Source organism: Daphnia carinata, chromosome 1 (assembly GCF_022539665.2).
Source record: "Daphnia carinata strain CSIRO-1 chromosome 1, CSIRO_AGI_Dcar_HiC_V3, whole genome shotgun sequence".
In the NCBI taxonomy this organism is placed as follows: domain Eukaryota; kingdom Metazoa; phylum Arthropoda; class Branchiopoda; order Diplostraca; family Daphniidae; genus Daphnia; species Daphnia carinata.
In genome coordinates, this window is record NC_081331.1 from 7,019,051 (window position 1) to 7,137,496 (window position 118,446).

At 40.6% G+C, this 118,446-nt stretch overlaps 19 protein-coding genes and 1 long non-coding RNA gene across 28 annotated transcripts; 10 read left to right on the plus strand and 10 right to left on the minus strand.

The window, feature by feature from the left end:
* Positions 1-1,268: 1,268 nt before the first annotated feature.
* Positions 1,269-26,324, plus strand: LOC130691352 (uncharacterized). 3 transcript variants are annotated; one of them, XM_059494896.1, is made up of 9 exons: positions 1,269-1,569; positions 9,214-11,305; positions 22,201-23,230; positions 23,514-23,753; positions 24,233-24,362; positions 24,456-24,626; positions 24,695-25,249; positions 25,317-25,429; positions 25,502-26,324. In XM_059494896.1, the coding sequence occupies exons 1-9, from the start codon at positions 1,294-1,296 to the stop codon at positions 25,764-25,766; spliced, it is 4,872 nt and encodes a 1,623-aa protein (XP_059350879.1). In that variant the 5' UTR covers positions 1,269-1,293; the 3' UTR covers positions 25,767-26,324. The 3 variants fall into 3 exon arrangements, with proteins under 3 accessions (XP_059350879.1, XP_057370274.1, XP_057370275.1); XM_057514291.2 differs by lacking the exon at positions 1,269-1,569 and adding an exon at positions 3,233-3,271 and having other exon boundaries at positions 25,502-26,323; XM_057514292.2 differs by lacking the exon at positions 1,269-1,569 and adding an exon at positions 6,746-7,384 and having other exon boundaries at positions 25,502-26,323.
* A 504-nt stretch (positions 26,325-26,828) lies between these two features.
* Positions 26,829-29,800, minus strand: LOC130691369 (kinesin-like protein KIF27). Its single transcript, XM_057514311.2, has 11 exons — positions 29,525-29,800; positions 29,254-29,451; positions 28,985-29,180; positions 28,747-28,918; positions 28,578-28,690; positions 28,368-28,463; positions 27,731-28,288; positions 27,561-27,665; positions 27,321-27,477; positions 27,069-27,252; positions 26,829-27,000 (listed from the first exon to the last, which is right to left on the minus strand). The coding sequence occupies exons 1-11, from the start codon at positions 29,654-29,656 to the stop codon at positions 26,983-26,985; spliced, it is 1,929 nt and encodes a 642-aa protein (XP_057370294.1). The 5' UTR covers positions 29,657-29,800; the 3' UTR covers positions 26,829-26,982.
* Positions 29,801-30,867: 1,067 nt separating this feature from the next.
* LOC130691375 (coatomer subunit delta-like) lies at positions 30,868-34,105 on the plus strand. The gene is made up of 11 exons (XM_057514317.2): positions 30,868-30,988; positions 31,455-31,494; positions 31,560-31,795; positions 31,851-32,030; positions 32,097-32,281; positions 32,352-32,534; positions 32,598-32,727; positions 32,786-32,969; positions 33,037-33,148; positions 33,218-33,422; positions 33,497-34,105. The coding sequence occupies exons 1-11, from the start codon at positions 30,986-30,988 to the stop codon at positions 33,584-33,586; spliced, it is 1,548 nt and encodes a 515-aa protein (XP_057370300.1). The 5' UTR covers positions 30,868-30,985; the 3' UTR covers positions 33,587-34,105.
* A 91-nt stretch (positions 34,106-34,196) lies between these two features.
* LOC130691387 (porphobilinogen deaminase-like) lies at positions 34,197-35,948 on the minus strand. The gene is made up of 8 exons (XM_057514335.2): positions 35,793-35,948; positions 35,642-35,714; positions 35,353-35,536; positions 35,204-35,289; positions 35,055-35,142; positions 34,779-34,997; positions 34,546-34,708; positions 34,197-34,487 (listed from the first exon to the last, which is right to left on the minus strand). Exons 1-8 carry the CDS (start codon positions 35,841-35,843, stop codon positions 34,281-34,283), a joined length of 1,071 nt encoding a protein of 356 aa, XP_057370318.1. The 5' UTR covers positions 35,844-35,948; the 3' UTR covers positions 34,197-34,280.
* A 232-nt stretch (positions 35,949-36,180) lies between these two features.
* Positions 36,181-42,810, plus strand: LOC130691357 (vam6/Vps39-like protein). Its single transcript, XM_059497581.1, has 19 exons — positions 36,181-36,337; positions 36,475-36,639; positions 36,706-36,806; positions 36,883-37,086; positions 37,154-37,331; positions 37,407-37,654; positions 37,736-37,865; positions 37,950-38,092; positions 38,153-38,519; positions 38,576-38,974; positions 39,030-39,178; positions 39,246-39,404; positions 39,468-39,602; positions 39,673-39,767; positions 41,528-41,886; positions 41,942-42,108; positions 42,182-42,310; positions 42,365-42,481; positions 42,538-42,810. The coding sequence occupies exons 1-19, from the start codon at positions 36,265-36,267 to the stop codon at positions 42,700-42,702; spliced, it is 3,483 nt and encodes a 1,160-aa protein (XP_059353564.1). The 5' UTR covers positions 36,181-36,264; the 3' UTR covers positions 42,703-42,810.
* On the minus strand, positions 40,060-40,849 carry LOC132088573 (phosphatidylinositol N-acetylglucosaminyltransferase subunit H-like). Its single transcript, XM_059497571.1, has 3 exons — positions 40,499-40,849; positions 40,285-40,412; positions 40,060-40,183 (listed from the first exon to the last, which is right to left on the minus strand). The coding sequence occupies exons 1-3, from the start codon at positions 40,755-40,757 to the stop codon at positions 40,079-40,081; spliced, it is 492 nt and encodes a 163-aa protein (XP_059353554.1). The 5' UTR covers positions 40,758-40,849; the 3' UTR covers positions 40,060-40,078.
* A 708-nt stretch (positions 42,811-43,518) lies between the features above and the next one.
* Positions 43,519-44,708, plus strand: LOC130691397 (lactoylglutathione lyase-like). Its single transcript, XM_057514346.2, has 6 exons — positions 43,519-43,672; positions 43,731-43,804; positions 43,875-44,098; positions 44,179-44,246; positions 44,313-44,402; positions 44,472-44,708. The coding sequence occupies exons 2-6, from the start codon at positions 43,733-43,735 to the stop codon at positions 44,549-44,551; spliced, it is 534 nt and encodes a 177-aa protein (XP_057370329.1). The 5' UTR covers positions 43,519-43,672; positions 43,731-43,732; the 3' UTR covers positions 44,552-44,708.
* A 543-nt stretch (positions 44,709-45,251) lies between these two features.
* On the plus strand, positions 45,252-49,593 carry LOC130691355 (zinc finger FYVE domain-containing protein 9-like). The gene is made up of 8 exons (XM_057514295.2): positions 45,252-45,604; positions 45,676-47,348; positions 47,404-48,004; positions 48,116-48,372; positions 48,444-48,699; positions 48,783-49,029; positions 49,089-49,380; positions 49,441-49,593. The coding sequence occupies exons 1-8, from the start codon at positions 45,547-45,549 to the stop codon at positions 49,591-49,593; spliced, it is 3,537 nt and encodes a 1,178-aa protein (XP_057370278.1). The 5' UTR covers positions 45,252-45,546.
* A 2,645-nt stretch (positions 49,594-52,238) lies between these two features.
* Positions 52,239-57,638, plus strand: LOC130691359 (myb-related protein A-like). Its single transcript, XM_059497210.1, has 13 exons — positions 52,239-52,469; positions 52,565-52,714; positions 53,515-53,747; positions 53,903-54,065; positions 54,144-54,445; positions 54,530-54,732; positions 55,302-55,443; positions 55,509-55,665; positions 55,747-55,983; positions 56,049-56,138; positions 56,203-56,469; positions 56,529-56,690; positions 56,755-57,638. Exons 1-13 carry the CDS (start codon positions 52,239-52,241, stop codon positions 56,887-56,889), a joined length of 2,472 nt encoding a protein of 823 aa, XP_059353193.1. The 3' UTR covers positions 56,890-57,638.
* Positions 57,639-60,128: 2,490 nt separating this feature from the next.
* Positions 60,129-63,068, minus strand: LOC130691385 (innexin inx1-like). The gene is made up of 8 exons (XM_057514332.2): positions 62,882-63,068; positions 62,336-62,499; positions 62,118-62,256; positions 61,663-61,791; positions 61,330-61,563; positions 61,031-61,259; positions 60,893-60,965; positions 60,129-60,820 (listed from the first exon to the last, which is right to left on the minus strand). Exons 2-8 carry the CDS (start codon positions 62,471-62,473, stop codon positions 60,674-60,676), a joined length of 1,089 nt encoding a protein of 362 aa, XP_057370315.1. The 5' UTR covers positions 62,474-62,499; positions 62,882-63,068; the 3' UTR covers positions 60,129-60,673.
* A 5,153-nt stretch (positions 63,069-68,221) lies between these two features.
* LOC130691405 (innexin inx2-like) lies at positions 68,222-71,496 on the minus strand. 4 transcript variants are annotated; one of them, XM_057514353.2, is made up of 5 exons: positions 71,344-71,496; positions 69,529-69,869; positions 69,226-69,463; positions 68,943-69,117; positions 68,222-68,828 (listed from the first exon to the last, which is right to left on the minus strand). In XM_057514353.2, exons 2-5 carry the CDS (start codon positions 69,864-69,866, stop codon positions 68,434-68,436), a joined length of 1,146 nt encoding a protein of 381 aa, XP_057370336.1. In that variant the 5' UTR covers positions 69,867-69,869; positions 71,344-71,496; the 3' UTR covers positions 68,222-68,433. The 4 variants fall into 4 exon arrangements, with proteins under 4 accessions (XP_057370336.1, XP_059353240.1, XP_059353105.1 ...); XM_059497257.1 differs by having other exon boundaries at positions 69,529-69,872; positions 71,344-71,438; XM_059497122.1 differs by lacking the exon at positions 71,344-71,496 and adding an exon at positions 70,014-70,172.
* On the plus strand, positions 70,627-71,254 carry LOC132088583 (uncharacterized). Its single transcript, XR_009422067.1, has 2 exons — positions 70,627-70,779; positions 70,874-71,254. It is a non-coding gene; the product is annotated as an uncharacterized LOC132088583 (long non-coding RNA).
* An 884-nt stretch (positions 71,497-72,380) lies between the features above and the next one.
* LOC130691386 (innexin inx2-like) lies at positions 72,381-74,577 on the minus strand. The gene is made up of 2 exons (XM_057514333.2): positions 73,646-74,577; positions 72,381-73,578 (listed from the first exon to the last, which is right to left on the minus strand). Exons 1-2 carry the CDS (start codon positions 74,333-74,335, stop codon positions 73,189-73,191), a joined length of 1,080 nt encoding a protein of 359 aa, XP_057370316.1. The 5' UTR covers positions 74,336-74,577; the 3' UTR covers positions 72,381-73,188.
* Positions 74,578-77,319: 2,742 nt separating this feature from the next.
* Positions 77,320-80,874, minus strand: LOC130691361 (nuclear cap-binding protein subunit 1-like). 2 transcript variants are annotated; one of them, XM_057514300.2, is made up of 14 exons: positions 80,744-80,874; positions 80,401-80,678; positions 80,141-80,334; positions 79,832-80,003; positions 79,547-79,768; positions 79,366-79,466; positions 79,135-79,306; positions 78,904-79,071; positions 78,581-78,833; positions 78,388-78,521; positions 77,991-78,315; positions 77,782-77,933; positions 77,611-77,724; positions 77,320-77,534 (listed from the first exon to the last, which is right to left on the minus strand). In XM_057514300.2, exons 1-14 carry the CDS (start codon positions 80,772-80,774, stop codon positions 77,421-77,423), a joined length of 2,430 nt encoding a protein of 809 aa, XP_057370283.1. In that variant the 5' UTR covers positions 80,775-80,874; the 3' UTR covers positions 77,320-77,420. The 2 variants fall into 2 exon arrangements, with proteins under 2 accessions (XP_057370283.1, XP_059351974.1); XM_059495991.1 differs by having other exon boundaries at positions 77,782-77,930; positions 80,744-80,835.
* A 52-nt stretch (positions 80,875-80,926) lies between these two features.
* LOC130691360 (DNA helicase MCM9-like) lies at positions 80,927-84,466 on the plus strand. The gene is made up of 13 exons (XM_057514299.2): positions 80,927-80,964; positions 81,041-81,108; positions 81,190-81,286; positions 81,349-81,942; positions 82,038-82,257; positions 82,319-82,349; positions 82,480-82,572; positions 82,638-82,747; positions 82,815-82,961; positions 83,024-83,427; positions 83,505-83,525; positions 83,586-83,737; positions 83,791-84,466. Exons 1-13 carry the CDS (start codon positions 80,927-80,929, stop codon positions 84,399-84,401), a joined length of 2,586 nt encoding a protein of 861 aa, XP_057370282.2. The 3' UTR covers positions 84,402-84,466.
* Positions 84,467-85,181: 715 nt separating this feature from the next.
* LOC130691384 (BUB3-interacting and GLEBS motif-containing protein ZNF207-like) lies at positions 85,182-87,101 on the plus strand. The gene is made up of 6 exons (XM_057514330.2): positions 85,182-85,476; positions 85,541-85,667; positions 85,735-86,086; positions 86,173-86,294; positions 86,350-86,604; positions 86,711-87,101. Exons 1-6 carry the CDS (start codon positions 85,309-85,311, stop codon positions 86,779-86,781), a joined length of 1,095 nt encoding a protein of 364 aa, XP_057370313.1. The 5' UTR covers positions 85,182-85,308; the 3' UTR covers positions 86,782-87,101.
* Positions 87,102-89,613: 2,512 nt separating this feature from the next.
* Positions 89,614-93,469, plus strand: LOC130691377 (18S rRNA aminocarboxypropyltransferase-like). 3 transcript variants are annotated; one of them, XM_057514322.2, is made up of 8 exons: positions 89,614-89,881; positions 89,945-90,018; positions 90,084-90,194; positions 90,248-90,461; positions 90,527-90,665; positions 92,630-92,878; positions 92,974-93,149; positions 93,204-93,469. In XM_057514322.2, exons 1-8 carry the CDS (start codon positions 89,704-89,706, stop codon positions 93,467-93,469), a joined length of 1,407 nt encoding a protein of 468 aa, XP_057370305.1. In that variant the 5' UTR covers positions 89,614-89,703. The 3 variants fall into 3 exon arrangements, with proteins under 3 accessions (XP_057370305.1, XP_057370303.1, XP_057370302.1); XM_057514320.2 differs by lacking the exons at positions 92,630-92,878; positions 92,974-93,149; positions 93,204-93,469 and adding an exon at positions 90,764-90,897 and having other exon boundaries at positions 89,618-89,881; positions 90,527-90,700; XM_057514319.2 differs by lacking the exons at positions 89,614-89,881; positions 89,945-90,018; positions 90,084-90,194; positions 90,248-90,461; positions 90,527-90,665 and adding an exon at positions 91,721-92,562 and having other exon boundaries at positions 92,631-92,878.
* Positions 93,470-93,482: 13 nt separating this feature from the next.
* Positions 93,483-97,067, minus strand: LOC130691363 (probable aconitate hydratase, mitochondrial). The gene is made up of 12 exons (XM_057514303.2): positions 96,991-97,067; positions 96,300-96,578; positions 96,086-96,235; positions 95,781-96,017; positions 95,624-95,714; positions 95,318-95,562; positions 95,140-95,256; positions 94,900-95,067; positions 94,591-94,834; positions 94,186-94,529; positions 93,694-94,121; positions 93,483-93,632 (listed from the first exon to the last, which is right to left on the minus strand). Exons 1-12 carry the CDS (start codon positions 97,021-97,023, stop codon positions 93,605-93,607), a joined length of 2,364 nt encoding a protein of 787 aa, XP_057370286.1. The 5' UTR covers positions 97,024-97,067; the 3' UTR covers positions 93,483-93,604.
* Positions 97,068-98,151: 1,084 nt separating this feature from the next.
* On the minus strand, positions 98,152-105,751 carry LOC130691366 (photoreceptor-specific nuclear receptor-like). The gene is made up of 8 exons (XM_057514306.2): positions 105,515-105,751; positions 100,668-101,331; positions 100,472-100,575; positions 100,240-100,354; positions 99,885-100,090; positions 99,252-99,727; positions 98,788-99,096; positions 98,152-98,719 (listed from the first exon to the last, which is right to left on the minus strand). Exons 1-8 carry the CDS (start codon positions 105,531-105,533, stop codon positions 98,498-98,500), a joined length of 2,115 nt encoding a protein of 704 aa, XP_057370289.1. The 5' UTR covers positions 105,534-105,751; the 3' UTR covers positions 98,152-98,497.
* Positions 105,752-108,956: 3,205 nt separating this feature from the next.
* On the minus strand, positions 108,957-116,098 carry LOC130691351 (spatacsin-like). The gene is given in 11 exon segments (XM_057514289.2): positions 108,957-109,408; positions 109,469-109,626; positions 109,689-110,403; positions 110,469-113,805; positions 113,874-114,135; positions 114,207-114,352; positions 114,441-114,708; positions 114,711-115,324; positions 115,380-115,587; positions 115,654-115,801; positions 115,871-116,098. Coding segments are annotated over 11 exon segments (6,384 nt in total). The 5' UTR covers positions 116,032-116,098; the 3' UTR covers positions 108,957-109,041.
* Between the last annotated feature and the right edge of the window lie 2,348 nt (positions 116,099-118,446).

Consider the following 118,446-nt stretch of genomic DNA (forward strand, 5'->3'; position numbering starts at 1 on the left):
CATTGCGATCACCAGGTGACTAATTTGACACCTAGAAATTTCAATGGTTTCTAGCAATTCGTCTACGTTGCGGGCAATACCAGGAAACTTCTCAAAGCCGTTAGAGAATTTCGGACAATCACTCGGATTTTTTTTCTCTCCGCTCCAGTCACTGCGAAATGGCTGAGTGGATGCGTTCCATTTGATTTGAAGAAAAGAGAAAAAATCTTGACCAAAATTGTTTATAATAGGAAAAATACCGTTTTCTGCATAGAACGGGCTCGTGGTAGGATGGGAGTCGATGACTTCGACCTACTTGACTGGTCAATATTTTTTGTTGCAAGTCGATTGAACCCCGGCGAGAACCCGATAAAATATCTGTCGATGCCTAAATCCTAACGGAAGAGCTTTTCATTATCTTTCGTTTCACAGCTGTAAAATTCAATGACGAGGGCGAGCACAAGGGAAATACTTGATTTAACTTCCGTGAATTGTCAGCTCGAGCGCATCGTTACGGAGCTGCAGTTGCGGACTGATGATTGGCGTTCGGACGCGCTCTCGTTCACTCATCGGCATATAGCCATACACATTCGACAAAGTATAAAGCGCGCTCAAAGATGACGTTTAAACTGCCGCTTCAACTATGTCAAATCGTTTATTGGTTTGTCTTTTTCCAGAGCTCTGCAATAGCTCTAGATTACTATGTGTGTTAAGGCGATTAGTGCTGTTTCAGCACGTCAAAGAACATGGGGTGTTTTCAAGCATTTACTTACATGAAATTATCGATTCAACTAATCGAGTGCAAATAATAAATAGGTAATGAGACCGTTTATTTAGTGCCTCTGCAATTGAATCGGTGCTGAGCTTGCTGTAGAGCTATGAACAGATGATCGAGGTCAATCACGATTCGAAGCGCTATAGGATTCGATGATACAACGATTATTTCTCTTCGGGGTGATCTCCTTTTGTATTCGTCCACCCAACGGGAGTCGATTAACGGTTTACTTACGTTCTTTTAAAGGGTTTCTTCGGCGAAGACATTCCTTCGATTCCTCTATAAAATGCTTATGGAAAGGCGATCAAAACCGTCAGTCAAATTCAAGTAACAGTCGAGGGAAATCCACCGTCTCCGTCGTTTGCGTTTAACACTTCCACTGTGATTGGCGATTTATTGAAACAGTGGGCATTTCTAGTTCATCACTCTTTATCATTTGTTCCTTGTGCGATATGGAGCAATCCTTGCTCGAGCTGTACAGCCTAGACCTGGAAGTTCATGAAGTGCCGGACAGTGAGAAGCACTACGATGTGTGGCCTATGGAGACGGACGAGTATGTCGAATGGCTCCTCAGTTTTCAAAGTTTGTTAGACTCACTTCAACGGGAAAGCGTAGACACGATCGAACAAGAACTAGAAATCTTTGTGCTACCACTTCAGAATAGCGAGGACAACTTTGCATCTTTGACAGCGATCGAATCGAATGAAAGTTACCATCACTGGCTTTCTTCTTTGGACAATAACTCTGAGCTCGACCAACAGGTGGCCGATGGCGCATCGCTATTGTACGAATTCTTTGCAGCGGGAAATGCGGCGGTAAGATTTAAACCGATTCCCCGATTCTCAATTCATTGTAACCTGCATTTTTTATCTAAAGCATCGTGTAAAACCTTGAGATTTTTAATTGAGAAGTAAGACCAAAATCGCAATCAACGTAGATTGTGCCAGCTTTTGAAGCTTCGTTTTTAACATTTAACTAGAGACATTGGCTATCTTGTTTACTAGGGCATTAATCCTGTATAAAAGATACGATTTCAAGAAATATTCTGAGTAGCCAATGTTGTTCAAATTTTGATACCTTCGCCTACTCTAATTCCACTTGGCAATGTATGCCAAAGATCATTACGACGAATGTAATGCCACTGGGTTTATTTTTATCGAGTTCGTTTCGCTTGCAAGTTCCAATGATTTGGAAATGCGTTTTTGTGTCAATAGTCAAAGCAATAAAATTTTTTTCGCAGTGTTCAATGTTTGCGTAGAGCGAGAAGGGAAAAAAATCGTTTTGATTGTTTAGTACATCGGTGGGAAAGGTTCCGTGTAGAAAGCTAGCGAATGATGGTGTTACGGAGTCAGGTAAAGGCGCAATTTTTTAAAAGATGTCTCATGTTTCTAGCGTGTAACAATCTAGCCCGATTCCGCAACACCTGAGGGGGTAGAAACAAAAGAAAAAGAGGGGCGATGAATCCTGCCGTCTGTGTTTTCCTCACCCGATTTCTCCCGTCTTGCACCGTCGTCAAGGGTCAAACCGCACATCAGGCACTTTAGATGCAAAGGGGATGTGTATACACGTTTCTTGCTTCCCGTCTGCCGGTTGAGACTGTCGATTTTCTTGTTCCTGCAACACTTCCCGCGCCCTCAATGGCATTTCCAACAAGACACACGAGATGTAAATTACGTCATTTCGCGGTCCGTAGCTGCCTCGACATTTTTTTTAAACAATGACAGAGCGGGTAGCATTGCTGTGATGACTGTTGGAGCCATTACTCGAGACCTCCTTTGGGCGACATGTTTCTCTTAATTTTGGGCCTGAAAAATAGCCGGTAGGCTTATGATTTCTTTACATAAAATCTCAAGATAAAAACAGGCAGAAGTTATTCATTTTAAAAAATTCCTCTGCGATATTATTTTGTAGCACCGTAGTAAATGGTTGACACCATGTCCATTTTGTATAGGAACGTTAATATTTTTTTTTCTGTGTCAGATAACGAAAGTAAATATTTCGACTGCTTCGTTGGTATTTTGAAACTGGCATTGTATGCATTACGCGTTCCAATGTTCATGATATTTCGTCGTGTGACGTGAGTGATAATCGTTAGAAAGCGAGACAATTTCGTTGGCCGTCCTTGATTGATAAGGCGATTCACGTATCTCTCCTATAGAGTCCACAACAACAACAACAAAAAAATAAAGGCCGTTTGATGACGACAGATTAATGGAAACATGTTCAACAATGGAGGCCCCCTTGTTCTCGTTGAGCATTCGCTAGTCGAATTTCGACGCTGCGTATAGTTCATTGAAATATTTCTGCAGCGCCTTTCTCTTGGCTCGATTTATGCGTCCTGACTTTTACGACCTGCAGCTGCGATGCGGACAGGTTGGGCACGCACACGGCTCATTCCTTCCTAATACTGCCCGCCGGGATGTGGAAAGAGAAGACAGTTTGATTGCATTTTCACCTCCTTTCTCTCTCATTTCTCTTTCCCTGCAGCACACCATGCTTCGCTACTCTAATCAGCTGGTAAACGTCTCTTCCCCCCGCATCTTCTCTCTGTCTTTTGTCTATTTAACTGACCCTGCATCTTTTGTATTTTAGCTCTAATGCTTTTCCCAGACATCAGCCTGGTTCTGTGGGACTTGAATGACTTGGCAGACGTTGTTCCAATGATTGGTTTTCATGCGAATCGTGTTATGTAGATGCTACCGCGAATGAGACCAGTTTTTTTTTTTTTGTTTTAAATAGCCACCGAATGCCAGTAGAATTTTTTTAAAAAAAAGATTGTCCGCTAAACCAGCAGGGAGGGGGGTCTATTTTCTTTGGCCATCTGTTGCGACCTTCTTGGCTGGGTTCCTCTTGTTGTTTTTCCACATTTTTAAAGCGTTAGATGAAGTAGTATAATGGCTGAAAAGAAACAGTGCACCTCAAAACGCAGCGAGAGCCGATACCGCACAACGGCAGCCGATGAGAATCAGGTGAACCAGCAAGACTTTGAATCTATTCTGACCGTAACATGCGACTAAGGAAATAGGCACTATAACGACGACACACAAAAACGTAGAAACAAACGCTACAACGACTTAAACGCAACAAGTTCTACTTGCTGGAGGTATTTAGAAAAAAAAAAAAATTTTGTCCAGCAGGTGACGTGCTGTGCGAACGCGCGCGCGCGCGCGGATTGCGGTTACATGTGACGTCCAGCAAAAATGCTTTGCTGTTTCCTTATTTCAAATTCTGTGTTATCCTTTTTCTTTTTGAATGAAAACCAAGTATTTTTTTTTTTTTCCCTCCTTTTTTTTCGGCTTTTTTTTTTGTTGTGCGTATTTCTTTAAGTAGCGCACGCCAGATGGACCGTGAACACCCATTGAGTTGACGGTTAATTAGGAACGAGCTGAAAAGTTTTTTTTTTTACATTTGCATTTGATGTCAATATTTGCGGGCTATAAAGTGGGAAAACCAAGCAGATTGTGCGATAGAGAGGAGGGATCAAAATGCTGTTCTCATGGAAAGGACTCGCTTGTTTACCTTCTGTCATTTTTTATCGAAAACTCTCGTCCACAGCGGGAAGTAACATTCAATATTGTCGAAAGGAAGTCGGTTAATCGGAACGGACTCGTAACGGGGAAAAGACTTTGAAATGGACGTAAAAATTCTCATACGTAACATCCCCAAGTTGAATCTGGTGAGCCCATCGAGACGATCAGTGATGCGAATAGACATACATTGTTTTTCGTTTTTGCACTATCACTAATGGAAAGCAAAGGGAAAGTTGTCTGAACAAGACCTAATGGCTGCATTTTCTATAAAGACTGTAAGTTATCCATCAGATCCAATCGGCTTCGCGGATGATTGAAACTACAGAGTACATGAAAGGCGGTGCCATCTTATTGATCATGTGTGTAGAGAAAGTCTGATCAATTTTCACGGAGGACGGTAGAAAAAAATATGATCTCGATTCGTGATGCGTTTAATGTTGATGCGTTTTCTTTTATCGTTACCTCGAGGACAACATCTTTTTTTTTTAAACCAAAGAACTTTGACGAAATGAGACTGTGAGAACTTTAGTAACTGATGGTTCCGACAAGTTGTCTCCTACCACATGGATGATCGGACACCAAACTACATGGGCCGTCATTGTCCTTTGAATAAATTGAAAAAAAAAAGAGGAAAAAGAAAGGCAAGAATGCTTTTAGTCTACAATTCTGCGTGTGCAGATGCTGCGCTAACGGTGGTTGGAAGTAATCAACAAAGCAATCGAAGCCATTTTTCACGGACGCCTAACCCACTTTCCTCTTTTATTCCAAATGATTTTCTCACGGAACGGCCACATCGGCTCGCTGCACTGCTTTTGTTTACAACCAACTATATACGATTGTGCTCCTTCTTTTGAATCTAAATCAGCAATTGCCAAATTTGCCTATTCTACTACGGACTTTCTTTCGTTTTCTATGCCGCTCGTCGATTATTTTATTTTATTTTTTTATGGAGATCGTATCCTCACGCCGATCGGAATTCTCCTATCCAAATAGAAAAGTTGCAACGTAGAGCGAAGAATCGTTGTCGTTACGCCGCGCCTTTCAAAATACCGATGAACGTTGAAATCACTAAAACATGATCGCTCTCTATTGATGTTTCTTTGAGTTTCATTGGCCACCTGAGGTCATTACTGTGCTACAAAACGCGGTCCACGTGCCCGTTTGAAAAAGAAAAAGAAACCCTGCCCAACAAAAAGGCACTTTAAAATGTTTATGATGAACATTTCGCGTCTCTTTTCCGGTTTTTGTTTATTTAATTGCGCGTGTGTCGTATGAGGATGCAACCACGCAGGAAGGAAAAGAGTGGCATCTCCATTCTTTTTTGACAACAAGTTTTCCCTAACTGTCGTCACAAAACAATGGATTTTTCTTTTCGAAGCGTGTGAAACGGGTGCGTATAGTCGCTCCATTTTTCCGCTATACTAATTTTTTGTTCCTTCTGCCATTTTTTTTTTGTGTATTATTTTGAAACAAAGTGGTCGAGATTAATTACCGTAACGAACGGCATAATTTTTTTGTGTTTATTATCTGACTGATGAGAAGCACGATGACCCGTCTTCAATAAAATAATGATTATACTGGTTTATTCCAATTGACGAGAAAGCCAGCCGTAAGGTGAACGGGACGAAATGCCTTTCTCTCTTCCTTCCTGACTCGCCCCAAAGGCTATGTACAACATGTCAGACGGATGGGTCTGTCTGAACGCGCACCGTAATCGCCGAGACTAGGGTAAATACCAATCTCTCGCAATAAGCACATGCAACGCGCTTCGACGGTGGTATGGTGGCGTTTAAACTTCCGAGGAGAAAGTGCATCGCCCCGGAGGAGATCGCTGCGAAGCGACGTGAACGAAGCCTCTCTCACAAGTTGAGCGTAAACGAAGAGAAAGTTCTGCCAAAGATATGATGGAAACAGCTGGAACAGTCAGCCCCATAACTGAGATTTATTTTTCGTTTTATTTTCTTTTCTTCCCGCTCTGCTCGTTCGCTGGCTTTTTGCGATCGACACATTTTTATAGGCGGCCGCTTACAACCACACTGCGCCCATTCTTTTCTCTTGTATGCCTGATGATTGTTGCGTATTCACCAGTGGCTGTGTCGTTACACAGTGCCTTTCACTCGGATATACAGCCGTTTCTTTGAAGGAACTAGAGCTACTGGGCCGCACATTGACGGCAAACAACAAGTGCAGAATTATTAGGGAAGAGACTCGGTAGTGGTGCTCATTCGAAATTGAACGACCTACTTTTTTCTCTTTTGATTGGGAACTCCCGGCTGCTCCCGCCTTTTTTTTTTCTCCCTTTCTGGATGTGCATACTACTATGCACATAAAACTTCTCTAGGCCCCGCCTGCCCACTCTTTCCTACGCATAAGAATGTTTGTTCCAAAGGGGTTAAGTGGAGCTTGCCATCGGTCGGTTGTTCCAGTCACTACGGCGACGTAGAGTAGAGAAAGGCATCAGTTGTAGCGCGTCGTTCGTTCATTTCACCTGTGCATTTCCACTGTGCGCGTTTCATGCGTGTCCCGTACCGTCTCTTTTGTTAGTCTCGTTGGGCGCATATTGTTTTCTTTCTCTTTTATTTCTTTTCTTTTGGAGAGAGAACTCTTTTATTGCCTACTTGTCTTACTTGATTACCGCACGCGTATTGACGGGTGAGTCGATTCACACGGCCGGCATAGAAGAAACAAGATGGGCCAGGTTGGTTGTTTGTCCGCTGTGCCGTTACCATCGCAGCCCACTATCGTAGGCTCGCACTCCATTTGAAGCCGGTGCTCTGTTGAGCGAGTCGACGACCAACGATCCAACGGGATAGTCATCTTCGTTTTCATTCTCTTTGTAGTGTGTTATGTGTCCAGTTATATCATGACATTGCGCCTAGAAAAAGTGTTTGGTTCAATATCGATCAGCCGATCAGTTTCGTGGATTTAGTTTTTGTTTTTTTCACGACAACCAACTTTGCTTCTCGTTGTTAACAACTTGACAATATTTACAAAAGATAATACGATTGACATCATGTCGACAAAGTCCGGCTTAAAGAAAACGTTCTCGTGGCGTTTTGGCCCGTCCAAATTTAGCCGGAAGAGCAAACCGCATTCAGAGGTATGAATTGTATTGACTTTCTATATTACTGCTGTATATCTGTGGGCGACCTGGTGATCTTTGGCATCCAATTTGTTGATACTAAAAAAGACTGGCGTTGCCTCGTTCGCTAAAGTTTTTGGCTTTTTCGAATCTTTGGGAACCGGTATTTCCCACAGCACCGACACTTTAGTCATATTTAATAGTGTGTTACCTATTTTTTCCATCGCCAAAAAATGTTGGCGTTGTTTTACGAAGAACGGGAGAGAAATTGAACTATATACTGTATGTATTTTTTTCTGTGGCCCTAAAAGGAAAACCATGGCAATAGAGTAGTCTCTCTTTTTTCTTTTTTTTTTAATCCTCTTCGGTTCCTACTTCTTTCGTGTCTTGCTGGCTTTGCTCGTGGCAATCATGCCGTGAAGTCATCGCATCTGTTCTCCAACTTTTGAATTAATTGTTCTGAATTATGTAGTCAAACTTTCTTGTGTCGAGAAGAATCATTTGCCATTCAATTTGACGACATCTATGTCAATTTGTTGTGTAAGCATGTGACAAAGCGACAGTTGCACTCCGCTGCGTTTACGTACCGGTTTTTTCTCAATATTTATTTGGTCCATTTTTGACCGAGAATCGTGGTCATGTTTGACGTTCAGCCAGGCCATCCATCATTCATCTCGCGTTAGGGAGGAAGAAAGCCGCGCGGATTTTGTAACGTGTCATGTTTGCATGACACTCTTACGTTTCTAACTAGAAACTTAACAATAAGCCAGTAATTGACATGCATTTCGCGCTTGCATCCAGCCTGGTGTAAAAAGAGGTAGAACCGTGTACTGACGCGAAAAGGAGGCCATGACGCGGTGTAACTCACTCACCGTCTCTGGTGGTTACGATGGGTATGGTTGTTTTCTAAGTATTTTTTTTGGAAAGCCCTTTCGACTGGCAAATTATATGATATAATATGATGCTGTAACCATTTCTTGCATCTGCCTTGTTTTTACTGTTTATTTATTTATTTTTGATATGCTTCAGATGCGCAAAACGTCCATTCTGGTTTAGCGATCCGGTCAGGTGGTTTGAGAGCTAAGGAATCGTAAATGTGAAATTGCGTCAGCAATGATATCGTGGAAATGGTGCAATCCGTCCGTTGAAGACTTGATTTATGTTAGTTGTGACGGGTTGTGACAAGCCGACCCCATTAAGATCAACAGAAGCTGATTTCTTTCGTCTCTTTTTCAATATTCTATTTGGCATTGATTTCTTCTTGTTAGGCTGGTAGTTTTCTTTTTCCTCGTCCCGTTTCGCGTGCGCTGGTTTTATTTCGCGAGAAAAAAAAATCAGTTTTTCTTGCCTTAAATCATCACGACAAGTTTCTTCTTTTTTATGTGCTCATTTTCAGGGCTATTTTTTTGTTAGTCGAGTTGATTGCAAAATTTTGCATCGTTTATTCCGTCCTTTATTATTATGACAATGATAGGTATCCATTACTGATATCACTGGCGGCACAGTTTTCTAAATGAATTAACTATCATTATTAATAATTATTACGCTGTATCTATTTAGCCATATAACAAAACACGCCACCATTCCCAATTCGGCTAAAACCAGTTTCTCTCGTTTATTAAGGAAAACAAGCTTATCACTGTCATATCCCCATTACTCGTCTTTGAGTCGAATCCGTGATTCTCTCTCAGTTTAATCTGGTTGGAAGATAAATTTGTTCAGTCGGTCAAGAGACGTCGTTCGGTTCAGTTGCTCTATTAAATGTGCTCACAAATCACAGTTTCTCATAAAACAATATCTTTTCTATTGGCCGCCACTTCAATTCGTCAATCTTTTGAACTTTACAGGCAGAGGTTGAAGAACCCGAGAGTCGAAGGCACGCTAACGCCTTTGCGTTTCACGGCCAGCTCCAGCAATCGGGTCTCAGTTTAGACGTTGAAAGAGACTCTAACGGCGAGAGCAACAACAGTGGGCCCAACAGCTCTGTCGGCTTCATTTCGGACATCTTGGACGGTGTGGTCTTCGCGCCGGTTGGTTCGTCTGAACTACCGCGCCCATCACCCGACACTCGATCGCGATCGACTTTGTCTTCATTCCGCCCTACACCGGAATCTGAAGAGCAGCCCAATCACCCAGTAACAACACCAGCGCCGGCAATAAGCAGTGGCAACCAGTTAGAGCCGATCAAATTGATCCGAGCCAAGTCGCCGCCATTAACGGATCTCGAAACGCTATTTCAGCGCGAGTTAGCGGCCAAGATCAAGAAGCGCTGTCAAGACACCCAGCAGCGCCAGCTAGAGAAATCTCTGATTTCTCCCGTTAGCGCGCCGACAGTTGTACGGTCGCAATCGTCCGCCTTGCCGCCCATTCCGAAAATCATCGAAGACCCAGTGCATTCAGTCGTGGCCGATGTAGTTGTGTCCGAATTTGAAAACCCGCTCTACCAGACGTTAGACGAGTGTTATTCCGGATCACCTACATTACTTCCACCTCCTCCCCCGCCTCCACCACTTCCTCCGGCGTTGCAATCTGATAACGACGAAGAGGCCACCTATGCTGTTATAGAAGAGCGCAACGCGTCTCATTATCAGGCAGTAATCCCTGCGACTTCAGCCAGCTGTAACGAGGAAGATCATAGGGTCTACGCCCAGGTCAATCATAGCGACGAAGAAGAGCGAGTCTACGCTCAAGTGGCCGACGGCCTGGTAGAAGAGAAGCTCTACGACACGGTGCAGCAATCGGAAGAGACCGGTGTTGATCCCAACGCCATCTACGAGAATTTGGAAGAACTGCAAGAACGCGAACAGACTTACGCCAATATCTGTTCGCCTTCGGACTGTACCCCACTATCGCATCCGGCCAACGTGCTAACCGCATTAATGTTGGACGTCGAAGCCACTTCCGCTGTTACCCCGGCGTCGTCGATCAGCCGTTCAAGCGACGACAGCCGCAGCTCGGGCAATTCATCGGGCAGTCCGCAACAATCGGCTTCGTCGCCCGAACAGCTTTCGCCCACCGATTCGTTGGCCAACGGAAGCATCGGATCCGCCCGCAATATCGGCAGCCCAGATTCGGGCGTCTTTGGACTCCTCCAACCTGCCCATTTTTCATCCGACTTGTCGCCTCCTACCGACGCGCTGAACAACAACGTGAAGACGGAACTGAAATCCGGCGGTCAACAAGATTTTTTGGATCAAACTTTGAAACAGTTCGAGAGACTGGAACAGCTGAGTTCCGGAATTTTTGAGAGCTCGCTAAAACAGTCCGATAAGATGGAAGATGACTTGCAGCCTAATGGAATGGAAGAGAAAGTTGGTGCGCCCGAGCAGACGACCCAACCTGTTTTGCTTCCTGTCGTGATGGCCGAAGATAAGATCTTGCCCGTTTCAGAGATACCCATCGAGACACTTTTGGATCTGGTCGGATCTGTTGAGCCATCTGAAGCTAAACGACCTGAATCTGAATCTGAATCGGACGAAGAACATGTCGTTCGTCCGCCGCAAATGCCGCTGTCACCGCCCCCTGGCGAACCGTTCCGCACTTACGATCCGGCTAATGAGGATGGTCTTTTCCAGGCCTCACTGGTCAGCGTTAATTCGCAAGCGTCATCTTCAATGAAAGAAAGTGACGTCAGCGACATGGAAAGTTTTTCAAAGGAGACCATTCGATCTCCCGAACCAAAAGCCAATTTGGGAGCGCAGATCGTTGAGGACGAGATGAAAAGGATGCAGGAGCGAGACCGACTTCGCAACGAGAAACTCGGGTTGGACAATGTTGGCCAGTCATTTGATAGACTCAGCTCGAACCGCTACAACGTCATTGATGAAATGACACCCAAGACCACTAAACGCAAAAACTGGCTTTCGCCCGCAACCGTGAATGCCACTTCTTCTGACCAGTTGGAGCCTTCGCCGCTAGATGGCAACCGGCGCCTATCTTGTAAGTTCTCAAAACCCACTCATTCATTCTGTTGTTATATTCTTTTAACGATGATTTATTCGATTACGCATAAATCATAACGGGAAGCTTCACACTTGTCTCACCTTCTGGGAAACATGCGTAACAATACCAGGGGATACAAAAAAAAAATCTATGGAACCAGTTTTCAATAGCTCGATTAAGAGACTATCAATCCTGTTTTTCGAAATTCTCTTGTGTAACGTCAAGTCGATTAGATGACACAACATGCTCGAGCTAGATTTTTCTCCAATTGAGTAGAAAAATATTTTTAAGATGAATTTAGACACCGCCAGTGCTAGTGTTTATAGCCCCTTAATGGTCCAGTTTGACGGAAATCTGCTAACGCCTTGACACATCGCTAAGAATGCCCGAGCCGATAGGGAGGAAAAAACATACGTCTTGCCTCGTCATTTCTAATTTCGACATTCGTAGGAGGCCGGTGACCTGATCGTGATATCTACAACACGCTTATCATATGCCGGTTGGAATGTAGAACACTAGGTTTTACTCTTGTTTATTCACCTTAGAGGCGAAGATAAAAAGACAAGAGAACGAATGATAGAATAGAAAAAAAAAAACTCCTAAAAGCCCTGATCCCGCTAAGCCCGTAAGCTGTTGACGTCGTACGAGGCCAAATGGAAATTCCTTTCGGGAATGATAAAGGCGTGCGGGTTACAGGGCCTAGTTAAAACAGCTATGGCGGTACGCTGCAACAAATTTGGTTATCACTGTCAACAATCTCATAACAATTTTCACCCCCTTCTAATCTCTCTTTCCCTCTCTCTAAAAAAAACTTTCCCCAACTTTTTTTTAATGTTTCGTGAGTACAGGGTAATGCTTTTCTCTTGACTTCCAAAGGTAATTCACTAGTTTCTCTCAAATGTGACGATGTTTTCATTTCCTTTTGACAAACGGGACCATGGCTGAGTGCGCACCTAGTGACCTGGATGCGTTTTGGCTTGTCTTTGTTTCAAGCAATGCCTTAGGATTCATTGAAAAATAATGCGAAAATTTTTGTAAATTGACCCTCGTTGTTCACAGAGATTATTGAAGTCATGTTAAACAAAAACTTTTTGGGGTCGTTTGAATCAGGACAGGGAAAATTATGTGTTGTTTTTTTTTTTTAGGGGAGGGAGGGGGTATGTTTTGCTGTTGCCCTTGTTAATGTACCGAAGCTCGAAGTTGCCAAGACTGGCATTGGCGATTGTAGGTCGTGAGGTCTCTTTGCATACGACTCGACGACCTTTCGTGAGTTGTGTGCCCACGTTCGTCCTCCTTCCCTTTCTCGAATTTTACCAGCCGACGGAAACTATCGCATGTAACCTCGCTGGCTTTATTTTTGTTTGCTTGCTAACGGTGAGCGCAATTTTGTACAGCCGCCTCGCTCTGTCGTTTAAAAAGTTGAATGACCGCCCATTTTTTTGAGGGACAATGAAATCCTCCAAAGATGCTGCGTCCGTGTGTGTTAATGGCAATAGCCTTTTCTCGTGGACTTTGATAGCCGAACGGCGCCATGCACTCGTATATTCCTGCATGGCAAATAGGAGAACTTGTCTATAGTAAAAACAAAAAATTGGTATGACGTTTTGCATTTTTCAAGTCCCTTGTTTTTATGTTGCACATGGCCCTCCCGTATAAATCAAATCAATTTAATGTAAACACCGTTAAATCAATGTCCACTAAGGATGTTTTGATCCTGCTGGGATTTTTTTTCAGGATAATCAAAAGGTCGTAAAAAAAACAGAGGCTTGAGAACTTACAGGAAAGCCGGTTGGATAGCGTACAACATTAATTATACGTACGTTGTTTGTTTTTGTTTCTCATAAACTGGCATTCAATGGCCATCCGTAACTATCCCTGAGTCAAACGAATCACGAGACAGCAGGTACCTTTTTTTTTCTGAACATGTGATAGTATCGCCTTGGGGGCAATATACTCTTAAATCGTTCATCCGTGCATCTGAAAATGCGTTTTGCCATCTTCAGTGGTACTGTTCTGCCTTCTTTTTCTATACATTTTTTTTTTTCCCCTCTTTTGATCCTTGTCGTGTTTACTTTGCCCACCCGCTACTAACTGCTGGCCGTCCACATATTTTAACCACCCAACCATCTACCGATCACCGCCTCTAGCGCGCAGCCGATGCCTTTGGACGCTCCGCTCCAGCAACGACGACGTGCATTGATCACGCTGAGTTGCGTCGTCTAAAGAGAAAAAAAAAGGCGCGTCGTCAAGAGTTAAGGAGCGGGCATGCTGGTGTGTATCTTGTTACAGGAGTGTGTATGCGTGCGTGTGTGTGTGTGTGTGTGTGTCGGCTAAGAGGTCTTTTAAAGCGCGGCCGGGAGAGTCGACCGCAAGTAAGGCTGTAAGAAAGAGGCAGAGCGAAACAGTTGAGCTGGAATCGTTCATCGAGGCGGACGTATACTGTCATCTTTCACGTGCAAGTGCCCCGATAACAGTTGATAATTGGAAGCGTCGTACGTATACAGAACACTATTATTCGTTTTTCACCGCGCATTTGTGCAACCGACATCCGCATTTCATCAATCGATTGGAGGTGGAAACGCGTGCGGTTTTTGAGCGGCACTTCCAATGACGTCTACGACGGCCGTCGTTTCGGCATCTTCTTGCTGCGACGTCTACCTATCCAATAGAGACAAGCTGTTCAACGGTTTGGCACGCATCCCTAAAGCCGCTAGCACCAGCTGCCTCTTCTACGATGGCTCTAGTAAGTCTTTTGTTGGCTTGCTTGTATCAGTTTCATCTTTGCGGAGCAAACAAGTCCACAGATAATCATAAGCAAACAAGCGAAGAGATAAACACCGCTAATTTTGGTTGTTCTTCGCAGCGGGCAGACAGACAAAAGCCTGTCATGACAAGGGGGGATAGCGCGTTTCTCGTCTGTTGAATAATCAACTATGGCATCGCAAATAAGACGGATGGACAACAACAACATCAACCAAAAATGCGCCCTTCTTTCTTTTCTTTTTTTTCCTCCTCTTCTGATTCAGGCTGCGGGCAGAGGTCCCCGACAGCAAAAGGGTTGGAACCGCTATGTTTTGAAGTTAATGTTTCAACTCCCCATCCGGCTTTCTCGTCTCCATACCTGAATTGTTGATCGTGCGCGAATCAGTATTCTCTTTGGAGCTTTTGGCATCAAATGTCCCGGTGACGTCTTCTCTCCTTTCAAGGCATTCCTGACTCACCGTCGTCCCTCGTTTTTTGTCCTCTGCGAAATCATTTTTAAATCTCTTGAAACCGTCTGGCTCGTCCTTGAAAATCTCACGAAAAGTGTGCGTTAACAATAGCACAGAATAAAGAAAAAAATCAGGGTTGGGGATCAGAAGAAAAAGAATTTCGGACAGTGTCTATTCGAACGTGACGCGTTGCCCATGAAGTTCGATCATGCGTGCATCCACTTGTATTTTTTTTTTCTAACGGTACACGATAGGGCGAAGAAGTTCAGCCGATGAATGACAGCTCGAAGCGTGCAGCCTTTAGCCGATAGCTACTTGAAATTAAATATTTCTTACCTTTCCGGCGAAACGATTAGATTGAAATTGTCGAGAAAATTGAACGCGTTACTTATATAATTTTTTTCTTTATTATTATTAGTTTTTTTTTTAAGCATCATTAATGTTTTTGAGACCCTGGTCGCGGGAAAATGCGAATGAAGCCATAAACAGCGGACAAATCTGACACACTCGGCTAAAGTCGAAGTCCTTCAGTTAAGAGCATCCGGCCCGTTGCGGACTGTTTGCTCGCCAGTCAGGGATTTTGAGGCGAAGCGAAACCCGTTAAATGTTGATGTCGGCCGTATTGAAGAGCGCGACGCGACATGCAACAAATAGCAAACCACGTGTCATTTCCCAATTTAGCCTACAGCTGAGAATGAAGAACAAAACAAAAACTACACGTCAGTTTTGTACCGTTACGTGTCGATGATTGCATTCTATTCCAAAGAGATCCCCCCTCAACTCCGCAGGCGACTAGTTAAAAGAAATATGAACTATACTTTATACGACGAGAGAACTTTTTATTTAGGTGAAAATAATGTGTCGAAACGGATGAACGTTAATAACCCTGTGTCAGGGAGGGACGGCACTCATTTGGCATGGCTATTATTTACTTGTTTTTATTTATTTTTTTGTGCGCAAAACTTTTCGTGTTTGAAACCTTTTAAGGTGCATAACTAACAATCCACTAAGTTGTGTGCTAACTAATGTCATTCGAAGAATACCGTACTATTTCGGGTTGACCCTTGAATTTTCTTTTCGGTTACAACCAAAATGCTGAGCCAATAATCAAAATGTGGACGTGGTTAAAGTCACGACGCTTATCGGGACTTTTTTTTTTTGCCGACACCGATCGACTTGTCGTGCGGTTGAGGGGGTTCGCGTGGCTCATCGACTATCAGCCATTTCGACCGCACCAAATAAAGGCAAATTTATTTTCCATCGTAACGTGCGTTGTCAATTTTTCTTAGTGTCGAATTGAGAACACGCATTCGCAACGTAGCTGGAATAAAAAAATATATATATTTTTGACAAGAACAAAAATAGAAAAGAGTTAGAAACTAGGGAATAGGTGCGGTTCATTTCCCTTTTTGAACTGACTTCCATTCACGAAAGAAAAAACAAAACAAATTCGTGCGATATGTAGGCCGCCCGTTATGCAAACTGTATCATTATGTGAAATAAAAGAACCGAATTTTATTCGCGACCCCCAACAATATCCTAATTCCAGAGCATTATTCATGCGGTGATGAGATCGATGAACGCTATAAAAAATATATAAAAAATGGATGTACATTTTTTGTTGTTGTTTGATAACGATAATTTTTGAGAGAAAAAAAATGATGGCATTTCGAGGCGAAACGTACAAATTTTCGCTGCGCTTAACCTTTGCCTATAATCATATGCGAAAATGTAAAACTGAAGAAAAGAATGGATGGTTTACTTGCCGTTACAAGTCTCGCCACATAGACACACACACACACATAAACAATCACACAGAGACCGCCTCCTTCCTTCCATATCGACATTGTCGGAATTCATCAAAGTAGAGAAGGCCGACCCGGGTGACCCGCCATTTCCCATGCTATTAAAAGAAAAATAGATAGGGAAAAAATCAAGCCCGCAAGGAGGTTTTCGGCACATCAAACCATTTGACGTCGTTTTCCAGTGATTCTCATTCTCCTATCACGCTGAATCGTTTTTCTTTTTCTTTTTTTTTTTTATCACGTATTTTGATGTTGCCAGCCGCAATCATTCGATTTTCTCCCCGGCTTGTGAAGAACATGATGACGATGATGTACATGATGTGGGATCGAATAGCTTCTTTTGTTCTCCGTTTCTAATCTCCGCTACGGTCGTAAAAGAAAAGGAGGAAAGAAACAAATTCCATATTCTGTTATTTCATTTCCATGGTGTTGCCCACACGTAACAATTCGTGTATATCGAGTCACATTGGCTAGCCCGTAGAAAAAGGAAAACGAGTGGTCAGACAAAAAAAAAAAAAAAAAATTTATTTCAAATCTCTTTATCTACCAAAACGGGTGCTCAGCAAGAATAATAAAATTTAAATGGCCTCGAGTCATTTCGTATACTCGCTAATACCGCTCCATTGACGCATAGAAATCCGTTTGATAAAGGAGGAATTGAATCAATGCAGTGATATATAGACGCAATCATTCAGACATTTTTATTCAACTTCTAAAGGGGAAAAAACGTCATTGTAATTCTGTAGCTGGTCCGCTAGGATGTTCAACAACCTTGACTTCGTCCGCAACATCTTTTCAAGGCAATTGCCGTATGGCTATTTTATTTTAGTCTTTTTTTTTTCTTTAATTCATTTCGAGGTCGTCGAATATATGCACGCACGACAATCTAGTACATTGTACGTCTTTGATATCAGTTCAACCATAAATTTTCAAACGTTTCGCTTCTAGTACATGAATTGCTACGATAACTGGAGGCGTTGCTCCGTGCGTTTTGTTTCGTTGATTTATCCTTAACTCCCGGAGCTCCTGGCTCTGTTCTTTTTTTTTTCTTTTTAATCATCTTTTTTGAAATTTTTCATCCTCTCCCTTCTCCGCCTTTCCTTTCATCTGATGTCTTGAGTGAAGATGAAGAGGGGTATGGCGAGAGATCATCGGACTTTATTCTATGCATACTTATATATATATGCACGCGTGCTGTATATATATATATATTTTCCTTGTCTTTTGTGTTTGTGTAAATCACGGACGGCATATCCAAGTTGTTGTTTTTGTTCACCTTGTGCCCCCCTTTTATTTTTTTGCTTTTCTTTTGTTTCGATTAAATTTTTTTTATTTTCCTTTCTTTACCGGGTTGCGACGTCGTTGAACGACGACAACTGGAACGATCCAGCGTCAAGGGCTTGCGTGTTTAGTCCTCTGGGGCGCCATGAACACCCATGAGCGTACGGTGTGAAAAAAAAAATCGAGGGCCGAGGTGGACGACCGACCGAAAAGAGTTTTTAAAAAATGCAGAAGCAAATAGCAAAGAAATAGAAGCTCTTGGCGCTACCTTGCGTTTATCGATGTGTGTGTGTGTGTACGCTAGTAAAGGACGTTTGCGGCGGGGGTTGATGATGATGATGATGTGGAACCCTGGAAACGAGCTTTTTTTGCCCAACGCAAAACCCGGATTCGATTCGTTTTTTTCCTACACACGATGCTCAATTAAATCAGCAGGAGGAAAAACACAGGGAAAAAAAAATGACACGAAGTGATAATTCAAACGACCCGACCAATGCAGTAGAAGGAGGCGAAAATCAGATCACGTTCTCTGTCGTTCGGGTTAACAGTTTAGACAATGAAATACGAAAAAGAACAATGAATAAAAATAAATATTTTTTCCTTGCTAGTGAAACGGAATGAAGAAAATAAAAATGCGTTGCTCCGACTGCAGTCAGTGCTGCGAGCGTTGACGGAGAGTGTAGGCTCTCCATAGGATTATAGACTACGTTGCATTGCTCTAAGCTCAAGTCTTGGTGCTTAGTTCTCCTTCTTTTCTTCCTCCCCTCATTCGTTTCGAACTCCCCCCCCCGCCTTTCGCCCTCCTCCTCCTCCTCCTCCTCCTCTCTCGCTTCTTTTATGTGTACACCTGGCGGGACTTTCAGGTGAGCAGGCTCAGTAACGAAACTCCGGTCGTGCTGGACGGTCTTGTTTACTATTCCATTCCATTTCGTTTCGTATTTTTTTTGTTTTACGTATAACATTTGCATACATTTTTTCTTCGCTTTGTTATTGACGTTATTCAACAGTGAGTCACTTTTCTTGTGCCACAGCGATTGAACAACTTTACCGCGAAAAGGATCTTTTTTTTTTCCTTTGTCCGTTCAATCAAAAAATTTTTGATTGTTCGTCGAGAGTTCTTCTCACCGGGATTCTCACACGCTGTTCCAGGTGCATATATTCTCTTTTCACGTTTCCGAAATGCTCGTCACGGGCTCCGGAAGTTGTTCGGGAGGTACAAGGCTTTTTGTTTGTTTTATTTTTATTGCAAATGATTAGTTTTTCTTGTCTTGTTATTTCGAGACTTTCTTTTCGTGAAAGGTGTGGCGTGTTTTGTTTCTTTTTTTTTTTTTTTTTTTCTATGTTTTTGTGTTCGTTTATTTCACTGTGTTAGCCCGTGTGTGTCTGTAGATGTGGGCTAGGTTCAAGACAAAGATCTGTCAGTTGTTCTGACCTTCCCGTTTGCTATTTTTGCCTAATTATCTCTTTGACTAAAGAAAACGAAACAAAATGCACTAAAAATCTTTGGAAGAAGGCAGATGATAACTAGCGAAACATAGTCGGAGGAGCTGAAAAGGTTCTTGGCTTGTGGCCTTTTACGGCATGCTTTAGGAACGGCCGATGTCGATGTACGAAAGGGGTGATGTTGCGTGTTGTTGTGTTTAGTCTGTGGGTGTGTGTGTGTGTTACCATGTCGGCGTGTCCCGGCATCACGAAGCAGATGGTTGCGCCCTACTCTTTATCGACGTAAAAGGGAAAACGGCGATGACTTTGAGTACATTCGTCTCCTGTGTTGACCCGCTCTCATCATGTCGCACTCGAATACCAGACCCGCGCGCTAAAACTTGTTTGTTTTCTTTGGTTTCTCTTTTTGAAATTGGTCCACATCCTTGTCAAAACTAGGCAATCCTCAATCTACCAGTTTACCCACGACCTGAAAACGATGGAGATTCACTCCATTTGCGCTAACCTTTTCCAGTTTCGTTTTCGGGATTTCGCCCTTCTCCCATTGAGGTTAAACATAAGAGATAATGCGGATTTCCTTAGTCTAATTCCAAAGAGGTCGCATGTGCCATTTTTTTTTATTTGTCGCCCCTTTTTCGCTACCAGGGATTTGGTGTCTGTCGGTCAAAGGAAACAATTTCCGCTTGTCTCCTGCTTGACGATGAATCGTCCTCACCCCCACACCCCTCTGTTAAATAAGTTAAAATAATCGTTCCTCCATCTCCCCCTGAAAAATAAAATAATACGCCCTATGCTCATCCGCACTTGAACTAGGGTCCTCCCCCCCACTTTCTGGTATCCGTTAGTTCCCTTACCACATGTGTTACCTTCTGTAACAAACAACAAAAAAAAACAAGAGCAACTGCTAGAGACATGGGCTAACATGGGACAAACCAGGTGTTGCTCTCCCCCCCGACTTCACAGAAACCGTCTGGTTCCGGTCCACAAAGCGAAATAAATAACGACAATTTTTTTTTTTGAAGCTGGAACAATCAGCCCACCTGTTTATTGTAACCCTCTATTTATTTGGGGGGTGGGGGGAGAAGGGGAAAACGCGTGCTACCCTTTCAGGTGTTTCATCTGTCGATCCAGTTTCTCAATGACCCGTGGGCCACATTTGAAGGTTGCCGTCTGTTTCTTTATCGCGCCCTTGATTCTCCTGTCAGGCCCAGTGCTTTTCCTTGTCCATAACGCCATTCACGAAAGATTTCGATTTCGTGTTTTTTTTAGGGGGGTTTCATTTCCCTTTTTTTTCTCCCTCCCTATTTCCGGTCCTTCGCCTTGGCGTCATACGTTTCCGCAGCCGAGAGAACAAAGGCAGATCGCCCTTGTAAGCCGTTTGTGACATCTGCTACTGTCTTTAGACGAATCTGTTTCCCAGCAGATAGTGTACTATGTTTGTTGTACCTTTTTCTTTCTTGACTGGAAACACTTAAGTTGATTGTAGACCACTGAAATTTTATATTTGATGGCGTCAGGAAAGACTAAAATGACGGCAGGGGGTTCTAGTTCTACAATATTTCTTTCGACTTCCCACCGCTCTCGTTTGGCGATCTGCTTGATCAGTCAAGCTCGAACGATCACTGGCTTTTTTTTATGTTTTTTTTTCTTGGATTGGCCACATACCACACAATGACGATGACACCAGAACCCCCCAATGATGTTTCATCGCCTTACCTTTTGTTTCTAGTCTTTCGTTTTCAACAGCCGCCGTTTCGCTCTGCTGTAACGAAAATCCTCGATGACCGTGTTCTCCGGAATTTGAAATCGGTTTAAAATGAAAATCATGTTCAAACCAAACATTGCGTTTGATTTGTTCGACTTTCTTTCCGCTTTCGCTGTAATAGCAGTGTTTTGACGTCGGTTTCAAACTTTTTTGAATTCTAGTTTTCCGCTCTAAATGAATCGCGCCCTTTTGTTTAACAGGACATTGTAAAAGAAAGGGAGCTACATTATAAAAAAAAAAGAGATTGAGAAAGACGAAGAATTTGAACTGATATGATTGTCGTTATACAATTTAAAAAAAAGAGGAGGGACTGGGGAAAAAAAAAACAAGGACGGCCTCGCGTAGTTTCCGGGGAAACTATTTGAACCTCCTGTTTGGCGGATGCGTACTCAGGGAACGTTTGAAAATTTCCTTCCTTCTAGCCGCTCATTAAACACGGCCGTTCCCTTATTGTTCCCCTTTTTCTTTCTCAAGAAAACGAAGAACAGCGGCCTTCATTGCGTTTGGTTTGCAAAAGTATGTCAGTTCGTGCACCTATTTTGAGTGATTTCGCCACGAAAAATAAAATTATGGAAATGAATACGTACTGAAGACGTCAAAAGGAAAATAGAAAACGGTCGGAGCCACCTTATTTCCGCTTTAGTTTTCAAAAATCAGTTCACGCCGAGTCGCGTCACCGATCATTACGAGCGATCCGCTCTATTTTTATTGAACGTTACCCTTTTTTTTTTTGCGGTTCGCCGTACTGCATTGCCCAGCATTGGAAACCACGCATTTGTCTAAAAAAAAAAATTAATAAAAACTCATTACACTCCCGATCAATCTTTGCCCTTCATAAATATTACCGGTTATATGCTACGATTATTTCCTGATGTACCGGTAGACCATCTGTTTTCGGCTTCTGTTTGGCTTCGTCCAGCAAAAAAGGGAAAACGGTTTCGGTCGGGCTGTTTTGTTTCTTTTCCGTTCACGATGACTTACCTGCAGACATGCACGCTATGAAAATAGGGTTTGTCTGAAAAAGAAAGACAACTGTCTTTATGAATTAATTCGTATCATGCCCTTGGAATTCGAATCTCCAGTTTTCCGCCCTGAAGGTTCGATTCAACTCGAAGAAGAAACGACAAGCCACCAAGCGATCAAAGACTCTAGTTGGTATTTTCGTATTCATTCCCTCCTCATGTCTCCCCTCCGTTTCTTCCTGCATTCTTACAGTTGGCCGAGTCATGACGGGTAACAAAAGACGGTGCAGGAAAAGGAAAAAAAAAATGCCGATAAAAGTCTTAGAAAGATATCAGATAGCATATACCGATAGCTGGAACATTCTTACTCTTACGGCAATCTTTGAATTCTAATACTAAACGTTTTTTGCTTGAATAATTGCAGGCGGCGTCAATAGCGAGTCGATTCTGGTCAAGAAGGAGGAGACGAAAGCCTTTTGGGAAGGCAAGATGCAATCCGAATTGGAGGAACCTATTCCGCTGACACGCAACAACCGGATCAAAACGGAATCGCAACCGCTTCAGCGTCAACAGTCCACTCTGTCGCCTCCGCCCGGATTCGACAATGATTTGCTCGACAACGAACAGGACGAAGCGGCCGAACAAGAGGAAGAACCTATTCTAAGCAACATGGAATTCACGGACGTGGCTTCCATCACATTCAAAGGCGACGATTCCGCCGTGGATATCAAACCATTCGTCGTTTTTGGCAGTTTCGAAGACGGTGGCTCTATTGATGACGTCGATGCCACCGCACCCACCAGCACTGCCATCGCTCCGGCGCCTCTTTCGGTCGCTGTCCCCAATGAACCTAAATCTCAAACAAGTCACGACATACGGCCAAAATCGTTGTACTTCGAACCGGAGCGTGACTCATCCAGCAGCGACGATGAACTGGAAACGGAGGTCAGTGCAGCATCGTTTTCGGTCAACAAAGGCGTTCATTCCATCAGTCCGCATTCGAATCCAACCGAAACGCTGATTGAGCGGGAAATACGGCTTCAGCGCGAACGCGAAGAGGCCGTGCTTCTCGAACGTCAGAAGGCTCTGCAAATGTTGGAAGCGACGCGCAAACAAGCGAAACTGCCCGAAGCGGCGCCGCGGAAGCCTCACATGGCCGAATCCAATAAGAGGGAAGGGCACAAAGTAAGCCAGCCTGGTGAATTTGTCAAAAAGGCGGAGTCGAAGAAAGCCATGGAAGTGTTGGTATCGCCGACGGAGATCCGCATCTCGGAGGAGATTCGCGAATTGAAGCGACGCGAAGAGGAGCTGCGCCAATTGAGGGAGTCGAACGTTCGCAATGTGCAGAACGGCTGCGAGGATCCGTCATCGTTCACCACCAATGGCGTTACTGACGACGAAGGACTTTATTCGGATGCCGAGCGTGATGTCAGCAGCAGCGAAGCTAACAGCAGGTTTGTGTCGCGAAATGTTTTGTTTTGTTTTTTTCGCCAGGGGGACGTGACACCCCAATATTTAGCCAAGCGTTGGGTGTTGTTGCCCTACTTGCAGAATTTCGACTGGGTTTCAAAACTGGAATCTATAATCGTCAATGAAAGATTTTCAAGCGAATTTCATGCACCAATTCCCATTTCGTTTGGATAGTAAATTCTGTTATTTGTTCTTTACTCCGTTTATAGTTAATTCGTTTGATTTTATATGGTTCTGTTCTCTAATTTCGTCTTGCTTTAAATGCAGTCGAGTCGAAAGTCCAGAAGCCGGCCTGATTCCTAGCGAGTATTCGAAATTTCCTCACCAGAGGACACAGTCGATGGATTCGATGAGTTCCGGCCACAGTTCGGGCGATCACGTCTTGACCCACACGCCTAATCCGGGCAGCAACACGGAAATAATGAAGCGGGGTGGTCGTTCCGGCAAGCCAATCGTCATGCCACTAGACGATCTGTCGGATGAGGATGAAACCCCAGCTTATCTAAGGTATGCTTCTATTCCAAGGTACAAAACGTCTATGACTGAATGGAAAATTCCGTGAAATTACGTGGAAATCATTTAAATCTATATACTTGGCCAACATTCCATCAAGATTTTGTTTCACTTTTGGCACGGTAACGTGCGGTTTTAATCAAATTATTATTCTGTGGCTGTGAACCAATGTCCTTGCTCTTTTAGTCATCCATTTCTTTCCAGTTTTTGCACGAGACAAATTTAGACATTAAAAAAACAGTTAGAGTTTGAATAATTGAATAATTTGACTCGCTACCGAATGGCACTAGGTCAACCTTTGATGAGTCAGTAAGCCATTCAAATGCTATCGACTTTTTCCAGCGCTTCGACGATTCATCGGCTGACTAAAGTGGTTCGGAAAATCAATTCTTGCGTGTTTTTTTTTTTATTTTGTTGGGATTTGTTGCAATCATACAAATGAATGAACTCACCTTTAAAAAAAAACTATTTAGCAGGTCTAAAGAGACACCCATTGAACGCGAAATTCGTTTGGGTCGTGAGCGTGAGGAAGCCTTGCGCAGAGAAAAAGGTCTTCAACCCGGAGGGATGACGGTGTCTGTAACTAAACAGAATGAGAAAGAGGTCAGTGAATTTTGCCAAATTATTTTTTTTCCTTTAAATCCTTAGTTAATATTTTTTTTGAATGGCATCATTTAACTCTTCTTCCATTAACAGAATCGCCAGGCACAGAGGTTCGCCAATTCGAGCAGCGACAAACGGGATGTCCAGCATCGTTACGCATCGTCCGTCATTCAGCGCGAAATGGACGAGATTGTCGAAAGGGAAAACGAGCTTGTCCGCGATGGAAAAATTCAAACTACGTCACTCGAGCGAGCTGGCTCCAAGGTTCGGATAGCTTTAGAATAGTTTGTACCCCTGTCGCAAATCTATAAATCTAAGGACTCGCTTTGCAGGCTTCCAGCTTGGCTGATTACTCTAGAAAAAAGACTGCCATTGGACCAGCTAAGTCCGTGTCATCCATTCAGTCCCCTACCACGGTGGAACTCGCTCTGCAGCGCTCAGAGTCAGTTGTCGAGGATCGAGAATCGCCATCCGAACCGCAGCATGTCAAGAAAATGCCGCAGATGAAAGTGACGTATGGCAACCGCGGCTACGGCAACGCAAACCTATCGAGCGCGACCGCCAATGGCGGCCAGCCTGCCGCCGCGACGGCGACATGGCGCAATTTCAGCAATCCCCAAGGTGGCCAGCGCGGCCTGATGGAGAAATTTCTCCTATCACGCGGACGCTTGAACGGCCCAGCTACTTTCAACGCACCTACACCTTCGGCACCCACGGCGCTTTCTTCCTCATCACCGTTAACACATCACAGCGTCGTCACCCCAGGATCATCGGCCGGTGATCCTGTTGGCGTGATCAACCAGAGCAATAAAATGACATCGGCTCCTGCCCGTTACGTTGTGCCCGCAGTTAAACCTGTAGAATCGCAAATAGCACGAAGAGACGAGGTGAATTGTGCTTTATTCAAAGACATTTTTTGATGAGCACTCGCAAGATAATTATGTTTGAATACAGGAGGATAAACAAGTCCGCGAGAAAGTTGTGCCTCCTCGCCGCCATTACGCCACTACCGAGGAGAAAATTCAGCAAGAATTTCGCGAAATGCAGAAAAGAGAAGAAGAGCTCAAGTAAGAAAACTTTTATTATAGACGAGCAGTTATCGGTTTGACTAACGATTTTTTGGGGTTTGCATCGCGTAGATTGAATCGAAGCAAATTTTTTGCCAAATCGCAACCCAATTTACTTGACATTGACGATCCAGTTGTGAACGAACCAGAACAGCGCCTGGAGGGACAGCTGCGAAGTGCCCACTCCATTTCTGACCTGCTCGCAGATGAGACACAATCAGTGGAAATGAGAGAGGAATTGCCTCTGAAGTCATCTTCCTCAACAGTCAAAGGAGCTCGCCGTAAAAGTGCATTGATTGCCCAGTGGGAAAATAGAATTCACCAACAAGACTTTTGAAAGATTTGGGGGATGATCTTTGTTTTGAAATTAATGAAACAGCTTCCATAATATATGCAACACGCTTCTTCATCCGCAGCCGGAATAACGGACAATTCCAAAAACAGTAATATACCCCTTAAGTTACCCGCATTTTCTCGCCTCTCTTGGAATTCGGTTGTCTGTCGAGATGCTTTCTCCCTTCTTTTCAACACATTCCCCCCCCCCCCCCCCCCCCCCGATTGCTATGAATTTATTCATGGCCTTAGCACTGTTTGCGCAGTGAAACTTTCCCGTCAAGTGCCCTTATGTTGCTTATGAATTTATTTTTGTTTTTTAAATATCTTTTTTTCTATCTTTTTGTTCCTTTGTTATATCGTCATCACCTAGTTTACTTGAAAAGAAAGTTTAAATAATCAGCGATTCTGTGTGCCAGGCTTATAGACTGAAATTAGTTAATCAATCGCGTTAATATCGTGTGAAGAATTACAAAATAGATTTTTTTTCGAACTGGCTTCGATGTATAGCCCGTAAACGGAGCAGCGCGGTGATTCATGAAATTAATACATGGTTTATCTTGGAAAGAGCACAGCTTTCGTTTTTTTTATTCAGCAGCTTTCTCTTACTCATTTATGAGAACAATAGTGGCTGCTCTCAGATACACAGATATCGTGACAATAAGCAAGTTCCTGCCACGAAAGCTTTTCGTGATGATTTTTTTGTTTCAGCGTGACGCCATCCATATGGCGAAAATCAATTTTTTTTTCGATTCGCAACCTATGATTTCCCCGAGAACAAAAAGAAGTTTATAATTGTTTCAGCGGTGAAGGGTTGGAAAACTTGCGTTTTATTTGGCAGACAAATAAAAAGTTTTCTTTTATCACAAGCTCGCCCTTCATACTGCTTAGAAAGTTCATCGTTGCCTGCAACAAGCATTTCATCTAAAATAAGCATGAACTTTCTGTGCTACCCATACTAAAGAATTATCTTTCCAAATCAAAAGCATACTTGTTTCTAGTAGCTCCAAATGATTCCTCTACTTTAGTCTCATTTGGCTCCTACATTACGCGTTTAATCGATGTGTTCTGGGTTCAAAAGTTTATTTTTAAAACCAAATTATAATAAACGAACAAACAAAAAAAAATCAACGTTTTTAACCGTATTGCTGCGTTGGATGCGTTAGAAGAAACATAAAACCGGAATACTTGGCAAAAGGAAAACAAGGAATTTTCCGAGATCAATCCAAGAAGTTTACCTGCAAAAAACATTGACGTTAAGCAAACATTAAAAGACCCTGAAAGGGGTTCACGATTTTCTTATTACCTTTAGGAATTTTTCATGAAAATTCTTTCTTAAGCCCGGAACTAGTTTGAGCGTATCGAGATCGTTAAACAACCCATTAAGATTTCGATAAGTAATAATGCAGTGTCCCGCTTTCGGGCCGATGGATGGCAATTTCTGCATCTGGGATTGTGATGCTCTATTCAAATAGTCTAGCATGTCTTTCCTTTAAGTTCAGAAAGCGTCTTTAATAACATGCGCTTTCGAATTGGCAGTTAGAAGCGAATACATTACTTATATTTAGCGATGTTCTGTTCTGATTTTCCTTCAGGAATTGGCAGTGGCAAGACGGATGCGCGTTTCACAGTTTTTCTGGTACTGGATCGTCGAGGTGTCGGAACCACCAATTTCGAATCATTTGCATTCATGGTAACGTTGGACAATGTCTGTCCTAGATGCGTGAAAGCAAAAGAAAACATAACCGCATTAAAGAAAAATGTTCAGGTAAAATCTATTTTTCTTGCTAAGCAATACTTTTCTCGGCCAAACGTGTACTACGGCGGCGTCCATCATTTATCTGAGAAATGCTATCCGTCAACTCAGAAGTCAAATTCAGCGCATCTGGAACGGTGCCAGAAGCTAATAAATGAAAATATAGTGAGTTAAGATAAATAATCAAATCACTGATACGAACATAGGCATACATGTTATTTGGTATGAGGTGCTCCTGACGTTCTCTTCTAGTAGACTCTGGAAACTCAAATGTTGAGAACAGTTAGCCAGCAGAGAATGTGCTAGTTTGTCTTTGAATCCTTCTAGGAAAGTGTCCACTCTTTCCATCACGGCCATTTGGATACGATTCTCGATATCCTCCGAATCAGACAATTTAGATAAACTTCTCTTAAAGGATCCCGACACAAAAACTGATTCATCAAGATTTGAACACTTTTCGGACATTGCTAATTGTTCTGGAACAGCGAATGATGATCCACCAGGCGTCACTATTCTGTTTCGTTCAATTGGTGCAAAAGGTGTCCTCCACGGAGTACTCCTTGGAGTTTTGAAACGAATTCTGCTCGGTGTTTTTAACTGAACTTGAGCCAACGCCGGTTTCAACGGTGTTTTGAACGATGATTGAACTTTTGTCTTAATTGCTCTGGCTTTAGCCGCAAACTGCAAAGCGGCAGATGTCGTCGTGATACTCTGAACATCTGCCTTTACACAGCAAATAAGGACAGTCAAGCTGTTACCTGAAAGCGAATCTATTGGTTTTACAAAATAGAAAACAACTTTAAGAAAAACAGCAACAGCGTAAAATATTAATACAAAGAATTAAATTACCTTTCAGGGCACGAGTTAGTGCAGATTCACGGTGTGGAATATGCGAGACATTTTTGCTATTCAAAGCGTTAATCACTTTTCCTAAAGCCAACAAACCTACGAAAAATTAGATTTCACAAAATTATAAATTAAATCGTTTAGAGAATTGATATCCGTAAATAGGAATAACAAAACAACTTTAACCTTAAAAACAAATGAACCTTGGGATACCTTTGTTAATGAAAATTCCTTCATTTTTTGTCTCTCCCGTTGTTCCATCTTTAGCCACGGCCTCAGAACCCGCAAGATCAACGATTTTGAAAACTGCATGTCGATTTTCACCACTATGAAAACAAAACAATCAGAATTACGCGATTCTAAAACAAGCTGCCAATAATACTTTCTCTGAATCTCCAATTTTAGGCTAATTATGGCATGGGATCGGCTTGACGAATCATTTGACTTCGTTTTTTTAACTTGTCGCCTTAAATTCGCTTTCTGTATGAGGTGCAATGCTTTTTCTTGGTTATGAACTTCGACGTCAGTAATGTTTTCCATAATAACATTTTCGACTGTAACAAAGAACGTTAGCAGATAACCTTATACATTGTACCTAAGTGAAACTTAAAAAGTACTACCTTTGTCATTTTTTATTTCAATTTTAGACACTACGGGAGAAAGCAAATCAAAAATTTCTTCTTTGTATATTTCCAAAAATGATATTTGAACTTTGGAAATCTGGTACTGTTCTTCAGTACTATCAGTCTTAATGGAGAAGATCCATGAAATGATTTGACCCAACAGACCAGCCTCATCATGGTTAAAGCTTGCATCCTATGTATGAGATTAAAAAGATGCTGAATTTGGTAGCTTATGGCTAAGACTTTTCATTTAATAAAATTTATACCCCCGCATTGAAGTTTGCAGTTCCTAGTGTATAGCTTTTGCCTGCGCCTGTAGGTCCATAAGCCATTACAGTTACATTGAAGCCTAAAACCAGTTGCTTTAAAAGAGGTAGAGTGCTCTTTTCAAATACTTCTTTTTGACTACAGTTGATATCATAAACATGATCAAAATGGAATTCTTTTTCTTTATTAAATTCAACCTAGAAATTTGTGTAACATATTTGTGAACAAACAAAAACAAAATGATTCATAAAAAATTATATTATTCTATACCTTTGTAGAAGATAACTTCACAAGGATAAAATCCTCGTCATTTAAAACGTCGCCATTTGAACATTGAGGTAAATTATTCCATTTGGTTGATGCTGGTTTTATACGAACTTGAACTTTCACAGGAGCATCCATTTGTGACTTCTCAATTCTACAATAACACTAAACAGAGCGTCTTCAACCTAGAAAGCAATACTTGGGCTAGCAGTAACCATTTTTAGCAATGTAAACAAAAAAACTTGGAAGAAAAATCTATGAAGTGCGTCAATTTTCAAATATATACACTTTTGAAGTGTTGGTCAGACGGTTGATAATAATCGATTTAAGTCGATATACAAACAAGCCATTGGACAAAACAATAATCGATGCAATATACAGCTCAAATTAGCTTTCTTTTATCTTGAATTTCTTCTGATTTTCTCTTTTATACTACGCAAGGAAAAAGTTCCAATAAATTTTATTATCATTGGTATTAGTGTGGTACAATTGTTTCTCTTATTGTCTCTATTTTAGCCATGCAGCCAATAGAATTTACATGGTTTTAGACACTATAAGAATTTACCCAAATGGTTTACATGATTGTTTGCTTATATTTTTGAAAACCATGCACAATGCTTTAAAAAGCTCTTCTGGTATTTGTAAGCTACATCGGTCAGGATATAATTAGTTCAAACAAATTGAAATGCAACAACTGAAAACATTAAATACAGTTTGATTTGGATCTTTCTAACTTGTAACACTACCGAAAAATTCATTCCTAGGGAGACGTTTGTGGATATTATCCGCAGTTAATTCACTCTTAGGTACGATTGTACAGAAAAGTGGTTCGCGTGCTATCATTATTTTCATCAAACATTTGGAGTTTTTGTTCATCGCTTTAAGTGCACGCTTTCGTTATTCCAAGTTTGCCTGTGTTTGACAATGGCGCCTGGGCAAATAGAAGTAGAGTAAATACGCGCGGTTTCCGCACAATAACAAAGCCCAAAATTGGGAATGGCAGTGCGCAGGATTAACCTAGAACATCATGTAGCGGAAGAAGCCACGCAAGAAAATTCGCTCTAATCGGAGATTGTCCGTAAGAAACACACGAAACTGAAAAACGTGAAAAAAGCGAAGCTATGAGCTTTTCTCTACGTTACAAATGAGGTACGCAATGGAAACTAAAATTTAGTAAAAACATGTCAAATGACTTCAGAATAGCAAATCTTGTTCTATGGGGAAATTGATTGTACTGTACCTTTATACTGTATAAAGACCAATTCATTCAGTGTTTTCGTAAAATGTGCCCTAGCTTAAAAACCACGCAAAAACTGGCAACGTTGCCCCTTGCTCATTGGAAACACAGGTTGGTGGACCGATCCACGTCATCTTCGCCGTCACTTCTTAGGGTCTCGAATCCTCCCACAAAAGTTGTGTTAAAAGGTGTCCGATAAAGTCTTTTTGGAGCCTTTAACCTTCGCAATTATGGTATTGTTAACTAAACTACGTGTTTCTTACCAGTACGGTAGTGTTTACCATAGCGTCTTTGATGTAGTCTTGGGGGTTGGATAGCCGGCCCATTTGACATTTGGGTTACGTTCGTCTACGTGTATATTATATTATGATCCAAACATGTGTATAAATCATAGTTGTCAATTTCAGCTGAAAGTTAGATGTTTTGGGGTTTTGACATGGTTTTAAAATGTGTTTGAGAAAGTTCTGATATGGCATATAAGATTTAAAAAAATAGGAATTAGCTTGCGAAAATATCTGGTTTCTTGGTATAGTAGTGTAATACTTTTTTTCAATTACACATGGTACTGCAGCTGGCTAGTGGTTGCATTGTTTGTAAGAACCATGCTGTCATCATACCATTTCAATAATAATGTTGCCAAAAGAAATTACTGTGTCCTTTTTATATGATTTTGAAGTAATTTTTCTTACTTATTTTCAGGTTCTCATTGCAGCTGCCGTTTGCACCAAGGGTGGAAAAGGTACTACTCTTAACAACCATGTAAAAATAAAAAATGTACATCTGTGCTTATGATTTTGTTGGCAGCCTTGGTGTCAAGACAGTTTGTAGAGATGACAAAATCCCGAATAGAAGGACTCTTAGCAGCATTTCCAAAGCTCATGTCTTCAGGAAAAGCTGCTCAACAACAACACACTTTTGTTGAGACAGAATCTGTACGCTATGTATATCAGCCTTTGGACAAAGTTTACGTACTACTCATCACGACGAGGGCTTCAAACATTCTGGAGGATTTAGAGACTTTACGTCTCTTTGCTCGTGTGGTACAAAACTTATAGGTTATTCAGTTTCCGTAAGTTAATATTTGTTCCCCCCTAGGTTCCTGAATATTGCCGCACTTTCGAGGAGTCCGAAATCCGGGAAAATGCCTTCAACTTGATATTTGCCTTTGACGAAATCGTTGCTCTTGGCTATCGCGAAAACGTTAATTTGGCTCAAATCCGTACCTTCGTCGAAATGGATTCACACGAAGAGAAGGTTTATCAGGCCGTTCGACAGGTGCGGGATATTCTCGTCTAAATTACAAAAACATGCATAAACTTATTCGAAATTTTTTCGACACAGACGCAAGAACGAGATGCAAAAATGAAAATGCGAGAAAAAGCCAAAGAATTGCAGAGGCAGCGAGTTGAATCTAGCAAAAGAGGAATCAAGTCTCCCATGTCATCTTCGGGAGGCTACGGTCCATCACCGGTGGCTGCTTCAATTCCTTCCGAGCCCTCTAAGCCAACTTATCAGCCTGCTATTGTGTAATTTGAATTCTTACTAATTTACTCATTAATCTGTTAAAACAGCCATATTTTTTTTTTTTTTTTTTAGAAAACCAAATGGTCCGAGCAAAGCCCTTAAGCTTGGTGGCCGTCTAAAGGATGCCGAAATATTTGTGGACCAGTTAAAATCAGAGGGCGAGAATGTAAACTCATTCCAAACGCCCTCTTCCGTCGTCCAAGGCGGTTCAGTAAGCTCCAGCAAACTTCCACCATCAACTATCGCCACTGAACCGTACGTACCGACCTGTTCAGTAGCACCAAAAATTTAATAACCGACTTCCTTTCTCGTCTTTAGGGTTCAGCTCCGAATAGAAGAAAAACTTAGCCTTAGCTGTGGCCGTGATGGTGGGCTACACAACATGGAAATTCATGGGTTATTGACTTTATTTATAACTGATGACGCTTACGGTCGAGTTCGCGTTCAGGTAATTTGTATACCGCGTGGTTCGTCTTTTTCAATAGGCTGATCCTGACTTTTGATAGGTTGACAACCGAGATAACCGTGGGATTCAGATTCAAACCCATCCCAACGTAGATAAGGAACTATTTCGCACTAAGCAACACATTGCATTAAAGAATGCCACAAAGCCGTTTCCATTGAATACGGATGTTGGCGTCCTTAAATGGCGTTTTCAAACGCAGGATGAAAATATGATTCCATTAACCAGTAAGGAATTGCGTTCTTTGGAGATTCACGGAGAAAACATTTACACAGCTTTAAACAATTTTAATAGTTAACTGCTGGCCCGCCGAAAACGGCCGTGGTGGCTGTGACGTCAATATCGAATTTGAACTGCAAGATGATCGCTTGGAACTAAACGACGTTGTTATTGTCATTCCATTGCCGTAAGGTTTGATTTACTTTCCAACTCATGTTGTTGACCTGTGATATGTTAAATTGAATTAATTTTGCAGTCATGGTTGCGGAGCGCCAAATGTTTCCGAGTGTGAGGGCGAGTATCAGTACGAAGCACGGAAGAATCAATTGACGTGGCAACTTCCTGTTGTTGATTCGTCTAATAAGAGTGGAGCCATGGAATTTTCATGTCAAGGACATGCAAATGATTTTTTCCCGATCAATGTCAGCTTTTATTCTAAACGCTCCTATGCTGAAATATCGGTGAGCTTACTACAATTAACTACTTTCGTGCTTTCCATTTTGATTAAGACGTCCGATTGCAATGGTCATTATAGGTTAATGATGTCGTTCTAGTAGATGACGGCACATCAGTGAAGTACGCGGCCGATTCCAACTTTTTTACGGAGAAGTACGAGATCCTCTGAAGAAGATATTGCTTCGGAATTGTGTGGAAGTGGCAAAGCGTTCGTGATTTTGCCAGTTACCCCTCCCCCTCTCGTTAGCGTCAACACAAACAAACTGGTGAAATCCTTAACTTTCAATCGGGGTAATGAGAAAGAGAAAGATTTTTGGTTGCCATCTGTGGTTTGTATTAAAAGCCGGCGTGCAGATCGTTTTTGCCGTCTTTGAATCGATTAATTTCCTCAAATTCCCTTTTTCTTCACCTATCTTTCATAAAAAAAAGCAATTTAAAGCGCTGAAATTTGTTAAGCCGCCCAGTAAATATGATCTATTGAAATCATTTTTTTACGTGCATATATCTTTGAATCAGCCGCGGCACTCATGGTCGAGCGTGTTTCTTTTCCCTATCCTTTCATCTCTTTTTCTCCGTTTGTTTATGTTTTCGATCTGGTAAGAGCTCAGATAGCTCTTATCTGGTGTTGTCGTTGAACAGTGTACACTGCTGGGGTGCATGGCATACAGTATATCAAATTACGATTGAATGATTTCAACATCTTCTTGACTCCTGGTATTTTGTTATCATTCTAGTTTTCCCTTTGGTATAAACATGAAAAGTAAAATTTTACCAGAAAAGAAAAATTCTGTATTACAAGGCTCACCCATAATTTTACTCATTATAACTACGTAACTTTGACTAAGGATAAGAAAACTCTGTATCTATTTAGACGGGCGCACGTTAGCAGCAACCAAATTGCGCTGCTCCGTTTCCTTTTTGGCTTCATCAAGGATAATTCCTCCCCCTAATGCCACAATTTTACCGGCCAATGAGACACCCAACCATTCAGCTAGGGCCAACCTGGAATTGCTGAGGTGAGAACTTACAACAGCAGTATAGGATTGAGCTGGCGGAACATCGTCAATATCCTACATATCAACAAAAATAACACCGTATTCAGAATAAATGCCTTTACATCAAACTTACAGTAAGTTTAACATCCAAAGACTGGGTGATGCTTCGTTTTCCGTCCAAGCTCCACACACCACCTTTTAGGTAGAGAACATCGTCCAAGAATCGAGATTCCACCGCAACTGGCGCTGAACAGCCCCCCTCAAGCGTTCTAAGAAAAGCGCGTTCTGCGACACAACTATAAGAGCATTTAATTCATCGTTATTATATAACTGTTTTCTGCTTTGTATGTGCACTTCTGAATATACCATAGTAGCGTTTCAGCATGGCTGAATGGTGCTAAAAGTTGTCGAGTTGCCATATCGTCTTGGCGACATTCAATTCCAAGTGCGCCTTGGCCGATGGCATACATACTTACGTCTGTGTTGAGGTATTCAGAGATCCGTGATTCCCAGTTCATCCGCTTCACTCCAGCAGTCGCTAATATAAGAGCCGCATATGTTCCCTCTTCATCGAGTTTGCGTAACCTGTAAAACAAATTTGCCTGATTTACGAAGAGATTCTTCGTCTCCTGCTATATTTACCGAGTATTTAAATTGCCTCTTATGCCTTGAATTACAAGATGGGGGAAATGGCGTTTTAATTGTGCTGCCCGGCGTAATGAACTTGTTCCTAAGACAATATTACTTTTTATAACGATATATTTGAAATTACATGTTATTTGCGAGCTTACCTACGACGCTACCAGTTGGTAACGTTGCTAACGTACATTCAAAAAACTTAGGAGACATGATGACCGCGTCTCTAGGATCTTCTCGCCTAAAAACGTTACGATCATATCATAAGGCTTTTCAGGATTTCTCAATGTTTCGAAAATCTTACTCTAAAATGGCACCGATCACCATCCCTAGGGGAAGCGATGTTGGCATGTCTTTAAGCGAATGCACCACTAAATCCACTTTATTATGTTCGAGGGCTACCTCCAATTCACGAGTGAACAAACTCTTTTCTCCAATTTGCGACAAAGCTCTGTCAAGAACTTCGTCCCCAATGGTCGTCATCGTTTCTGTTGTCGATTAAAATTCCCATTGAATTATTAAATTGATTTACTGTCCCGATGGCGCGGGAAAACTCGGTAAGAGTAATAAGTTAGAGCATAGAACATAATTACCCAGATGAAAGTTTTTGTCCTCATAGCGCTGCGTGAGAAGCTCGAGCACATGTTTGCTTTGAATAAGTGCAAGCTAAAATAAATATTTAAATTTCACATCTTTCAATTCGTAAATTTAAGACCTATTTTGCGGTCGCGAAGAGAACCTAACCTGGCTTTTACGCGAACCAACTCGAATTGTAGGCTTTGTGATTTCCGACATCTTCTTCTTATGAGAACGCTTCTTTCTTGGAAAGAGAGTTAAGACTAGCAGATCTGATTAGAAGTTTGATTATGAATACATGATACGCTTCTTTAGATGACCGAGCAGAGATGGGCCGGCGTTGCATGAACGGAAATATCATGAAGTATTAAATTAAGCCTTATGAATGATAATAATAACAAATTTTTAACTTAGCAGACGCAAAATAAAGTTTTTTATAATAATAAAAAAATTTAAACAACCATTTAAGCAAATATCAAAACCTGGTCAAAACCAACCAAAGAACCAAATGTTCGTTCTAAACTGCAGACGAAAATATCGTTTGTTGTCTGCTAGGAAAAACAATCTTCCTCCCACCCTACGTTATCGTCACTGATATGTCAAATTAAATCAGGAAAAAAATAAATAGTGACCTAAAAAAATGTATGACGCCTATGAGGCGTTACCAATTCTGGAAAAATTACCTTTACAAATAGAATCCATAGCTGCTTATGGTAATGTTACTTGATCAGAACTTCCTAAAATTTTTCTTCTATTGCAATTGGCAGCTATTGAGGCACTAAATACAGTTTCTCTTCCTTGTTTGTTTCACCTTGATTTCACGTTATAATTTACAAAAAATTTTTCATAGATGAGCATCTGCTAGTAGGGACCCATCAGGGGCACTTGTTGATGTACAGTGTTCTGCAAGGGGCAAGCAACGTCCATTTGCTGAGATCCAACAAATATTTTGCAAAGAAACCAATACAGCAATTAGCTGTTGTTCCAGAACACCAAATCCTGATTAGTCTCTCTGGTAACATAAATTTCTCCATTACTGGTTGTAGGAAGTCATCAATTAACTACCTTACTTCCTCTAAAGATTACCTTGTGACTGTTCATGATTTGACAGTCTTTAATTTTCCAGTCATAACATCACTCACAAAATCTAAGGGAGCTACCTATTTCACTCTTGATGTCAAAGTAAGCCATGAGTATCTACTAATATGCATGAAGTATGATGAAAGTAACAAAGTATTTTTTTTTTCCTTTTTTTCAGAGACAAACTTCTTTGACTGGAGAAATAGCAGTGGCTGTAAGGCTATGTGTTGTTGTAAAAAAGAAGCTTCAACTTTTTTATTGGAAAAATCGGGAGTTCCGTGAATTAGGGCCTGATCTTGCTGTTCCTGATATTCCCCGTACGATTGGATGGTGTCGAGAAACTCTTTGCTTAGGTTTCAAGGGAGAGTACTGCCTACTCAAGGTGGGAATGGAATTCGTAAATAATTGATACAACATTGAGTTACAATATGTTTATTTGTTGCGTATAGCTGGAAGGAGAGCAGAGAGATTTGTTTCCTACCGGAAAACAATCGGAACCTTTGGTTTGCGCCTTGCAAGGGGACAAATTTGCTTTAGGACGAGATGAACAAACTATAATGATCGACATCGATGGTAATCCGTGTACAAAATATACGCTGACGTGGTCAGAGAGACCGCATCTACTAGGTAACGCGATTTTTGCTCTGGTCCTTTAGTATTTAAAACAGAAAATATATTAAATCTTTTATCATTTTTTTAAAGTCGAGGATTCCCCATACATCCTTGGTGTTTTAACTTCCTGCATTGAGATACGGGCAACAGAACCTCGGCTACTTGTCCAGCGATTGGAATTGCCAAGAGCTAGATTTATGACACCAGTGATATCGAGCAATGGGCAGATATATGTTGCTTCTCCTTCTCACGTTTGGTGCCTACATTTGGTACCTGTGCATTTACAGTTACCTCGCTTGCTGGAAGACAAACATTTTCAGCTAGCCATTCAACTTGCGGTCCGTTGAAAACAAACTAGATATTCAATTCATAACTTCAGAGCGTATTGCCTTATACACGATTTTCCTGTGAACATTCAGAACTTATCCAGCGAACCAGAAGACATTCGCACGCAACAAGTTCAGCACATTCAGTCGTTATTCGCTTTCAATTTGTTCCAGAAACATCATTTTGACGAATCGTTGCAGCTATTTTTCAAACTTGCTACTGGTAAGTAAAAGACAGGAAGTCTCAATCAAATGCACCCTATCTTACAACTATATCTTTATAAAAACAAAAATGGCTATATTGCAGATCCCTCTTATGTTATTGGACTCTTTCCTGATTTGTTACCAGTAGAATTCAGGAAGAAAGTGGAATATCCAGAAGCAGTACCCATTTTGCAAGGTAGAGATCTTGATCTCGCTGTGTTGGCCTTGATAAAATATCTCACCGAGGTAATTAACATTTGATTATGTTTGTAGCTTGCAAAGAACTAATATTGTATCTACCTTTAGGTTCGAAATGACCTTATGAGTCAGAATGTTAAAACAAACACCAACATAATGGATGTTGGTTCCAGCTTAAAATTGAGACGCCAATTGTTGGAAATCGTCGATACTACATTGTTAAAGTGCTACCTTTTGACCAATGACGCTCTGGTAGCTTCTCTGTTAAGATTACGGGATAACCACTGCCATTTAGCAGAGAGTGAGAGGGCTTTGAAAAGGCATCACAAACATGCCGAGCTAATTATCCTATATCAGACTCGTGGCCTGCATCGGAAAGCGCTTGAATTGTTGAAAAAACACGCAAATAGTTCTGAAGAAATCGGATCTCCCCTCGCTCACCATGACCGTACGGTCCAATACCTCCAGCATCTAGGTATTTCATATTTTCTTTTTCTAGAGCAAATTTCTAATGAAAATAAAATTTTTTAGGCTCGGAACAAGTAGACCTAATTTTTGACTTCGCCTCATGGGTTATACAATCGCACCCAGACGACGGTCTAAAAATTTTTATTGAAGATTTGCCTGAGGTTGAAGAGCTTCCACGTGCCAAAGTCTACGATTTTCTGTATAAAAATCACCGTCTTCTAGCCTTACCCTACCTTGAACACGTTGTTTACGAATGGCAAGATTCGAACGCTCTCTTCCATAACGCCTTAGCCGTCCTCTACAAGGATAAAATCCTCCGATTAGGGAAGCAGTTATTAGAAGACAACAGTGATCCAACACTTCGAAGTGAACACCAAGATACCAAAGCAAAGTTACGATCATTTCTTGAAATTTCACGGCATTGCTCACCCGAAGCTATTTTAGTCCAATTCCCTTATGACTGTAAGCACATATTTCTATTGTTTTGTTTCGTTTGTTTTATTTTGTTATTTTATAGGTTTATTCGAGGAGAGAGCTATACTGTTGGGCAAAGTTGGTCGACATGAACAAGCATTATCAATCTATACGAACATCCTCAATGATTTACCTGCAGCCGTAGACTATTGTAATGTCTGCTACCGGTCTGAATCTTCATCAAATAAAGAGGTGCCATCGTTAAAAAAAAAAAAAACTTTTTTTTTATGTAACGTAGAATTATATGTATCGGGTTTAGGTCTATTTTTATTTGCTAAAGCTGCTACTTCGACCTAATGATGCTGTAAAAATTCCCGGCCTAGCATATCCTAATGAGGAACCGCAGCAGCGGCAACCTGATGTCGAAAGAGCTTTGGAAACTTTAGACCGGTATCCTTCCCGTATAGATCCAATCAAGGTAATGAATTATTTGTTACATACCTAGCTTATTTCTGAATTGATTGATTGTCTCCTTGAACAGACGTTGCAGATCTTACCAGCAAATATACCGCTACTGAAACTGAAACGCTTTCTTCAGAGAAGTTTAGAATCTTTTGCATCCCAACGTCGAGAGCTACAGCTCTTGCGTGGTCTGCTTTATGCAGAACACCTTCAAGTACTTCCTATCGATATTAAATGAATATCAGTCTTGCTGTTCTTGACACTGTGTTTCCTTCCATCTTTAGGTTCATGAACAACGAATCGAGTACCAAAACCAGAAAGTCGTGATAACGGAGTCGAACATTTGCCACGTGTGTAAAAAGCGCTTTGGAAATCAGAGGTGAAATATGCTTTTTTTTCAATTTTGTTTTCAAATAACGTAATGTAATTTTTTTTTTTTTGCAGCGCTTTTGTTCGGTGTTCTAGTGGAGAAATTGTCCACTTTTCATGTCAAGAAAAACTCATTTAATCATAATTTTAAAATTTATTTTGGCACAATATTTTTGCGCTTTGCATAGTTACAATACATCTTGTTGCACTTTGTACTTGTTTAAAATTTGGTGAATGCTTCTATAAATTTTTTTCAGGCAGTCCAGTCTAGGAAGTGTATGCTAATTTGGTGATACAAAACTCCATATAGTTTATATAATTTCATAACAAATAAGAAATCCTTACTTGGAATATGGGAAGAACTTCTGTTTTTTCACATCCTTGTCCATACTTAAGTAAAATTGCTAAATAAAACAAGACCTGGTGCTGCAATAACAGTAGGAATTAGTACAGCAAGCACCCTATTGTTTTTTCTTGTCTGTTTTTTTAATCTTCTGATTTACACAAAAAAAAAAGTTGTTTCATACCATTGTTATTGCTTCATTAATAACAACCCCTTGGATTCTTTCCCATGCAATAAATTTAGCAGATTTTCTTCCTGAGGCAAATATTGTAGTAATCTGCAAACCAACTGCTTTCATGATGAGTAAAGACTCTAAAAAAAACAAAAAAAAACAAGTTTAATAAATTGAAAACATTTTATTTTGTACAGAGGTCACGAGTTCAGTTTGCTGCAAGTACCTTTTTTCACTTTTGTGTGCAGTTTAATCAAGGCAAAAATAGCCAGTATAAAGCAAAGAATTGACAAGACGTGTGTATGATGATGGTGTAGACCAAGATGCAGAAATATAGCTGTAAAACAAACAGTACAAGATAGCCATCTCTCAAAATGAAATGGTTGGCTATCAATCACATATTCTTCAAAAATCGTTCCACTGTTATACTGAACTTTTAGCTGGCTTCCATAAATGTTCAAATATCTTGCATTATCGTCAATCATTTGAAAAACTGATCATTTGAAAAAATGCACACATAACAACTTTGTAGACCATTCACCTCGTCTTTTTCATTTGTATTGCAAGCATAGATAAAGTCGTCTTTATCTATTGCAAGTCTGTAAGGAGTTAAAACGTTGCAACTTTCTCAAATAAAATTTAACTAATTATTTTCAGTCAAAAATATCATAAAATGAATTAAATTGAAAGCTACATTTGTACTGTAGTAAATAAGAACTTATTTTTCTAAATTATTTTATTAACCTGCAACATTGAAAATTTGCTGCTATGCAACTATGCAAGAGTGTGCTTTTTAGCCTGCACCTTCAAGACAGACATAGAAACTAGAGGCTTACGCGACAATTTGTCGCGCTATCGACTGCCAGTGGAAGCATTTAGACTGAACCACGTGGAGAGTGCGCAAAGCATTCTAAATTTTTGGCAATCGAATTATTTTTGAAAACTATTTTAAATTATGGGTTTTCCAGGTATGTTTTTCTTGTTCTGTAATCCTTAAGGAATGCTGATTTTATTTTTCAATTTTGTCTACCAAAGCCAATTTTTTTTTACCTTAAAGCTACGTCAATTTTTGGACCATGCTTGTTCTGAAAAGTGGTTTATATATTCCTTGGCCATGTCGGTTCCTCTACATGTTGCCCTAGCCTATTTAAGATTTCAGATTCCGCTAGGCACACTAATGCCTTCCTTTCAATCAAAGCTTGAATTGTCAAACATAATATCTTTTTTTTTTTAATTTTTCTCCAACAGCATTTAGCCCACGAGGAGGTGGTGGCAGCAGAGGTGCTGGAGGAAGAGGTGGTTCAAGAGGAGGATTTGGTGGAGATCGAGGGGGTGGCAGAGGCCGTGGAGGATTTGGGGACCGTGGAGGCTTTGGTGGTCGTGGAAGAGGAGGTGGAGGTGGCAGAGGCCGTGGAGGATTTGGTGACCGTGGTGGCCGTGGAAGAGGAGGTGGTGGTAGAGGTGGCATGGGTGGTGGCAAGAAAGTATTTGTTGAGCCCCATCGTCATCCTGGAGTGTTTATTGCCAGAGGAAAGGAAGATGCTCTAGTCACCAAAAATATGGCTATTGGTGATTCAGTTTATGGAGAAAAAAGAATAGCAGTGGAGGAAGAAGGTAGTAATAAATTTTTTTCCATGTGATGTGAGTTCTACATTTTTTGTTATTTTAGGAGTTGAGAAGATTGAGTACCGTGTCTGGAATCCTTTCCGTTCAAAGTTGGCTGCTGCCATCCTTGGTGGTGTTGACCAAATCCACATGCCACCTGGAAGTAAAGTCTTGTATTTGGGTGCTGCCTCTGGAACAACCGTATCTCATGTATCTGATGTTGTAGGACCGGTAAAAGCTTTACCAGTCTTTAGCTAATGCGTGAAATGGAGGTACTAAAGGTTTTTTGTTGTTGTTGCTGCAGGAAGGACTTGTTTATGCTGTTGAGTTTTCTCACCGTTCCGGTCGCGATTTGATCAATGTTGCCAAGAAGCGCACCAACATTATTCCAATTATTGAAGATGCTCGTCACCCTCATAAATACCGAATGCTGGTAAATCGGCATTTTCTTACTTCATACTAAACACTAAAAGGTTGATTTGGTTAGATCGGAATGGTAGACACCATTTTCGCTGATGTCGCTCAGCCTGATCAAGCGCGTATTGTGGCCCTTAATGCCCAATATTTCCTCAAAAACGGTGGTCACTTCGTCATTTCTATAAAGGTATAGTTTATTAGTTAAATTTTTCACTAAAGAAATAACCACAACATCTTATATAGGCTAACTGTATCGATTCAACTGCCGCGCCTGAGGCAGTTTTTGCTGGCGAAGTCAAAAAGATGCAAGCTGAGAAGATGAAACCTATTGAACAGTTGACCCTTGAGCCGTATGAGCGTGATCATGCGGTGGTTGTTGGTGTATACAGACCGCCAACAAAGAAATGAATTCGTTTACACAGTAAATTTGACAGAAAAGAATGACTGCAATCTTATGTTTGCATTTTACTGTGAGCGCCATCCGCAATGAATACAGTTGGAACCGTTTTACTTCTACCAACAATTCTTTGAAAACGTAATGCAGAAGTCTCAAACAAAAAATACAAATAATTACGTTAAAATGCGTTCGTTTGTAAAATCTCTTCTATCGTACACTTTAGATTAGCACACAGTTACAATACATCTGCGTTGTGGCTAAGAAAAATCAATGTAAGTGGTGACAGTTCTGCTGAAGAGTTAAGAGTCAATTTCACTGGAAGGTCACCCCAGTCCCTTTTTTTATGTGTTGCAATTCAAGCTGCATCTTTAAAAACTGCAACAGAACTTCTGCGATTCCTGATAAGTCATCCAATCCGGTAAATAATTAATCAGAATTTTCCAATAGGGGTGGGTTGGGGGGTAGATTTTACACTGATACAGTCGTCTAGCATGCCGTTAAAAATTCGCTGTCCATCGTTTGTCGCCCCTTCACGGTGAAAGTTCTGTGTAGAAATTTGCCATCTATGCAGGTGTTGAAAATAAGCAAAATCTTTATTCTGTACCACTCCTTTTGCTCTCGTTGGATTAAGTAAGTCGGAATAAAAATTGTTTGCAAATTCTAGTTTTTGAGAGCAGCCCGGAAGAGTTTCGAATCGATAACACGCTAGCGATTCAATAGTTATTTGAATAATCATTTTGGCAACGCCAACGCAAGGTCAGATCAACATTCAGGATTGACCAGACCATATAGGCCTATCTGTGTTGTGATACCTGATAAGTTCATCAATCTTATTTATTTATCTATTTACTGCTGCGTGAAACAGGCAAACAGCAGTTGTGTTAATATTTTTATGTAATTTGAAAAACTTGATTTTGTCGAAGTAGAGTTTAGTTCTTTCTTCCCTCAACAAAACGGAGTAAACCTACTGTCACTGGAAAAGTAATAGATTAATCGTTGATATTGTCGAGTGTAATAACTAATAAGAAGTTTTTTAAAGGAATGGCGGAATGTAAACCTCTGAGTCCTGAGGAAGTAAGTGCAGCTTGTGCACAGGCTTCACCTGAGACCAAAGTAAAAACAAAACAAAAAAATTAACATTTACATTAGGTTAAATACATCAACTGTCTGACACATTTTTCAGGACTTTCTCTTTCAACAAACAATGTATCGAATTAAGGATCCAAAAGCCAGCCTAGATTTTTATACCAGAGTACTGGGCATGTGCTTACTGAAGCAATTTAACTTTGATGAAATGAAATTCTCATTGTTCTTTATGGGATATGAAAACCCAAATGATATACCTGGTGATGAGAAAGATAGAGCTAGGTGGGCTTTATCTAGAAAAGCAACTTTAGAGCTGACACAGTAAGTTTATTTGATAAGTAATGTTATTTCACATGTTAACGTAAAACTGAATCTAAAGCTGTTTCTTAAATTTGTTTCAGTAATTGGGGAACTGAATCTGATCCAGAATTCAAGTATCATAATGGAAATTCTGAACCTAAGGGATTTGGTATTATAGATAAATAAAATTATGTAGTTTGAAAAATGGATATACAAATGTTATGTTCTGGTAAAGGCCATATTGGAATAATGGTACCAGATGTTGATGCTGCATGTGAAAGATTTGCAAATCTTGGGGTACAATTTGTCAAAAAACCAAACGATGGTAATTTTCTGCAATTTACAGTGCATAGTACTTAATTTTTTAATAATAATTTTTTTATGCTGTGTGTAGGTAAAATGAAGGGCATTGCTTTCATCAAGGATCCTGATGGCTATTGGATCGAGATATTTAATAATAACCTTGACATCTGAATAACTCAGCGCTTGAAGCTGTGGAAACAGTCAAATATATATCATGGTTGGTTATTGTGTGATAATCAAATATAAAAAATATTGAAATGAACAGCGTGTGATTGAGTTCTTTTTCATAAATGTCTAAATAAAACTATATAATTGGTGGAAAATAGAATAGAGAGGGATTGCCAAGTACATATTTATTAGAACATGGCATAAACTCTCAGTGTTATACAACAAAAAAATACATTTATTGCCCCTTAGCTTAAAACTGGAAGCCTATATGCTGGCCCCAACAGCCTGTCTTCTAGGTTTATTATGGACACAGGAGTTGCCTGAGTGTATGTGAGTGCTGGTTACCCATAAATAACAAAGTCTTCTCTTTACAAAGCATGAAAGTACCATTGAATATTGCAACGTTACTTGAAATTCTCATCGTAGCTGACAAATAAAATGTATTCTATCCACCACACTAGTAACGATTATCCGATTGCATGCTTAAATGCTCCACATTTCCTACACCTTATTTTTCAAATCCTTTGTTTTTGCCTAAAATTCCAGATATAGTTAGATAGTCAAGTTGTCTACTATGTAAAGTAAAATGCTAGGCGACGCTGAGACGCAATGCTGAATTTCCGATTGTATTTATTCTGCAACTTTTTGAATTTTGTCCACAACAAAAGTTACCGTTTCGTTCACTAGCTTCCGCCGATTTATTGTTGTCATCACACATTCCAATTCCCGCAGTTTACCACCGTTGTTAACCATTCCTCTGGGCCGAAAACACCGCACCAATATAGTACGTGACACAAGCTATAATATGAGAGCGCCTGTTTAACACTACCGTCGGATTACGACAGGGAATCGTCCGATCGGGCATCCTTAATTAAATCATGTGCTAGTTATACCGAGAAATGACGTCTACCAATTGAAAATTTTAGTGAAACTTTGGGGAGTTTTTTAAGCTTTCTTGTGGAACGTAGGCTACGTCGTCAACACCCACTTTTTTAAACATGGAAAAATTTGCTGTGGATTTGGACAAGGTCTTAGATGACTTTGAGTTACAAGAGGGTAAAAATGTTTATTATAGTGTCTCTTTAACTTAATCTAAAGGAATGTTGTTCTTCTCTTTATTATTCTAGACCAGGCAGAGCAGTTTGTTAAGAATGGTGAAAAACTTGATTGCTTGGAAACTGAGGAATCTCGGGAAAATTTTCCTGAATTATTAGATTTTATAACAGAACCACTTGCTGATTCTGCCAGTCATCAAAAGGAACTTTCCCAGTTCTCAAACCTTGTGGGCTGTGAAGACATTGAATCCAAATCTCCATCAACAGATGCCCCAGAATCAAAACAGACTGAGACATCTGACTGCCTAATAAAAAATGAGCTCCTGGACTTAAAGTCTAGTGTGGATGAAACTACTAATGAACATTCCAATCTGAATGAGCTACTTCTCGACCTAAGTGAAGCCTTGGGCAGTGCTCTTGTCACAGAACAATCTGTTAATTTGGAAATTGAAAGTTCTACTTTGCTGGATCAGTCATTCACTGAGGATGTAGTAACTCAGCCATTGTTATCTGACATTATACAAAATGGAGCCTTCAATCCTTCTCATCCAGATACTTTAACAGATGATGAACTTGAAAGTTATCTGGCTGAATTGGAAAAGGAAGAAGAAGGAGAAACATCAGAGCCCACACTTGCGGGAAAAATAGGTAGTGAAGAAGAAAATAATCATATACCAAATTGTTCACCGGTAATACTTGAAACTGACAAAGAGATTAAATGTTCCATTATTGGTGATGTAAATGAAAAAACACTTCTAGTCCTACCTTTGGCTGAAGAAGAGGAAAGTGTACCACTATCTGACAGTGAAGTAACATCAACAGAGGAATCAAACGGCTCCTCGTTTAGTGATTCAGATTCTTCAGACGCGCATCCTAATCTACATGAAGATTCATTCAGCACTGAGGAAGAAATGCCTCAGTTGATAGATGATCCTTGTCTATTAAACACAGAAAATGTCAGTGAAACTGTGCCGTCCCAGATTACGGTGGATCAAATAGTCGATGGCTGTGAATCGAATCCTTCTCACATGCCTGAGGACAACCTTGCTAACTCATCGTCTTGTGAAGTGACTGAACCAGTAGATGGGGTAGTTGTGGAAGATATACCTGCGCCGTCGTTAAATGTTAATGCAGAGAATAACGTGACGTCTGTGATGTCAGATTTCTCACATGATGACAATGCACCTTTAGAGCCTTACAGCAGCCTAACTGAAGATGAACGCCTACTTGGAGTACTAAAGCCTGTTTGGATTCCCGATGAAGAAGCTCCTCAATGCATGAATTGCAGTCAACGATTTACAGTTATTAGGCGACGACACCATTGCCGTGCATGCGGTAGAGTTCTCTGCAGTAACTGCTGCTCGTCACGTGCTCGTCTTGAATACATGGAAAGCAAAGAAACACGGGTGTGTTTACCATGCCTTCAAGTCCTAAGGAAAGTTGAAGCATATAAAAAGTGGGGCAGTTTAGCTGAGGGCCAAGCTTCAACTAACACAGTGGATAGTGGGAGTCAAAGTAGTGTTGACTCCACACCAACCTCTAGTCCCTCTCCACATCTTCCTAATCCAGTCGTCAGAGTCAATGTTAACAATCCCTCCGAATACTGTTCTACTGTACCACCTGCTCTCCAAGTAGCTGCGGCTGCTGCACTTCCGACCCCAACTGTGATGGTTCCAGTCCCAGTTGGAGTCTTGAAGAAAGAAGGAACACCATCACATCCGCGAACGAAGAGCGAACCTAAGCAGGTTAGTAATCTTATTTAATATTAAAATAAGTTTTATTCTACCATTGGTTTCTCAGGTAATTTTTAGTGATGGAATTCGGCCTGGAGGCGACTTGGCTGAATTGGACGCATGGCGTGCACCAGTAGCTGATTCCCAGTCTGGCATTCATCGGTCGGTGTCGCGGCGTGTCCAAAAAAAAGCATCTATTACCACAGCAACGCCAGAAAACAGTGCTCCTCAAGAAATTAAAAACCAGCATATGATAAAGCTCGTCCCCTCTCTACCTCCAATCGTTAACGGACCGGACTCAATCGAGCAATTACAATGTGCGTTAGCCGATCCTATCGCTCCTTCAGTGGTATTTGCAATGCAGTCTAGTCAGTCTGGAGTTGATCGACATTTACTATTGGTACGAGTAAAACTACTCCAACTTGATTGCTGTGTTCGGAGGAAATGCTGGTCATTTGCTACATGTGGAATGCGCTGGGTTGCTCAAGACGAAATAGTAATTCTATTAGAACAGCAATCCGACACTTCGACTGAAAATAGCGTGGTGGATGAATTATTGCCTCCTGAAGATATATTTTACCACCTCCTTTCAATTTACGAAGAGGCTATGAACAAACACCACGTTATCATCAACCTAGGTCATACAGTCACTCCTGGAACATTTTTAGGTACAAAAAAAATTATTAAATTTTTTTTTTTGTTTATTTTTATTCATTTATTCATTTACTTATTGTTTCATACGTTCAATAAACAAAACTTTGATTGTATAATTTTATTAGGTTCAACCGAACATGGTGGCTTCTTGTTCTTCCGTACAACTTTTCAATGTGTACAGCAATTATCCTTGCCACCTCCTCCTTATCTGGTTGGGGTGCTACTACAACGATGGGAGATACCTTGGGCTAAAGTGTTTCCACTTCGCCTACTGTTGCGGTTGGGAGCAGAATTTCGCTACTATCCTTGCCCACTATTTAGTGTCCGCAAGCGCAAGTCGGTTTTTGGAGAAGTCGGGCACACCATCGTCAACCTTTTGGCTGTAAGAAACATCCGCATCGACGTGTTGGCAAATAATAATAATCTTAAATCATTGATATCTCCGCATTTCAGGACATGCGGAATTTTAGCTACAGTTTACCGGCAGTCGCAGGGCTTGTTGTACACATGGAAGAAAAAGAAACTAACATTCTACTGCCCAAATCGCGTTATCAGCAAGTTTGCAAAGCATTGGCCCAATCGAATGATCACGTCATTTCACTTGCGGCTTCGTTTAGTCCACAAGCGGATGCCCACCTGGTCTGTCTTCAGTTGGATGACGGATCTTACCAGACTCAAGCTATTAACATACATACACGGCCACGAAAAGGTATTAGCTCTGCTACTCTGCCATTTAAATAGGCTTTATCATTTACCTTTTTTTTTTTTTCGTTTTTTTTTTTTCTTTCGAAGTTACTGGTGCAAGCTTCTTAGTGCTTAACGGCGCTTTGAAAAGCTCTAGTGGCCTTAGTGGTCGTTCCTCAATTGTTGAAGATGGAGTGATGGTGCAGCTCCTTCCCGACATGCTCAGTAATCTGAAGCAGGCACTTATTCGAATGGAAAATTACACCATTCAGTGTGGGAAAATAATTAACGAACAGCCGGAGGAAACGGTTACTCTTAAATGGGTGGACACAGAACCGTCTCCTGTCAATACAGGGTAAATAATGGACGCAGAATGTTAGGGAATATTACCTATTTACAATCTATTTGGCACAGAGTTCAGTCACCAATCGATGGTCGAAGCTTTACCGGGATATCGTCGATCCGTGTCATGCAGCCACGGGATTTTAAAGGCGAAGGGCAGAGACTATTGCGTTGGACGGAACTGTTCATTATTAAAATTGAGGACAGTGCACACTCATCTTCGAGCAGAATAGAAGATAACGGAGACATCACACGTTTTGCTGAAACTGTCGCTAAGGGGGCGTCTATGGCTCTGGCTGCGAAGCTCGCCAGCCTAGACCCTCATACTTTAATTGGGCTACGTGTTTCACTGGATGGAGATTCGGTATAATTTCAAATTCAATAAACATTTCTTTAATCTATAAATATTTTCTGCGTTGTCTAGGTTGAGTATCAAACTGGAGCTGGTCAAGCTCCTCTTCCTAATACGTGTGTCGAGGAGTTGGATTCGTCTCTAATCCCTATATTACATCGAGAATCTTCAGGTCAAAGTGTTCCGTGTATAATGGAACTTTGGTTTCAAATCGTTCATCCGTAAATGCAAGATTGCTAATTGACGAGAACGACACTAACTGAAATGTGATTGGCTTTGTAATATTTGTATAACAATCATGTAGTGGTTCTCCTTTCTGCTACTATCCGAAAATTTTTGTTACGCTGTTGTTATCACCAAGGTTCTATATACTGGTTGCCATTCCCCTTTTCCTTATCTTTTGAGAGAAAACAATTTCCCTCGTCTAAATACCAATAAACTACGTTAGTCATCTTATCTTTGCATCTATAGCAAACTCGGTGTATTCTACTTCATATTATTGACCCTTGCAGGTTATACATCACGATTCGAATCCGTTTTAGCATACAATCGTGGTTTCATGGAAGTCACAATAAAAAACTCGACTGCGTATCACAATTATTATTATTATTTTCTTTACTTGCTCTAGTTTTAAACTCAGGATTGCATTATGACTTGAATTTGCGTATTATTTTATACATTTCCAAAAATTGCCAATGTAGTGGGAGACATCGTAATTCCTAATCACTCCATGCCATCTATGGTCAGACTTGTGCATTTGATTCCACATGAGCCAATCACAAAGCGCAGTTGCACAGCCAATGGAAAGCCTTCTTTCACCGAAGGCTTGGGCGCCATTTTTTTTTAAATAAGGGGAAGGGAACTGACAACAGCTTCCCGCCTCGTGCTGCTAGAGCAGACCACTGTGGCGCTCCCAATAGACTGTTCATGGTCGCCATTCCTTAGCCGTGCTTCTTGCGTTGTGTTCGCTTTCTGAAAACAGTGCTGTATTATTGAAGATACAGTTGTGCCCTACGCTTTCTCTGGATTTAATAGCAGTTTTTCACCATGGTGAGATAAAATATCATCCGTCGAATTTGACCTTGTCGACAGCAATTCAATTTATAGGTAAGTCGTGAAGTCTGTTTGCTATCTTTTTTTTCCCTCCACAAGTGGTAGTAGACAATTATAGCAACAAAGCAAACTTTTCGAGTCGTCTGTCTAGGACCTGTAGTTTTTTTTTCTTTGCCGTTGTTCCCTTGACGAAAGGCATTTACAGAGAAATCTTTGAAACACAAAATAAAAAGGAAATTAGAAAAAAAAAAAAAAATAAGTCAGATCTGTTGTCAACTTTTGGCGAATCCCCTAGCTCCAGAGGTACGTCCCTTTTGAATGTCTGAATTCCCAAATGGAGACACAAGGTTTAGACTCTTGTCTACCTCTCTAAACAATGAGTTTTACCTCCATCAATCCAAACCGAAAGAAGTGTCTGGATTCCATTGTTTAGTCTTTCGGAGCAGCGAGAAAAACCCTGATAGAGTATTCTGTGGTTTGAAGTCAAAGATAAGGAAAATGCCGCTTTTTACTGCAAAATGGTGTCATTTATCTCGAAATCTTTTCGCTTAAATTCCAAGACTTCTCTCTATTTCGATTGCCTCGTTGTCCGTGGACAAAATTAAGTCAAGCCACTTCCTCTATTACTCTGCAGTTAGTAAACAACTAGCAAGTTATGGTTTCGGCATAAAACTTCGCTTTTTGTAATGGCGGAAATGGAAAGCAGGCGGCTGTACGTATTTGCTCAAGGCGTCAAAGGTTAGTCGTCATTGTTCAGTGTCATCTGGCACGGGCCGTACTTAAACTTCAAAAGCACATCTATCGCTTGGATCTTAATTGGTGAATCGGTTCATTTCTGTGCTGACCACCTGCCTTCTAATTGTGTTAGACCTGGTCTCCCCTCACCATGGGCTGGTTCCACCAAGGGGAAGAGTGACAGCAGCTGCTTAATGGCCAAACAGAGACACACCCGTATTGTCTTTACGGGAAAGTACGAGTGCTGAGCAAGTTGGGGCAACCATCGACAAGTCTGAAATTCAAGTAAGGTTTGAAGTTTGCTGTGGTATATCAGGAAAAGTGGTCAACAGAACAGAGCAAGCGTCGCCGGCTCTTTTTTTTTTTTTTTTTTTTTTTTCAAGTAGAGGACGTCGAGATGGCCCAAAAATGGAAGTTGCTCTCTTGTGTCGGAACACAAGGGGTTTGCAGCATCGAAGGGGGGAAATGTTTGAATCGTGAGGGGAGAGGGGGCTAAATTCAGAAGGGGGCAGCTGTAGCAGATGTTCAATGCCGGCGTGCGTACGGCGTCGTAGTAGTAGACTTCCTCTCTTTCTTTCACTCATGGACGATTATGAAAGACCTTGTGCCTGTCCCACGGTTATCGATCCGGTCCCCTTCAGTTCTCTTTCTCTCGGGAGATTCTTCAAAGTTCCAGACCGCGCCACCCACCGTAGAAAAATATTCCTTTATCATGGAAAGAAATGCGAGAACGAATAAGAGAGAGATGGAGGGTGAATTTGGAGACGGAAGAAAAAATTCAAAGACTTGGTATTGGAGCCAGTCCTATTTTTTTTTTTTTTTTTTTTTTTTTTGTATTCGTCTTTAGTGTGACGGAGCTTGATGTATTCTGGGTCATGCCCCTTGATAATCTCTCATGTAAGCTTCGTGCCATACACAAGCGTGAACTTTCCCCTCTTGCGCTTTCTATCCATTCATATTCCAGAAACTCTACCATAGAGAATCCGAATGGTGGAACAGGAGCTATCGTTGACGCATACCTGTATCTTAAGACGTGTCATAATAGTCGTAAAATGGTGTGATTCCGATAGGTCTTGACAAGAATGAACGACTTTGGTATGGACGCCGACAGCAACAGTTGGGGCTCGGATTATGGTGAGGACTACGGATCGGATTTTTCCGATGGCGAATACCAGCCGAACAGCGCCGCTGCCTCCAGCAGCGCACAACAGCATCACCAAGCCGGCTCGGCAGCCTCCCGGGTTGCCTCCAAGACCAAAGGCGGTGCCCAAGCTCGAAAAATGGTGAACCGCGGGAGGTGGACCAAGGACGAGGTTGGCTTGTCTCCCCCGCCCACTACCTACCCTTTCAACCCGCAAATTCACATTCTTCAAGCTTCTTAATGATTTTATATTTTGCTCTTTCTTAGGATGAAAAACTCAAAGGAGTAGTGGAACGCACGGGTGAAGTTTGGGAAAATGTCGCGTCCTTCTTTGAGGATAGATCGGACGTCCAATGCCAACACCGATGGACAAAGGTTGTCAATCCCCAGCTGGTTAAGGGTCCTTGGACCAAGGAGGTAACAAAAGCTACTTGTTGTCGCTTTATTTCACTTTGTAATTTCTTCTAGCATCTCATGCATGATTCAAAGACTTTATTTCCGGTTCATCTGTGTCACATTTCCTGTCGACGATTACATGACCATTGCGAAGAATAGTGGTCCTATCGTAGATCGTACGGTTAGATAATTATCACAAATGTTTTAGTTGTTCGTAGAAAAGAAACGATGTCAACACAAAGAAACGCAAAGAAATGGAGTGGGGGAAAGTACAAAAAGGAGGGAACTCAGCATGCAGAGAATGCCGGATGCCAGAGGGGGTAGAACAGGAGGGTTTTGAAGAGGGAGAAAAGTGTTCTTCAACAGGAAACCAAATTTCTATAGAAGTTGAAACAGCGGGGGAATTGTCCAAAACAGAAGATGAAAAGAGCCGCAAGGGTTTAGGCGGCTGGATGGAATGAAGAAACCCGTGAAATTATAGTCTAAAGTAACCTGAACTTTCTCCTTTCTTTCAAATCTATAATGGTCGGATCTGCTGTTGTTTCAAAACGAAAATACCCTAAAATATCTGTTTAAAAGGAAAAGAAGAACAAGAAAAAAATACTAAGTACGAACTATTCTATCGCATTCACACTTCACTCAATAGGACTTCTTTGGCTTTAAAAGTTATACATAGACCGACTGAGGTATATCTCTGTGTTTATTTCATTTTCTTCGTTTTTTTTCTCTAATCCAAAAAAGTGGGAGGCCGTTTGGACGTCTGAAAATTCCTTTTTATTTTCTACTAAATCATTAATCTCGTGATGTTTTTTTTGTCATAGGAGGACGACTTGGTTGTCCAACTGGTGCATCGGTACGGTCCCAAGAAGTGGACCCAGATTGCAAAGCATTTGAACGGACGAATCGGCAAACAATGTCGAGAGCGATGGCACAACCATCTCGATCCCAACATCAACAAGTCACCCTGGACAGAAGAAGAAGATCGGCTTTTGGCTCAAGCACACGAACAGTACGGGAATCAATGGGCCAAAATCGCCAAACTTCTACCTGGAAGGTATTGTGTTGAAAAAAAAAGCTTTTCAGGTTTACGGCAAACCAATCATCCGTCACTTGGGGTGTGACAGCAACTTTGACACTTTTTTCTGTGATCCTCTTTGACGTACCCATACACCCGTTAGCTTTTGTTTGAATTCTTTATCCTTCTTTCAGAACGGACAACGCCATCAAGAATCATTGGAACTCTGCCATGAAGAAACGGTATGAAACAGACGGATCAAGCATTATCGACACTGGGAAACGGCGTGGCCGGAAGAGAGTTCGCCCTCCCGTTGATGACCACCCACAGCATCCTCACCCTCTCGCTTCAACTCCGGTAAGAATTCCCTAATAGATTAAAAAGAGAACTTTAACTCAGTTATCCGTTTTTTCTACTCACTGCCAATTTGAACAGTCGTGCTCTGCCGATTATGGGTTAGAGCATCCATCACCCATGTTTGAGCATCAGTTGATGTCGTCGAGACCGTGCAGTCAAAACAGTCGGATGTCGGTGGAGTTAGTGCCGAACAACTTTGAGCCATCACCGGCATATAGAACCCAACAGCATTCACACATGGGCATGCAACAGGCTAAACAAAACTGTCCTGATGTCTTCAATGGAGGGAGCTTATCCATGGGTGGCAGTGTTGGTAGCCAGTCAAGAGCCCCTTCTGCTTCATCGCCCGAAGACTTTGCAGATATCTTTTCTCCTCTCAAGTATGTTGACAGCAGTTGCTTTCATCGCGTCATGGAGAAGAATTGGGATTGACGTTTTGGTTTCTTTGGATTTCTTTTCAATAGATACGTCAACATGGACGAGATGAGTAACCCAGAGAGTTTGAGCCCGAATCGACTGAACCAAGCTTTGATCAGTGAAACGTTGTCCGAGTTTCCACATTTTGAATTTGGTTCTACTAATATGCCAGACCAGCCTGCTGTGGGCCACATAACCGATTCTAACGATCCGAATGAGATGATGTCTATCTATGATACAAACAAACCAGGTATTGTTAACCCGGCAATTCGAAAAAAAAATTCAGCGAGTTGGATAATATTCAGGAATTCCATTGTAACAACGAACTTTTTCAAAGAATCTGTCATCATCCTTAGTCATGAAACCATTTTCTTTTGGGATCAGTGAATCGTGGAGTAACTTTAATTATAGGTTAGATCAATCGAACTTCAAAACAAAAGGGAGGGATAGTGACATGCTTTGGTTTAGCTATGCGGCAAAGAGGAGCATTTCTCTGCCTCTGTTTGTTCATAAGATAGTTGTTGCCTTTCTGCAATTTCCTAAATGCGATGCACATTTGTAGTTAAATCTTAATGTGCAGGCATATCTCGTAACGCGCAGGCATTGGTGCGCATTACCTATCTGTGGAGCATTTTGAAATGTAGCCGGAAAATTCCCTCCAATCTTTCCTACGAATATGTCTGAAAGGCAGGCTTTGTAATCCGATGCTTTGCAAAAACAGTTTATTAAATACGTATTAATGAGTTAGATTTAAAAACATTATTGGAAAGGTTCTGCGTAGCTTAAATATATTCTAATTTCTGCTTTGAATCAATCAAGGAAATGCTTCAAAGAATAGTAAAAACGGTTCTTCAGACAACAACACGTCAACGATCAGCATAAAACAGGGCACTCCACCCATACTAAGACGTGGAAGCCGTCGAAGAACACGAGCCGATTCCAGTGGATACGACGGAACTTCGTAAATTCGTTTTTGTTGCCAACTTCTTTCATTTCATTGTGTGGAATAAGTTGTGCTTTTTATAGTGATCACATGGGGACTTCTAATGAAGAAGCCGTTCCCTCCGATCTGGATCTGCGTTCAGAATGCGCAAGCCTAAGCAAGCCGTTCCAGGAAATGCATTTTACTCCACGAAAGAATGCCCACACCCCGATGAAAACGCTACCATTTAGCCCTTCCCAGGTAATTCTGTTTTCCATAGTGTTGCAATCTAGGAAAATTTTACTCAAAAAAAAATTATTTTTTTCTTTTTATTGTACCTAGTTTCTGAGTAATTCGATGTTAGCGCATACGGAAGCTATCATGTCGACACCAGTTTGCCCCTCTGCTCCCAAACCGTCTGCACTTTTGACTCCAGTGACACGCGGGGGATGCGTTGCAGATTATGTTGCATTACGAACTCCTTCGCGTAGAAATCAAGAACTCATCACTCGTACTCCAACTCCTTTTAAAGATGCTTTGGCAGAAATGGAGAAAAAGGGTGGACCTATAAAATATACCGTGAGTTATCCATAGAATTGTTTCCTAAGCATTTGATTTTTACACGTGTTCCTTGTGTTTTCCAGTTGCACACACCTACCCGGTTTGATGATTTGAACGACATTATCGGCAAGGATGCTGACCCATCCGATTCAACTCTTCATACGCCCGTCCAGGTTTTTCAAAAATTCTCCTTTTGTTTATTTCATTGTCACTAACGGTCCTCATGTTCCATTATAGAACTTACATCAAGATAGTGGCTATATGACAGATAAGAGACAAAAAACAAATGTCGACAGCTCTGCCCCCAGTATTTCTTCCTCCTCAACTACGGATAAAGAGAATATTCCGGGAACGAGAACCGCTGCCCCAGCCACAAATGGTTTAGTACCGAAATCCCCAAGCCGTAGAGCTCGCAAAGCCCTGCATGCCACATGGAGCACGCCTGGAAATATCCAAGTACCTGGTATTGGTTGCGACTCCATGAGTTTCTTACCCGAAACACCTGTAAGTCGTTACAAATTGATCGTTCTAGTACATGCATAATTACTTGTCATTATGTACAGAGTAAATCGTTGATCGGAGATTCGTCGGTCTTGTTTTCTCCTCCGTCCATAATACGAGAGACGCTTCCAGAAACTCAAGACGGTGACGATGCATTTGGACACCCACCACATCGTCCCAACAGCAGCATCGAAAGCACTGGTTCTCGGAGTCCGTCAGACAAGGTTTGTCTTGTGTACTAAAACTGAGATAGCGAAACACAGCAATTTATGTTCTTCTATATTGCAGGTGGACGTGAGATGGGAAATGGTTGCGTGCGGACGTACGAGAGATCAAGTCGAATTGACGGAACGAGCCCGCTCCTATTTAGTGATGGATCGGCGCGGAGGGCAACTTGCATGCAAAAAGAAATGCACCTTTTAACTAAATGTCCCACTAGATGGCTAGTAGTTGACACAGTTTTTTTTTAGCATTTAAAATGGGATTTTTGGAAATTTAACCTTTTCATCGATGTGCATGAAATTTCACTGTATTAATTAGCGAACACAGCTTATTCCAATTGGGGAAGTTTAGGGTAATGTCTCGTGTAAATTTCCCTGCGAATGATGGAGCATAATCCGTTGAACGCAAAACCATTACTCAGCAACAAAAATGACGGCGATCAATTTCGAACATGACTTGAAACGTGACCTGTGCCGTTAACTGCGGCATTGTTTCTTTTTAACCCCTGGTATAGATTACTGCTGCGAACAAAATAAGTGGATGAATTTTCTCTTCTTTTACTTGGTACCTTTCGCTAATAAGCTTTAAGAACATGTAATAGCTCCCTGGAATTTCCATGTTTCGTTTATTTTTTGGCTAAAATTTTTTCCCTCCTGGTATTATTATTTTTACAGTGAACGTCAGATATTAATCGATATATACCAATGCTTGATTCCGTAGCTTAAATAACTATAATCACAAAATTTTCACAGGAAAACAAATCGGCTCTGGTGGAAGAAAAACAAAAATTTGTGTAACTGAAATGAAATGTGTCGTATTTATCGTTTATTTTTACAATGTTTCCTGTGTAATTTGCTCATTGTCACGACATTTACTCGCAAAATTGATTTTTTCTGTCAGTAAAATTCCATGGAAAATCCACAAAAAAAAAATACATTATATTAAAACCATCTGATAAGAGAAAAGGTTTTGCATATTAATTAGATACAGATAAAAAGTCCACAGTCCAGTCATTCTGCCCTAATAATTTTTTCCTTTTGTCTAAATTTTAAATTCAATTTAAAGTACATGCTTTCGATTCAGAATTGTATGAAAATCATTGAAATCAAGTTTATTTTCCATTATTTTTACAGTTTTTGAACTAAACGTAAACAAACAATTTTAATGTTAATTTTATAACGGCTGTTTTAACGAGAAAACCAAAAACTTAATCGAAATCAGCATTCAATTTTGATTATGCCGTATGATTTATCATCGAATTCCAAGAGATTTCGTTTTTGGCCGATTTTGGTAAAAGTGGAAAGGCTATAGCCTTCTCACTTTTTCATTTTTGGCCAAATTTCAAATTTGGCTTAAAATACATTATTTTGATTCAGAATTGAATGCTTATCACGAGAATCAAGTTTATTTTTCAACAGGTCTTATAGTTTTAAAATTATACGTCAAAAACGACAAGTCGGGCTTATTTTGTCGGTCGGGCTTAAAATTTATACCTGCAAAAATTGACATTCATTGGAATTGGTTGAATATCACAGAATATACTCAAACTTGAATACTGAATCCGGGAAAATTGTCCAATTTTTCATTAAGTCAACCGTTTTTGTAATACACCGAATATTTGTACTGGAAAAAACTAGCGCGCCAGTAAGCGACACCGCTAGCGCGATGTAGCACAAATTTTCGTTATATTCCAAAAACGGTTGGTTTAAGAAGAAAACCAATAACTGAATCGAAATCGGCGTTCAATTTGGATTATGCCTTGTGATTTTCTTCTAATTCCAAGAGATATCGTTTTTGGCCGATTTTGATAAAAGTGGGAAGGCTATAGCCTTCTCACTTTTTCATTTTTGGCCATATTTCAAATTTGGCTTAAAATACATTATTTCGATTCAGAATTGAATGCTTGTCACGGAGATCAAGTTTATTTTTCAATAGGGCTTATAGTTTTAAAATTATACGTCAAAAACACAAGTCGGGCTTATTTTGTCGGTCGGGCAAATTTTGACGATAAGGATTCTGTCTAGATGAGTTGGTATAGACAGCACCGACCTCCTATCTTACAAAGTTTTCCTCAATAGATGGCGTTAGCTATAATAGAGATTCGACAAAGGTTTGAGGGGTGACAGTAGCGTTAAATAAATTAAAGAGAAATCTAATAACTTAATCGAAATCAACGTTCAATTCTGATTATGCCGCGTAATTATTGTCAAATTCCAAGAGATTTCGTTTTTGCCGCTTTTAACAGAAGTTGGGAGGCTATACCCTTCCGATTTTTTTTGCTAAATTTTAAATTTTACTTAAAATAAATGATTTCGATTGAGAATTGATTGACAATCATGGAAATAAATTTTTATTTTTCGATTGGCGTTATAGTTTTTAAATTAAATGTAAAAAAACCTAATATAACATTGAGGAACGAAAAGTACTTTGTTTATTTTGTTTTAAAAACGGCTGGTTTAACGAGGAAACCAACAGTTTCATCGAAGTCAGTGTTCACTATAACAGTGTGTACTTTTTTTATCCAAGGCTATCGGGAACTTCGCGAACACAGTGAGCCTATGGGTAGAAGATCGAACCGCGAGCGCGAATGTCATCCTTTCCAAAACAGATCCGCCATCTAGTAGTAAACTCGAACCAGTTTCTTTCTTTTTATCTAAATAAAATCCCTCTCGGGAAATTCGAATAATTATTGACTGAGACGAACCAATTTCATAGCTTTCGGTGAAATTAATTCTCCTGTTTTCCATGTATTTTTGGCATTACAAAACCCACAAGAATTGAGTTTGCAGTTTTCTCTGCGAAATCTCATTTACATTGATAATAACAGTGCAACTACTATTATCTGCTGTGCGTAATGTTTGATACTTTTTCGGGGAGCTCGTTTCCACCATGCAAGTTGAGGAACAGCTTTCCAAAGTAACCTTGGTGGTTTTTCGTTAAGCATTACTCGAGAGCTCTAAAGAATGGATTTTTATATTGCTATGAACGTCTACACGATACACTTCATGTTATCCTCATTATAGATTCCTCTGGGCAATTCGTTTCCTGTAATAGTTGTTCGATAGGATTCTAATTATAGGTTGATCCCTCCCTGTTGCATAGCTGAAGTCAAAATACAGAAAGAAGCGAAATGACACCTTTTATAAGATAACAATACTTTATATAACTCTACCATCTGCACTCTTATCGCTGGTTGCAGACTCAGCCTTCAAATTCCGAATGTCACCTTGGTCCTTATTCAACTTGAAAAAACAAGAAAACCTTGGATTTACAGTAGGTATTCTTTCGATTGTTTGTTTTTCATTGTTATCAAGTTACTTAATTTGGTCTGGTGAGAACTAATTGTCTTGTGTAAGAAACTTCCATGCCAAATCCAGAGAAACGGTTCGGCTTGAACAAACGATTTCCGTCATGGTTCAAATGTCTTGGCAACTTGATCATTAGGAAAAGAAGCCGATTTATTGCATCCTCTTGTAAAAAAATCTGAACGCAGGACACATCCGCCCACCGATAATTGCAATAAACGCATCGACGATATAAAGAACTAATCCCAAAGATTCAGTCAACGATGATTCGAAAAAGGAAAATGGTTGAAAAAAAAGACAGAAAGTTCACACAAAAAAAAACTAAAAACGAGAAGTTGAATGCAGCTTATAAAAATATCGTCAATTGGAAGAATTCAACTCAAATTGAACGCTATGTGCACTTATGGCGCAATGCAGTTCTGGAAGAAAAATAGATCTGGTCACATTCCGATTGTTTCCGAACCTGATAAAAATTTGAATGGGACATTCTCTACATGGATCATTATTATTTTTATAAGCCCCTTCATAGGTATGATATGAAATAGAATTTGAATGTTCAGTGTTAGGCGGCGTCCGAGGCCCGACTAAACCAAGGTATCTTCAGAAGCCTCTGCCACGGCGGCTCGCAGATCTTCATAAGGCCCTGTATTGGTGGAAGTGGTTGAGTCGGGGCGTGCTAGTCACGCGTTGTTACTTTCATTTGTCTCGACCTTCTTGGACAATTCTGAGACTACTTCTCGATACACTAAGGGTTCTAGATTGCGTCCCAGCATGTAGAGGATCCACCAGTCACCGACCTCCAATTTGCTTGTGATTCCATCAATAACCTGAATATTTGTAATATAAATTACAGCATTAGTTATGGTGCCTACATGTTACAAAGTTCAAAATTTATAAACCTCAGACGGAACAAAGCGATTGCGGGCGTGGAGAATCAATGGCCTAACACGAGGAACTGCTAACAAGATGGCTCTAAAATTAGCGGATAAATGGTAACCAAATGAACATACCACAATTCAAACAATAATTAGATGTACCTGTAGACGACCAGCAATGAGAGGAGAGTTGCCATAATGATGAACCAAAACCACAAAAAGATGTACGTTTTTTCGTTGATAATGTTTTGGGATAGAACGCACATAGAGTCATGTCGGCTAATGGTACCGGACGAACCGAATTTATGGAACGTGCACTTGGTAACCCGTGGGAAGACATAAACCATAGGGTCAAAACGGTCTTCTTGATCAGCATTGGCGAATGATAGAACTACAGGGAATTAACATTGAAAGTTATTTTCACTTTGAATAAGCGTTTGTGGCTAATTGTGATTACTAACCTTTAAGACCGTACGAAAAGAATTCGCCACCAGTAAAGCGATTCATCAGATAAAGTTGACCGATGACATTTACAAGACAGAGTACTTCACAAAACCAGTAGCGAATAGCGTACATGTTGTGTTGCTTGAAGTGAAGCAAAAGATAGTCGATCAAAATTCTTTTCTTGACCGTGCGCTCTTCAACCGTCTTCAAGCCAGAGTTCAAGCCCAGGACAATGGTTTGCATCAAACCACCTAACAAGAGAAATATTATCAGTTTAAATGAAACCTCATCTATTATGATTTTAAAATATATGTGTATGTTATTGAAATTGTTGAAATAGTATATCCTACCTTCCCAAGCACTCCAGAGCCATCTAGGGACGTAGCACAAAATGGCCTGGAAAAACAGAATGAAGCAAACCCATTGGTAGTAGGCGTAGTGTTTCTGATCTTTGCTGTCGTGCAGTCCAGCACCGAGACCTATGACGTAAACAGAACCACAAGTCTATAAACCAAATATTTTTCATTTCTCACACGGTCATCTGTTTTAATCAATTTATTTATTTTAAAAATTAGCTAGTTAACTTTGAAAAAATACAAAAATCCTATGTCCTACTATAACTATTTTACATATAGTTGAAGCTTGTACTAGTTTTGGTTCAGATTAAATACTCCCCCTTCCCAAATTTAACTTATTTTTGCTAAATAAGCGTCGAGGCATCCAGTTACAAACTGTTATTTCTTGTCTATGAAAACACTGCACTATGCTTAAAAAATTGGCTCTAGTTTGCGATTTATTTTTTTACCTGGGTGAGGAACTTCACTTCCGACCGACCTCATAAATGAAGACGGAATGGTAAAAGTAGTAGAGATCCAGCAGTATGTATTGATAACATGGATAGGAATATCATTATCGTTGATGCATTGAATCGGGTTGCCTACGTACTGCAAATCAATTCAAACGTTACAGACATGTTTCAGTTAAAATGCATTCTGGGCAATCGTGTTAAGCAAAGGTGTGTACCTGGGTGGCCGTCACAAGCAATGAAAAGGCAATCAACAAGACGGTGGTGAAAATATAATGGAGTCGAAAGACCACGTTATCCGTCACAATCTCCTGTCGCCGGAAATATTCCTTCAATCCCGCTAATATGTTATACATGGCGGAGTCGGAAAGTTATCGACGATCTGCTAACAATAATGAAAAAAATTTGAATGCACAAGCCATACATACGATTTACGCTGTATATGGTAGAAGCAACTGAAACTAGTTCTGTGATTACAGCTAATGAATTGCAATAAATTAGAATAAGAGAATTGTTGTTGAAAGAAACGAGTTTAACCAACTTGAGCCAATAGCTCGAATCCATAAATTATATGTAAAAAGAAACACGGTGTTATGTTAAACATCGCCGTCCTGTTCTGTGCATAGGGCTTATTTTTTGCGAGTTTCGAGTTACCTCTAAGGAAAACAAACGAAAAAGCAACAGGAAGTTCCCGACAATAGACCACTAACCCCACCTGTGACGCAGATAAAAGATGCTCATGGCAGAAGGGTACAAATATTTACCGTGCGTCGATATCACCAATGGAAAAAAAACGGCAGCAGGAAGCAGCTAGGCCTAATCTGATACGAAGCTGGTGAATCCTTCCTTGAGTAATTGTGGAACTGCGACAGCCGACGGGAATGTATCACAAAAGAATGTGATACCAGTACGTTACGCAGAGCTACGGCGAGCAAGCCGGACTTTGGCTGACTGAGCCGCCACCGACTAGCGACGGCTTCACGTTCCACAAAACCAAGGACTGTTGATGAGCGCCACTTGCGGTATGCACATCAACTACGTCATACAGAAGGAGAAATTGAGCCTTCAATGGAGGCAAGAAAAATTCTTTTTTAAATAGCGCTAGCTGAATATTTTAATTTTTTTCGAATTTATTCATTGAGCCAGGTTCCCTTATTGGGAGAAGTGAACTAAATGATCATTTTAATAGATGTTGACATCGGCAAGAATGGCTCAGGTATTCAATGAATATTGTTTGATAAACCCGCAAAATCAGTTCCCTATGAGTTGTGGCAAATAAATACAAAACTTTTGGGCTTCGATTTGGCAGAGTGCTTTCCAAATACTGGTAGAAATTCTGAGAAGATTGATAAATTTAGAGAAAAAGGGAGGATAAAGAAGAAAAATCGTCATCCACCCTCTTTGGCGTACGTGGCGGAACGTGCTGTGCCCTCCAGGAAAAACAACCATTTCCTTTTATTTCCCTAACACTAGATAAAATCATTTACATTTTTCGAAAAGCTTTCTAATTTTTTTCCAACCCTTTTATTACATACGAAGTGGTAAACTGAAACGAAGTAAAATATAAAAAAAAAGACGGTGTCACTGACGCAATTCGTTCATGTGTTAAAAATTCATCTTAAATTAATTTATTATATGCTATATCATACTGTGAAAAGAAAACACGTTACTAACAGAAATTCTTCTTGAGGCCTTGGTATATGCAACAATTTAAGGGCCGAGTCAAAATTCTTGGAACTATTGAAAGAAGATGCGTGGACTTGAAGAAAGATATCGTCGGCTGTTCTATGCCCTTAGGGGAAAAGCTTCTTGTCTGTGTACACTCCACTACAGGTCGATGGCCTCCTTTTTCTTTCTTCCCTCCTCCAGAGACATCCTCTTTTTCATATCTAGTCAGCCTCTTCTTGAGTATTTGTCTTCTTTCGTTACATAGATCCCACCGCTAGTTGGCACTAGCTTCCAAGTCACTGTCCCAGACAGTCTTCTAGCCTCCGACTGGGGTAGAAAAGTGTTCCGTGGCCAAACAAAATGAAAGCTGAGGGGAGGTAAAGTTGAAAGTCACCTTGGTCTGGTGGTAAGCCAGCCAACACAACACAAAGATAAAGACGAAATTCCAATATCCCTGGGCTTTTGTTTGCTCGCGTCCCGTACTTACTAGCAACGACGAGAACTAACCAAGCCATGTAACGGGATATGACTTCAAGTTATTAATAAGGAAAACTTACTATATACACGTTGGGCGATTCGTACTCAACGGAATGAGAACGAGAGGTTTTAATAAACGAATTACAATGTTACATGAAACGCGTTGTGTAAACCGTTAACACCGTTTTCCAATTCAACGTGCTGTACGCGACTCAAACAGCAATGCTTGAATCAAATTAAAATTTCTAGGCACGATGAAAACATCATGCTCGTTTATTTATTCAACAGCTCTTAAAATTCATAGTCAGGCACCATCTCTCCCTGCGGAATCCTTTGTTTGTCGGTTGCGTGAGAAAAATGGGGAATCACTGAAACCCAGCTAAAATGCAGACCAAATTGTTGCAAAAAATGGTGACACTGTTCTTTGTTTCACGTCATAAGTATTTCATAACCGTTTCGGAATAATATCCTCGTTCGGTATCCAACTGCCTGTAATGTATCCATGCTTGCTAAATAGCTGCAAATTAGTGAGTCACTACCTGTGCTATGTTGACTGTGCAATTAGAATCACGTGGCATTTAATACGAGACGTGATAACTCCGAAAGTTCCCCTTTCTGTTTCAAGAATTGCAGACCCAACTAATGAAATAAAGATCAAGTGACGTTTTTATGGGCTTAAGAGAGTAACAGCGTTAATATTTCAATTAATAACGAATATCAAACGCCCCTACCGAAGACACTGTGCTACGCACAAATGGTAAACCGAAACACATCCAGTTTTACTCCAACAAAATGAAACAGCAATGCAGTCTTCGCGTTATGTAAAATGTTATTGTTACTAGATTTGATTTTACCACGTTTTGTCCTTCCCGAAATTCATTAGTTGCCAAAAATACTTTCCATTTGTAGTTGCCCCAAAACTTTTAAACAAATACCAGGAGGGAAATGTGAGCATTTCCAATGTTAATTGGATTTCCTTTTATTACTAATTCCCACGGCTTATTCAGGGAACGAATTTTACCTTGACACGATTCCAACTCCATCTGAAAACTAAGACTTAACGTAAAGTAATGAAAGAAAACTGAAAAGACACAAGTTTTAAGGGAAGCACAAAGAAGTGGCTTTCGATATGTTCTACATAATTTCTCGGCCGGTCAGAAAACAAAACTTTGATCCATCGTCAATCCAACGGAAAATGAATAAAGAAAACTCATGGAAATTGAATATAACGGTAAACGGGACGATGAATTTTGTATGTAGGTGCTACGTACAGAATAATTATTTATCATGGAGAATTAGCAATCCTGTCCAATCGGTTGAAAAGTCAAAACAAGTTGTCTGCTTCGAAATGCATTGTTCGGAAAATCACATAGCTGAAATCCGATTGGAGAAAAAAAGAAAGGTTTTAGACATACTCATTAAATTGCAATCACGATTTTCATGAGAAGAAGTAATGAAACGAAACTTTCAGACGATCTTCTACAATTTCCTTTCTCTCGTACCATCGTTATCGGCTTTCACATCAATGAGTTTTCTAATAATCGAACACATAAAATTGACAACTGTGTAGAACGTTAAAACTCACCAAGTTGTACTGCAGTAGAAATTCGATTACGCTTTATCCCAAAGTTTTAACATTTTAATAAGGTAAAACTGAAATTTTTCTGTCGCTCACCCATCACAAAGGAACGTTCAACCTTTTCGTGATACAAGCATTTTATTTTTTCATCGTTTCAGCATTATGTATTGGAAAAGTTAAGACTGACTATAGCCTTCAGACCCACGTGCTGTATTCAATGTTGTACCTTTTAAACTTGGACGCTTTCTCTTGTATGTAGTTCACGACTTCACGCTGCATGCCTTCTTTTTGTTTCGGTGAAACGGGTTCGGCAACAAACGCACCTTTTGGGCGAGAATTGTGCAGAGTCACCTATGTGAATAGACCGTCTACAAAAAACGAACGCCCAAGGGTCAAAGAAAAGAGAGGCTTATGCAACCTAGGGTTCATTAAACTAGGTTTTAGTTACCTGCCAGCTAAGTCTATTGCCAGGCGGGTTCGATCTTATCATTCGTTGAAATTATTTGACGAATGCTTTTAATGACTGGTATTCTATTCAAAATAGAGAAATCTGTTCCACTGTAACTGACAACCAACTAGTCTACCGTAATTACTCGCGAAATGGAGAAACGATAATAAGTAATTGATTATGGTTTCAATTGCAGCGTCGAAAACGCTTGTAGAAACAACAAATGTGGAAATTTCTAAACAAGGCACCCGTAAGATAATCGTATCCGTAAGATAATGAAACTGCTAGCCACTAGTAGGTTCGTTTTTACTACTATAGATAAATTTAAAGATATGGTGCGAGCACGACACGTTCGCCATTTGATTCTAAATCATAAAATCGAAATTTGCATCCGTTTTCAAGCCATTTAGTTTTTATTTGTTTGGTAATTAAAACATTTGAATTTCACCACCAATAGGTTTCTATTTAAAGAATTAACTCTTAATCAAGGGAAATGAATTGAATTATTTAATAAAGCGATTTTTATTGCGCAACCGGACGTTCTGTTCGTGCAAAAATTTGACAATGCGCTCTTGTCATTTAGCTGAATTCCCTCATGAAAGTTCCATCCTGTCTGGCTTAGCTATTAAAGGAGAAGCAAGGGCCTCAATAAGTTATACCGTTAGACTGTAAATAGCTTTGTGAGTACTGAATACGTGTGTGCGCATTGGAACGGTTGGTATCAATTTATTTTATCGGCAAGTCGGTCAGGTCGGCGGGACCAAGAAAACGAAACTGTAATACAGTATGATGGATCGATTTAAAAAGAAACTAAACGCCGTTTCCTTTGAAGCCAATCAACCAGTTTTACCCAAAAAATCGTCGTGAACTAAAAACCAGTTACAAATAGGTGTGGTCATTGTGGCTCGGTAAAAAAATATTGGGGTTAAAATAAAGCCCTTGATAACGAATTCTACCCATGTAACTATCTGTCCCCTGAGCTAAAAAGGAGAATGTTTATCACAACTATCGTTTGAATAACGAGTTTTCTGTTTGAAAATTTCAGTTCGAGATGCATAATTATCGTAAAATAGCATGAAAGCAGTGGCGTCGTTGCATATCTTTAAAACTAAAAATATAACAATTATTCAAAAAAAGAAAACGCATAAGGCTAACGAATTTAAGTTTCATGAACATTAGTTTGCGGAGGAGGCATTAGGCTAAATGGGGATGCATCTGTCAACTGTAAGACCGGAATGCGGATAAAGTATTCTTTCAACGAACCGTACGCAGATGGGCTTTTCACGCAATGATAGGTACCTCTAAAAGTAGCTCAAATTGTCGTTCCCCAGTTGTACACGTGCGTGCTGTTGCCCTCTTCATTACATTTATGGAGAGGCACAGTATTTCGGAGAGACGTGACGTCGTTTACTTCCGCCAACCTTTTGTTGGAAATACTCTGCACTGACGTCATGTTTAAAACTCATGCCTGGAATTCGTTTGCATATGGGCTGAAAAACGTTTGCTTTCAGACAAATATCCGTCCTTGTTTTTCCGTTTCCAAAGGCCTTTTTTTTGTGAAAAATGTTTGATATTCAGTCACAATTTTTCCTTGTTAAAACTGAATTGGACTTTTCCTCTTTAACCGGCTCCAAACCATTGTCAATCAAAGTGACGGATGTTGGCACTTGAAACGCTTCTCAAGAGGACCATTTTTTCCGCGTCATCGATATGCAGAACTAATCTTAACTTAGGAGGTCATCCAAACTTGTGTACCTCTCTCATTACGGTCACGAGCCAAACCCAGAAGACATAAAAAACGATTTGCTTTTTTACTAAAATTGTTTATTGTGTATAAGAAAAATAAAAATTAAAAAACGCGTTACCACACACATAGTTGACCAGGGTTGGTCTTTGCAAGAGAATAAGAAAAATGTCGCACAAAATAAGTCCATGTGAATTGGTATTGTTCATTCAGTATTGTACGCAGTGACTTGAATTCGTTCGTTGACTAAACCACTCAAGTCTCAAAGACTGGAAAATGTTTTTATTTTAAAATGAAAACTATGAGCTCTAATACGAGAGACCATGATGAAAGAGCTCACGGTACCCAAAAAATCTTGATTAGAAAAAGAAATCGGTGGAATAAAAAAAATATATGTGATTTAAAAATTTTTTGAATCAGCCCTCATCATTGGAGTGGATTCGCTTATATGCCCGGGATGTCCTCTGCCGTATTCGAGTGCTTTGGCCAATTTACCGACAACGTTAGAGAAAACCATCGTGTCCATGTTCTTTGACAAGAAATCGACGAGGAGCCAATCACCGATGGAGCAGCGTTGTGTTATGACGTCAGCATCGTCCTTCTGAGGCGCTGAAAGGCGGCTCCGCAAAAGAAACATTCTCACGGGCGGCATCATGACGATAATAACTCGAACAAGGAAATCGATGCCGGTGATGATGGCCAATATAATGAACCAAAACCAGAGGAAAGTATAGATTTTTTCATTTATAATATTCAAGGCCAATATGCAAAGGGCGTCGTGTCTCTGAATTGTACCTGCGTTGCAGAACGTGATTATCATATATGATGACTCGACCGGAAGTATATGCAACATTGACGCAATACATACGATAGGTAAATTCAAGATTGGTGGTAACAATTATTTCTTACCGGAAGATCCGAATTTGTGAAAGACGCATTTCGTGAGCCGGGGAAACACGCGAGCCATGGGGTCAATACGGGTTTCCGGATCTTGGTCCAAAAATTGCACCACTTCGATGCCATAACGCATAAATTCGCCACCAAGAAAGCGGTTGGTCAGAAAGATTTGACCAATGACGTTTATCTGAATAGATTATCCATATCTCTTAGCGCTATGTTTCGTCAAGGTAGTTATCTTATTATGGCCATGCATAAACTCGTCGGATTGCGAACTGACAAAAACAATTCTTACCAAATTCAAAAGTTCGCATGAAAAATAGCGAATGGCCCATCCGTTGTGTTCGTGAAGATTGCTGACAATGTATCCGGTCAATATTTCTTCTTTTTCGTCTCGGACTTCGGCTTTCTCCTTGATAGTGAAGATGTGCATGCCCTGAATTATGCTACGAACTTTGGAACCTTCCCACATCTTCCAGAGATAGTAGGGCGTGTAGAACATCAGTGCTTGGCCGAACAGGACAAACGGTACCCTACAGTTTCACGAAATCATTGACGTAGTTACCACAGAAAAATACATAATAGAAACCAGACTTACCATTGATAATATGCGTGATACGTGACATCGTCTTCTTCAGTGTAAGGACCCAATCCAAAAAGACTAATTTCTCCTTTTGCTATTGGCGTTGTACGAGGAATGGAGAACGTAGAAGATATAAAGCAATAATTGTTGAGGATTTTAATGGGCACAGCTACTGCATCTTGTATGCATTGAATGTGCTCGCCGATATATTGTCGCGACGTGACCAATATTGAGCAAGTCAGCAAGATGAGGAACGTTAGTCGATAATGCAATGCGAAGACTGGCGAGGTGATTTTGACCGACGTCGTCTTCAGCTTGACGGCAGCCTTCAATTTGGAAAACGTCCCCAACATTTCCTGCTTTGTTGAACAACAATATAGTCACTGTAAATCAAATAACTATTCTAAACGAGCAAACGTGCAGAATTTTTCTAGCAATAGGCAACAAAATTCACACTGCAGACGACATCCGTTGTCACAACGTCGGAAATAATGAATCACCTTTTCCTAGGTGGCGTAAGTACAGAAGGTAATCGTCGAGATCAGAAAACCGAGAAAATGTACTCGGAAGCGTGGAGAAAACACTGGAGTGTACAAAGTAGAGCCAACACTTTGACTGTTGGGTGCTGCAGCCACGCCATGTTCGACTGGGTGATGAATGCCCTTCTTTTCTTTCCACCCCCATCTGGTTCTCCCATAACGTCCATCGTCCACAAACATTTTAATTTGTCCTTGCCGATATTAAAGGAATTAAGCAATTATTTCGCTATCCCACAAAATGAGCTTTAATCTATGCTTGTTGATTTATAGTACTCATTTCTCTGTTGCGTCATCAGATCTTAATTTTCTCCGATCTCAAATGAATTTCCTAACTGAGTCAAATAGTAGCTGGTTGCGATCCTCTTTCAGTAGCTACCATGTCTTTGTTGGATTTTCCTATACACTTAAAGCGATGGGAAATGCGTTGCCGGGAACTGCCAGACCCGGGCCTTCAAATCACCCCCTCGGTTAGTCTCCTCCCCCTCCCTTTCTCTCTCTCTTTCTCTGTTTCTCCATTCCATGCGTCTCATCTTTCCTCTCTTTTCCCCTCGTTCGCGTTTTTCCTAACATTTGGTCAATCTTACCCAGACAGACATTCTCCATTTTCTCTGTTTCGAATGCTTTTAATTTTAATACGCAGTTTCAACCGTTACAACGTGTTCGACACCCGACATTTTTTTTTTGTTGAATTTGAGGCCTGGAAGGTGTCACAGTAATAAACATATTCGTGACAGGCAAGTTGGACATTCTCGAGTTTAACTGTTATATGGCTTTGAACAAGTTATTAAGATATAAAGATATATATTTTTTTAATTTCCCAGCCAAAGTCTAAAAATCAAAAGTTGAAGAATTTCCAGGATGTTTTTCATTGACTAAATGAAACATTTTAAGGATAACCTCCTTTAATCGACCTCATCAACTGCCCGGACGTTGCCTAGTAAAAAACGAACGTTGGACTGCATCACCCCATGGTATTACGTACACATAAAAAACTTCTCAAGGTTCGCATATTGGAAATTCGATTCGTCGAAACCAAAAACTTTAATTTTCCGGCTGTTGCTCAATGATAAGAATGTTCTTCAGTTCGAGGAACACTCTTGGCCGAGATGACTACATAATTACCCGCAAGTTATGTACACATATTTTTTTTTTCGTATTTAGAAAGCATCGGGGTCGTCACCCAATACACACTGATCGATCCATCAAGGTGTAGTCGAGCTCTTTTTTGAAAAATTTAAGACAGAGAAATGACTCGGTAGAATAGAGTGAAAGTTTCTTATTTTTTTTTTACCTTAAGGTGGTAAGTGTTTGCCGACGGGAAAAAGAAAATAAGATTCCAACTTGAAAATACGTTTCTTTGACTGTGCCCAGACTTTAGACGACTGGAATCACTTTAGATATGTAAAATGATGGGCGTAGTTTTTATTTTTTGCCCCAGAGAAGTGTTATCTTATCTTCTTTTTCTGTTCGTGTCTTAAATATATATCTTCCAGTTTCTTATGTTTCTCTGCCAATCAGCGTAGCGTTTACCTCCCCCCCACATGGAAATGGAGGTTATCCGAGAACGGACAGAATGGAGGGGAAAACATTTGAAAAATACATCTGTATTTTACCCCTCAAGGGTGTCATTCACCCTCCCAGCTGTTTCGGCAAAATACGTTCTGAAAAAAAAAATGAGGGGAGATGGGTGTCTACGTGCTTAAGTAGGGGGTTGAAAACAAGGTCACGGCCTTGTCCGGCTAGCAACTGCATCCTCCCTCAATGTAAAAATCACAAAGGAAATGCAGTTTAACATCCACTTGGACCAATTGTTTCTGCTGCCGAGGTCATTTAGCCACGACTGTTTGTTTTTACGTTTGGTCAAGATACTATACTACTTACACAGCATTTATTTTTTTAGCAATGCCTCGTGGTCCAATCGGGACTTATCAGGTGTTTCTTAATTACAATGATCTCTTGAGCTACACCTCTGTTCTTATCCGTTTCCTATGACGTACAGCTTGTTATAACGAACCTTTAAAAATTGTACCGTTGCGACACTCATGTTGATATGCCACGTAAAATGTCTAACCGTAAATCAACAATGGAAATCTTTAAATATGTTTTATCTCTCGTCGTTTTATGTTTGTAGTCTAACTGAAACCCAGAGTTGGAAACGTGTTACAATACAAATTCACTGTATTTTGCCGCCCACGTTCATCGAATCGAGACACGCAATTTTTGTATAAAAAATAATCAAAGGAAAGAGAACACACACACCAGAAAAAAAGAGTCTTAAAAAATCACACGCAGAGAAGAATTTCTTCTCCGTGAATAAAAAAAAAACAATCGTGTAAACAAAATATGCATTTCCGATTCTGGAGCTTCATGGAAAGTTTTTTTTGACAAGCTTGCAGAGAAGTAGAGAATAATCAAACAGAAACGGATCAAACAAAAGGAGAAAATAAACTGTCACCCTAAAAAAATGTGGTGGAAAGAATATTGCCAAGAAAATTAGAAGGTGATAGAAAAAAACGTATGCAAATCTAGACTTGGAAATCCGGAAGAAATGGAAAAAGAAGACTATTTCGGGGACTACACACCTGTGAGATGAAACTCATACACTACCAAAAAAATCCTAATCAACTCATATGGAGAATAGCAAAAAAAAATTTTTTTTTTCAAGAAAAACCGTCGGTGTACTTTTTCAGTCCCTGCTTAAAGTATATTCGTCAACAAACAAATCATTCCCCACGAAAAAAAAAAGAAATATCTACTGAAAGGCATATAAGTAGAATACCAGAACGCGCAAATACATGTACGAGGGGAGAACGGTGAGCCCCGCCCGATATCAATTGCAAAATGGTGTTATTAATTACCGGCATGGAAGACTGATTGATTTCATTGGTCCCAAAACTTGTATCCTCAGTTTGGTCTTTATTCTATCTTGAGCGTTCTCTAGATGGGTGTTTTTTTTGTTTTTGTTAGATGAGTGGGCGAAAATGTAGGGGAAAAAAATCTAATCAAATTTGCTGGGAAAAAGAGATGAGGGGGGGAATAAAAAAAAAGATCGCTAGATAACATTGGCTGCAGACAACTCTTGTGAGTTGTGATCAAGCTGAAAGGAGTCCCACCAATGGCGTCTTGAATATGCTGGTTAGACTGGTTCCTTGCCTTCGAATCGGCGGGCCAGATCGCAGATGAGTTCTTTGTAGACAAGAGGGTCAATGTTCTTGCCGAGGAGAAGGAGAACAAACCAGTCGCCGATCTGGCATTTGCGGGCGACCAATTCGACTTCGCTGCGCGGTGCCAATCGGGCTTGGGCTCTCAACAGGTACATCCGTGCTTGGGAGCCCAAGACGACGGCCAAGCGGTACAGTAGCGCCAAACCGGTCACCACCGCCAACAAGATGAACCAGAACCAGAGGAACACGTAAATTTTCTCGTTGACGATGTTCAGGGGGAGAACGCACAGGCCGTCGATACGCGTCGTCGTACCGGAGGGACCGAATTTGTGGAACGTGCATTTAGTTACTTTAGGGAACACCTAAACAATAAAAAAATGATTTAAATATAAGCACAAAAGATTACACTTAAATCTCTTTTTTTTTTACTTTGGCCATGGGGTCAATACGATCTTCTGGTTCCATTTCGGTCATGCTGATAACATCTCGACCGTAGGTGGTGAACTCTCCGCCAAGGAAGAAATCGACGAAATAAATCTGACCGATGACGTTGATAAAGTTGAGCACCTCGCAGATAAAGAATCGGATAGCGTAGAAATTGTGATTGTGCAAGTTGGTAGCAAAGTAGTCGACCAAAAGCTTCTTGCGTTCGTTTTTCGTGTCTTCGGCGATGATTGGGCAGTTGAGGTCGAGCACGAGCATCTTCATCTTACCGGCCTCCCAAGTCTTCCACAGGTAGCGGGGAATGTAGAAGAGAAGGGCCTGGAAGAAGAGAACGAAGCAGACCCACTGGTAGTATTTGTGGTATCGGATGGTGTCGCCGTCTTCCTGTGGACGAACTCCAGGATGTGGAACATGTTTTCCAACAACTTCGGAGGCCATCCGATTGGGAATCGTGAATGTAGAATGGATCCAGCAGTACGTGTCCATAACATTGCCCGGCACGCCTTCAACGATGCAGTCAATGGGGTCGCCAATATACTGGCGCGATGTCACCACCAGTGAGAAGGCAATCAACACAATAACCGTCGCTTTGTAGTGAAGACGGAAAATGTTGTTGTCGATGTTAACAGAATCGAGCTTCAGCAAGCCCTTCACCGATCCGAAGACGTCAAACATTTTCGACGACTTGGTGGTGTCTTTGTTTCAAAAAAAAAAAATGTAACTATGCCTTTACAATCGGAAAACAAAAGGTGGCGGAATGAGGTTTTCACGCCACAGCAATTCACTCGTACGCGTCCACCGCAGATGAAGACGCGCCCAGAATTTCACTCGATTTAAACGACGTGTCTGATGGACGACGAGCAACGTACACGCGAACCGACACTGCCTACAGCTCAGCTCAGTCTGACAACGATGGCACAGTAAAGCGATTATTCGCCGGTAGAGGCGCTTTTTACCCTGAGGTTGTCTGCAGGGAGACACGGAAATAAAGTCTCGCCACGGGTAGAATGAAAAGTCACGTGATCTTGAATTTTACGTACCAAGTCCTATCCCCCTCCTCTGGGACAGATGGCGTCTGTGCAACCACCTATTCTGTGGGACTTTCCGAACGAAGCGTCAGATCATGGGTTTTCTTTTTCCATCTGGATTGACGCAAGACTGTGGCAACCGTAACCTATGCAAATGAAGAAACGACAGAAATAGGGACGAACCCAAAACATACCTGTTGTTTTTATTTATTTATGTTGGTTTCTAGACGGTATTACCCTATTTGGAAGGCTCGTATCAAAAGATGGTTCAAACCCTTGAAAAACGAGAAACCGCCATCTTGGCTCTCATTCTGTTTCCTTTTTTTATTTTCATTATCGTTCTCCATCGAACGTGACGAAACCTATAAGATTCCCACGTTTTCTATTCTTTGAAGGCTCACGCGGTTGAAATTGTTGGAAACATAAGTACGGTCTTGAGTCGTTAATATAGGTATTCTTTTTAGACGAAGCCACCACTCAGCGCAAACAAAGAAGAATATTTCGAATTGCCAGTCTTCGTCTTTCACCCCAATAGTTCTTACGAAACTTACAATAACTAATTTTGAAACCATAAAAGGAGATTGTCGTAGAACAAGGCCAACCTCAACCACGTCAGTGTAATACAACATTTCGTGGTTGATTCACCGTCATTGGGTTTCCTGCGATGGCAAAATAATAAATAAATCCCTCGAATGCAATCCTTATTAAGTGTGACGGGAACTGATCTTGGCTTTGACTACTTTTTTTTTTATACTGATAAACTGTAACTTAATCCGAATTTCCCTAAAAGTAAAAAAATAAATCTCGAATGGCGCCAACGTACAGACATGGAAAGCTGAAACACCGTGCAAGAAAAACCTGTCGCAAGAAAACGAGTTTTTTTCCAGTTGATTGTTAACGTTGCGGGCGAGTCCACAGGCAGGGCCGGGCTTTTCCCGCTAGTATAATGTTTTAAATACTCCAATGGCCTCGGGGTTGTTAAACAGCAAGAAGCTGGTGAATTCCTCCAGACACCTGCCGACCATTGACTCTGCAATGTTTGAATGTGAAGTAAATCATGGCATAAATGCAACCGTGGGTACATGGTGGCTTGTGTTGCACGTTGCATCACTGTTAAACTAGGACAGAGATCCAAAGTGAAAGAAACCAACCGAGGGATGAAAGAGGGAAAAAAAGGTGCAACGGTCACACAATCCTATGGCATACGTACATAGCCTGAGGCTTTTAGTCTCAGCCCCTCGAATTCTCCCCTCGAGGCCGCCCTCGTAAACAAATGGGAAGCAGACGCGCATTCCCTAGCATCTGCTGTAAAGTTGGTCACACCATAGAATATTTAGAAGTATAAAACGATGAGGTTGTCGTGGCGTTTAAAGCCATCTTCTTCTCTAGCTTTTTCTACAGGTGAGATCATGATTATATCAAGGTTATTCGTTTCGTTCCGTGGAAAATGGTCGACCCCCCTGGTATACGTTAGAAACCCAGCCCATGCTCAGTCTAGTAGATGATGATAGTTCAGCAAAGAAGAATTCTCCACTGACAGGACTCATCTATCAAACGTAAAAAAACAAAAAGCAAGGCAGAGAATGTTAATTTCCTTTTAAAGCTTGACTCGCGAGGGAAGGAAACTTGGTTTTTTGAGGTCTGTTGGTACAAAACCTGGGTGTGACAGGGCTTTAGCTTAGCCCCCCATCTCTATGCGCTCATTCGCCTATTTTTGTTTTTTGTCTGTAGTTGAGAAAATGCAGATTTCTGTATTATTCTTTTTCGGTAATGCTGCTCAAAAGCAGAAAAGGCGATTGAATCCCTTTTTTGCTGTTGAAAAAAAAAACGGCTTTAGAAAAAAACTGTCGATTCACCATGACCCCTTTGTGAAAGTGGATTCCAAATCGAACTTGTCGTAATAAGGACTTTTTAAATTTATTTAAGCGTTAGAGCTTTTGTACGATGTCAAAGGAGCTTTTTAAATATCAAAGAACAAAAGAATTAAAAAGAATATGCATGCCTAAACGCCATCTAGGTACAAATTTATGCACTTTCAACACTGAAATCCAAGATAAGTAACAGCAATCACAAGGACCTGAGAAAGAAAATCTTCGCAAGGCGAAATTTTGAATTCAATTTAATAAATCGGGAAAAAAAGCAAGCTGTCGGCATAAAATTCATAAAATACTATCATGATTCGCTTTGATTTGTATGTCGTGGGAGCGTTTCGACTTCGTGACCAAGCTGAATTCGTGCTTGCCAAGTGATAGACAAATAATATCACGACTTTTCTCAACCCCTTGTATTAGGGCAAGAAGAAAGTTCATGGCTCATTTCCATTAACGCAATCTCATCTCGTAGTGCTTTTCAAGGAAGTTGAACAGGGTTGTCCCCGTTCCGCTTCGTCTTTAAGTAATGGTTTAAATCCACCTGTTATTTTGCCTTTAACTTTAGCATTGAAAAAAATAGTACGAACTTCAAATGAAGCTATAACCCGCAAATATAAAATATTCGTATCCTTAAATCGTAAAAGTCGTACGTTGTTCCGAATTTTCACCTAATCCCTATTTCATACCGATGACCAAGTTAATCAAATTATGGCATCGTAGGTGTAAATACATATTTCGAAGTAACATGAACTAGACTAGGTCTGGATTACAAATTTGTATTCGCATTTCACAACATGTCAAAATAAAGAAAATCCATTAAGGAAAGCTTCGCCATTGGCCACGGCATGAAGGATCTTGTCATTAACTGCGAAGGGCTTGAAATTGTCGGAAAGTATCGAGAATATTGCCATCCAAATCATGAGTAAACAGCAGGGTTTCCAATGTCTGACTGTATTTTTCCACCTGCTCGTGATGCTATAGATTTTTTTCAGCAATCAAATGAATATTTTAGTTATTTCACCAAATAAAAAAAAATATGACAAATATTTACCGCCATGAAAACTTGCTGAAGCCGACCAACAGTCCACTGATACCAAAACGTATTGAAATCCTTGCCGTCCGTGTCGCAACGAACGACGTGTTCCGACAAAATCATAATGAAACGCTGTAACATATAATATTACTACCAAGGTTAACATAAACTGAATATGACAATACGAACTTGAAAGACTATCAGGAACAAGTTCTTTTGATCGGATTGGGCGGCTTCCAAACGTTCCTCCATGCGTTCAACCATCTCTTCTGTAGGCTGTTCCTCACCATCCTTTGGCGTGTCTTTATTACTGGAGGTTCGGCGACGTTTCTCCCCCGCTTCTATAAGTAATAACCATGGTGTTATTGGGTCATGAGAATTTCTTCTACAATATGTACCTCTATTTGGATCATCATCAGACGATTCGGAATCAGAAGGAGCAGCTCTAAGTTTGGCGCGTGCATCAGCCACCTCTTTCTCTAAGCGGACAACATGCTTGTTCATTTTGCGAATGGTCAAATGCAAGATCTCCCAGATGTAAGAGCGAGTAAATTCGGGTGCCATGTCTCGTGAAAAGATCCAGTTTGCTACAGCGCAACATTCGACTATTTGTGTCTTTAGCATCTTATCAACCACTACGCCTAAAAATTGTGGATGGTGTTGCCATAATTCATAAACCTGACGAAGCATACATATTTGTGCTTCCTCATTCTCGCAAATATTCTGCAAAAATTTAAGTAAAGTTCTGTTTAATATTCATTAAGCGTTCGGGTAAATTTTTTTTGTTTAACTCACCTTGAAGACTGAATGGTATTTAGCAAGTCCTGCAAATGTATGTGTGAAACTTTTTGACCCTAAATGTAGTAAAGTCTGAACAAATACTTCAATCGCTAGGGGATTGTGTGAGGGCTCCATATCCCCGTCATCGTCTAAAAACAGCAATAGATAATCAAAAGCTTCGAATGGAAAGACGACTCATTGTTCTCACCTTTAAGGGGATTCGGTAATTGCTGGATTAACTCAAGAACCTCTTCGGGCGTTGGCTTCTTTCTCAACAGCTCAGTTAGAGCCTGCACTTGAGTTGCACCCGGAAGACCACTTCCACCTTCAACTTGGTATTTAAAGTAAGGTTCCGGTTTAGGAGGCAATAGCGGGGAATAGCATTCTGGCACCATTTCATTCACGCGCTTAAAATAAGAGAGCCTCAAACATTTTCCAAAGACTTCTGATACAAACTTTGCCTAGAAAAAAAAAAATGCTTGCAGTTATTGAAAAGCTCTTGATTATCAAATTTCTGTGTTTTGTTTGTACCTTAGGGTGATCTTTCTCAAGTGAAAGGCAGTTCTGCCAATCATCCCAGCTCCAACGAAATTGGAAATTACTCAAGTGATATGAAAACCAAGAGACAAATCTATCAAAACAGGTGGCGTTCATGGTATCAATTCGTTCATAAAGCAGTTCTGTGGCCTGTGCCAAAACCTGGTTGAAATTAAGGATTAGTTACAGCAATTCAATGGCATCGGAGAAGCAAACGTTGCGTACTTGGGGCATAGTACTAGGCTGAAGCTTGCACAGTTCAATTAGTGTGCAGCCATAAGAAATTTCCAAATAACGCGGCGATGGCATATGAAACAGCTCTGAGAAAAGAACTTCAACGATCATGTATTCTAGGGGGATTTTGTTTCTCTGCGGAAATGCCAACAACTGGGTAGCTCTATTAGGAAAACATAATTATTAAAACAAGGTCGAACGCTTCTTATGAAAGGCACTCACAATTCCTTGCGTTCATTATGATGTCGAGTGACGATCTGGTGTAAATGCTCCTCAATCAAATAGCGCTCCACCGAGTGGGTCCCAGGTAGAAGAGGGCCGGCCTAAAATAAAATATTAAGTGGTAAGCCAAGGGTAGGAGAGGGTTCAACTGAAAAAATATTGAAACTAGAGCTTCGTGTACTTCAGGGCAGTCGGTGTAATCAAACATTCTGAACACAACCCACGGAAGTGGATATTGTGTACTAGCTGTATGCGGCGGAGGTAGAATAACTGGAAGATTGTGTTGAAGGGCCTCTGACAAGATAGAGTCAAATGCTAGATATGGGCGATAGATGTGTCTTTCTTGCCATTCATCTGTTCGCAGTTTTCGTACTTGAGCCCAAAGGCATTCAAGGTATTCTTCCTTTAAAAATAGACAAAATAATTATTTCAGAAGTGTTTGCTTGCTAATTGGTGTTTATGTTACCTGTGGGTGCGGAGTATCACAATTCCAGACGCGAAGAGCAGCAACGTGAGCAGTATTTCTTCGACGAAGATAACCTTCCATGGCCGCCATGATGCGTTCGAGATCGTTTTCTTTTTTCTCGAAAAGTTCACGTCCTACCCATGGAAGGGCAGTTAACAATGCATACATGTACCTGAATATACAAATGGTATTTTATACTTATGCTTCCTAGTTTACTAATACAATGTATGCAAGTACGCAGCACAAATAAAGTAAAAAATATAAATAAACAAAGATAATAAAATTAAACCAATAATAATAGTGTGTTACCAGTCGCGTCGCACTTGCGGAACTCCTTGTTCCATTGCAGCATCAATGAAGCTGTCATACAGTTGTAAAAGTGAAGAGGCAGAAACAATGTGACAGTTGACCATGTCAGATATAAAGCGCACAATTAACCGTGCAGATTCCCACTGCCCTTCACGAATGGCTTCTTTCAGGTTTCTCACAATTTGTTCCACAAACTGGAAATAGAGAAAAAAAAAAAACTAAACTTTGTGGCAATCTACAATTAGAACCAAATAACAAACCTCTCCTCCAAAATTATAGTTTTTTGCATTTAGCAGACCAACTAATGTACTGTAAATAGTACATTTTTCTGGCATCTGGATAGGGCATTCCGATAAAATACGCAATATTTTGCTTTTGTAGGTGTTCATATCAGCTTCCAAAACAGACGCAAGCCCTTCTAAATTGCTTTCCAACGATGACGAGGTTTTGTCTCCAACTCGTATTATGAGAGACTCCAGTCGATCTTCTATTTCAGCCTGTTCCGAGACAACTCTACGTCTTTTACGATAGCCATGCTCTGTAAAATTTTGCAAGCAAACTTATGTAAAGTATCAAACATTGTTACTGTATCATATTGCTCACCATATCCATCATCACGCTTTCTACGACTCATTCTACAATTTTAAATTTTGGATTTGACGCTTATAAATGAACCACTGTACTGCAACATAAAAACGAAAAACCTTCTTCCACAAATTACAGGACGTTGCCAGAAAACTTAATATAGCCTTACGACGATAATCACGGCAATTCGTCTTGTAGTACATGATTGAATCACAAGATGCCATCTTTCTGCTAGCATTGTTTTCATTTGAATTCTTCGAACCAGTGGCAGTAACCACTAGTAGCTGATGTATCTAGAAACTAAAAATTCGAAAGCGAAATTTTGGTGTCATTAATCATGAATCTTACAGATTCAACTGTTGCTTCACGATCTAATTTATCTGGTACTTTTATACTAAAATTTTGTATTTTTTTGTATCTATTAACTCTTCTGGGCTTTGTCAACGACCTGTCGGAAACTGAAGAACTTGTGATTGAATACGTGTTGAATCAGCATCGTCAGGATTTGATTTCAATATTAGAGGCCGAAGATGTCGAGCTACATTATTCTGTTGTAGTACAGTAAGTGTATTTATCCCTAAAGCCAGGTTGTTCCTGTAGTTTTACATTTCATTTGTTTTTAGTTTTGTGCTACTTCTAGAAACCTATCCTAAATTATGTGAAGCAATTTTATCCAATTCATCAAAACATCTTCCTTTGTTTGATGTTGCGTTAGTTAAAGCAGCAAAGATACTGCATAAATCCTTGGAATTAGATAAACAAATGGAGCTGATTCCAAAAGACAACATTCATTTTCGAGTCACAGGCCTACCTCACTGTCCTGAAGTGCACAGATCAACAATGCCTAAACTAAAGGATGATGGAAAATTTCTCTGTATTCAGGGCACAGTCATAAGAACAACACAGCAAAGGGTTCTAGAATATCAAAAAGAATTCAAATGCAAAAAATGTGGTCATGAATTTCTAGTAAAGGCTGACTATAATCAATATTACATAATCAAAACTCCACCACAATGCCCTAGCCCTATGAAATGCAAGTCTACTGCGTACCAACCTTTGGAAAAATCAACACCGACGTATCGAAAAGATTACCAGGAAATCAAATTACAAGAACCAGTTCACAAACTTGCGATTGGGACCGTTCCTACGTCGCTATGGGTTACCTTAGAAGATGATTTGGTTGACCGGTGCAAACCAGGAGATGACATAATTGTTTGGTAAGCGTAGAAATACAGAAAAAACTGTAGTTTGCCTTTAAATTAAAAAAAAATAATTATAACAAAAGTATTATAATAATTTATCATAATTATAGCGGTCTGGTGAGGCGCCGTTGGCAACCCTTTGTCCGGGATCAGCGGTCAGTTTTGGAACTTGTACTCAAAGGAAACTTTATAGAAGTTGTGAACGAAGCAAAGGTTATGAATAGTGCTGTAAACGAGGAGCTAAACGACGGGTTTAAACTGTTTTGGTTAAAATACGCCGCCTGCCCTCTAGTTGGCCGAAATATCATTTTGTCGTCGTTTTCCCCTCAAGTGAGATATTCGACGAATAAGTTCTTTTTAACAATCTAGGAAAATTGTTCCATTTACACAGATTTACGGTCTTTACATCGTCAAACTAGCAGGTAGACCTCATTTCTTTATACATGTATTGGCATCTATTGATATATCTAGGATCGTAGCTGCCTAAGAAAACAATCAAGATCGAAATTCAAGAATTGCCTTATTTGTTTTAATTCATTTATTCTTTTACAGCTGCTATTGTTCTTGCTGGTGGAGTTACAAGGAAAGACGATTCGGGAACCAAAGCCAGGGGAGAATCACATTTACTTCTTGTTGGAGATCCTGGTATTGTACAAGTTATCAACTTAGGTTTCCGTAGACTTCGCTGAAGCGCTATTCTTTATGTTTAGGAGCCGGAAAATCTCAAATCCTGAAATATATCTGCAAGCTAAGTCCCCGATCAGTACTCACAACAGGAATTGGAACAACGAGTGCCGGTCTCACGGTGTCTGCGGCTAAGGTATCATCAACAAATTAATTTGACTATCTGACACATTTAAAACTGTCACATGGATGATGCTATGTAGGATTCTGGATTATGGCATTTAGAAGCGGGAGCACTTGTTTTAGCAGACGGAGGTGTGTGCTGCATTGATGAGTTCAGTTCCATACAAGAAAGAGATCGTGCATCGATACACGAAGCTATGGAACAACAAACCATCAGCGTTGCCAAAGTAGAAATATATTAAATTTGGCTCATATCTAAGATCGTAATTGTGTCATTGTGTTCTTGTAGGCTGGAATGGTATGCAAGCTTAACACGCGTTGCTCTATTATAGCTGCGACAAATGCAAAAGGGGGTCATTATGACACCAGCCTTAATTTGAGCGTAAATGCCGGGCTGGCAAGTCCTCTGCTTTCTCGTTTTGACCTCATTCTTGTACTGATAGACAGTAAAGACAATAATTGGGATCAAATTGTTGCTCACCATATACTGAACGGGAACGATACTTCAAGTGGCGATACGGCTCTTTGGTCTTTTGAAATGATGAAGTCATACTTTGGCATTATTAAAAATCTCAGGCCAATGCTTACTCCAGATGCTAACCGAGTCTTATCGAAATACTATTATGCTCAACGACAGGCGGATGATCGAAATGCAGCTCGCACGACAGTAAGGATGTTGGAGAGCATGATCAGGCAAGAATTGCAAAATATTATTAGTAGCATGTGGAAAAAACAAATATCTTCTTATTGTCTTGAATTTTTAAATGCAGGTTAGCCCAGGGCCATGCAAGGTATATCCGTTTTTATTGAGTGTTTTCAGGAAAAAATCAACTAAGCCTTATGATGAATAGACTAATGTTCCGCGAAGAAGTTAACGTAATGGATGCCGTCGTTGTTGTTACTTTAATGGAAAGCTCAATGCAATCTGCTGCATTGATATCAGCAGACAACTGCCTCCACTCGTCATTTCCAGTAGATGCTATGCTCGAATACCAACATCAAGGTAATTTGTGATGACTCCGATTCGGCCATTTTTCTCAATTTTTATATTTCTAGTTGAACTAGTGCTGAAACGGTTGGGATTAGAAGATTTGCTAACTTCTGAAATGGAAAGTTTGAATGAATTTGCTGCTTTGCCAACCGACAACTATGCAAGTCATCCGTTTCCGAATGGTAAAAAATCGGCTAGCAATGACCTCCATATAGCACAAACCCAAGCAATTTTAGCGAACATTCAGAGGCAAAATCACAATAAAACCAGCCTCTCTGAAGGTGAACGAAACGAAAGTGGTATTAAAAGGAAACCACTCAATGATAAACAATCGCGATCTAAAAGAATTAAATTTTCGGCGGAGGATATTCCTCCGTCGTCTACTTCAGAAGGCGGGTGCGTTGATAGTCATAAGACAAGTAATACCCAAGAAGATATTAGCCATCATTCGAAGACCAGGAAAAACAGGATTGAAATAGACAAACATGATTCTTCTGAAATGTCGAATTACAATGCAGATCAGAGAAACCAGTCATGGGATGAAATTTCCTCAGTTATAGGATCCCCAGTGATATCTTCTACTATCATAGAAAATTCTTCCTCCAAGTCTAAGTTATCCATTTTCAAGTATCAAAGAGACGAAAGTGAAGAAGACGATACTATTTTTGATCTTTGATTTCTTGTACGCTACTCGTTGTCTTATTTAGTACTGAAATAAAAATAAAAATTCCGTAAACAAAATGTCATGTCTAAAATAGTTATGATTTTTATATTCTACTCGATTTCAACTACTATGTTCGATAAATGCTGATAAAGAGAGTACATTTCGTGCTGTGGAAGTGACAAAGTGGGATGGCTGTGCTGTCATTGACACCATTAGGACTAGGCCACGCGTTAAATGAGTAAATATTTTGCCGTTTGAACGGGTAGATGTAATGAGATCAGATCAGTATGTTTTCCCTGTGGGTTCGTCTATTTTTTTCCCTACGCGGTCTCGATCCATAGTTGAAGTATGCAAAAAAAAACTGCAAGGTTCGGTACCCAGTTCCAAACCCAGTCCACGCTACTTTCTTCTCGTTTACCATGATTTTTACTTCACAAAATTATTATTATTCAAGTTTTTCGTGCTAAAAATTGTATTTGTTGATAATAGTCGTGTTTTTTATGGCGTTGTGTAGTTCTGGTTTTCTGGATTATTCAAAACAGCCGCCCCAACTTACCAGCTTGGGAAGTGGTTTGCACCGGATCGCCCCAGACCGACTTTTTCCTGAAGAAACTATAGGCTCGCAAGGTGTTAGCAAACCGGGGCCGAGCCGTAGTTATAGAAACCGGTTTCTGTAACTGTATTACTACGAGTCCTACGACGATTACCACGAGCACGAACAAGGCCATGAAGAAGTGAAGCGGTAGGCGAACCAGTGTGTTTAGGTATTGACCTCGAGGCAATACTCTGGCTATTGTGTGACATGAAATGTTACTGCTGTAAGCAGGCGGCCATTAAGTCTCAATTTTCACAAGGGTTAATATTGAAGTAGTAAAAAGAGTTTTATCCAATCTTTTTGATTACGTGATATTTGTCAAAAATGGGAAGGAAGAAGAAAAAGCCATCGAAACCTTGGTGCTGGTACTGTAACCGAGACTTCGATGATGAGAAAATCCTACTACAACATCAGAAAGCCAAACATTTTAAGTGTCATATTTGCCACAAAAAACTATATACTGGACCTGGGCTATCGATACACTGCATGCAGGTAGAGAAAATTGATTCTTCTTGCGCGCTATTGAAGATGCCCAATATAATTTTTACAATTTTAGGTTCATAAGGAAACATTGGATAGGGTGCCGAACTCTCTGCCTAACAGAGGAAATATTGAAATTGAAATTTATGGCATGGAAGGAATACCAGAAGCTGATATTAGAGATCACGAGGCACAGAAACAAGGTTGAACAAAGCTCCTATTTACATCACATTTTTGTTATGTTAGATAACATGTTAAGGTATTTTTCAGCCGGCAGGATAACAACTGCTGCAGGAGCTGACAGTAGTGATGAAGAGGGAGGATCTTCAGCAAAAAGAGCAAAAACAGCTCAACCGGCAGGTCAAGAATCAACTGGTCCAAGCATTCCATCACTTGGATCCATGCCAATAACCCCAATGCTTGCGTCTCCTTTCATGGGCATGGGTCCCATGAATCCTTACTTAGGGCATTTACCCCTGCCGATGATGGGAACAGTGCCACAAATGCCTCTCCCTGGTGGAGCAATTTCCTCACCTCAGACACCATCAAAGCCTCTTTTTGCATCTTCTAGCAGCCCATCCTCCAGCAATAGTGCCTCCAAGCCAGCATTTGCTGCATACAGGTATATTTTACCAAAACCATGCATGTTTAAATATGAGTATTGTTAGTGGTCTACATATTTAAGTATATTATGGTTATTGTCATCAGTTCTTCTGGTGCTGGAGCAACTATTGTTGGAGAATCAACTGTTCCCAAAAAGTCAGGTGTCATTGCCACTCAAGCTGGATCCAGCAAAATAATGCACCCAGAAGAGGATCTCTCATTGGCAAGTTTTTAAAATGTCACGCATTTATAACAAATAGTTAATACTTGCTCGTTAGGAAGAATTACGGGCACGATTTCCTCGCTATCAAAGAAACTCAGTACCAACAAGCATGCCTCAGATGTCCGTTGCCAGCCCGCAAAATACTACAGTGGGCCCTGTGAGTACCGTAAACAGTGGGCAAATGGGCTTGCCGATGGGCCATCTTCCCGCCGGTATGATGATCCCTATGCCCATGGCACACATGGCGCTCCCACCCCATATGCAAATGGGAATGGGTCCTATGGGACTGCTCCGTGCACCACACATGCCTCCTGGTATTTAATTTTTTATTGTATATTTTTTGTTTTTGTTTTTGTTCGTGCAGTTTTTTATAGAACTTTTGTGTTAAATGTTAATGATAAATTTTAAAAAATTTTATAGGCATGCCTGGAGGATTCTCTCCATATGGTGCTCCTCTCGGCTTTCCAATGATGCCACCGCGCTTCCGGTAGGGAATTTGAACTGGACTATTCAAACTTTTGAAATTCCTCATAGAAAATAAAAATATGAACTTCATTGTCGTTCTTTAATTCTCCCTCGTGATCATGACTAACAATAATTTTTTTAATTTTTTTTTTCTCATTAAAATTTGAATTACTTTTTTTTCCAAATCTTTCATCTCGTTTCTCTCCCCGAGTATGAGTGGTCTTTGCGGGCGCCATGTAAGTGAGTGTAGACATTTTTTAAAACATTTTTTCTTTACTCTTGATTGATCGGGCTATCCGAAACGTTATTTCATAACGGCAATATCAATCACGTAAGTACGTTTAAACACTGATGTGGTCAGTTCTCTTTCTTTTGCTATCACCAATCTCACTCTCTAGTGTACTATAATTTTAAGTAACTGGGCGTTTATGTGAATGTAGTTGGTTCGTCCTCTCCGTCTCGCTGAATGAGAACAATACAAAGGCAAGTCCCATCAAACCACATTTTAAATATATTAATCGTAATACAGCATCTATTAGTCCTTGAAAAAAAAGGTAAGGTTTCATGTATGTTGCCTATGCAGCTAAGCCGTTGTTTATTTTGGTGTCTAGGTGTATTGCCCTTGTGAAACGCCTTTTTTCTTGTTTCGGTTCATACAGGACCATAAATAAAATCTTGAAAATTTAAGATTCATCGTGAACCGGGGTGCACGATGTCCTCCTTGCTAGACTACTGCAGTGGTGGCTCTGTAAAAGGTCCATTTTTTTATAATAAAAATATTCAAACATATGTTGAAGGAAGCAAATGAAGAAAAAATAAAAAAAATAATGAGATTAACTGCTGGTTTCTATGATTAGGATATTTTTTCTTCTTCATGTGTTAATTGTCATCGATATGTACGCTGCATCGCCGTTTAGTAAAATGGTACAAATATGGTACAGTTAAACTTGCATATGAAAAGGATTGAAATTTTATGAAAGTGTTAAATTCATACTTATTATTCGTTGATAGTTTCTGGCTGTCATTTTTCAAAACAATGGAAGATCGTACCTTTTCGCACAAAAACAAACAAACTGAACCGGTAGATTGCAAAAGTTCCAAAACAGATCGCACAAGATCGCCTATTTTTCCGGGAGATCAGATTGGCAATTATAGGGTAAATCGGATCCGTTTACCCGATTACAGCAGATTGAACAGTCAACGAACAAATACAACGGGCGAGTTAAGGTACAGGTGAACGAAATAGGGGACGGCCAGATATAAAGGTTTGGCGAGTACAGACAACCGGGTAAGAGGCAGAATCAAACAAAGTTCGTCGGGCTGAGACTGCGAGCAGGTCGACGGGCAGAGACAGCGAAAGGGTTGACAGGCATAAAAATTAAAATGGTGGACTGACAAAAAAAAACCGTGATCCCCGTTCAGGCGCAAATCACGTAGAGATGATCACGGCAAACATATACGTTAGCGCCACGTACCCTCCGGCCTTGAACGAGGCGAAGGTAACTTGTGCGTATTCCATATGGAATTCGTGCTGTTGTTGAAGTTTGTGTTGAGCAGCTGTGAAGACATAGACAAGACCTCCTCTGTGGACCCTATCGTTCGTGGGATATTGCTTGGTGTTTAAAGAATTCAAACCTGGACAACGCTAAAAAAATTAAAATATTGTTGATATACGTAGCTAAATTATATTAATAGCTAATAAATATTACTAGGATGCCTACTTACTAACCTGCTAGCCGTACGCCCTACTGGTGTGAAAACAAAAACTTTTGGTGTCGAGGAGGGTCACATCGGCCGATGATTAGCTGCCTGCATCCATGAACCTAGTAGCTATGGGGAGAACTTACGAACAACCTACGAGTTCCGATTACCTCTTCTCTACCTCAGTAGCGATCTTCAACATGTAGTAAACGGTACTACAGATCGATATGAAACGTCTGTATACGTGTCTTTTGTGTGTATTTTTTGAATGTGCCATTTTTAGCCCCTTTATAGTAGGCATGGCTCTCCTTTCTTCTTCCTTCTTTTTCTACTTCTTTTTTTCTTTCTTGGTATGATTTCCGAAGCGATGAGGGTGAAGAATCTTGCGAATCTGTTGCGATGAAGATGCTGAATGTTGCGATGAGATGAATGTCGAGTGGGGAGAGAGGGTGGGTGGGTGGGCGGAGTGGGAGGAGAGCGTGGAGGAAAGGGAGGGCTAGGAAATTGGAGGTGGCGGGATTTGAACCCGGGACCGACAGAATACAAAGCGTGGGTGATAATCACCGCACATCCCAACCAAATTTTGCTTTGGATGTCACCCATTCAAATGGGCAGCTTATGTATATGATAACTAAATAAAGTAATAAGTGCGCTGTGGAATATTGCACGAGTGCCATATAACTTATATTATTATTATAACTTATATTATAAAACTCACATCACATTATTTTGGTTTCCAGATTAAACGAAAACCACAATCATGTTCAGGGCGTGTGAGCCGAAATATTAGCGATTCCTATTTCCGAAAGATATCGCAAATATACTACTTACGGTAATGTCAGATTCGATATTAAAGCAGTCACAGGTATCCCGATGCTGAGCCGAACCTTATAGATCAGGGACCAAGTTCAATTTCCAAAACCAAACCAGTACTAGGGCTCGACAACGATATACCCATGGGTTAGCCGTTACCAGCTTACTATCGGAAGGTACTGGTGCGAAGGTGGAAAAAATTACTTTTAACGTGTGTCATGTCAGTACCTTCCTGTATTAAACTAGTCACGATCCGAGCCTTACTAAGTACAACTACGGGTAAGTCCACGTCCAGTCGTCTAGGTCTAGGGCTACGGTCCACGCACTACAGGATATTTTTGTAAAGTAGTGGCAACCTTGCATTGCATGGTGGTGATGTATCAAAACAATTTTGATATTTCTTTTGCAGTTAACAGTTGAAACCAAGCAAAATCATGGGTAAACCTCGAGATAAGGCAAGCAGTAACCTTAAAGGCAGAGGTGTAAGAAAAGGGGAAAACTCTGTGAAATCAGTACGTGGCAGAAAAACGGAATGGTCTGAGCAGTCAGAAGGAGTTTCCGTAGGTTTAGAACGATTGCATGTCCATGAGAGTGATGAAGGAAGTGAAAGTGGTAAGAATAAACTTTAACTTTGTTATATTAAACAACCATGATGTTTTCCTTGGTTTTATGTAGGAACTGATGATGGATCGTCGTCAAGTAGTGATGAACAGGCCCAATTCCCTGTAGCTATGTGGGACGTAGAGCAGGTGATTTAATCTTTTATATAATGTGTTTGAGACTAATTCATTAATGAATTTTAATATATTTCTAGTGTGATCCAAAAAGGTGTTCTGGAAGAAAGCTTTCTCGTTTGGGAATGGTGAAAATTCTGCGCCTTGGTCAGAGGTTCAATGGTGTTGTTTGCTCACCTATGGGAGAAAAGGTATATTAGTTTATGTGCAAATTAGAATGTTTATTGCAATTTCTTTCATTTAGTGTGTTTCTCCCTCTGACCACCCTATCATTAATGAGCATGGTGCAGCTGTGATTGATTGTTCTTGGGCCAAAATCAATGAAACACCATTTCATAAAATGAAATCTGCCAACCCAAGACTGTTACCGTATCTGGTTGCTGCAAATCCAGTAAACTATGGGAAACCATGTAAACTGTCATGTGTTGAAGCACTTGCAGCAGTATTCTACATTACTGGTTTTAGATGTTTTTATCTTCTCATATTAATATAACATTTAGAGAAAAATAGCATTTCAATACAGGCTATCAGGATTTGGCAAAAAATTACCTTGCAAAATTTAAATGGGGAAAGACATTTATAGAACTCAACCAAGAGCTTCTTGATAAATATGCTGCTTGCAAAGATAGCACAGAAGTTGTCCAAGTTCAGCAACAACATATGAAGTTGTTAGACGAGGAAAGGAACCGCAACAGAGGTCTCTTAAAGCTTACCAGATTAAATTCATTGATTAAATTTTTTTTTTTTGTCAATTGTGTAGATGACATTGATTTGCCACCAGAGGTGTTAGATGAAACGAGTACTGATACTGAAGAAGATGAATAAACATGTAAATTATGGACTTTTCTTCTGGTTGGCGATGCATCAAAAATAAACTTATTCCGCCTTTGACAAGTGCAGGTTTTAAGTAGCTCACAGGCTCATAAACTGATTATCAAAGAAAGCTGCGCTACTTGGCCTAGAAATTAAATAAGATTTCAATTGAACAAACCATCTAGTACTAACAAGCAAATTCAGCAACAAAGCTTATTGATCTTTTTGGCTGATCACCTTTTAATTTTTTCATCTTATGTAGCTTTTCCCGAATGTTAAACTTTATTTTAGCAGGTATAAGCGTTTGAATTAGGTTATAACAGGTGAGGTTTCATCGAATTCCAAGCAAACATTTTTATGTAAATAGTGTAAAATAAGCCCGGCTTTTAAAATTGATTCTTTTTTCTTTTTTTTTTACAAAAACTTAAACTTCGATGCTAAACATCATGTTCGTTTTTAATTGGAACCTATAATTTACGAGTTATTGAAATTCATATTGACGGAAAAAGAAAGATTTTATTGGGAATGATCATTTGGTTAAGGCAGGTTAGGTTTCATCGAATTTCAAATCAAATTTTTTTGCCATTTTAAAAAGAAGTCGGGCTAAAAAAGTCGGCCTTAAATTTGTGCTGTTTCATCCTCATTTTCCCCCACAGAGTTGACAAAAAAGCTCTCCGATTCAGGCGGGCCCGAGTCCTATGTCGTTGCTTAGGCCGTACCTCGGGTGACTTGCCCCAGAAATTAAAATGGCCCGCTTGATAAGCGAAAAATCGACCCGATCAACATGGGGCCGAGCCCTACCTAACCGAACCTGTGCAATCAATTTTAAAAATAAGGTTAAGTCAACAAATACTATATCTGACAATGCCTTGTTGACCCATCCTTTGATTTCTTATTTTTTCAGTACGATTTCAATTTTCGTCGAACGTGGATCTTTGATGTTTTTGTGGTTAGGTCACTATACGGAAAATGTCAGACTCTAAGATTTCGAAGCATAAAGAAACGTGCTCAGTTAAAGTGGAAGAGGCTTGCGTTAAGCCCGTGACTATGTCTTGGCGACCTTCTAAATCCAATTGTGAAGAAGGTACCCAAGAGTTGTCTAGAGCTCATTCTGGACAATGGATTCTTAAAATTGATTGGAGCTATAAAAGTCTTAGCTCAGTGCCAGAGTTTCTTCCAAATTACCAGTTGTGCACTACTTTGAATCTATCAGGGAACAACTTAAATGGGGCTATTGACTGGCTAATTCACCTGAAAAGGCTTGAATTACTAGATCTGTCAAGAAACAAGTTTTCCAAAATAGCAGATGCTTGTGGAAGTGTTTCAACTTTGAAACATTTAGATGTCAGCTATAATTTACTTAGTAAGCTACCAGAATGGATTTTACTTTTGCAAAAAGTAAAGAAGTTGAATATTAGCTGCAACCCACTTGAAAAGTCATTCCATATTCACTTAAAGAAAGCCAAATGGAAAAGTGTAGAGATATGCAATCTAGAAAATGTGAATTTAGTTTCTATTCCAGATTGCTTACAGTCAGCCTACTGTCTCAAAGAGTTGTATTTGGGGAATGTAAACAACAAGTATTTCCATAAACCAATGTTTTATCAGAACAATGCTCTTTGGAGAATTCCTGAATGGCTGCCATCTTCACTTTCCATACTTGATCTTAGCTATGTCCACTTATCAAATTTTGGGTATGATTGGAAGCAGTTACCAAATTTAAAAGAACTGAGAGTCAGAGGAAATGTAAACTATATAATTATATAATTAATTTACTCAAATTTCATCATTAAAAAAATATTGACTTCCTGTAGGATTTATTCTGGCCTTCAGATGATTTCACCATTTTGACAAAGCTTGAAATGTGTGATTTTAGTTGTTGTAAAATGTTCCTATTGCCCAAAGATTTTGGATGTCTCAGGAACCTTTGTTTTATAAATTTGTCTTTCAACAAGTTGACTGTGTTGCCACAGTCTTTTGAACAATTCTACAGCTTGTATCATTTGGATCTTTATCATGCTGGACTTGAAACCATTGAATGCAACTTGACCCAGCTACCTAGGTATGTGAGGAAAAAAATGAAGCTCTGCAGGAACTTTACTTCAATGTTAAATTAATTCTTTAAAGACGAAATCTATGCTGTTGCGTTTTTCATAGGTTAGTGGAATGTGATTTATGGATGAACTTAGTTGATCCTTTGGGGTGTCTTCCGAATCACTCAGATTTGTGCAGCTGTCTCCGTGAATGTTTATTTCCTTACGAAAGGGAGATTCGCCTTGATGAGAGAAATAGCCCTTCGGTTGCTTCTGAGGACGTAGAGAGGAGTAGCGAAGGTAAGATTCGTTGTAGGAGAAATAAACGTTATATCAATTGTTGAAAACCCATAGAATTTGACGCGGAAATTAACGATCCATCTGAGGTGACTGCATCGTCGACAGGAACTGGCGTTGAAGAGTCGTGGGATGACGAAGTATTTTGTGATTACGAAGCTGATATCGAACCGACATGGCATGTCCCACAGTTTTCCAGTGGACAGAAAAAAAGTGTTAATGACGATTACTTTTTCCTGCCGTCTGAGTTACACGCAGCTTCGTGTAAGCTACCACCGAATCAGTTCAACATTATTCATGGTCAATTTGACGACATTGAATGAAAATATACTATGATATGGTATAAATTGGTTTCTATTTGCCAGACTATTTTTAAATTACATACAATAAACGCAGCTTTGCCGTCGTAATTAAAACGTCATCACTAGGAAAAAGGTCCAGCTTACTTACTTGCTACTTTACTTGCTAGCAGCAACTTCCTTCATTCTGAAAACCCAAACTTTGAATTAGCTATCACCTTAGAACAACTTAAAAACGTTGACATTACCTATTTAGAGCACTGCCTGCTTTAAACCATTCGATTTGCTGCTGATTCATACTCTGGTTAAGGTGAATGGTTTCGGATGACCCATTGGCATGATGAATTTGGCATTTAACTTGCTTTCCTGGTGTCAATTCAGCTAGTCCCAGAAGCGAAAGACGATCGGATGGTTGAATGCGATCATAATCAGCAGCATCCGCGAAAGTTAGTGGGAGCATTCCTTGCTTCTTAAGGTTTGTTTCATGAATGCGAGCAAAAGATTTAACAATAATAGCTCTGCCTCCCAGATGGCGGGGTTCGAGAGCGGCATGTTCTCGACTAGATCCTTCACCGTAGTTATCGTCTCCAACAACTACCCAGTTGACTCCCTTCGACTTGTAGAAACGAGCTGTTTCGGGCACAGCGCCAAATTCGTTGGTTAATTGGTTTCTAACCTGCAATACGAAAGTTTGCATAAATGTTTTTCAAAAAGACAAAACGTCAGTTTTTCCCACTTACCTTGTTCATTTCTCCGTTTTCTGAATTTATGGCCGTAATCAGCATGTTGTTGGAAATATTGTCGAGATGACCGCGATACTTGAGCCAAGGACCAGCTGCTGAAATATGGTCTGTGGTGCATTTACCCTTCACTTTAATCAGTACTACCATCTTTTCTAGGTCTTTGCCGTCCCATTTTGGAAATGGTTCCAGCAATTGGAGACGTTGTGACTTAGGGTCTACATCAACCTTAACTAAAGTGGGATCTCCTGGGGCTTGATAGGTTTCCTGTCCAGCATCGAACCCGCGAGCAGGCAACTCATCAGCATACGGATCACTCAGTAAAAATTCTTCTCCGTTGGCGCCTAGTTATATTGTTATTGTATATTACTATCAACATCATAAATAAAGCTATGAAATCGGTACCCTTGAGTTTCGAAGTTCTTGGGTCAAAATCCAAGGTACCAGCAAGTGCCAGTGCCGTTGTTAGTTCGGGTGATGTAACAAAGGCATGTGTTGCGGGGTTGGCATCGTTACGGGCTGTGAAGTTGCGGTTGTAGGATGTGACAATCGTGTTCTTTTCGCCCTTCTTAACGTCTTTGCGATCCCACTGACCAATGCAAGGACCACAAGCGTTGGCAAGCACAGTGCCACCAAACTGTCGTAGCGTCTTAATTTCATACAGGGAATAGTTTTAATTTAGAAGCAAAAAATTTAATCGAGTTAACAAATTACCTCAGCGATACCGTCACGCTCGATAGTGGCACGGATCTGTTCCGATCCTGGAGTAATATTGAAGGCGGATTTGGCTTTTAATCCGTGCTTAAGTGCCTCTCGCGCAATACTTGCACATCTGCCCATATCCTCATAGCTCGAATTGGTGCAGCTGCCGATTAGAGAAACCTACCATAATTCAACGTTAGTGTTTTCCATAGAGATAACAATATAAGTCTGAAAAATTTAAACAATAAAAACCTTGACATCAAGTGGCCAATTATTCTTCTTGGCTTCTTCGCCTAATTTCGAGATAGGATTCGCCAAATCTGGGGTGAACGGTCCATTCACATGTGGCTCAAGTTCAGACAAATTAAGCTAATAGGAAAGATAGATGTGAAACACAGAAGGCATCAGGTCATTATTAACGCATTATTACCTCAATGACTTGATCATAAGGTGCATCTTCATCAGAGCGCAGTAAATCGTTTCCATATGGATCAATGGCATCTGCAATTGCCTTTCGTTCAGTGGCAACAAGATAATCCCGCATACGATGATTGTATGGGAAAACAGATGTGGTGGCTCCGATTTCAGCACCCATGTTACAAATAGTAGCCATGCCAGTACAGGAAATGGAATCAACTCCTGGACCGAAGTATTCCACAATTGCACCAGTGCCACCTTTAAATCATCGAAAAGAATTAAATAAAAGCTTATGGTAATTTCAAAATACTATAATTACCTTTGACTGTGAGGATTCCTGCGACTTTTAGAATAACATCTTTAGGAGAAGTCCAGCCTTGCAATTTTCCCGTTAGTTTAACTCCAATTACCTAACGAAACCAAATTTAAATACTTCTGCAGAAAAATTTAACAACTTGATTTTTCTTAGAAAATACCTTAGGACACTTCAATTCCCACGGTATATTGGCCATGACATCGACGGCATCAGCGCCGCCTACACCAATGCAAAGGCCTCCCAAACCACCACCATTCGGAGTATGCGAATCAGTACCAATCATAAGAAGACCGGGAAAAGCATAGTTTTCCAAAATGATTTGGTGAATGATTCCTGAGCCAGGTTTCCAGAAACCAACACCGTATTTGGCACCAGCTGTGCTAAGGAAATTGTACACCTAAACTCAAGGAGAATTTCCCATGAAATTAAATGGAATGAGAAAACTAAGCACAGGTCCAGTCATACTTCTTTGTTGATATCCTTGGCGCGGGCTAAATCTTGAGCTCCACCAATTTGAGCTTCAATCAAATGGTCACAGTGGATAGTTGATGGCACAGCAACACGAGGCAGACCAGAGGAAATAAACTGCAACATGGCCATTTGAGCAGTAGCATCCTATAATAGAAAAATGTTTGATAATTTTGTAACAAGTGAGTGTTTCAGGAAAATTTTTTTTTACCTGCATTGCAACCCGGTCTGGCCTGAGGCGAAGGTAGCTTTGGCCACGAACAATTTCTTGATTTGATGGATCATCGAGATGGGAATACAAGATTTTCTCAGAAAGAGTCATAGGTCTCTTAAGTCTATTTTTAACTATTTCCAGCTTTTCTTGCAGCTGAGCATGCGGAAGATAACTTGAAGCATCCAGTTTGCTCATGGCTACCTTTTGGGCTGCCAATGCCAAAGGGCTGATGTGAAAACAACGAGCTTGCATTTCGCAGGCAACTATCCATGATTTCTGTGAAAATTAAAGTATATAATATAGAATACATAACCACGAGTTATTTCTTCTGATAAATTTATCTTATGGTAGAATAGAGAAAAAAAATTAGAAATGTATTTAATCATTTAACATTTTGGCTGCAACACTTGACTAGTTTGAGAATTGGCTACATAAGTGAACACATTCTACAACATTTGTGGCTCCTTTTTTTATGAACTAGTGCATATTTCACTATTGTTGTCTTTTTTGTGCCCTCTTTTTAATGACGACTATAACAATTGTACATTTTACGAAAACTGAAATATTTCGATGTGAACACTGCGTGAACGGTAACAATTTCAAATGTAGCATTAATGAAACGCAACTCTTAATATTTTGTTTTCTATACAATATTGCAAAAACTATTCGAATATTTCGTTTCACTTGCCTTTAGAACGGTACCCTTCGCGTACAGCGCCATTTTCGCTGATCAGCTGCTAAGTCTGCTAGCGATGTGAATACGGAAAAAACCAACTTCCGACACGATTGTGACGGCAGACATTGCCACATATATTATTTCAACTACTTTTTCCACACGACCAATTCACTTGCAATCGCACAACTCTGTTAATTGGCAGAATTGGACAGTATCAACAATTTGCTTACTTTTACATTGAAGGAAAACATAATTTACGACTAATAAACGAAACGCAAATCGCCAAGGACACTTTGTTTCTGCCATCCATTTTTAACAGGCTTTTTAACGGATAGTAATAATAATTTTTTTTGGCATTTTTTGAATTTAAAATATAACAATATTCTAAATTGTGGAGGGTTTTGCTGCTGATTTTTTGTTAGTTAGTATGTTTTTTTTGCGCTCAGTTAAGGATTTGGTATTGTGTCTAAAATTCGATTTGCCTGTTCATAAATAAAAGGTTGGAGAAAGAGGACGCATCTCAGTCTGCAGTGCGATGCTATGGTCTTAGTTTTTTAATGTAGAACCATACGGAGCGATGGTTTACTTGTGTAAACAATTGACCTATAACAATAAGAGAGTGGCAGATGTTACAAATGGGCTGACAAATACTACATCGTTTTCTGCAGGATCCAGTATGTTGGACACTACCATATATGTAATTAATCCTGTATTTGCACACACATAAGAGAAGCACAGCAGAACCTTATAGATTTTCAATAGATACAGATGATTGACAGAAAGGTGACAGTTAGTATTATAGCAAGTGTTGATGTACACACAGGTGTATGTCATATCATGGCCGTCTGGTGTAGTGGCTGCATCCTTGAACAGTCAATGCTATGCCGTACTACTCTCACACTATTCATTGCATGAGATTGCCAACTAAATGGTGAAAGATGATGATGTAAGTATACAGCGTACGGAAAATGCCTCACCCTAACTGACCATCAGATTCGAACACAGCTCTACCACTAAAAAGTATTTATTTTCCCAGAAATATCTTACTTTAAATACTACAACCAAAAACGACATAATTTGCGGCATCATAGCCTACGTTAATGACTGTATATTAATAATAAGGTATACGATGACAAAGCAAAAGACGGGCAAATATGACGGTCACGCATTTCTAAATAAGGGCACACTAGACAAATTTCAATACAACACAAACAGAAGCATATTTTAAAGCCTTCTAATATTAAGAAGCTTGTATACAGTAAATTATCGATCCGATTGAAAATAAATAAAATAACTAACATTAAGGTGGTCACGAACATTGACTGAGTTTAAATATACATAAAAGTTTTTTTTTATTTTAGTTTTTTTTCCATTCTATGTTAAAAAGCGACCGAACTTTTTATCCTGCGGAGGATCAAAATGTATATATGGAACTGTTATGGGATAACGTTACAAGCGATCTTGACAGACTCGTTCATAGACGATCTCCAATTGTCTTAAATTGTGCCAGAAAACTAGTTTAATTTTTGTACATGTCGCAAAGAACCTTTTCCATAGGAGTGGAGCCAATAGTATGGCGAAAATACAACTGTTCTAATCTGTGGGCAGTAACATGGCGAAGTAGGGGTAGGATGAGAAGAAGCCGACCGAAACGGGCAGGCCGTTGCAATGGTTGATTGCGAATGTGTTGATTTAGCATCACCTGTGCCTGATCCTGTAGATTTTCGACTTGCATGGGATCCTAGGAAATTACAGAAAATACAGCCAGGTGGATTAGGTTCTACTTCATGTTTTCAAAATATCTAGTACCTTTAATCCTCGTGTTTCTGATTTAAATAAGATGATGGCTTTGAGGCATGCAAACTCGGCTGGATCAACCGACACGACACGAAATCGCGTAACTAACTCTCCGAGGAAGCGCAAATCAGTGCTGGTTTGCTGCGAGCTCTTATTGTTGGTGCCAACATTATTTCCACCACCATTGCCACTCCCTAAGGTTGCCACTTGCGATTGAGTGAAATTGGCCAGTGAAAAGAGCGGATTGTTGTCCATTGGCAAACAAAACTGAACAGCGCAGATAAGGAAAAGTTCACTCCATGATTCCTCAAGTAGGATTACCTGTATAAATTTAATTGAAATTGTTTTCTTCATTTATTATCGAAGGGCCAACATATTAGAAATCATATAACGTTATCATCTTTGTAAATCTCATGTAAAACTACGATAGCATTATTAAAGCTTACACGCACGCCAAGTTCAACATTAATTCTAACCTGATCGCGAAAGGGAAGACCTGCAAACGACGGCAAGCTTTTAGCCCATTTGACGGCCATGAAAAGCAAACGGGCAGCAGTTTCGTACACATTGTCCTGTGGTTGAAAGGTAGCGAGGAATGTCGCAGTAGACGTTTGCTGTTGTTGTTTTTGCTGTGGCTGGGGATCACTTTGATACCATCCGCCATTGTTGCTTGAGACAATCGTGGAAAGTGGAGGCATTGGGCCTGGAACCACTGGGGCTAGAGGTGGTGGATGAGCGTGTGGAATGGAAGCAAGAGAAGAAGCCGACGGAGGTGCATGTGTAATAGATTGCTGTTGCATCTGCTGTGGGGATGTAGATCGATGAAATTGGCTGACACCAAAATGATGGAATGCTCCCTCGATGCGAGCCAATTTTCGGGGTGGAGGAGCAGATGGCGACGGACTACCTTCAACGGCGCTTGGTGTTCTTTCACCATCCCCGGAAGACGTACCTTTGTATGAAGAGCAAGTTAATCAATTTATCTTATAAATTGGTGGTATTGGAAAAAGAGACGCAATACTTATAAAACCTACAATTGAGATTAGTAATCTAAAGCTAAATCTTTGCAAAGTTTCATATTGGTGTAATGTTGTATTCTATGGGCTTACCCCGTTCACGATCGACTTCTTCTCGTTCAATCTCTGCTCGCTGGGCCGCTGCTGCAGAAGAGGCTGCAGCCGCCGCAGCAGCGGCAGCGGCGTGTAAAGCAGCGGTTGGATAATGGTGTCCATCGCCCCGTCCACCAACCATTCCATTGACATAATGCGCATGAGCCGCAGCTGAAGCCAGACCCATGGCCAGCGAAACGGGAGGCCTAATACGTATCAATTTTTTCGTGAATGAAACTCGTTTCAACACACGTCTATTGAAGTCCATCGATAACTTATTAAGGGGGAACATTTGAAATGACACTAAATACGGGATATGTATCATGACATTAACAAGTGTTTTCATGTTATTTACCCGAAAGCTCCAACAGCTGCGGCGGCTTCTCGAATGATCCTCTCGTGATCCATTTCGGCCAAAACTTCCGGTCGAAGCGTCGCGCTGTTGCGAGGTTGACGTTCGTTTTGAACAGCTGCGAAAAGTAAAAGCAGCAATGCAATATGGACACTATAACTGAAACGATCAACAAGTAACAAAACAGAAGTGACGTGTAAAGCCTCTCAACCACCACATCACCAAAAACACTCACCGTCCTTATTCATTCCCATTTGTAGGCACTTTTTTAGACGGCATGCCTGACATTGGTTACGATGTGCCTTATCGATGACGCAGTGGCCGCTACCGGCTTGACATCTGCGTGACACGAGGACAAACAAAATTTCATTCTACCATTAACAATGTCTTTAATAAGCACCAAACACAAGTTTTAAAGCATTCCAATGAACCTGTAGATAAGACGACGGCGTACGCTTCGTTTGAAAAAACCACTACATCCATTACAAGCTAGAATGCCGTAGTGTTTTCCCGAGCTTGAATCTCCGCAAACCAGACAAGTCAATCCAGGAATGGCATTTTTGCTGCTGGCTCCATTGTTTTCTGTCGGCCTGGAAGGAACTGCCATTGTGCTAACAGTGGTAATACTGCTACTGCTACTAGTGCTGTTATTCGGAGTCGTAATGCCATGAGTGGTTGACACAGAAACTCCATTGGCGTATTGTTGATGCTGGGTAAGATGGCTCGTTTTTCCAGTAGATCCAACCGAATACGACATGGGCAACGGAAGCTGGAACGATCCACCTAGCATGGAAACAGGGAATGGAAGTGGTGGATAGCCGCTTGTAGAAGAAGGCCCCGCCGGTTGAGGCCCGTAAAGTGAAATGTAGCTTTGCGTCTCTGGTTGCTGTTGTTGCCCATTACCCATCAACTTGTCGCAGTGATGCTGCTGCTCGTCCATGATACATGACGAGCCGGATGTTGATGTTGTCGATAAGCAAGGTGAAGGAGTCCGGCTTGTTGGATGCTGATATTGGTAATCTCGTTGACTCGTTTCGTGTACATCTTGAGTGGGATTGATCGACGAATCGTCTTCCGAAACATCGCGGGAATCATCTAGTTTTTATTTTTTTTTTTTAATTGTATTCAAAATTAAATTGCTTATGGGAGTGAAATTGAAAAAAAAAATGGAGTCTCTTCTTATATTTAAGCTTAAAAAATCTGCAACCTAATAAAAAAACCAATGCAATTCTGCGGTAAGGGGCAGAAATGCTTCTTGTTGTAAATAGATTGCAATTGCCTAGCCGTCGGACGTAGCCAAAAACTCACAGATGGGACCCAATAGGTTTATAGATTGCTAGGAGATCTTTTGAAGCCCCTATCGATGATCTAAGGATTACACAAGGATGAAGAGGGTTGTGGCAAGCCAGAGATGATGACAGCTTGAACGTCATCCCTATAGAAAACGAAAATTCTTCTTTTTCTTTTTTTTTTCATCGTGTCATGTGAATACTGTACAGTCCACTGCGCCAGGATTAGGAACCAAGCCTACAATCACTTATGGCGAACTCATCATTTTTCCGTCGGCAGGGCCTATTGTGTTGGACATCGTGGTCAGCTCTGCTTCTTCAGTTGCCTCGACCTTGATTATATCCCCTAGATCATTCCAATTTCTGAACGTTCTCGCCCTTTTGTACCATTTGGGCTCTACATTAGTAATGAATAAAATCTTCTATATAGGTGGAGTAAGATAAAATGGTACATGCGCTGCGTATTTTCGTTCCATTAAATCGCCGACAATGCAACACAACGTTAACCCCAATTTATAACGTACATACAGTATATTTTTTTCCAAGTTATTTGTATCGAGCGTTTATTTATTATTTATTTGCCGTCACTTACCCCCACCCGCTTTTTATTATGTAAATTGCAATGGCCATACCACCACGGTTTTCTTTGTACTACTCCCTAGGACAACTTCCAACTACTGCATAGACTGCAGCGTTTATTGTTATTAGGTAACATACAGCTCTTTGGTTTCGCCTCCCTTGCGAGAAAGGCCAATTTAGAAACCCTTTGCCACTCGTTTGTCCCCCCTCGTTTTTTTTCCCTCTATTGTATGTTCAGCCCTTATACGGATATCAAGGTATCATTGACGATGAATGAATTTGACACTATAAAATGCCAAGCTTTACAGTTTATGATAATCGTCGCAATTGGCTTTTTAAGCAAGGCACCCAATCTATCAAATAGCTGAATCGTGTATTAGTGATAGATTGCCCGTCGCTGTCGACGCCGTTGAAAACATGGCTGTCGATTGTCTGCGATCCCGAGTGTACGACATCTGGCTTTTCGGGCTAGCCCGCGTGCCATACCAGCCATTGTATATTCATTACTTTATCGAGCGAAAATGGGCGTAACCCTGACGACAAGGTTTCACCTTAAATCCTTGACATAAATAACTGTGAAAAAAAACAACAACTGTACAATACATCAAAACATTATCATAGAAATCGCCTGTTTGCTTTTCTATTTTCCCTTGCCTTTACTACGCATCTCAGAAAGTTGATTTCAAAGTTGATTTGAGTGGATGGTGATGTATGTCGACTTTAAAATGTGAAAAAAAGAAAGCCTCGAATTTGGGTCGATTTTACTCGTAGACGAACAAGTTGACCGACTAGTTTTCCTATCCATTGTCTGGCTGCGCAGCTTAGCTTTACTTGTAGACGGGAACGGAGTCATCGTTTCCGCAGACTCGAGAGATACACTATTGGACCACTTTAACCGATTTCATTTGCATTTGTATGTGCGTCTCAGCTTCTATATGAGCTGCCAGTGTTTCTTTCCTGCCGGCGTTTGTTAGCTTTCGTACGAACTTGCAACCAGAACCAACTTTTTTGGGAAGCGACACGGTCTGCCACTTAGGTCCGATCAAATCATCCTAACCCCTGCTTGATGTGTCTCCGTTTCTTCACTTTTTTTTATACATGTATTTATTTTATTGTGACTCTTTCTGTGTTTGAATGTGTTTGTGTTAGAAAAGAGGGTTCACAATCCATTATTCTGCGGCGTTCGCGTATCCCCTCGCCCCCTCCCGCACCGCCCCCTTTGCAGTGTACAGTAAAACTGCTGTCTGTGCTATACACACGGATCAGTCAGTTGAATAGGAGATGTAAAGCCATCCCAGGATTTAAAATCATTCAATCAATCCCCTTCTCACTCCTTCCTGCCTATCTCTCTTTGTTCACGTCTCCTTTTCTATTTACTCCCTTTTTCCCATTGTATGCGTGTCGACTGTAATGAGTAAATCGATTGATTTTATCATCGAAATAACGTTAGTTGTAAGCCGAACAGTCAGCTATGTCCACTGCGTTACTTACGTAGGTGCTTTTTAACAAAAGAATTTTGATAAAATACCCAGTTTTTTTTTGTTCATTCCTTAACTTGATATTTGGCTGGTCTGAAATTTTTCTTAAATCTGATTTATACCCGAAGCAACTTTAAAAAATATTGCATTTCATTAGATTTCATTAAATTCGTTTATCGACAATGATTTTCCCTATCCCGCCAAGAAAAATATAAACTGGAAGATCGCGCATTGACTTTAATAAAACAGTAGCCTACTTCGTTTTTCATCCCATCGCTGTCGCTGTACAACAAACAACTCGGTACAATTTAAACTAACCGTTTAGCTGGATAAATGGGTAAACGTTTTTCATCGCTTTAACTGTGACCCAAAAAGTAAAAGTACATTCATTAAATGCATCTTGTCTTTTTATTTTTAGTATTACATGACTATAAAGATTCGGGTGTGCGACCGACATTTGCAATGATATTTCCCCAAAATCCTAATTGGACAAACTAGCTCAGTACATTGATTTCATTTTCTGAATAGATGGAAGATTCACACCGGAATGAAGTGTGTACACTGCTGTACTACTAAAGGCGAAGGGAGGTGGAGCATTGGTTGGTTAAGGATATTGAAGAGGATTACTTGGCCTACTCTGTGAATTTGTACGGACGACGTGGTGGGAGTTAATAGAATGGAAAGAGCCCTGCTCGGCATTTGGAAGTCCAGTAGCGGGGAGACGGGCCAGGCCATTTGATTGCCGTCGTCGCACTCGATGCAACAAAAGCTAGATCTATGGGGTACTTGGCCTCTGTCCTACCAGCAGAACCCTGTAACCCTAATGGAGGGTAGGGGGAAAGCTCGCCATCCCTTCCCCCTCTTTATTTTCAGCGTTCACGGCCGTTTCAAATTCAATTTCCATCAAGAAGCTAATTCGATGACAGCAACTGGACCTTTCTCCGACACTCTGGTTTTCATTTTATTGCTTACCAGTTATTTCTAGTTTCTACTTTCGTTTCCTTTTCACCGTCATTGTATTTCTTAGTTCTTGTACAGGCCCAACGTGGGTTCACATTGCATTGCTTGTATAGTTGCGCATCAACTGCATTTAATTTTTCATTTATGTAAAAAAAATTAAAATAGGCGTATCAGAAGATTCTGCTCAACCGATTCTCCCACTATACCATAAGTTTTCACCGGAATTTAAAAAAATTCTAAAAAAAAAAAAAAATCAAAATTATACGCATTTTTGTAATATTTTTCGCACTACCTTATCCATCTTCCATCCCATCGGAGAAGAAGGCCCTTACTAACTTTTAAACTTTGAAAGGTGAATGGAAAAAAATTACATTTAAAATTTTGTAAAACAGTGTATAACTAGGAAGTTTGGGTACGCATCCCGTATAGAGAGGTGGACAACAGAACTGAAACAACTGGCAATGTGTCAAAAATGCCCTTGACTGTCGACGAAATTGCATAGTCAAAACAAACGATGGCGTCTAACCAACTAGGCCAGCCCAAAACAAAAATATTAGTACGGCACTAGGCGGTTTTTGTTGGATGGAAGTAAATCTAGCTTAATACCGCAAACTCAAAATCACCCTTTAGCGTATGTCTTATGGCCGGAGCGGCCCAGCATCCCAACTGTTTCATTCTGCGCGCAAAGCCATGTGAATGGGTAACAGGGGGATTAGGATTGGCGGATGGTTTCGGCCACCTGAACCCACTGATTGCTAGATTATAAGGCATCCGTCTTACTGGCTCTCTCTTTGATTTCGCTGAGCTAACTAGGCTTATGGAATTAGAAACCACATGCGCCAGCCTACACTCTGTGCTCTTTTAAAATGCATTTTTTTTTTGTCTTTGACTCACGGCCCACTGTTACACCATCACACCAATTCTAACTCAACTGCGCATTAGGATATTTAATACTTGAAATCAACGACTTACCCTTCTTGTTTCTATCCATCGTAAGATGCTGTCCTTAGGTGTATGGGTGAACCGAGAAGAACTTGAAAAGTAGTCGTTGGCAAATGAATTGATTGCAATGCCAACACGGTGAGGTGCTGCTCGTTGTGTGCGCTGATGGAGAATCGGCGGTTGCGATGAGACTGTCAAGTGCCAGAGCAAAGTCTGACTATCTAGGTCCCCGACCTTACCACCGCCACATCCTTTGCCAGTCTCAAAAATTGGATATGGTTTTCTCTCTCACCCAGTCACCGTGTATGAAATCTCATGGTCTCATCACCCAGACTGTATTCTAGTGGGTGGGCTACATACATACCAAACCCCTCCCACATCAGGTCTCAAAAAGCTGCCGTGACTCAAGTCGCCACGGCAGCTACAAACTTCGCCACTTGTTCGACGCTGATCGACCTGATTTGATCTAGATACGAAGCGAACAAGCACAGCTTTCGTATGTTCTATGTTTTGCATTAGCCAACATTTCAAAAATAATATTTTATGATTGGGAAGACAAACAAGATGAGCAATTTTGGCAAGCGTGATTTCTCCCTTCCAACCACAAACTCCGCCCCTCGTGAGCTCCCGCCGTCAAGAGCTGGACGTCAGACCGCAGCGCACGGGCCACAGGATTGGGTCTCTCCACTTGACGCAAGTTTCCGGCGGCCATCCGCGGAAACCAGCCCGCCCATTGGCTGCCCCCCTTTTCCTTTGATCTTGAGCGGCTCGACCTCCTATTGGCTAGGGCCCTTCTCTCTTTCAACTTTTCGTCGTAACATCAATTCACTCGCTTTTTTGTGGTCGTTTTGCTTTATTGAAAACTGAACGCAAACCAAACAGCTAGTTGTTCTTGTTTGAGTTTTTCCTTCTGGCCGTATATTCCTTTTTGAATTGCGTTTTGTTGCAAGGGCTCCCAACCGGCAGACACATGTGTAAAGATCTCCCACATTTTTTGGGAGGGGTTGTGTAACGATGAAAGTTCCCAGTTATGCCGACGTCGTTTGTCCTGTTAGTGTCTGTTCCTTGACGGTTTTATGAGTCACGCTCATCCAAATAGAGAGTCTATCGTCGAACACTTGTGCACTGTACGAGTGTGGCAGTCTGTTGAAACAGAACCTTTAACTCGGGACGAGTTGCAGTCAACAGTCGAATGAATGGGCTAGTATATTATCTCGAATCACATCTCTGAGCCAAACGAAAGTGCGTGTGATGCGATGCCACTCTGTCTCTTGTTACATAAATACCTTTTTACCTTTCTAAACGTAATTCGGGCGTTACAGTGTTTTGCTTGTTTACTGTGTCTCTCGGAAATATTTAAGAAATCTGACGCTTTTAACGTAAACATGCTGCATTTTGAAACAATGTAAAAAATTATCACTTTAGTTTCAAGGAATTGATCAATGTTTTCTTTTGAGCCTTTAATGCTGTAAAGAGCAAATTTAACATTCGCCAAATTTATTATTCAGAATGTTTTATTTACTTTTGAAGTAGTAATAATAATACAAAAAGAATAATTGCTCGGATTGTTACGGATAAATTGTTTATTATGATACTATTATATCAGCTCGTTTGGCTTGAGGAACAATTTCCGTGATTGGAAATTAATCTGGTCGGACCTAGACCAGTAGGCCACGGTCTAAGCTTACGCACGTTAGTGTCAATCTAACATGATAGAACTAGGAAAATGTAGGAATAAGTGAGGGAGAGCGTCATAGATGCGGCTAGACGGACATTGTGGAGTGACTAAGGATAAAGAGGTGGAGGGGGGGGGGAGACGTGAAGGACGATGACAGTCTATTATGTAGGTTACAAGGCAACCGGCGATCCGATTAGTCCCATCAGTGAACACATTGATAACATGTGATGACCGGTTTTACGAGTCATCTTACCATCACCAACTAACGGGGTTGCGGCTGCCGGAATCTCGCCGGATCAATGGTTTCAATGGCTAGGCCCTTCTTTTCATTGACGCTGCTGGGCACTAGCAAGTATGTATGACGGCCGTGGTCAATCAACTTGGGATTTGATCCCATTTATTTCCAACTGAGCCGCTGTAAATACGTAGGCCATGGCAGAAAAGAATCAGCCAGTTGGAATTAATGACATCCATGTTCCTGTGTTAGTTCACAGAGATCTAACGCAGTCAATAAGCTCATGCTGTGTAGATACCATTTGCTACGTCTGAGCGTTTACTTGCTTCAGTTTTCAATCATTATTGAAAAATTGTTTTTCAAACGACTTATAATAGACGTAGTCCACACAAGCAATTCGAATACAAGCCCAGTGGAGATAGTTGGGAACAATTCCATCCAATCTTTGGGTGTTGACTGAGTGTCAGTAGTACACACTATAAAAGAACGCCCTTTCTAACCGGAATAAGAAGCCCAAAGCCATTTCCCAACGTTTCGTTCTCGATTGTGGTATACGCAGTTGCGTTGGGCGGAATGATGATGGCATCCTCAGTATTCGGAAGACATGGTTCCAGCATTAGACGAGATTGGATTGTTTGGGGGAAATGGGAGCCACGACTATATCTGCAATAAAAGCGCGGAGAGCGGCACTTGAATGATCATTTGTCATATCGATAAAGATTGGAAGGAACTGGAAAGTTGTAAAAGTAATCGGCGAAATAAATCAAAATAACACTGCAAATAAATGTAACATCCACAATGTGAGTAGTCTGTTTTTCGCTTCAGTTCGCCGCGGTTGATTTATACCGTTCAGGAACCACTAACTTCCGCGCGTAGCACGTAGATGCATCGCACACTTCATATAGTCGGCAACACAAATGGAACGGTTTTCCAAACTCCGCTCGCAGTCGGTACAATCGATAATCCAATAAGGAGGGATGCGCTGCTCTCATAGCCAGCTCTGCACTGTGATTTGGACGGTGCCTTTCTGGCAGTTCCAGGCACTTCACACAAAAGCCTCTGCAGCAGGGGGTCAGCGGACAACAAATAGGGATGCAAGAAAGCAGGTATAACGCTTTTTATGAAGAAAAAAAGACTATAGGGGTGGAAACACAAGCGATTGTCAACATTTATTTTTTTGTCGCCTCCCTGGTGATTCCGGTCCTATTTACGAACTGTCAACTGCAACACACAGTTCGCTGTTTGGTTTGGGCTTTGTTCTTGGCAGCTCTTTTTTCCCCTGCCACTTCTTCACGTCGATTTGATGTCGACTTCGGAAATCCATTAACAGTTGTCTGAACCTTTATTTGATTTCATGCTATCTCAAAATACTTCATAAGAAATAGTAGCTTTACATTTTTCGGAATTGTTATTCTAGATTTCCTTTTTCTTTTCACAGATAAATTCAGAAAAAAAATAGAAGAAACAAAATGGGAAAAAGCATAACATGGAAAACTCTTTATAACCTAAGACTTAATAGCTATATGAAGGTTCTAGAGTTAGCTGGGCAAACTCAATGACAACTTTAAAAATTTTAATCAAACTTAATACCGCAACGAATGGAAAATACAGGACTTAACTTTGGAAAAATCTTAATGGAATATCTCAGTCTTGATTGGCCTTTTTTCCCCACGCCGTGTCTCTTAGATATGGGAGTGCGGACGAAGACAGTAATTCGCTAACGAGATGTCTAAGACCTAAACGCGAAGCAAGTCGATATTTCACTTCGGCATCCGTCAACATGGAGACCAGCCGTGCTAAACGGTCCAATGTTTCCGATTTTTTGCTGAACCCCGATTCCAGCTCAAACGCAGCGACTACCTCTTCAACGATAGTCGGTGTGATTGTGTGGCGACGGATAAATCGCTCAAGATAATCCTCTCCGTCATTGAGGACATAATGTCGCATTAAGGCTTTACCCCAAGTAATACTGAAACCGTAACCGCGTGAAACGATTTCCGCTTCTGGATACCTGTCGAAACAAAAGCGATGCAAAGTAAGTAGTAGAAAATGCCCTGACAAAGAAACTCACGTGAGCGTCTCGCAAATGAGGATGTCTACTTGCGATGCATTCAACCCTAGGATACAATAGATCTGTTGGCTGTCTACGGCACGGCTGACTAGATGAATTTGCAAAGCAACCAACTCCGCTTGAAGTGCGCACCGATTAGCGTGATTCAATTTACCAGCCTGTGCCAAAACAACACCTCTAGTTAACAAGCTTCAATAAATAATGTCGTCGTTAAACTAACCTGTAGAAAGTATTCAGTGGCATGAGCTAAATTATGCATGGCGGCCGTTAGGACCTTTTTCATTTCAGCACCAGCTTTAAGCATCGGTAAATTGGTGGAGGTGGGTACGTTTGTTGCCTCAAGTGACCAACTGGTTGATGATCTTTTAACTGGAGACGACTCCAAGGTTTTAGGTAAAGGTGATCCCGTTGGTTTCTTTGATGTCTTTACAATTGATTTGAACGCTTGACTAATGACTGGCTGGAGCATACCATTGGCCTCCTCCTGCCACATTAAAGCCACTTCCGCATGCATATGAAAATGAAGTGCTACTAGTCGAAAGAGCTCCCGATTCTCTACACAGTTGGGTCTCAAGAAATCGAGTAGGGCTTGTCGCAAAAGCGGAAGGCGATCCATCCCTTTGCGCAAAAGGTACTCGAACTGGTCGTGTTCTTTCAGAAGTGCAAAGACGTAGCTCATCTCGGTATAGCGCTGGATACCGGTAGTGAGTCGAGTGATGAGGATCCATTGTTGGTCAAGAAGAAGTTTGTCGATGAAACTGCGGGCGTGGTTCAGAATTTGGCCGATGTTTTCCACGTCACAGGCGAGTGTGAAGCTAGAATGGGAAAATATGAGCAATTCCACAGCGACTGGCCACTCATTATTTTCCTCAAGATTTAGCGCCGCTTCCAAAAGAGCTCGTCCTAATTGAGTGGGATCGGCACAGAGCGTTACCCTAAAATTGTATTTCATTAATTTGAAGCTAATGATTTATGATTCTATAGGAATTTTTTATTTTACCAACGATTGAACGTGCCGCGGAGTAGTGACACCACCATGTTGGTTTCGGTGCTCACTTGCCCATAAGCTGAACCTGCAGCTTCAATGAGCTCGTCTTTAACCAAGTCTACCACTTGCGCCACAGCAATGCGAGATGCGGTGATCCAACTACGAGCCAAGTTGAGGTGTCCGCCGATAGCCAATTGGAGACCAGAAGGTTGAGTCGGTGTTTCCAGCAACATCTTCAAGATTGATATGGGCCTTGAATGTTCCACAACATATTCATAATTCAGATCTAAGATCACTGCAACTTGGTGGAAAACCAAGAGACGATGACAGAGTACATGTCCGTGCTTCAGCAGTTCATTGTCGATGTATTCAATGACCGATTGTCGATCCTTCCATTCGACCTCTTTATCTTTCAGTGCAGTGATCTGCAGTAGTCTACTTTTGACCCTGGACATGTCGGCGTTGTTCTCCACTAGATCAATCATGAAGAGGATCAAGAGAAGATCTGGACTTTGTCGGCGAAACATGTAAGAAAGTTTGAGGGCTCCAACCAATTCTTCAGCATCGAGATTTCGACCAATCCATTCAGAGACTTTCTCCAAAAAGGAGTCGCTGTAATTTGATTGCAGTTGAGCATAGGGTAACGCATCTGCCATTTCGTTTATTTTTTCCATCAGCAGAGGACACATCGGCGAGTCTGGTTGAAGATCGAGTAGCGAAGAGGGAGTCGAACTATCGAGATCGGCTTCTATTCGCGTCTGCCACCACAACACCTCCAGCTCGACTAGGGCCTCTTTCCGTATTGGTTTCACAAGTCGCATCCACTTCAGTGCGTGATCTATCATCAGATGAGATTCCCAAGAGGTTTGCGCTTTCGGCAAGACGTCCCGGAAGAAGGTGGAAGCTAAATCAGGTCGTACATGGTGAACAGTTAAGAGTTGATGACAGCGGTTCCAAAATGCTGTCCTGAAGCGGAGCGAAGACGTTTGTGCCTCATTTTGATTAGTTTGACTTTCGAACATTGTATGCAGCTGGGTAACAAAGATAGAATCCGCCGGTACATCAGAAATTTTGGCCAACTTTAAAGCTACGTCAAAGTTACGTTGATCGAGAAGGATTTCAACAACTTTTAAACATTCCTGTTGGAACTGCAAACTGTTACTTCCTTGCATCAAATTGGCAATGTTCACATCGATTCCGGAATGGACACACAGCGTCACTATTTCTGCCAATAATCCGAAATCAGGAACTGAAACATCCATGGCCAAACAGTCAAACGGTTGAACATCCGCCCACATGGTCAACAGATCCTGCTGCTGATCGGCGTCCTCGATAAGGTAACACAGAGCCCATGACAAGATATGCAAAGCGAAGCGAAAGAGATTCATGGGTTGGCGGAATAAAATCATATCGTCACCTTCTTCGTACAAGCCAATGGCATCACGGACTAGTTCTAGTTTATCACGTTCGCTTTCACCTTTCATAAAGGAGTCAAGCCAGTTGAGCATTCGGCTTAGCCAATGGTGAGGGACGAAGATATTAAAAGCTTCCAAAACAATGTGGAATCGATGTGAGCTCATAGCTTCCAGTACCAAGTTGCTTAACGTTTCTATATCAGGAATCGCCATCGTTGAGTTGTTCCCCAACATTGGTGAAATTTCGTGTAAATTTAATGAAAGATACACGCAGAGGCAAGGGTAAATCAGACGAGGTTCCAAAACAGCAGTAACAACTGCAAGTTCGACACTGCGATTGACCAATGAGGAGGTGAGAAGATTAGATGCATTCTCGGTGGAGCCTTGCAACAGTAATTGGTAGAAGGTTTCGTGTGGAGTAGTCGCATTGATTGCGGAAACGCTACTAGACGTTTGGCTGGTTTCTGCGGAGGATGACGGTTTCACGGACAATTGCAGATGAAGCTTGATCGGAGATGAAAACTCTCGAATTATTTCTATATATCTTTCAAATGGATAGTTGTAAGTCTGGATGAAAAGGAGGAAAATCAGCCATTGATTCCGGCTAGCGCACTGACTTAAAAATTTAGTCGGCAGTCCGAGGCTGTAGACGGTGCAGAACTCGATCGCTAGATGCCAGCTCGCGACGAGCTTAACCGCATCAGAATCATTGGAAGCATTCTTCAACAAGCTATCTTCAAGTAGCTCAATCAGACTACGCGCTGCAAGAGAGTCGATTAACAGATCACGGGTGAGCTCCGCAAGATTTTTCCGATCTAACGCCGGATCTTGTGTGAGGCGTTGCAAAACGGCCAGAGTAGTTCTGACGGGATGTGCGTTGAAACCCAACATTTCAATCAACAAAATGCACGATCGCGAAATGGCATCACTCCACGGATCTTCTAGGCCTATGGCCTGGATTACAAACGGGTAGGTTGCGATTTCTTCTTTGGTTTTGACGGTTTGTTGTAGGTGGAAGAACGCTCGGAACGGCCGACTCTGTTTCAAGTAAAACGTCCAATCGAGACACGTCGTTAAGCCTTGATTGGTTTCATGAGTATTTTCTGCCCGAGGAGTATGAGGGTTTCCTAACAAGGCCCACTCTTTTTGAGAGCATTTGAAAAAATTTGTCACGTTGATAGGGACTTCTCCGACCAGCAACTGATGGATTGACGGATCTTCGGCGGTATTATCCCAAACATGCGCAAACATAGACAGACTCTTGAGGGCTTTTGACATAATGCCATCAGGAATTAAGATTGGATTGAGTAAGTGGAAAAATAAGGCCACAAAGGGATGCTTCATCCAGAATTCTTCTTCGGTAAGATGATTCGCCTCCTTTAGAAGAGTATTATTTAAACGACACAGTTCGACAAAACCGTCGGAATCGCTAGGGTCCAATTTCCATGACTGAAATCTTTGAACAAGCTTCATCCAAGTCGGGCGCTCATTCAAATCATTGTTTCCATCGGAAATAAGGTCGTAAAACAATTCCGGGTTGAACTCGTGAGCACAATAATCGAGGGCCGCAGTCCTAATCGACTGTAACGTAACGTTTGCGAGAGGCTTGCGAACAATATTCTCCATTTGATGAAATTGACCGCTGGATAGAAGACGTGCAATGAGTGCTACGAGATTCTGATGTTCGCATTCGGCGAAGACACCTTGATTGGCTAGTAAATTCAAGACAGAATCCCTCGTGTCGTTGTTTTTGCATTCGGCAGCCATATCAACCATTGCGTTACTTATTGGCCAGATATACGGAATATTTTCATCAACAAAATGATTAGACGGCGCCTGATTCTCAATCCATTTCTTCAGGGTCGAGAGAATTTGTTTATTCAACATGACTTGCCAAACATCTTCCGGCTGGATTCTCGCTAATATTTGCTCGTCTAACGGGAAGGTAATAGAAATAGAAAATTAACACAAGGCGCTAAAATACACATAGCAATTTGATTACTTTTCGATTGTAGGAAGGCCTCTGCTAAATAAAGACTTCTTTGTTTTGAGTCCCACCCCAAAACAGTTTCCATAGTTAAGACGGGCACATTACCCAGCGAGTCTCTGACATAGCACTCCGCGAAAGTAATGAAATCCAAACAATTCATTAACTCCGCAGTCCATAGGTGGCGTTGTTGCATGATTTCCACCAGTTTTTCTCTCGATTTTGGATCTGAGGCTTGAAGGCAGATTTTCTCCCATGTTCCAGGAACTTCACAGCCCTAAAAAATAATTTAGAAAATCTTGCATTACACTGAATTATGCATAATTCGGAGATAACCGAATATCTTACCAGATTTCTTATCATTGTTTCCGCTTCGTCAATCATTCGAAAATCATACGTCACAATACCCTGCTGAATTTCGCTTATAATGGCGTTTCGTATCGAATTCAAGTCTCTGAAATTGCAATCACCTCGGATAGATAGCTCGTACTGAGCTGGGTACACAAAAATTAAAAGATACGTATGAACACATAAATAAGCAAGCTTTTCCTTAAAAGCCATCAGATATTGAGTTATTCTCACCTAAGGCAAGATGATTGTGGATAAGCGCGTCTTTAACTATGCTGTATTCATCCCATCCATGCCATTTTGTAGTCAATTCTTGAAACACTGCATTTTCGTCGAAATTGGCGGGCTCCTGAGGCTTTACGGGCAATAGCTCTTGCCACGCAAAGATTAAATTGAAAATAGTTGCACAATCAGGGAATTTCTTATAAGCTCGACCGGCGAATCCTAGGCTGAGCCCTAATACTTGAAGGCCAAACGAAGATGTCGAACTTTTTTTTCAATTGAGGAACAAACTTGGTGATGAGAGCTGTTCTTGGTTGAAACGCTTTCACCGTTAACAAGCTTGGTAATCAGGAAATTGTCGAGTACACGTAGGATATGGCAAATTTCAACTTCGACACCCTCTTCAGCAATCTTTAAGATATTTGCTATGCTCTCCAAATGTTGCGAATTGATTGCAGTGGCTAGCAAAGACGCCCGAACATCGATGCTGACCGTAACGTCGACTCGTTCCGATTCTTTCAGGTCACGAATGGAATTGTTTTTCATTACTTTATCATATCGATCAAATCGCTGAGAAAAAATAATTGTTTCATGGATACCAACACTGCAACAGTAAATCTTTTGAAAAGTTGCAAGGTTGAAAAGGAGGTATTCTTCAGGTTGTCGCGTGAACACAGCAATATAGCTAGTCCCCATTGAGATTTCACAAACATTTTTTCCATCTTGTAATAAGAGCCTGAGTTTCTTCTTGCCAACTAAAAGGCTATCAGTCAGGATCACAAACATTTTCCCATCAGGACCTGCTGATATTCGTCTCACAGGGCTTACTGGTAAGCTGTCAGAAAATTCTAGCTGAACAGTCTGCTTTACCTTTCCCTCAAACAAAGAATATAAATCTGAAAGAATGTTTCCATTACTTGATGTCTGCAATTTAAAGAATTATGAACTTACGGAGACTTTGGGTATGTGGTTCATAGTTTACAAATATTTTATCACAAAAGCTCCAAACTGCAAATTCTCCCACTTCTAGGGCCCAAATAATATCAGTCTCTTGGTCTGATTTCCAGCTTAGGCAAGCAATTTGCTTTACCGAAGTTTGTAGAATACAGAACCGCCGTTGAAAACTCAAACACAAGATTTGTTTTAGGCTGTCAAACTCCTGAAATGAAGAAGTATATCTAGTAAGAAATTTGTTGATCATTCTAATTACATGATTTACATATACCAGTCTCTTCAGAATAAGATGTTTCAATAATGTTTCAGCTGCCAGCCGCATAGATGTGGTAGGGGAATTTCTTCTAAATGATTTACACTCCAAATCTCCATTTCTCTTGCTGAGAAGCACCATTGATTCTTCATGGTGCCAAATAGTACTTGAATATTAAAACGAACTAATTCGTTAAACCCTTATAAGTAATGAGATTTCTAAATCCTGTTTGTACCTTCGTACGTTTTCAACTTCCCATATTGGTTTGACTAGCTCACTCTCAGCTGAGGGCTGAAAACGAAAAACCGACAGCACATGATTTTCTCGTAACACTGAAATATGTCTTCCTTCTCTTGATATGTAAGCTCTCAGTACAGGAGGATTTCGGATATCCATACTTGAGTGAGATGGTCCCTCTCGGCCAGTTCCGATAACACGTTGTTGTGGAATGCGTCAAAACAAAGTAAGAATATCGGATAGTCGACGCGATAGCCGATAGTTACGGAAAATCGATTTAAAAAAAAAAAACGATACGTAACATAATAACCTTGTACTTCTAAACGAATAGAAAACTACATCCTCGATTTCGCATTCGTTTTCAACAGATAGGCTAATGTGTTGTTTCAACAAAAGCTATAACACCTGTTTGTACCTCCTGTGCCTTCTTCTACCTTACAATGTGTTGGTAAGTATTTCAACAATCATTCTCGAGGATAGGTATTGAAGATGGAGTTTAAGTGTATCTGTCATAATGTTTACTATGTTGCAGTATCATTTTCCTAAATTCACAGCGTTTGCAGTTGGTAAACATCAGCATCGATAACCTTCGGCAAAAAAAGACAATACGCGACGGCGTATCGTTTCATTCGAAATTTGTAAAGCCTGTAATATGTTCTTCATGTCATCATGCACAGAACGCGGCAACTGCCTTTTCGATTTAGCGAAATGGTTAGTCTGACAATGCTTGCTTAACGTCCTTGACCATGAACGCTTTGACACTTTGATCGTTAGATGCATGGTTTCATCAAAAAGAACCTTGAAATTTTATCTTTCGCCTCCACAATTCCTATCGAAAACGGGTAATAGGTAAAAACACCTGATGGCCACAAGAGTCCGGATTAATGAATAACACGCCTTACATTCATTACTGTTAGCCCTAAGGAGAGATACGAACGAAAGAGATAATGAAACTTTTTTTTTTTGTTTTGGCGATATACATTCATTTTTACTGTGTGAATCCAGTAGCTCGTAGACACAACAGCTGTCATGGAAACCTAGCCTCTTGATGGTTTTTTCCCACATGATATAGCGACAGCCGACGTTTAGTTTTCTGCCTGTTGTTTGTTCTACAAAATATGGCGTTTTATAATTTTAAACTGTTTTCCACCTATCACAATTTTTAAGAGGAATGCAAGCAGAGTTTTAGATAAAACTGTAGTTTGGTCCCAATGGAGATGAGGAATAAATTCCTAGTATCGTCGGCTTAGGTAATGCCAAAGCGAACGGTTGCTCACCATTGAGGACATCTAATGCGAGTGACCTGAATTGATACCCAAGTCCATCCAAAAAAGGCAGAATGAGTCGACGAAAGGTCTCGCTCCCATTTCTGATAGTCGGGGACGCTGGTAAGTGGCTCCTCTTTCCTCTTTTATGCCTTTTATTCTCAAATTTTCCCTCTCTTTAAGTAAAAAAACATTTGAGACATGTTCGGAAATGACTTTATGGTACCCACCATCGTACGGTCGTTGGCGATACTAAACTGTCCAAGTCCCAACTGCTCCATCCGAGTGGTTCAATGCCGTTTTACTATTATTTTTTAGAGCCGTCACCCTCTATCCCATCTTCATTATACTCTCTGTACCATTCGTAAATCAATCTCTCATTTACAGTTACCAATCCGTTGCTTGCCGTATCGGATTCACAATTTTTGAGGGCAAAAAAAAGAGAGAGAAAAAAAAATAAAACAAAAATTCAGGACGTGAAGACTACGTTTGCCCTGATCCTATTTCACACTATCTTTTTTCTGCCTTTTTTTTTTTTTTTTGAGAGCCAATTTGACCTCGTGTCGACTTTGAATAGAGCCGTAATGGCTCTGACTTCCGTTTATGTAATTTGCACTTTCTGAAGAATGCCTCAGAAATCGTGGTAAACTTTGGTAAACATGTGCTGAGAGGGACAAAATAAACTCACATTGCTTTACTTGTTATTCGTTTCTATTCTGTACGCCTCCATCTTTCGACTTTCTGTGCGATGACGTAACACAATGGGCGCCAATTATCCGATTCACATGCTTGTGGGGCAACCAAATAGTAGGTAATCGTCTTTTAATGCTTGAAAATGTATGATAGGTTCCCTGTCATCTGCCTGGTGATATCTCTGACGAAGGTGTTCTAATTTGGTAGAATATGTCACGACATCCGTTTGATATGGCACAGGATATGATGAAAATAAATTGCATCTCAACCTGAAAGTGAATCAGTGATTTTAGGATTGACCTGAAAGCACCGCTATCAGATTTGGTTACGCAAACATTTCCGTTCAACTTCAATAATGGCGTTATTCATACAACACTCAAACATAAAAATTCAACAAAAAAAAAAAAAGAAAAGAAAACTCTTTTGGGAAACATTGATAATTGTTTTCCAGAATTTTTACAGTTTGCTTTTTTTTTTTTTCTTCTTCTTCTTCTTTTAACCATAATCAGTAGCAATCGTTCCATCACGATGATCACGACCAAAGGGAAAGGCGGAGCTCGGCGAGAACCGGTCATAGGATTGGGCGTTTAGCGCGGGGTGGGGGAATGAGGAGATA

Excerpts from the sequence above, each read along its gene's own strand:
- LOC130691375 (XM_057514317.2), top strand. Across the intron at positions 31,796-31,850 it reads TACGTCTCTTTGCTCGTGTG|GTTCCTGAATATTGCCGCAC; the intron begins GTACAAAACTTA and ends GTTCCCCCCTAG. Across the intron at positions 33,423-33,496 it reads GCTCCTATGCTGAAATATCG|GTTAATGATGTCGTTCTAGT; the intron begins GTGAGCTTACTA and ends TGGTCATTATAG.
- LOC130691385 (XM_057514332.2), bottom strand. The coding sequence starts at position 62,473 with ATGTATAACATATTAGCGGGATTGAAGGAATATTTCCGGCGACAGGAG. Across the intron at positions 61,792-62,117 it reads AAGTGAAGTTCCTCACCCAG|GTCTCGGTGCTGGACTGCAC; the intron begins GTAAAAAAATAA and ends TTTACGTCATAG. Across the intron at positions 60,966-61,030 it reads TCATTGCTGGTCGTCTACAG|AGCCATCTTGTTAGCAGTTC; the intron begins GTACATCTAATT and ends CGCTAATTTTAG.
- LOC130691397 (XM_057514346.2), top strand. The coding sequence starts at position 43,733 with ATGGCGGAATGTAAACCTCTGAGTCCTGAGGAAGTAAGTGCAGCTTGT. Across the intron at positions 44,099-44,178 it reads GCAACTTTAGAGCTGACACA|TAATTGGGGAACTGAATCTG; the intron begins GTAAGTTTATTT and ends AATTTGTTTCAG. Across the intron at positions 44,403-44,471 it reads TGTCAAAAAACCAAACGATG|GTAAAATGAAGGGCATTGCT; the intron begins GTAATTTTCTGC and ends TGCTGTGTGTAG.
- LOC130691366 (XM_057514306.2), bottom strand. Across the intron at positions 100,576-100,667 it reads CGCCGTCGTCTTATCTACAG|ATGTCAAGCCGGTAGCGGCC; the intron begins GTTCATTGGAAT and ends CGTGTCACGCAG. Across the intron at positions 99,097-99,251 it reads GTCTTCCCTTTCGCGATCAG|GTAATCCTACTTGAGGAATC; the intron begins GTTAGAATTAAT and ends AAATTTATACAG.
- LOC130691355 (XM_057514295.2), top strand. The coding sequence starts at position 45,547 with ATGGAAAAATTTGCTGTGGATTTGGACAAGGTCTTAGATGACTTTGAG. Across the intron at positions 47,349-47,403 it reads CGAAGAGCGAACCTAAGCAG|GTAATTTTTAGTGATGGAAT; the intron begins GTTAGTAATCTT and ends TTGGTTTCTCAG. Across the intron at positions 48,373-48,443 it reads CCATCGTCAACCTTTTGGCT|GACATGCGGAATTTTAGCTA; the intron begins GTAAGAAACATC and ends TCCGCATTTCAG.
- LOC130691377 (XM_057514319.2), top strand. The coding sequence starts at position 91,786 with ATGTCAGACTCTAAGATTTCGAAGCATAAAGAAACGTGCTCAGTTAAA. Across the intron at positions 92,563-92,630 it reads AACTGAGAGTCAGAGGAAAT|GATTTATTCTGGCCTTCAGA; the intron begins GTAAACTATATA and ends GACTTCCTGTAG. Across the intron at positions 93,150-93,203 it reads CGTAGAGAGGAGTAGCGAAG|AATTTGACGCGGAAATTAAC; the intron begins GTAAGATTCGTT and ends GAAAACCCATAG.
- LOC130691405 (XM_057514353.2), bottom strand. The coding sequence starts at position 69,866 with ATGTTGGGGACGTTTTCCAAATTGAAGGCTGCCGTCAAGCTGAAGACG. Across the intron at positions 69,464-69,528 it reads TATCACGCATATTATCAATG|GGTACCGTTTGTCCTGTTCG; the intron begins GTAAGTCTGGTT and ends GTGAAACTGTAG. Across the intron at positions 69,118-69,225 it reads CATGCGAACTTTTGAATTTG|ATAAACGTCATTGGTCAAAT; the intron begins GTAAGAATTGTT and ends TAATCTATTCAG.
- LOC130691387 (XM_057514335.2), bottom strand. The coding sequence starts at position 35,843 with ATGTCGGAAATCACAAAGCCTACAATTCGAGTTGGTTCGCGTAAAAGC. Across the intron at positions 35,715-35,792 it reads TTGGTTCGCGTAAAAGCCAG|CTTGCACTTATTCAAAGCAA; the intron begins GTTAGGTTCTCT and ends TATTTATTTTAG. Across the intron at positions 34,998-35,054 it reads AGAGGCAATTTAAATACTCG|GTTACGCAAACTCGATGAAG; the intron begins GTAAATATAGCA and ends TTTGTTTTACAG.
- LOC130691360 (XM_057514299.2), top strand. The coding sequence starts at position 80,927 with ATGATTGAATCACAAGATGCCATCTTTCTGCTAGCATT. Across the intron at positions 80,965-81,040 it reads GCCATCTTTCTGCTAGCATT|CGAAATTTTGGTGTCATTAA; the intron begins GTTTTCATTTGA and ends AAAATTCGAAAG. Across the intron at positions 83,526-83,585 it reads TTAGCCCAGGGCCATGCAAG|ACTAATGTTCCGCGAAGAAG; the intron begins GTATATCCGTTT and ends TATGATGAATAG.
- LOC130691384 (XM_057514330.2), top strand. The coding sequence starts at position 85,309 with ATGGGAAGGAAGAAGAAAAAGCCATCGAAACCTTGGTGCTGGTACTGT. Across the intron at positions 85,668-85,734 it reads TCACGAGGCACAGAAACAAG|CCGGCAGGATAACAACTGCT; the intron begins GTTGAACAAAGC and ends GGTATTTTTCAG. Across the intron at positions 86,087-86,172 it reads CCAGCATTTGCTGCATACAG|TTCTTCTGGTGCTGGAGCAA; the intron begins GTATATTTTACC and ends TATTGTCATCAG.
- LOC130691357 (XM_059497581.1), top strand. The coding sequence starts at position 36,265 with ATGTATGACGCCTATGAGGCGTTACCAATTCTGGAAAAATTACCTTTA. Across the intron at positions 37,655-37,735 it reads AGCTAGCCATTCAACTTGCG|AACTTATCCAGCGAACCAGA; the intron begins GTCCGTTGAAAA and ends GTGAACATTCAG. Across the intron at positions 42,109-42,181 it reads TATCTGATGTTGTAGGACCG|GAAGGACTTGTTTATGCTGT; the intron begins GTAAAAGCTTTA and ends TTGTTGCTGCAG.
- LOC130691352 (XM_059494896.1), top strand. The coding sequence starts at position 1,294 with ATGGAGACGGACGAGTATGTCGAATGGCTCCTCAGTTTTCAAAGTTTG. Across the intron at positions 1,570-9,213 it reads TTGCAGCGGGAAATGCGGCG|GCAGAGGTTGAAGAACCCGA; the intron begins GTAAGATTTAAA and ends TGAACTTTACAG. Across the intron at positions 23,231-23,513 it reads AGCAGCGAAGCTAACAGCAG|TCGAGTCGAAAGTCCAGAAG; the intron begins GTTTGTGTCGCG and ends CTTTAAATGCAG.
- LOC132088573 (XM_059497571.1), bottom strand. The coding sequence starts at position 40,757 with ATGATTGACGATAATGCAAGATATTTGAACATTTATGGAAGCCAGCTA. Across the intron at positions 40,413-40,498 it reads GCACACAAAAGTGAAAAAAG|AGTCTTTACTCATCATGAAA; the intron begins GTACTTGCAGCA and ends TGTTTTTTTTAG. Across the intron at positions 40,184-40,284 it reads TTAATGAAGCAATAACAATG|CACCAGGTCTTGTTTTATTT; the intron begins GTATGAAACAAC and ends CTGTTATTGCAG.
- LOC130691359 (XM_059497210.1), top strand. The coding sequence starts at position 52,239 with ATGAACGACTTTGGTATGGACGCCGACAGCAACAGTTGGGGCTCGGAT. Across the intron at positions 53,748-53,902 it reads GCCAAACTTCTACCTGGAAG|AACGGACAACGCCATCAAGA; the intron begins GTATTGTGTTGA and ends TCCTTCTTTCAG. Across the intron at positions 54,066-54,143 it reads ACCCTCTCGCTTCAACTCCG|TCGTGCTCTGCCGATTATGG; the intron begins GTAAGAATTCCC and ends CAATTTGAACAG.
- LOC130691361 (XM_057514300.2), bottom strand. The coding sequence starts at position 80,774 with ATGAGTCGTAGAAAGCGTGATGATGGATATG. Across the intron at positions 80,004-80,140 it reads CCGCAAGTGCGACGCGACTG|GTACATGTATGCATTGTTAA; the intron begins GTAACACACTAT and ends TTGTATATTCAG. Across the intron at positions 78,834-78,903 it reads TTGAGAAAGATCACCCTAAG|GCAAAGTTTGTATCAGAAGT; the intron begins GTACAAACAAAA and ends TTTTTTTTCTAG.
- LOC130691369 (XM_057514311.2), bottom strand. The coding sequence starts at position 29,656 with ATGGATGCTCCTGTGAAAGTTCAAGTTCGTATAAAACCAGCATCAACC. Across the intron at positions 28,464-28,577 it reads AGGAATTTTCATTAACAAAG|GTTTGTTGGCTTTAGGAAAA; the intron begins GTATCCCAAGGT and ends AATTTTTCGTAG. Across the intron at positions 27,478-27,560 it reads TACACGTTTGGCCGAGAAAA|GACAGACATTGTCCAACGTT; the intron begins GTATTGCTTAGC and ends TCACGCATCTAG.
- LOC130691363 (XM_057514303.2), bottom strand. The coding sequence starts at position 97,023 with ATGGCGCTGTACGCGAAGGGTACCGTTCTAAAG. Across the intron at positions 95,563-95,623 it reads AGGAATCCTCACAGTCAAAG|GTGGCACTGGTGCAATTGTG; the intron begins GTAATTATAGTA and ends GATGATTTAAAG. Across the intron at positions 94,122-94,185 it reads AAAACGGAGAAATGAACAAG|GTTAGAAACCAATTAACCAA; the intron begins GTAAGTGGGAAA and ends TTCGTATTGCAG.
- LOC130691386 (XM_057514333.2), bottom strand. The coding sequence starts at position 74,335 with ATGTTTGACGTCTTCGGATCGGTGAAGGGCTTGCTGAAGCTCGATTCT. Across the intron at positions 73,579-73,645 it reads GTATTGACCCCATGGCCAAA|GTGTTCCCTAAAGTAACTAA; the intron begins GTAAAAAAAAAA and ends TTTATTGTTTAG.